We start from the raw sequence: 101,640 nt of genomic DNA on the forward strand, positions 1-101,640 counted from the left end.
AGCGCAGCCAGCACACCAGATCAGAGCAGGAGAGCTCATCTCCCTGCCTAAGTGGAGTGAGTTAGTTAGTGAGAGGAAAGGGGTATCAACCTACCTTCAAGGGTGATATCTGAAGCAACACAGGACAACCTGAAGCATCCTACTAGGACACAGCTACCTCCCAGCCTGCCCTTTGCATCCAGGCTGGTGATCTACTCCTGTGGCTCCCTCCAACTGCATCTCCAGCATTCTACCATTTTGTCAAAGCACGTTGCTACTGTTCCTGTCGGTTCCAATAAAGAACTGTAAGTTATTTTTGTCCAATGTCTGCCTCCGTCTGGTCCCTACTACTATGGCTGTCACCATCACGGGCACCCTATCCACTACACAGGAACTTATACTCCAGACCCCAAAGGGTTGCCCCAGGTAGAACCGCTATAGCAGCCTCACCCTCATCATTTCTTGCCAACACCACCCTGCTGGAGACCTGCCAGGCTGTAGGACAGCCCTCCGGTTCCCCATACCAAGCACCGTGACACTAGAGTGGCTAGGCCGCAACCGCCAGCCATTCAGGTACTGCGGGCCCCAACTGTCTCTAGGCCCCAAGAAAAGGCTAGGCCCCAGTGGGGGATTTTGCACATTGGTCACAGCCCCCCCCCAGTATATAGCCTGCCTGAACCCCCCAGTATATAGCCTGCTTGCCCCTGTAATATATAGCCTGCTTGCCCCTGTAGTATATAGCCTGCTAACCCCTGTAGTATAAAGCCTGCCAGCCCCTGTAGTATATAGCCAGCCCCTATAGTATATTGCCTGCCAGTCCCTGTAGTATATAGCCTGCCAGCTCCCCTGTAGTATATAGCCTGCCAGCCCTCTGTAGTATACAGCCTGCCAACCCCCTGTAGTATATAGCCAGCCATCCCCTGTATTATATAACCTGCCAGCCCCTGTAGTATATAACCTGCAGCCCCTGCCACCAATACAATGCCTGTAGGAAAAAAAGAAGTGTACTCACCTTCTGAAGCCACCCTCCCACACCCTTGGCAGGTCCTCTTCTATACATCAATTCTCTGTGTCTCCGCGGTCCGTCGCATGCATTTTGACATCAGCCGCTTACTGACATCATAGTGTGTGCCAATACCGGCACACAAATTAGAATGTTAGCGTGCAACTGACCGCATGCGACGGACCGCGGGGACGTGGAGCCGATGCTGGAGCCACAATTGATAGAAGAGGATAGGGGCGTCAGAAGGTGAGTACACATTTTGTTTTTTTATTGACTCAAGTATAAGGCAAGTTAGGGTTTTTCAGCACATTTTTATGTGCTGAAAAACTCAGCTTATACTCCAGTATATACGGTAATTTAGTTTCACTCAGGTAAATATTGCATTCCTTTTTCAAGACATTGTACACATCACTCCATTAACTGTTATGAATGATGATCAATCTTACTTTGTCTTATTAGTTCCTTATTTTAGGCCTCAGAGTCTCTTTATTGTGCTAATGCTTGGCTCTTATGTATGCTCTAGAAATAAGGCATTTGGGGTAACCTCTAACTTCTAATTTTTGAGTGAGATCTTGTGCATGGTAATTAAAGTTTTGATCATCGCTGCAATTCTGTCTTAGTCTAGGAAACTGGCCGACCAGTATTTCACTCTGCCAGGTGTAGCTCACTCAGGTGGGATGCTATTCACAGATCCACCAGGAGATGCCACATACTGGTGGTGAAACACATGAAACTATGCTTTAGTCCCCAAAGTAGGTTTTACCATGTTTTTTATTCTCATTTAGAATGGGACATTTTGTTGTTTTAATGCATTATTTTACCCGAATTAGCCACTAAGTTGTTGTGAAAGTGTTCTCTTTCACTTTTGTACATATATTTTGGATGATGTCAGGATAAGACTTATTTTAGCCAAAAATTAGGGTCATTGTCTTGTTGGAAGGTGAACCTTCGGCCCAGTCTGAGGTCCAGAACACTCTGAATGAGGTTTTCATCCAGGATATCTTTGTACTCAGCCGCATTCATCTTTCCTTCTATTTTAACCAGTTGTCCTGTGCCCTCTGCTGAAAAAAGACCACCATAGCACGATGCTGCCACCACCATGCTTCACTGTTGGGATTGTATTTGGCAGGTGATGAGTAGTGTTTGGTTTTCTCCACACATACTGCTTAGAATTAACACCAAAAATTGCAATCTTCGTCTCATCAAACCAGAAAATCTTTTTTCTCATAGGGTTGCAGTGATAGATGACTTTGTGGAGGCAATGGGGCACATTTACTAAGAATGTAGGAAATTTCACTAAAAGTGCTCTGCCTGTGTATAATGTTGGGTGCGACAGATTCATTAAGGACATGCGCCATAAATCATGAATCTGTTGCTTCCCTTCCCAGTGAATGTGCCCTAAACACCAAGTTCAATGTTTCCCAAGAAAACAATTTCAAAATCACTTTGATATGTTGAAGCGTTCCAAAGTTATAACCACTTACAGTGACACATGTCAGATTTGAAAAAAACTGGCCTCGTCAGGAAGGTGATAAGTGCTTTGGAGTTAAGGGTGTATGGACTCCATGAGCCCTCTTCATACAGATATGGGGTTTGCTGCATATTGCAGCAAACCCCATCACTAACACCCGTGACTGTTGCTTGCATCGATCGCGGGTGTTAACCACTTGATTAGTGCTTGTAGTTATTCCCAGAGTTTAAACTCATAATCGAAAATAGTGCCCAAAGTATAAAAAAATGCACTTTTTTGCCATTTTGCAAAATATAAAATATGCAATAAAAAGTGAGGAGGGACAGGAGGAGGCTGGATCAGGCTGGCGAACAGAAGAAATATGCTGGAGGAGGCTGGAGGACAGGAGGCCACAGGAAGAGGAGGTGGGAGGACAGGAGCTACTGGAGGAGGATGGAGGACAGGAAGCTACAGGAGAGTCTGGAGGACAAGAGACCACATGAGGGGGCTGGGGGACAGGGGGCTACAGGAAGAGGCTGGAGGACAGGAGGCCACAGGAAGAGGAGGCGGGAGGACAGGAGCTACTGGAGGAGGCTGAAGGACAGGAAGCTACAGGAGAGTCTAGAGGACAGGAGACCATATGAGGAAGCTGGAGGACAGGGGGCTACAGGAAGAGGCTGGAGGACAAGAGGCTACAGGAGGAGGCTGGAGGACAAGAGGCTACAAGGGGAGTCTGGAGGACAAGGGGATACAGGAGGAGGATGGAGGACAGAAGGGCACAGAATGAGGAGGATAGAGAACAGGGGCCACACCATGTGAGGAGGGCTGGGGGTAGGAATACAGATAATATTATGTGTAAGTTTGGGGAGATAAATAAAAGTGGAAATGTTGCAGAGTTGCAATAGGGGATATCATATTAGTCCACGGGAAGGGGGGGCCAAATTAAGGGGCATTGTACTATGTGGGGACCATCAAGTTCGATATTATACTATACTTGTAGGTGGGACAATGGCTATGGTTTAGAAAAAATGCGAGGGGCTTTGTGTCCCTCTTTCTCTTGCCCAAAAGTTGGGAGGTATATGTACTGTCAACAGCAATATCCCCAAGCGACTTGCAGTGACAGAGTCCTATCCTTGCACTTCTTTTTCCCTGCTAACAGCGCTGACAGTCTTTACACTCGTTTTGAAAAAATTTGATTCGACCCGAATCAAATAATGAGGAATCACGTTAAAAAACAGGTATTTTCTGGCTGTAGAGAGCCTGTAGGTTGTTATAGAACGTTGTTCCATGCATAAATATGCATAGGGAGCGTGGTTTGGTCTTCAAACAATGCTGTGTTTTAGTATGACTTGCATAAGACAGCCGCCGCTCTTAGAATCGCTTCGCTCTACAATTCCATGTGCACTTACAGAGGCCAACTTCACCAAATAAGCGAAGTGGGAATGCAACCTGACAAGGTAATGTCTGTGCCAGGTTGAAAGGACTGATCTGAGGGCCAAGATCCCACTATAATGTCAAAAAGTGCACTCTTTTTAAGCTCACATCAGATGATTCCATAGATTATGACAAGACCTGTTCTGTTAAACGCGGATACATGTAGAAACCCCCCAAAAGAGTGCAGAGGGTGTTGGTAGTAATTCTGCATTGATGTCACTGATCATTTTGCCCTTATTTTCATCCGTTAGAGTCCGCTTTCAATCAGTCAATAATCCATCATCAGTATTGCTAAAGCCAAAAATAAACAGGAGTGGATCCAAATCAGAGATGACCAGTAAATGGGATATTTGCATGTCCTCTGTGTTCTGTATCCACTCCTGCTTTCGGCTATCAATCCTGAGGCTTTTCATTCCTTCTGACAGATGAAATGAAGGGGAAATCTTAACATTGCGGCAACGTCATAGAGCGGTGGAGGGTGAAAACATCATTATGGATATCACAGGGTGTTCCAGTGAGACAGAACTCAATTTGCAGTATCATGAGTAGGGTGCAGAGTGGAACACAAAGACAGTGTGGAGGTGGCAACAACATGGAAAGCCACAGAGTGGCACAATGATACAGTGTGGAGGTGGCGGCAACCTGGTAAGCCCCAGAGTGGCACAATGATACAGTGTGGAGGTGGAGTCAACAGCAGCAGGAGCCCACAGAGTGGCACAATGATAGAGTGTGGAGGTGGCAGCAGCAGAAGTAGCAACAGGAACCCACAGTGGGCAGCTACATGGAAAGCCACAAAGTGGCACAATGATAGAGTGTGCAAGTGGTGGCAACCTGGTAAGCCAGAGAGTAGCACAATGATAGAGTGTGGAGGTGACGGCAGCAGAAGCAGCAGCCCACAGGTGGCAGGAACATGGAAAGCCACACAGTGGCACAATGATAGATAGTGCCCTGACCAGACAGATTTGACAGCATGAGTTCCAGGACATGAAGCAGTGGAATGACATTATTCATCCAGCAGTCCTGGCGACTGACAAATAACGTGGCCTCTACAAAGGGCCTGAGCAAATGGCAAGTGTCACACATAAGCTGCCAGTGGCTGACATCAAAGTTACACAGGGGAGTACTCCGGTCCACTTGCATCAACAAAAATATCATTAATGTTTTTTCTCTGTTCATACAGGTGGTCTAACATTCGGATGCTGGAATTCCAACGAGTGGAAACATCACATATCAGACTATGTTGGGGGAGGCCGTTCTGCCGCTGCAACTTGAAGAGGGTGTGCTTGGCTTTGTAAGAATGGCTGAAGAGCATGCACAGTTTCCTGGCCATTTTTAGAATTTCTTGCAAATGGGTGGAAGACTTGAGGAACCTGTTGACAACCAGATTGAACACGTACGCCATGCAGGTCTCATGGGCCATCCCTCCTCAGTGCAGTGTGGACACCATGTTCCTCCCATTGTCTGTCACCATGGTTCGATTTTCAGTTGTCGAGGAGAAAGCCACAGATTGATTTCTTCTTGCATTACGCAGAGCAGTTCCTCCCCTGTGTGACTTCGTTCACCCATGAAAACCAGGTGTTTTACTGCCTGACACAGCTGTGCCCTGCACATGTTGTATAATGGTGCAGCTTAGACTTGTGGAGGCTAAGGAGGTGGTGGAGAACGAGCAGGAGGAGGCGGACACTGCCACAGGAGCGGCAGTTTGACAACGTGGAGGAGAAAGCGGTGTCTCTTGCTCAAGTTGTTGGTGTGGCTGGGTGGGAAGCACATTCATCCAGTGGGCCATAAAGGACATGCACTGGTCCTGACCGGAGTTACATCTTCACAGATCCGTGCTGCCATGCACCTTGGAAGAAACCGATAAGCTCAAGGACTGGCCCACCTCCTGTTTTACATATTTGTGAAGGGCTGGCACTGCCTTTTTGGAAAAAAAATTGCGTCTTGGAACTCTCCACCTCGGTTCGGCACAAGCCATAGGTTCTCTAAAGGGTGCAGGGTCCACGACTTGGAAAGGGCGGGACTGCAGTACCAACAACTTGGACAGGAGCATGGTCAGTTTCTGGACTAGGAGATGATGTCAAAGACAAACAGCTCCTTTTGGCAGCGGTGCTGGAGCCTTGACTGGCTGAAATGGCATGCGTGCCACTAGGTGTTGCTGCGGCGGAAGAATGGTCCTCCACATCTGTTCATCGTTTCTCCCAGGCCAATGGGTGGTGACGCTGCATGTGTTGACGCAGGGCCGTGGTGCCTACGTTAGCTCCCTGGCCACACTTCACTTTCTGCCCACAGATTCTACATGTACACATGCTCGGCTCCTCTAGTGTCTTAACAAAAAACTGCCAAGATGGTGATTTTACAGTCAAATTTTACTTGGACCTCCAAAGCGGGGTTTGTACCCCGCAGCCGTTTGGCTCCTGTCCTCGCACTGTTGCCACCGTGCTGACTCACGGCTATAGTAATTGTAATGGGTTGGCACATCACCAAAAGCAAAGCAGAAAGTGTTAGATACCCAATTCACCCGCAAACTAGATAGGTCTATAACCCCAAGTGTGATCTTTTCCCTGGTCTCTGAATATGCTCACACTTTTTTGTTGTTGGTCACAAATTCAGGGTTTTTTTTGCGCTTTCAGATTTCACTTCAACATATGACTTACCTTTTTGAGTTTCACATATCAGGAGGCACAAAGGCTGTTTGGTACCTTTCTACTGTAAATTCTATGTCTAGTGGACAAAAAATGAATTTAGTGGCACTGGTTACAGACCTTTATCCCTGCTGTACAACAGGTAGTGGAAAAGTTATATAATTACTATACCTTTAGCATATTGAAGTTAAAAAGAAATCCCCATGTGCACACTGCAGTACATGGCTAGTATCCCGCTGTACAAATCTAGCAGTGAAATATGAATCAATTATTTAATGGCAATTTCTATTTCTACTCAATATATGTTATGTTTGTACTTTTATATTCACTGGAAGTCTAATCTGGAGATACATCTTTGATCTCAGTGCCTGTTTGATCATTATTACCGTATATCATTTGGAAATAAGTTTATTCAGAGATTAAAGGAAACCTACCTATTAGATCCGGTGGCAGGTTCCTCTAATAAATGTCATTGGAGTCCTTTTTAGGGCTAATCTTTCACTGGCTAATATACATTAGTGAAAGAGGCTACTGGAGTAGATTAGCCAGAGCTGAAGCTACACGGCGCAGCTACTTCACGCCACAACACCCTCTTTCAATCCTCCTACTTTTTCTTCTGCACGCAACTCCTGGTAGCTGCGTTCCCCTGTCGCGCTGAGCTGTAGCTCCGACTTTGGAGCCGAGTATGCCCAGCTGACGACTCTGCAAACATAGTCTATGCAGAGGGCAGACAAGTGCGCGCAGCTGTGCGCTGAACATCTCTGGGTAGGAGGATCGAAAGATCCAGCTTCTCCATGCCCCAGCAGCCTCTTTCACTAACCTACCATCGGATCTACCTTAATATATACCGTAAATACATTGTAATATGCATATATATATATATATATATCTATATAGATACATCCAGCAATACCATGTATTGCCAGCAGATGCCACAAAAGTACAATTAAAGTAAGCCAGAACATTATAAAGTTCATATTGCATCCTGAAAAGTGAAATCAAGGTAAATATGAAAAACTATTTTTTCAGTGATGTTGTACTAAAAGCTATTCCGTACATTAGACCTTGTTTGTCAATTCTGAAAGCAGAAGTTATGGCATTCTACAGAAGTTTAATCTGAAAACACTTTTTCATCTCATGCATTACAGTGCATATTATTTTTTATTGTGCATTCTGTTACAAAGTGATTTAGCCTCTACGCAAATGATAGCATAATGTAACTATTAGGTGTATAGAAATCACGTATCGAAAACTGGAAGCTCTGCAAATATGAAATTATGAAAGTTCTCTGGTAGTTCTAATTTCCTCATGTGGAGTTTATTGTATATAATCTAATAGTATTTAATAAATAAATTTAATAGGAGCCTTATGTAATGCTTCATAGACATAGTTCATGTGATATTGCAGTTCTAAGTAACTATACTGTATTTAATAAAAAAATATTCTGAAAATCAAAAGGGATTATCCACTGTTGATAAAATTGATGGTTTATCCTGAAGATGGGACATAAATTTTAGACCTCTGGAGGTTTAAACAGCCAGGACCACTGCAAGTCATCTGTCCCTAGTGTTTCCAGTTATTCAATTTAACTGGGAAAAATGGAGTTGAGATATGTGGTCACAAAAATTGCCTTTGCTCTAATATGATCAATGTGGGTGGAACATCTTTCACATCTTTGGATGGATATTATGATTATGGGGGAATGCTATGAGATGAAACAAGAGGGGTCTAGAGACAGATTGTGTAAAAAGTGGTTTGATAACTCCAGAGCCCATGATAGCAACAGCTGAATCCATATTTATGGCGTGCATATTCACTAGCCACCAGGGGGGAGGGTTTGGGGGAAAAGAGGGGAAATATTTTATACTAATCTGTATCACGACAGCTTTTGAATTGTTAAGGAAAGTTAAATTATGTAGTGATTCTTTAATGGAATATATATTTGTTGCATTCATTGCTGTTATGGTAACTATGAATTTCATGTCTATGCATTCTGTATATGATGATTTGTCTAAATAAAGAAAAATTTATATAAAAAAAAAATCTTTCACATCTTTGTCTACAGGGGAGGAGTTTACTATTAAACATGAGTTTTTATGTGCTTCTGACTTTGTGATATATGTCATAAACTGCACATGTGGTCTTCAATATGTCAGCCGGACTATACAAACATTTCGAGTCCATATGAATGGTTAAAGGCACAGGTCAAAAATAGGATTCCTGAAGCAAAGCTTCTCCGGACATTTATCCATGGAAAAAAAAGTTATTTTCACAACCTTATTTTAACCTCGATAGAGCAGATTCCTACGAATCAAACCAACAGAGTTAAAACACTAAATAGGAGAGAACCCAATAATCAATACTCTCTATCCTAATCAGGTTAATGAAATTCTGGTAATTTTGTGCCAAAAACACTGTCTAAAATTCCTTACACCACAGTTATCAAGACTTTAAGTTATCAAGACCTTTTTTTAGGCTTTTCCAACTTGTCCGATTAAGGGGGGGATGGACTCCGAGAGGTAGGCATGGCCCCCTGAGAAAGGGGTGTGGATTGCGGAATATCATCCGTGTGTCCAAAACTCTGGTGCACAGTTTAGACCAACTAAAAGTAGGTCTAAAGTAGGAACTGACAGTCTTATACAGCACCAGAATTCATCATCACAGTGATAAATCTGGCGTAGCAAAAGATAAGTGTTTTCCAGTTAGAAATTGGCAGAACCTGAGACACATTGTTAAATCCCCCTATTGAATCATTATTATGGTTTTCTGTCACTCATTCATTTATTTATAGTTACTTTCGATAAGTAACATTTTCCATCCGTTCACTATGTAATCTTTTCATATTACTGATGGGATAGTGGCTGTTCAAAAGGGATTACTCATATTCACCTCCTGCATAGCACTCTATGGGGAATATTTATCAGGACCTCTTCACCACGTCATTGGCACAGAGGCCCTGAAATAATTGCAAATGCTAGCTTATTGCTAGCACTTGCGATTATTTGCACCAATCTGCCAGTGGGGTGTGAAGGGGCATGAAGGGGGGACGTTTTAATTTTTTTAAATGTATGAAAACATTATAAAACCTATACAAGTTTGGTATCACCGTAATCGTACCAACCCAAAGAATAAAGTAGACATGTCATTTGGGGCGCACAGTGAAATCCATAAAATCCAAGCCCACAAGAATATGGCACAAATGCGTTTTTTTACCAATTTCACTGCATTTGGAATTTTTTTCCCGCTTCCCAGTACACGGCATGGAATATTAAATACCACCATTTTGAAGGGTAATTTGTTACGCAGAAAATAAGCCATAGCACAGCTCTGTACATGGAAAAATTAAAAAGTTACAGATTTTTGAATGTGGGGAGTGAAAAATGAAAACGCAAAAATGAAAAAGGGCTGCGGCGGGAAGGGGTTAATCGTGTTTCTAAACACTTTTTGCACCGGACAATACATACATTAGTAAAGGACTTTTTGAACGCTGACATATTCCTGTGCATCTTCCTATGATATATACAGGCAGTCCCTGGGTTACGTACAAGATAGGGTCCGGAGGTTTGTTCTTAAGTTGAATTTGTATGTAACTCTAAACTGTATATTTTATAAATGTAGATCCAGACAAAAAATTTTGCCCCAGTGACAATTGGAGTTTAATAATTTTTTGCTGTAATGGGACCAAGGATTATCAATAAAACTTCATTACAGACACCTTACAACTTATTACTGCCATCTGGGACTATAGTAAAGCATTCAGAAAGCTTGACCAGAGGTCAGAGGGGTCTGTCTGTAACTATGGGTTGTCTGTAAGTCGGGTGTCCTTAAAGGAAACCTACCACTTGTAGTGGCAGGTTTCCGATGGCAATATCGGGCACCAGCTCAGGGTGAGCTGGTGCCGGAGCTTATTTTAGTTAGTGTTTTAAACCGCGGTATCGCGGTTTAAAACACTTTTTAAACGTTGTAGCCGGCGCAGGCAGGTACGCGCTCGGCGCTTACCGTGCACGCGGCTCTCATTCACTTCCTATGTAGCCGCGTGCACGGTAAGCGCCGAGCGCGTACCTGCCTGCGCCGGCTACAACGTTTAAAAAGTGTTTTAAACCGCGATACCGCGGTTTAAAACACTAACTAAAATGAGCTCCGGCACCAGCTCACCCTGAGCTGGTGCCCGATATTGCCATCGGAAACCTGCCACTACAAGTGGTAGGTTTCCTTTAAGTAGGGGACTGCCTGTATATATATAAGCTAGCCATCCTAGGTTGTTGCTACCCTCCACTGACTAGACTAGATTAGTGCTCTGTGTTTCTCTTCTATTTTTTTCTTACTTGGTGGTTCTACCATCCAGTTTTAAAAAGTTCACCAGATTGGATAAAACTGTGACAAGAAAAAGCATAAACAAAAAATTGCAACTATAATAATGGAAACTAAGTCTCAAGTCGCACACAACCTCATTACTACAGATTAGCCATTGCTAATTTTCCTGGAGACAACCAATGGCGGTTTACAGTTCCTGAGGACTGGATGGGATTCAAACAAATTCCAACCATATGCTGCATACACAGTATACACAATGGGGGTGTGTATCATTTTTTTTTCTAAATTATCCCCAAAGAATAGTGATTTTTTAAGTCCATATCGTGTTTATATTGTATTTATGTTGCAGATAATTGAGAATTTCAATTTAACAAAGCAAAGGTTAAAAGCCATTTGAAGCAGCAGAGGATTTATACTGCAAACTCTACTCTGCTTTGTGCAGCTACGGAATGTCCCTTAGTGTAAGAACTCATTTCTTTGTCCATAGATCACTGATTTGTGCCTCTGTGTTTTCCATGGAGGGCATACATATCCATCGAATTTGATGCTGTTCAGACGATAATGGAATCTGGGACCAAGGGACGGGCTTTATTTTCATCAATTTTGTGGACCATTGACCACCATTAAAGTCCATAATTCTCATTAATAAACAACACAAACTATAGGGATTTAAAGTAAAAAGACAATACATCAAACATGGATAATATACATCCATAATATCAGTAGGATCACTCGAGGAACATGGAAAACCTTGGCTTTATTAACGTTTTGGTTTTAAATGAAAATATGCTGTCAATATTCTCCTATCATGTACCCTCTATATTTATTACATTTTTTATGTTATTTTGTGGAAAAAAATAACTATTAAAAATGAAAATATGACATGTCCACTGTGCTGATTTGGAAATCAAGTTTTTATATTAGCATTAAGGGCTCTGTCACATTGGCATTGATGTTCAGCTTCAGTTGTGCATCTGTTGTGTTTTGTCTGCGTTTTACTTCTGTTATGTCTCTGTGATGCATCAGTTTTGTCTGTGTCCACAAAAAAAAAGAAAGTATAACATTCCTTTGAAAATATCACACTTGGCTTTTCAACCTTGTCATTGAAAAAAAATGGATGTGTCATCTGCTTTTTTTTGCGGACCCATAGCCTTCTATTGCCTTTGGTGATCCACATCTGTGAAAAAAGTAGGAAATGTTTTACAATTTTTTCCACAGACTATGGATCAGTGAAAATACAATACAATATGAAAACACCCATAGAAATCAATGGCTTTGTGAGACATCTGAGGAAATCACTGTACCAGGGATGTGAAAAACAACGCCAATGTGAAAGAACATAACTTGATCTCTGATCATTGTAAAGGGTGTCAACTGATTTTGTGTTATCCGCATGGTAAGCAGCTGTTAAGTGAAATTAGAATAGCTGATTATTAAATTCTCTTTTAATTTTGATCCTGAGGGTGTGTTCACACGTTCAGTTTTTCAGCTGCAGTTTTTAAAGCCAAAAGCAGGTGTGGATCATAATGAGTACTCTCATATCATTGAGTGATGCTACAAGTCCTCTTTTTTTCACTCCGTTCCTGGTTTGGACATAAAAAACTTCATCTGAAAAACTAAACGTGTGAACACGGCCTTACAGCCCACTGAATGCAGTAAATATAACAATTACCATTTTGCATTCATAAGTGAAAGCAATATTGGCCCAGATATATGAAACATTCTAAGCCATAATTCTCCACATTTGCACATGTATTTATGAAGTATCTGCACTATTATTGTGTCGGGCTGCACTGTGCACAAAAAGGCACGTTCCAGTGTGTATTCACACCAGGCACCACATTTATGTCAAAATTCCCACTGAAATGCCCCTGAGCGCACCAAAAACTGTTGCACTCAGTTTATGCACTTTGACTGCGTGCAGCGTGCAGTACATTCATGAAGACCATGCGCTGGTTTCCACTGATCCAATATTGTCAGTGAACTCAAAAAGAACAACTTCTAATCTAATCATCAAAAAGCCCATTAAAATGATCAGTTCAGTAAGGCATCAGCGAAAAACCACTGAAGCCAAGAAGAGAAAATCTGTATGTGTCGATAAACCAAAATAGGTTCAGTGGAAAACCACTGATGGAAAACCACTGATGTGAAAAAGAAATGCCAATGTGATGCTTCCCTAAATGTGGGCCATTATATGCAGTCACAGGACACTTCAATTCCACCCAACCTCCAGGGGATGCCTCCAACTCCCTCAGCACTGAACGCTGCTCAAAAACGTTATTTATTTTTATAAAATTGTCTAGTTGACCTTGAATGGGGTGTCCAAATTTAAAAAAAAAAGTTTTTCACTGGCAGGGGTCATAATGCAGAAACTAATATGCAAGCAATACTTCTTTTTGACCTTCTTTATAAAAATATTGTACTTTAACAACCTCTAGATGTTAAATGAAAGGTGAAACTTGAGTAAGGTTTAAAAAAAATTGAAAGGCCACACCAAAATATTATAACAAAATTGCATGTTTTATTTGAAATCTTTTGCATATTTATAAACAGGCATTTACTTTTTAATAAAAAATATAACTTGTGCATGCTCTTGTGGCAACATACAATTCTGTCTGATATGCTTAGCAAATCAATATTAAGGAAAGCCATTTAGTTAAATAAATTACAATGTTTTTACAGAAATTGAGCAGATTATCGTGTTGATATTTACAGGTTGTTGCTTATTTACAACACATATCAAATGTATTCGATAGTCGTATAAAATATCTACATAAAGCTGTAAATATAAGCCTTTTTTGCATTTCTGATTAAGAAAAACAAATCCTCTTGTCATGAAAAAATAAGTTTCTTTCATTCAGCCTCTATTTTCCATTTAATATTTAGGGATCCATCGATAAAATTATTAGAAGATCATAAAACCCAACATCATGTACTTTAAATAACAAAAGAAATAAACCATAGGAGACATACTTTGCAGTAAATGAATCTGGAGCTGAGAAAAATACATTGCACAAAATACACACAACAGTATATACACTACGTACAGTTAAAATGGTGGTTCTCTATGAAGCAGAAACACTACTACTACTGTAGCTCTGATCTGCTATAAATATGCAAGCAGATGCATCAATTCTGTTCATGGCAGTTTCAAGATCCCGCAATTTATAAGTTGCCAAATTTTGTACATCTTTACTAGAGATGAGCGAGTATACTCGTCTGAATATACTGCTCGGTCGAGTATTAGCGTACTCGGACTGGCTCGTTGCTCGGACCGGCTCGTTGCTCGGACGAATATCTCGCCGGCTCGAGATTGAGCATTAAATTAATAAAAGACAGTGAAGAACAGTGTTAACAGTTAAGAATAACATGTCACACATGTTTACAGATGTTTTTCTTGTAAGAACACATTGAAAAAAACACTATTCTTCACTTTGAAGGTGTTCGCGGGTCTTCCGCTAAGTTAGGAGATGTGCGCGAACATCTGGAATGTGAAGAATAGTGTTCTTTCAATGTGTTCTGCACTTAAATGGTCCTGTGTTCGTAGTTTTTACTGTTTTTATTCTATTCTTCACTTTGCAGATATGCGTGCACATCTCCGAACTTATCGGAAGACAAGCGCGCACATCTGCAAAGTGAAGAATAGAATAATAACAGTGAAAACAACGAACACAGGACCATTTTAGTGCAGAACACATTGAAAGAACACTATTCTTCACATTCCAGATGTTCGCGCACATCTCCTAACTTAGCGGAAGACACGCGTGAACACCTGAAAAGTGAAGAATAGTGTTATTTCAATGTACATCTGTAAACATCTGTAATGTGTTATTCTGCACTGTTCTTTTAATGTGTTCTTTCAGTGAAAAAATGCTTGGGTCTCCCATTGACTTTAATGGGGTTCGTTATTTGATACGAGCACTCGAGGATCGGGAAAAGTTCGTATCGAACAACGAGCACCCGAGCATTTTATTGCTCGCTCATCTCTAATCTTTACATATTCTTATCCAACTTTATACCAAATATTTGGTGACTTACTTTATGTCTAAATTTGAGTCAACTGTGACCTGTTTTCTTAGAAAAGTCAAACCATTAGAAAAGTCAAACCCTTTTCCCAATAACACACGTCTCCATGTCACCACCTTAAAGGGGTATTCTCATCTGGGCATTCACATTACATTCAATTCATGCACTATATATAAACATTTCTTCAATTGCATGTTATTGAAAAAAAATATCCACCCATGTGAAGATAATTTCCCATAAATGTAGCTACATTGTCACTTACAAATGTAATAGTTGTACTTTTTTAGGACCATCACCATACACTACCAGCAGTGGCCAGACATGCGCTATTGAGCTTTGCTCACCCACCTGGATTCAGGGTTCATTACCACAGGACAGCTCTGAGACATCCAGTACCTTCTGGCCATTCAATTTGCAAAAACAAATTAATTTCTTTGCACAACACTCCAATAGCTGTGGTTGTATCCAAGGACAACAATCTCATTTCTAAAAGACATTTTTTAAATAACGTCCAATTGATGAAATGTATGTATGTGGCAGGTGATTTAAATTAAATATGATTGCTCAGATGAGAATACCCCCTTTAAGGCCCCACCTCTGATTTTGGGGAACCACCTCAATGGACTAAGCTAAGATATACTGATTATTGGGAGTCATTCTAACAAATAGATTTAGTCATTCTAAAATAGATGCAGCTATATAGCAACTTTTGTATTAGCTAATTCTAGGAAGTCTAAGAAATGTAAAGCATGTACTATTAACATTGAACAGTCACTAAAAATTAAGTTTGTAATAAATTATACACAGATTTATCAAGCTGTCTGAAAGTCAGAATATTTCTAGTTGCCCATGGCAACCAATCACAGCTCAGCTTTCATTTTACCACTGCTCATGAATATTTTAAAGGGGAGCTGTGATTGGTTGCCATGGGCAACTAGAAATATTCTGACTTTCAGACAGCTTGATAAATCTGCCCCAAAGTATTTTAATTGTGTCGGCCGCATCATGATCTGACCAACAATACTTACCCAACTTTTTTGTTTTTTAACACTTAGTGCTAGATAAAAATAACAACAGAAATCAAAGGATTTTATTTTTCATTTTAAACTTTACTTCTGGTTTAAATTAAAAGTGGAAAAAGTTAAAATCAAGTTTAAATAAGCATTATATGTCAATTCCCTTTTGTGTAATAGTCATTTATATATACTATGTGTTCCAGTGTTGGCAGTGTTTTTCATAGAGAACATGTTAGTCAATATATTTATTTCTGTATTATATGTGTGTGTTTTATACTTTCCATGTCCCCCATGAGGTCATAAATGACCCTGGGGGACATTTTCACAGTCTTTATTTTTTGTTCACAAGATTTCAATTGTAAGTGCGGCAACAGTTCCAGAGCAAACAATCGAGCAGATTTATAAAAAGTGTCCTCTAGTTAGACTAGTTCAGAATTGGACTAGACAGTCTTATTCTGCACCAGATTCATATAAATGTCTAATGCTGGATGATAAATCTGTCCTAGTATAAGAGTGTCTAGTCGTAATCTGCACCTCCTCTTAGGAAATATTAGGACAGAAAGTTAGGACACAATTCTGTCGTGTCAGCAGTGTTTCTGGCGAGCGGACCGTTTTGCCGTGAGGCCACCCCCCTTTTCTTAGGCCACGCCCCTTTTGTTGAGCTAGTCGTAGGAGAGACAGAAAACTGTCTAAAACATGTGGTGCAGACAGTTTTTTACTACAAACTACGACAGAATTATGTAGTGGACAGATTAATAAATCTCCCTCAATGACTTTTGGGGGATGGTTTCTGACCATGGCTGTACTGGGCCTGATAAGCTAAATTTGTTGTGTCTATAGAGGCAGCAGCACTGCGGAAACCTCACTCCAGTACGTATTGCTAATTCCCAGAATTGTAGTGAGGAAAGGAGACAGCAGACAAAGTAAAATACTGCTTCTCTCTCCTCCCTAGGGTTTTGTGATCTCTGCAGCAGGAGGAAAAACTGCAACAATGTCTACGGCAGCTTTGACCCCACACTACCTGATGTCAAAAGTCAGTGGGTGGTCTGGGATGAGTTATTTGCATCCAGGTAATAAGCAATAGTAATACCTGTGGTTATTGTGACTTATTGCAACATATGGGCACCCGAATATTTAAGACAAACCAGCTCGCATTGCAACAATTGGTAATTCATCATTACCAATGTTCTTTCTAAGGTGCTTTGGATTTCTGTTTGAATAACAAAGACCAAAATCCATTATCTATGCAGCTGCTGCCAGCAAGAAACTCATCCAAATCTCCTCACTGAACTGTGAATATCTGGATGTGCGGATCATTAGTGATGCATTCTGTAACTTTCATCCAAAAGGAAGGTGACTTGGCTGCACTTCCAAACACTAAAACTATTTTACTAAATATATGTACCTTTTAATGTCTTTATATGTTTTTTAAGCACAGCATGTTTCAGTATAAAAAGTATATATATACCAGTACCAATAATATTATGCTTTATGATCATCTTTGTACACAATATCAAATTTACACCCAACATCTACATACATTGTTTTGTTAGTTGAATAAACCCATCGTCTACATATTTTTGTCTCTGTGTGCATTATAACTGAACTGAATAAATATTTCTGCAAACTATTGAAATGTGTCAACATGCCTTACGGTATGTGTAGAGTTTTTCTAGTGATTTGCATTCTTGGAAAAGTTTTTTCTTCCACAGATATAGTACAATAATTGAAAGAGGAGAATGTGTTCTATCCTATTCCACAGTAGTGGTTTAGCAAGATTGTTAAATGTTTCCAATAGAGATGAGCAAATAATTCGATATTTAATTCACTGAAGCTTCAACAAATGTTTCAAAAGATTCGGTTTGTGTCCAAATCAAATTGGTCTGAACTGATGTTGCTCCAACTGTTCTGGAAATTTGTATATAACCCCTCTTGTCCTCTAAACACAAATTTTTTTTATTTAAAGGTTCTCTCTCATTTAGCAAATGTCCTGCTTATTTTTCATCATGTTTAGCTTTAGGATTTAAGTTAGTGTTGGGTTTAGAATGAGGGTTAGGGTTATCCCTCATTCTAATCCTAGCCCTAATGGAAAAATGTAAAAAATCTAAACTAGTTAGTGCTTTTTTTGTATAAAAGTGTTTATGAGTGCTAGAGGGGGTTATATACCAATGCGAGGACAAAGGGAGCAACATATAGTAGAAAAAATTCAGATTTGTTGATTTTCGGCCCATTTGTATCGAATCAACAAATTGATGAATAGATCTGCTCATCTCTAGTTATAATAACTAGCAAGACTGTGAAAGCAGCTCTAGATGTTGATACAACTTGTAACCTAGTGTTTTTACAAAATCAATGCAAAGGTAACATATTATTTACAAAGATTCCCAATATGCTTTCATTTATCACGTGTAATGTATATGTATAATAAACAATTATTTTGCAAGGCTGTTTTAAATATTATCAGTATCTGTGGATAAAATTGCGACAATTTTTTGACACATAGGTAGCAGGCATAAGGTCATTGGTAGTACAACATGTTGTAAATGTGTGACTCTGAAACCAAGGATAACAGAATCATTTCTATTTTAAGAATTCCGCCATCTCTACAAACCTTCTGGCTCTACACAATACTTTTGGTAGTAGTTTTGTGTGGTTTTACTACTTTGTCCAAAAGACAGAGCTGCAGTGTTACCCAGCTGAGCCACTATCAATTGTATTGAGCTGTGTTTCTAAACATGAATGGGCAAGGTTCAGTGAAGAAGCTAATGTGCAGGGATGCCCCATGCTGATAAATAATGTTATACATACATACAATATAAATAGGACAGTTAAATGATGTACACCAAATATAAATAAGTCTAACATTATGTAGATTTGGATCACTTTCACAAATTCTCCTTAAAACTGTCATATAAGAAATGTTACTCTGCATAGCAATTGTAAAGGATTTTTACCCTTCTTCTAAGTAGAGTTTTTGTGTGTCTGACAATTTTTTTCTTATGGGAAATTTTTTTGCCATTCAATTCAATGTAGACAACATACAGTAGTTTAGTGACTTTCTTAAGAGATAACATACACCAACCCCAAAAGGGGATAGAGACTACTTGACCCTAAGAATATATGCTCAAGACAATCACAACATTTAAATTTCCAATAGACGCCCGGCTAGCGACCAAAAAAGCCTTTTATAATCCATCAAGGCCAGATAAGCGATAAAATATAACTTTTATTGACTCAATAAAAGAGATGATCTCAATTAAATCTCCTACTTTATATTATATGAAAGCAGTTCATACTTACATGGAAATACTGAGATCTGTGCTTCAGCGTTCTCTATAATTTGGTTTAGTGTTTTCACATAAAAAGCCATAACCATAATGCTGTCAATGACAATGAGTTTTAGGAAAAAAACTGTTAACTAGGCTACATCCAAGTTTATGCAGTGGATATAATTATAATGTGCTTTTATACACATGAAATGCATTTAGATTGGTTGATAATATGTTGCAAAAAATTTCAGGAAAAAAAAATGAGGGACATGTGGGACATGTATCTTTATTTCGATCTTTTTTTCTCTTCTTTTTGCATGTTTTAAAAAAAAATTGGGGGACTTTTTAGGTGCATTTCTGTGACTATGCCAGGGTCATAAGAAGTTGACCAGTGGTTGTGGCTGTTGCAGTGTTCCAAGACAGATGTTTTCTTTGTTGTGCAACTTTTTAGGTGTAAAACAAAGTACAACTGACCCCATGCTTAGTTCCATACATGCACCTAAAAAGTCCCAAAGAATCAAAAAACCTGCAAATCAGAAACAAAGAAAAAAAACAGACACGTATCACAATGCAAGTTTAGAAAGATACATAGCACTTCTAAAGTATGTCAACTTCAGCCAACTTTAAAAAGTCGCAAAGGAAAACAAATGATACATGTGCCCCTCCGAATTTAATTTTCAGCTTGCAATATTCAGAGCTGCTGGACTCTGAATGGGTTTTTGGATTATTTGATTACACTTGCAAATAGTAAATTAATAGAATGGATCCTTTATTTTATACCTGAGTGGAAGAAACAATAGCAGTATTAATGAAGTTGTAGCTATGTAGCTGAATATAAGAGTATTCTGTACAATCAATGTCGGGATATTGATCAAGTACAACAGGTTTACATTCATTACCCATTTGAGACACTCAGTGTTATTTCTTTTGGCTTTATTGCTTCTTAATTTAAAAGTTGAACAAACTACATTATATTATTTATAATAATTTATTATTTATCCATTTAAATGGCTTCTGAATAAATGACTACAAATAGACTGAAACAAAATAATTTGCAACTTTCATGGGACTTTTATGCCACAAAATATTAAGAACACAGATACAATTGTGTGATGGCTGCAAATAAAATTCTACCTTGTCCCCTAAACCTAAACAATTTTAATTGTAATTTAATTGTAAACATGCTGAAATAATGGTGATTTGGAAATGTGGACCTTTTGTTTCTGTTAAAGCGAACCAGGAATGTCATTTTAGCTGATGATAAGCCTTTGCTTTGCTAATTTCAAAAATGCCTTTGTCACCATTCTGAATACTGTTGCTACTCTATATAACTTTTTTTCACATTGCCTGGCTCCATACCAAGGAGATGTGATGAGTCCCGTGGTGAGGCAGCTGCAGTAGCCTGTGTGCCCGTGTCTTGGTGTCATCTTTTTCACTCGCCCAAATCATCAAGTTGTGGAGAAGAGAAGGAATGGATCAAGGAGACTGAGACACATACACACAACCTCTGCAGCTTCCCCCCAACGCCAGAACTCACTGCAAGCTGCTGGCACTGAGCCAGGCAGTGTGACATAAAGTTTTATAAAGTAGTTACAGTATTCAGAGTGCTGATAAAATGTTATATTATTATGAACCCTACTGTCTCTAATTGCTTATAAAATATACTGCAATACTGTTGTAAAACACGATGGTATGATAAGCCTATGAGCCTCTGATGTTATGAGGGGGGTTGAGCAGTGCAAAATGGGGGCATCCTTGTGCCGCTACTATATAGGTCTGCTGTGGTTTGGTTTGACCATGGTATCTAACAGGTTCACTGTTGTCTTTCATTGCAGGACAGATGGCTACAGCTAACAGCAAGTGTGTGCTACTTAATACTGTAGACACTTTTCTATTTGAAGAGGGCTTATTCGTTGTACCCCTTTCCGCACAGCCTCAATGATACAATGATGTATGTATGTGATGTATGTCACATGTTGATAACAGGTTAATGTATGTAGCAGAACATTTCTCCATGCATATTTTAAAGGTGTTGCAGTATAGAGTGTGAGTTGAATCATAAGCCAGAACCATCGTGAAACATTTAAAACAGCTTTCCAGCAAAACGGGTCATCCCTGCACTCTTTGTGATACTTTGCAGGGTTTTTCATTTCCCCCCCCCCAATGATTCCTACATACTGCATCATATAGGTAGTATCTATCTCTTCCTGCTCGGAGGACCTTGTGCTCATTGTTCTCACTATATCGTCTAAGACACCATTGACCGTGTCAATAGTCAATGCAATTTTACAATGTAGCAAATCTGATGTCACAAGGTGCCTCCTTTAGATCACTTGACCCAATGGAAGAGAATATAGAAAAATATTCAGATCATAAGAAATAATGGAATAAGGTAAAGCTGACATGTAAAGCATCTGATTGGTTGACATTTTGATTTTGACACAGAGGAATTAATAAGCCCTTATTATATTACAAGTACATCTCCTGATATGCTTACAACAATCATATCAGTAATAATATTAACAAAATGTCTTTTGTTGTTTGAGAAGTTACATGAAAGATTTTGTTTCCCTGGGATCTCTTTGTTCATGAGAAGCCTAAAAGAGCCCTAAATAAAACATGAAAAAAGGCTGTGGTATATAAATCCTTTAAAAAGAATATATATGAGTTGTGTAATTGTAATAGTATAATAATAAATAATAATAAGTGAAAATAATTCATACAATTAAAGATATGTAGCAATAAAATAAGGATTATACTGTATATTTTACTTTGTCCTCTCATTTTCATCTTTTTTTTTAAAAATATGCATATTTAGGAAAATAAATGTTCATTGGTCTATAGTTGAAAGGAAGTTACATGTACATACTTGCAGCCCTTTCCAGAAAGATATTTAATCTAGCTAAACCTTAAATGGGTGGTCTATATATATATATATATATATATATATATATATATATATATATATATATATAAGAATGAAAAAACGGCAGCACTCCATATAGTGAAAAGAAATGTGGTTTTTATTCCACCTCGTGCGACGTTTCGGCTGTTTCCCAGCCTTTGTCAAGCCTGACAAAGGCTGGGAGGTAAAGGCTGGGAAACAGGTAAAGGCTGGGAAACAGCCGAAACGTCGCACGAGGTGGAATAAAAACCACATTTCTTTTCACTATATGGAGTGCTGCCGTTTTTTCATTCTTATACTTCGTGGACTCTGCATGGGGAGAGTGCAGGATAGCACCCATAGTTCAATCTTTTCAAAGTGACTGTGCTGCTATTTTTTCTTGAATTTTATATATATATATATATATTTTTTTTTTTTTTTTTGCAAACAATATCTTACTGCAAATAAGTACTTTTGTCATATAACTAACTAAAGTTGTTCATATCGTACACAAGTTTTTCTGCCTTTTCTTTGTTAGAAAAGTTTATGTCCCACGCAATAGTAAATGATCCCTCTCCCAGTTGTGCACAGGGACAGTCACCTGTCAGCACTCACCTTGTTCCTGAGATGCCATTATATATTTTAGGCAATTTTAATAAGATGGCTTAAAATGTTTATAAACTCAGAACCCTGTATCCTTAATTTTCCTATTTTCTTCAAATTTTCAACAAAGAAGAAGAGAAATTGTCAATCAAGATGTCATTTTTTAAAATCATTTTTTTTTAAATTGTATGAGAAAAGTGTTTATTTGGCAGTAAGCTATTTGACAAACCAGTACATGTTGTAATAATATCATATCTATTTTGTTTGCATATAAATATATAATTGTCAAGAAATGCAATGAAAATGAAAATAATGAAAATAATTCATATCTATCTCTCTAGCTAATCGCTATTATTAAAACAAACAAAATGCCCTTACTACTACATTACACAAAATGTCTTTCTGCCCTTATTAAAGGTTGAAGTTGAGGGGAATTTCTAAGCACCAGTGCATTTCCCTTTGACCAGTCGCCTATCTTCTTCCATTCTCCAGCCACTGAGATGTAGGTTTTACAGATCTTATGATTGACGGCAGCATCTATTTCTGTTGACAGTTGTTTTTAGGTAAAGCACATTCAGAGAGGTAGAGATAGGGTGTAGTTAGCAGAGAAAGGAAATATTAGTCATTGGGACATACATTAATTAAGTATACAATATATAAGTATCTGTGGGACATATGTCTATTTAGGATTTGCTTGCAATCCACTTTAACCAGTATTTCAACCAATTTAATAATCGGAAAAAAAACATTAAATAGTTGAAAATAATTCCAGGAGAAAAAAAAAACTGATCACAACATAGTTAGAAACTTTTTGGGAAAACATTTAAGGTAAAACGTTAAAAAGTAGCATGTATTTCATCACAATACCATACAGCAGAACAGTATGGAATGATTGGGTAACTCACAATGCAAAGGTTCCATATTTTATCTAGACAAAAACATTCTTGTAAACACCTGTACACATTCATGGTATAATTCAAGTGCAGTGATTATGACCATAACCTTGGTACAATGATCAGGGGATAGCAGCAGCAGAGACTTTCTTATTTGTGGGAAACATATGATTTTTGAGGAGCTCATAATCATCTTGTGCTTCAGGACCTCATTCTGCCCTTGAACTCTCTTTTCTTTAGGTGTAAAAATATGTTACAATTTACCAAGTCCTATCATTGGGAACAAAAACAAACCCTACGATCTAACTTTATGGCTTCTTAAATTTTGAATCAATAATTTAGACTTTAAAAATAATAACATTTTTACTTTCAGTAGAAAGAGCTTTCTTTCCAGACTTAAAGCTCAGTGCATTGCAGTCATTCAAAACTTTACCAGCTTTGCGTTTGTCCGCTACCATTTGTGTTCACACTGCCAATATTTGTTAGGACAACATGTTCTGAGATTCTTGACACGTTATCAAAATTACTGATCTGTGTAGTCAGTGATTTTCTGCTTCCAGTGCTGGCTCTTCCTCGTGTAAGATGATCATCTTGATTATTGTTATCTCCAAGGCAACAGCATGAAAAGGCCGCTTTGAATTCTTCTCTAAATTTACCTAAAAAAAGAAAATAGAATGGCTGAGCTACTGACTTTAGGGGTTTGGGAGACAATAATTACTTTCCATAATGACTGTAACCAACCCAAATGCTGTCCTTATCATTCCAATATGCATAGTTTTTAGTCAATAATCTTAAAGGGGTTGTCTGAGAATAACATTTTTTATGTATGGCTGTGGGGATGTAAAAAAAATGAAGAGCTTGTATTTCCATCTTTCGCTGCTTCCATTAAACCCCTACCGACATTGGACGTAGTACTACATCACAGTACGGTAAAGCACACGTGTGGCACCGTACCGCTCTGTTCTCCGTGAAAAGACAGGACATGTCCTATCTTTTCTCGGCATACGGCGCTGTACGCCATGTTCCTCTATGGAGAGGGGTGGGGTTGAGCAGCGCTCACCCTCTCCTTCCTTTTCTCCCTGGCGCTGCTGCGTGCCTGCCGTGCTACGGTACAACGGGCAACGGCGGTGTGAATGTAGCCTTAGAATGTAGTAGGCGTATGAATGTGATCGGGATGCCTTTGCTGGCCTCTGTATACAAACAAAAAATGCAGTATATGATTATATACTCTTATTCTATGCTATATTATATGCAATTATTCTTAAAGCCCCCCTATTTAGAAAACAATTTGTACTGAATAACCCATTTAAACATAATAATGCATGGTATCAGCATATCCATTACACAATTGTAAATCAAGACTTATGTTTAAATTTATGATCTTAAAGTCAGACATAGGGGGACATGTATCTTAACTTCTTATGTATCTTTATTTTCCAGATGTTCCGTGCGACTTTTCACTTATGTATCACAGAGGAAGTATTTTTAATGGACCCTGTTTAAACATGTAAATTGGAATTATTTAAACTTTGCACATAAACCTGGGGATCTTTGGGAATTTTTTTTTATTTTAAATTCATACATTTTTGCATGCACATTTTACTGATATTTATAGGTTACACGTGGCGTTAATATTTGCGTTTTCAAAGCATCACAACAGCTGAGAAGAGCAGATTTGTCTGTTGTCTGTTTGTTAGCGATATGTTAAAAAACATGTGTGTAAGAGTGTATGAGTGTATGTCAACATCTTGTTAACACATGTATTTTTTAAACGTAATGTTAAAAGCAATGTAATTAGGCAAATCTCCTTGTCTAAGCTGTTGTGATGCTGATAAAAAAACACATGTGTTAACATTACGTGTGGCCAAGCCTCATATGACGTCATCTAGTTGGGGAACTTAAAAATGCAGGCCACGGCCTTAAATCCAAAATTTACAGTAGTGTCCACTCTTGCATAAAACGTCACTGACGCCAACAGACGCTGAGCGGGAAGGGGTTAAATTATTTAATGCCATAAGTAATTGAAAAAGTTGATTTCTATCTCCAATGTTATGCTATATGGTACAAAGATTAACAATACACAATAACTAGGAAGAAACATCTAATGAATTACCGCTTGGCTAAATTGTATGTCTCTTGTCTGTCCCTTAAATTACAGAGGACAGATACATTTAAATTATCATTACTGACTAACATACATAAAATAATAAAATTGGTTATCTAGTGCTTACCATTATCATTATCTTACATGGAATTTAGGGACCTCTGTTACCAGATTTTACCCCTTCCCACCAATGCATTTTCTGTATTTGCATTTTCATTTTTTGTTCCCCTCCTCTAAAAATCCATAACTGTTTTGTTTATCCACATACAGAGCTGTTGATTTTATTACAATTTGTTCATTTTTACAATGATGAACTCTATTCTCAATTAATTGGTTTTATAGTTCATTGGTTTATATGCAGATAAAACGCAAAAAGAACAAAGACAAAAACTTAAACTTACCACTAAGAAAGTTGTAGATTATTGGATTAGCTGCACTATTAGCATATACCAACCAATGAGAAAATGTAAACCAGGCATATACTGTTTCTCTGTCATTTGTCTGAGCAAACATTCCAAAAACTCTAGAAACAAAATGTAAAAGAAAATAATATTATAGTAAACAGAGGAAAGCGGTATCTCTTAGACTTTCATACAGATCAGCAGTTTTCTTGAGAAGATTATCGCAAGAGATCAGAAAGGTGGAGTAGAAACAGAAAGAGAGAAACCACATACATGGTTCTATTGTTGACTGGGATGTATGTCAGTATATAGTTAAAGGAAATCTACCATTTGCTTTTATGCATTATGAACAAAACATGCCTTGAGAATTCTGTATCGACACTGATGCAGAAACATATCTTGTTTAATCCCTGAACTGAGTGGTTTTTCTGAAAAACAATTATAATATTATGATAATGAGGTTCTGTTGCTCCTGTGGCTGCCTTAGCACTCTCCTCACCCTAATTATGCACTGATTCAGACTTGTCCTGCACATCATAAGCTGAGAAATGTCATCATCATGTTGTCCCTGACAAGCAGAAGTTATCAATCCCTGCACTATCCCCCAGCTGCTGTGTATGAGTCATCTATCTCAGGGTGATTAGTCCTGTCCAGACAGTTCAGGCAGGTCCTGTGTATGTGGAAGTAATGTGTTTATGCAGGACAGCCAGGGCACCCAGCTTTCCCAAGGTCCTGAATTTTAGAATTGTTTTTTGAGCAAGACCACTCGGTTTAGGGATTAAACAATATATGTTTCTGCATCAATGTAGCTATAGCATTCTCAAGTTATGTTTGGTTTACAATGCTTAAAATCAAATTGTAGATTTCCTTGAAAGCGGTGGGCCACTATTTAACATTAATTTGTCTATGTGCCTTTACTGCCTTAATAATAACCCCCGAACTCTCACCAATTCTTTCATCAACCCTAATGTTTCTTTTAGTGCTGTGTGTAGACTCTCTGTTTACTCTGCATAGAAATGTAAATAAAGATCCTCCACTGATAAATACTAGGGACCTGTAGCAGGTGATTATGACTCTTCCTGCTGCTCCCCTCCCACCTCCATGTTTATGTCAGTGAGACAGATGGGGAAAAAATAGAGACAATGGAGGCTGCCATGACAGAAGTACTGAAGGAGTGAGAAACAGGAAGTTATGTAGAGATGCAAAGTGCAGTATGGGGATAACAGGGAAAGGCTGAAGCTCTTACATTAGGCAAAGTCTAATGGAATAGATTCATTGAAAAGTGGCCAACTCCTTTAAGGATATATCAATATGACAAACTTATATCTTTCCATGCAAAGCAGACACCTGCATTTAATTGCAATGATTGGGGCCAGTTATCCCTAAACCATGGGGGATTAACATTATACTTCAATACTTTAATGTTGTAGTTTTCACAGTACATAATAAGAATACAAATTTCAAAGTTAAAATAAAATATACCAGAATTGGTGTTTAAGAATTATTGTTTTACACTCATGAGAGAGGCAGTGGGATACCTCATTACCTTTCATTATTTTCTAGTTTTTGGATGTTTTGGAAAGAAATAAAACATGTTTAGGAAATTGAGTTCTTCACAGTTCTACTGCTACATGAAAGAAAATTCTAGAATATTCCCTCGGGAAACCATACAACTATCTCTCTTTGCTCTTGGAAAGAAATACAGTAATTTGTAAATAATATTAACAAGCCTTTCTAAAAACACGAATACGTGAGAAGTAGCAATTTAACTGTCCATAGAAAATATATGTTCTGGTTATAATTATAACTATTTTCATAAATTAGGACTTTACCTTTTCATAATATTAAGGATACTAATTGGTAAATAACATATTGCAAACACTAGTAAGACAACCATTAGCATGTGAGCAGTTTTCCTTCTAGCTCGAATCTGTTTTATTTCTGCAGCCACACCATTAATTCTAGGCTTCACTGTTTGTTGTCCTTGCCCTTTTGATTGGATTGGGCATTGTAATGATTTCCACTTTTTCTGAACTATGGATGAAGTTCCTGGAATCTGTCATGAAAGGAATGTAATAGTATTAATTAGTATTATTAAAGTTAATATTTAATAGAGTTGAACCATATAGGTTTAACTAAAACGAACCTAGAAAAAAGTGTTTATATGGTTATCAGTTGCAGTTATCAAACATACATCCATGTGTGTATTTAAAAACAATGCTATTCACACAGTAGATCATTAGCTGCCATCTTTACATCTTGTGTATAAAATGAATTGGATTGTGTCTGTGTATTTTAGAAAAACATATAATGATAATATGAAATATGCTAACATCTTGGTGTAAAGATGGTGCATGCGTAGAACTGCAGCTACACAGACGAATGCGCACAGCTTCTCGTAGCTGCGTGCTGAAGATATCTGGGTAGGAGGATCAAAGAGGCTACTGGGGCGTGGAGTAGCGGCGCGTTGTAGCCTCCCCCTGGCTACTCCATGACCCAGTAGCCTTTTTAGAAATTTTGCATATTACCACAATAAAAGATAGAGGGAGTAAAGTATTAGCCCTAAAAGGGCTATCCTTAAATACACTAGATGCACCTGCCTTCGAATCTACCTTAATAGGTAGATCCATGGTGGTAGACGCTCTCAAATGAGTTTACTACATACCGAAAAACCTGAAAATTGCAAAATCACCTAGACCTAGAAAATAAGGCATTGTTACTGTTTAGATGGGTATTTTAAGCACGATTTTAACTTTAATTTAGTGACATCTATTGGGGTGATTTTGTTTGTACTGTCTCTGCTTATTTATCTGCTTGTTCACCTGAATTTTGTAATGACGAATTTGTCTAACTTAATGAGGGTTAATAAAAATGAATGGGGGTAGGTTATCATTATACTGGCATCTTCCAACAGTTCTATGGGGATTATTTAGCAGGGCTTTGGCACAACACCAGTGGGGTAGAGGCCCTGAAATAATCGCAAATGCTAGCTAATTGCTAGCACTTGCAATTATTCTGCCCTTTCTGCCGCCTTCATGCCAGGTGGGTGTGGAGGGGCATGGAGCAGCATGAAGCCAGGGTGCAGTAGGCCAGGGGGTGGGAGAGCCTGCATACATGCTACAGCCGGGGAATTTTCATAAATGAAAATTTACCGGCTGGGTTTAAATGCTGCACAGGCCTCCGCCAGATAAATCTGGTAGCTGGGGTATGATGAACAGCCCCCTATGTCTCTTGAGTTCTGCTGCCATCAGATTCATGAAACTGACTTTGGCCCTTGATATATCTTCTGGGCGTGCCTTACGCCATGGGGGTTGTGGGTTGCGACAGCAGCATAAACAGTTGTAAAATACTATCAAAAGTTGCATAAAATAGACAAGGATGGAAACTGGTGCCTACAGGGAAAGTTGCAAATCTTGAATTACATCCTATTGTTAAAACTTGGCTATGCAAGATTGATGAATTTGGAGCAAGCAGGGTCTATATTAAAGTTACTTTGCTCTATCCAATTTTCTTTCGGCGCAATGGAAAGTGGTAAAACAGCATTTGCACCACAACTGTGCCAAAACAACGCCAAACATAGATAAAAAAAAACAAGAATAAATGCCCCCTTATGACTTTTATATTTAAATTGCGGTATTCTATGTACTTCATATAGATGTTTGTAGTTTGCTGTGCTCAGTATTGGCTTGTTTGTAGGTTCTAGACTAGAAAACATTAAAGTAAACTTTATGCTGCAAGGGAAGGTGAATTAAAGCATAGAAAACTCACCTGACGGCACCATAGTTTTCGAAAAATTTGCAGATATGCTAAAATCATTAGGCACAGAGGAACCATGTATGTAATAAAAAAGAAGCAGATGTGGTACACTTTTGAGTAAACTTCCCCTAAAATTTGAACATAAAAAAAAACAAGTTTATTGCACATACATAAGTGATAATATATATAACAGAAATTTGGATAACAAAGTATTTTTTACATATTGTATAGGTAGATACAATAAGAATTGTATTTGAAATAGAGATAATTCATAATTATGAAAACTAGCAATTTTTCAAAATTATAAATAAATGCAAATATAACAACCAAAATTTACCACTAACATGAAGTATAATTTGTCATTAACCAAAGTTAAAATGTTTAAAAGTTATAATTACATGTAGTGACAAATGTCAGATGGGTTTGAGCCTTAGCACAGGAGTACAAGAAACTGCAGTGATGCTCGTTGTCAACCGATGGCCAGCAACGAGTTAAATTATCTTGTGGCAGGAATAGCAGAGGTATCTTATCAAAGCTCACTTCTATAGGTAAAATAAGCATATTCCCCTATATAACACACACTTTCCTGACTACTTATGGACCTTTCTTAGCAACACTCAGACCAAAATTAATCATTCAGAAATACGATGTTCCAAAAAAATCTTATAAAAAAATTATAAAATAGTAAAAGTTGATTTAGGAACCAGTCAGGCCCCATTGTGAGTCTTTTCCCAGTAATGTCTTGGCAGATTACAGTACCATTCTCTATAATATGATGCTTATTGAAGGCGCTGTGTAGTGACATAAAGACTTCTAAATGAACTGTCTACAATTACTGTCTTTCAGTTCTACAGAAATGTACTGGTGACAGTGATTATTCACAGTTCCCTACATACAATCCCTATTGTTCTGATCAGTGGGGTTTTCGGTGTTTTTTGTGGCTATTATTTGACAAACTCTTTTAATGGAATATCACAAGAATAGTATATCATTTAACCCATTCTGTTTATACAGCTGTATAAGGGTTTACATTCTGCAGAAGAAATTGTATTACCATGTGTCAGTCTTTATCATCCCATGCAATGTTTTGAGAAGCTGGAATAAACAATTCCAATGTGATGAAATTAATGGAACAGAAATTTGCACCATTTTCTTGAAGGCTTCAAATAGCCATATTTATTGCTGTCATTGTGCTGTCCAGATGACACCTCAACTTTGGTGCGAGAACAAATTTATTAAACACCCACTGCATATGGAGAATACTAAGCACAAGAGCCCTCACCATACATCCTTAACAATGGAATGCACCATCACTGGATGGAACGGACACAGCCCCCACTTCCCCCACTGCTGTTACAGAAATACTAACCATCCTCTGTCTCTACAGTGGTGAACATAAGCATCATGACAGGGAATGGGGAATGGCGCATTAATGAAATGTCCTGGCCACTTGTTTTGCGCAATAAACCTTTTTTTCCACTTTAAATACAACCATATTTGAGCAGCATTTTCTACTTGGCCTTTTACAAATAGCCATGTATGCATCTACTGATCCAATAATGAAGATTTCTGGAGACATTGCAGCTCTGCGTTACAGTTGAGGAGCAGAAAACCACCATGTTGGTGAATAGCTACAAGCAAGAAAAACCTTCTACCAGTCCTGGCATATTGAGGTGCGCTATGTAACCCCTCTTTTTTTACAGCATATGTATTGAATTCTCAAACTTTATTTTAAAATAGTTTTAATATGAGACAATAGAATATTTCTTTCCAGTGCAAAATCACATAATAAAATAATGGCTAATATTTTAGCTGAGGATTTTTTCATTCCCTGGTGAAATAAAACATTATTGCTGAACTATGAAGTTACATTGATCCAATAAAAAAGAATAAGAACAATCTTTCAGAGCACTCACCTTCCCAGCGCTCATCACAGACGGTGAATAATACCGTTTTGTTTGCTAAATCTGGAAACACACTTTTACACTCCATGACAATTGCCTGGGGGATCATTATTACGCAGGACACAATCCAGATAATTACAATGCTGTTTCTTGCTCTCTTGGCAGTACTCTTAAACATTAATGGATGGCAAATTGCATACCATCTATCCAAGGCGATACAACTCAGTGTTAGAACAGACACAGACACTGATACAGTCTAAAAAGAAAGATTACAAAAATTAGACAGCTGTCCATAACTGAGCATTTTATGTGATAACACTGAACTTCAAAACACTCTACATGCAAGTGCTTTGCAATTTATTCCAGTCTTTGCTTCCCAACACATTAGGGGGGGGATGTACTAATTCTGGTGCAAGCACGACTGTCGGTATTGGAGATCAGTCTCCAGAATAATGGGTAGACGGCGATCAGTCGTACACCATAGAAATGCCGACATCAATGAGATGTGCTACAAAATCTTACATGGACTGCACCTTAATTTTGCTCTCTGACCATTTTTTTCCTGGTCTATTGTGTGCTAAAACTTACACCTAAAAATGCCAACAAACTACACATAAATGTGACAGATAATGTGGAAAAGTTAGGCCACGCCCACTTGAGGCAAAACTGTTCTTTCTGGTGCAAACTCTTTATAAATGACCCACAACAATTCTGCGCCCAAAAAAACGAAAGATCACAGCATTTTTTAGCCACAGATATGATAATACATTACCCCCAGTTATATAATAGTTATATTTGTGACTGTTATATTTGTGACCAAATTTGTCCTGCTGTGTGTACAACAGCAGTTTGCAGAAATTGGTACCTACAGATACTGTGCAGTTTATATTACTTTTTTTTTCTCTCAATATTACTTTTTTTCATATATCATATATGTTATAGTTTAAACAACACCAACCACCAGGATGACAGATTATTAACCAAGAACCTCTCTCTGCCAGGTTCTGTTCTCCTTTTAGCTTCTTAGGACCTTGTTTTTATGAAAAAAAAATCATGCAAATGAACCTGAGGGGCTCCGAGCTCCATGGATCTCAATTGGGCCCAGAGCCCCTCAGACTCATTAGCATAATTTTTACAACTTTTATTTCTTAAAAACAAGGGCACAAGAAACTACATGAAGCACAGATCCTGCTAGAGGGGGCACACACCAACATGAATGCGTGCTTGGTTTACAATCCTTCATCCTGGTGGTAGATGCCTTTTAACCCATATTTATGAAAGCTCTCTTTAATTATCCTAGCTCATATGCTAATAAATAGGTAGCTATTTTGCTCTTAAAATTTCTTAGATGGGTTCCCATATCTAAAAAAAGATTTATAAAAATGTATGCAGAAAAGCAAATCTGTATTTTTTTAAAATTAGAAACAGTTTACAGTATAAAACACACAATAACAAATACAAGCTAGAAATCACAGGTTCTGCAAAAGATCAAAGTTATATTGATGTTTACTGAACTTTACAACAATGTTCAGTGTATAGACAATAGTTGCTCCTTTTATATATCAATAAATGGCTATTCTCTCGTGACCTTTCCAACTTTAAAGTGCATACAATCATACATTAATGTTCTAAGAATATATTGTATAGTTATGTATTGTATCATGTACTGAATTTTATAGTTTTGTGCTTTATACCTTTCATTTTATGCATTGATATTTTCTGCTCTTTTGCTTCTACTACTCAATAACATGCTGCCTTTGCCCATAGTTCAGACTGCCTTTTCATGGTGTCTGGAACACTATAGATACATAGCTGGTACTCTTATCTACCCTGCTTTCATGCTTTATCTTGCTTTTAAGACTATGAGTAAATAAAGCATCTCTCCCTGTTTAACCTTTTACTTATTCTTGTCTGAAGAAAATTGGACGAATATTTTTTTTTTCCGGAATAGGTTTGCCAGAAAAAATTCTAACCCACAACCTTTTCATGGATAACTGTTGGTTTGGATACTTGAAAGTAGTTAAAGGGAACTTGTCATCAGGACACACATTTTACAGGCTCCCATAGCCTTTTTAAAAATATTTCCCAATCCGCTTTTATAATTAACACTAATGGTACTACTTACTTTTAAAAGTTGATAAAAGTATATCTGTCTCCCTGCCAGCAAAAAGCATTAAGTCACAGTTGCAATTGAGTCCCTGGTGTCGTCATCCTTTGCTCTCTCCTCTTGTTGCTCTCTACCTTTTCCTGCCTCCCTCCTGCAGATGTTAGCTGAAAAGAGGATTTCTTGGACTTCAGGGTCAGTTAATGGCTGGCTACATGAGGAAGGGTGGAGGAAGGAAGGGAGTTAGCAGAGATGAGAGGAGATAATGCTGCTGATTATGATGATGACACAGAGACTGCAGCCTTGTAACAGATGGCGTATGACAGGGAGCCATGTATACTTTTATATACTTTTAAAAGTGAGTGGAAGCAGTCATGAAATTATAAAAGCAAATTGGGTATTAAAAAGGCAATGGGTACTGTCATTATATGAAAATGTGTTATCCTGATGACAGGTTCCTTTTAAATATAAAATATCACTCCAATCAAAAAAGCTCCAATGTAATTTCTACCGAGCTCAACAGATTTATAAATGTGGATGAAATTATCAAATCATTTATGGTAAGAAAAGAATTATGGAGATTCATTTCTGTGTTGATTGTCCTAACAACAATGCTCGTCTTTATTGCTTAATCTTCTGTACTTGAATAATATCAAATAAGAAAGATTTTTAATAAAAAGCTCAAAAATCCATTTTTTTTATTCCCCTTCTAGTTTCTCCTTTCTGGTCCCAAATGTTACCCCACAAATGGTCAGCAATGGGAAGATAGTATTTTTCTGTAAACTTCACAGTACAAATCAGCCATCTCTTTAATCATGAGGACTATAAAACAGTTCTGTGCTGTGTTTGTGTTTGTGACTTGATAAACCCACGTGGCATCTGAGCACAGGGATTCAAGATCATTAATCATAATCGTTATTTATGGCTTCTTTTATCAACTTTTAAAATATGTATTAGCCAGAAGTACTCCAAGTGGCATCACCAGAACAAGTCCCTGGACCACTTCTTACCCACTCACTACTGCAGCCGCACCACCTCGTCTGAAATCTTGTGTCTCTCTCAATGGATTCAGAGATGCTACCCATTGGAAACCAGTGATAACTGAAGCAAAGCAGCAAGAGAGACAGAGTCTTCGACCTTGGAGATGAATTGTCAGGAGAAGACAGAGCTGCTGGAGCAGTGGCTTGGTAAGAAGTGCACAAGATGTATGTGATAGCCTATTGAGGCAGAACCTGGATGGTGATGCACTCTGGAGAACTTCTGGCTCATTAACATTTTTTATATTTGGATAAAAGAGGCCACAACTAAATACTGTATTATAAAGTCAGATCTGGAATCACTGTGCGATGCTGGTTTATCAAGGCAATATTTGATTATAGATTTAATTTAAGTTGCGTCAAATTTAAAATGTACTAAAGTACATTAAGCTTCTTTTAACTGGCCATCCATAATTGAAATAAAACTTCGTGGATATTAGTCTTTATACAGAAAATCAGCCAAAATGTAAAATTAATTGTGAAGCTCAAAATCTTTAGAAGTCTTGTCTGGATAAGGTTCACTCTACATAACTAGTTGTGAAATAAATCAGACACTTTATATAATTTTGGACAGCTCCTTTTGAGAAATGTCATATTTTCAATTTATTTGAAGAGATTAAGTATATACTTGAGTATAAGATCACCCAAGTATAAGCCGAGTTAACTAATTTTAAAACAAAAAACTGCGAAAACCTATTGACTCCAGTATAAGCCTAGGGTGGTAAATGCATTGGTCACAGCCTCCACCCAGCCTATATTTAGCCAGTCTCCTTCCCCCAGTATTTACCCATCCAGCCCATGCCCTTTAGTATATAGCTAGCCAGTTCCCTGTCCCTCAGTATATAGCCAACCCCCTGCCCCAGTATATAGCCAGCAGCCCCTGTCCCCAGAATATACCCAGCTAGCGCCTGCCCCTAGTATACAGCCAGTAATCCATTGCTCACTGGTATTTACCCTGCCAGCCCATGCCCGCCAGAAGCTCCTGTCCCCAGTATATAGTCAGCAGCCCCTGTCCCCAGTATATAGCCAGCATCTCCCTGTCCCCAGTATAAAACCTGCCAGCCCCCTTTCTCAAGTATATAGCCAGCAGCCCTTGTCCCCAGTACATAGCCAGCAGCCTCCTGTCCCCAATGTATAGCTAGCAGCCCCCTGTCCCCAGTATATAGCCTGGCAGCACCATGTCCCCAGTATATAGCCTGGCAGCCCCCTGTCCCCTATATATAGCCTGGCAGCCACCTGGCCCCATTATATAGACTGGCAGCCCCCCTGGCCCCAGTATATAGCCAGCGGCCCCCTGACCCAGCCTTTAAAAAACAAACACTGTACTCACCTTTCTGATGCCCATCCAGGTCCTTTTCTTTCTTCGGCGATAATCCAGTGGCTGCGTCGGAAAGGTGAGTACATTATTTGTTTATTTATTGACTCGAGTATAAGCAAGGTTACGTTTTTTCAGCCTGTTTTTGGGCTGAAAAACTCGGCTTTTACATATATATGGTAAATTGCTTTTATTATGCTTGAAGACTATTTCACATAAAAGAATATTCCTGAAGAAATAGATAATATTGTTTAGGGCTATTGTATACAGGCAGTTCCTTGGTTACATACAAGATAGGTTCTGTAGGTTTGTTCTTAAGTGAATTTGCATGCAAGTCGGAACTGTATATTTTTGTAACCCAAGCCAAATGTTTTTTGGTCTCTGTGACACTTGGATTTTAAAAATGTTGGGTTGTCATAAGAACCAGGATTAACAATAAGGCTTAATTACAGATATATGTAATAACTGTTATAGCTGCTTATTGTAGCCTGGGGCTAAAGTACAGTAAATTACCACCATCCAGAGGTCCGTTTGTAACTAGGGGTCATATGTAAGTCAGGTGTTCGCCTGTATTAGGATTTACAGGCAAAATGGCAAATAATTTGTGCATGATTTGGTTTCTCCAGTTGATACTGAATGTAGTAACCTGTGACAAGTACATTTCTTTTATATTTCTTCATATAAAAATAACTACTTTCCACATCTAAACTTCAGTATTGAATTACTTAATTCATATGATATTAAAAATAAAAATGATGCCTCCACTAATGCATCCTGAGAAAAGGCAATTATTTTGATAATAGAAATGCCTTAAGCAATTCAAGGTAACTTAATTATATTAAAAAATAGCAGTGCACGTTGCTTGTTAAAATATATCATAAAACCGGCTGTCAGATTATTCTATTTATCCTTCATATTAATAAAATTCTGAGATGAAACCTATTTATCCTAGTTCCACAGGACTAAAATGAATCTTTCTGTATTGTGAAAGACGGAGAAGAAGCTTGCAGTCACCACTGAGGTCATTTAACTTTATCGGAAACTATTGGGAGAGGCTTGAATCTGTATTATTTGTATATTTTACTGAGGTTTGCATATATTAGTTACCACATGCTTTGGGATGGTGATAAAGGGATCTTATCAGAAAAGTTTGCATTAGTTTGACTAGCTATAGTACCGGTAATTAAATTTAGCATTTATGTTACTATACTACGTTTTGTACACTTATAAAATCCAATAATGCCAAATAGGCTTGGGTTGAATTAGCATAGCTCTATTTGAGTGTGGACCAAAGGATCCCTGTCGATAAAAGCAGTACACTGACTAATTTAACTGTACTATCAAATGCTTTTCTACAAAGCACCTAGGACCTAAAATTGGCAATGGGAGTCAGTAGATAATCTAAACAAGTTTATATTTATATTTTATGTTTCTTTGTTTGCCTCTCGGACTATTTATTGAAAAAGCTATCTTTTCTTTTTCAGTCATTTTGTTGTAGATTTGTGGTTTTCTTAGAAACATTGGGGGTCATTTACTAAGGGCCCGATTTGCGCTTTCCGGACGTGTTGCCCGAATATTTCCGATTTGCGCCGATTTTCCCTGAATTGCCCCGGGTTTTTGGCGCACGCGATCGGATTGTGGCACATTGGCGCCGGTGTGAACACGACAGAAATCGGGGGGCGTATCCGAATCCACCGTAGAGAACACGCCACTAAATCGCCAATGGACCGGGCAAGTAAACTTTTCATGTTGGACCTTATAATTTACTTTAGAATACCTTAATATAATAAATGACTTCAAGGTACTGTTACAAGTAAAGGTATATCCAGGGACAGAGGATCACTGCTGGGAAATCTGCAATACCACTGGAACTATACATATATGGTGGCTCTGTCAGGACATAAAGTCTATTTGCAACCAGACTTTCATCTGGATTTCAAATTTGCTCCATTAAATATATAAGGAAAGTGGGTAATCAACAGAATCTGTGCAGTTACTGGACTGAATATAATTGGAAGACATTCTGTATCCTACACCAATTATATTCAAAAGAAAGGTAAATGAGTGTTATGTATGAAAAATATAGTGGGATCAGGGATTAGTGAGCTGTAGGCATATATAGAATAATTGGTTGTCTTTGCATAATATGTGCTACTCTAATAAAAATCTTGTGTTGAAAAGTACCGTTGAAAAGGTTTGATAGAATGAGAGACCAAAAAAGCTACCCGATAAGAAAGAAGGCTACACAAATAATCAACCATTTTTATTTTTTTTTCTTTATTATTATTATGATTGCTCTTTTTTTCTCCATATGGTATTCAGAACAGTTGTTTTTGTTGTATTACCTTATTGGTGTATTGTATGTTCTATTTGTTCCTGAAAATAAAAGGTAATCAGCCAAAAAAATGTATATCATGTGTTCATTTTTCACCATATAGAGCACTGTGCATTAATGACCAGACTTATCCACTTTGGCGCGTTCTGTCCAAAGATTATTGTTCCAGAATTATTTTCCTTTGATCAAACTAGAGTCATTCTACCATGTTTACCAAAGTTTTGCTTTGTTCCAAAAAAGTAATCCGTGTCTCTTTCAAACTAGATTTTCAAGAACCTAAACATAACAGAGACTGAGAATCGAGCTTTGGGGGGTATTTGCTAGGATGTCCTCTCCTCTGAATATTGTTAACTTTCCTTAGTATTTTCTATGTATGAATAATCTTTCATACTGTTAAATAATGGGCTTAAAATTCTTTGAAAAGTGATAACTGCTTCTCAACTTGCTTACCTCTTGATTCTAATGGAAGGATTAAGGACATAGTTAATTTTTAACATACTAATTCTGTATTTTGCCTTTGTTTTTTTCAGTAATTAAAGGTTGTCATATGTTGTTGGTCACTTGACTTTTTGAGAAAACAGTCTTTAAAAATCATACAAATTAACCTTAGGGCTCCTGGCTCTGTCAAAGAAGCCCCTCCCAGCTCTGTCATCGGCTAATTATTTATGCCATCATTGGAGCCGAATGGAGGAATAATAAGCATACAACAGAGCCAGAAGGGGCTTCTGTAACTGAGCCAGATCCAGTGAGGTTCATTTGCTTTATTTTAAAAGATGGTTTTCTCAAAAACTAAACTATTAGAAACAAAAAGAAGGACATATCCTGTTTCAGGAGGCACACGCCAGCATGCAAGTGTGCTTGGTTTAGAAACATTGCACACATGTGATAGATTTCCTTTAAATGGTATAATAACTCATAAACATAATTTTAAGTATTAAGTACATATTATTCTTCATGTTTTCTATGTGATCATGTCTTAGCGATACATTTATCAAATATATACACAAAGAGGACACCATACCTGCAAGTAAGGAATTACTTTACAAAGAGTTTTGCCAAAGAACCAAGTCTCAGTTATGTCAACTACCAATGTTGCTGGAAGACAAGTGATAGTGACAAGTACGTCTGCAAGGGACAAGTTGACAATAAAATAGTTGGTGACAGTCCTCATATGATGATTCTTCCAAACTGCAACACAAACTAAAAAGACATACATATTTGAAAGCAAACTGAATAATAAGTGGTCAATAGTCTTTAGATCTTTTATTGTAATACAATATTTATGATTTTATTACTTTGGTAGAAGCAGCACAAACGGCAAGGACATCTAAACATACAGCACTATTTATTCCCTTTAAAACAAACTTCAACTTCATACAATTTACTGACATTTTCTAATTTAAGTCAATAGGATATACAGTAAAACCAAAATAGTGCTTAAAGAGGACAATTTTCCAAGGTGTACACCACCAATGCATAAATCTAATAACATTAGGAATGGGGAGAAGAGACAATTGGTCTAGATAAAATACTGTAAAGGTCAGATAATATGAACACTCATAAAATCCAATAAGGGTAAATAGGCTTGGGTTGAATTAGCATAGCTCTATTTGAGCGTGGACCAAAGGATCCATGTCGTAAAAGCAGTACACTGACCCTTTACATTTGCTGGAGAAATATTGGAGCAATATTTATAAAAATGAGCAGCAATTATTATATTGTACATGTGTGCCATTTGAGCTAGTGTGAATAATGGTAAAAGTCACTTGTCACAACTTTCCTTAATTCTTTGGGCACAACACTACCACTGTTGGCGTGGCTTGACTATGTAACTATCTGTTTATGTGCCTAAAGGTAATTATAGGTAAAAAGGTAAAAGGTATTTTTAATAGAAAATATAAAAAAATAAAGGTAATTCTACAGCAATGTGTAACATTGACAATTTATAGCCACCATCTGCTGCTCAACGTGCTCTGTGGTATGCTATTACACACCATCATGCTCCTAGCCATCAGTTCCAGGACCCTTAGGTGCGCTCACGTGGCAGCTTATGATATTTAAAATATGTACTTAGCTAACCTGTCCTCTAGCAACCACTACACACCTTTGGTGTCCAAAGGCACCCTCCGCCAATGGGAAGTGCCTCAATGGTGTAGTTCTTTGATCCGAGCAAAGGTGTGCTGTTCGGTTGTCTATTAGATATCCCATGCTTGATGCAGGATCAGTTTCTGTCCCATGTACAGGCGGTCCCCGGGTTACATACAAGATAGGGTCTGTAGGTTTGTTCTTAAGTTGAATTTGTATGTAAGTCGGAACTGTATGTTTTATCATTGTAATCCCAGCCAGAACTTTTTTGGTCTCTGTGACAATTGGATTTTAAAAATGTTGGGTTGTCATAAGAATCAGGATTAACAATAAATCTTCATTAAAGACACCATTGATAACTGTTAAAGCTGTTTATTGTAGCCTGGGACTAAAGTACAATTAATTACCAATATGCAGTGGTCCGTTTGTAACTAGGGGTTGTATGTAAGATGAGTGTTCTTAAGTAGTGGACCGCCTGTATCTGTATTTTACTCCATTGAAAACCACAGCTTGACCTGAATCTGATCCATATCTGCCTGCCCTGACCCCTAGCATGTTTACTGGATTTGTCTGGTTTGCTGCCTGTACCTGGCCTTTTGTCTAGTACCTGGATACTGCTGGATTTCTGCCTGCCCTGACTATTGGAGTGTTACTGATTATTAATTTGCTTGATTCCTGCCGTTATCTACACTGGGCTCACCACCAGAGGTAGAGACCATGTGATCTCTCCACAGCTATGTCCAGATCCCTGTATAAGGGTGAAAGGTGTAAAAACTGGAGAGGTCCACGGATAACACCCTGGGAGAGATCTATCACCACCCTGTCTGGTTTCTTGTACTGCTTTATAATACATTTTGGTCTCAGTTGGACCTCAGTTTTTTTTTCTTAAAAAAACTTGAAGTAAACTAAATATACATATAGCTCAGGTTTTTCTTCTTTTTATGACAGGACATGTCTTCATTAGGCTTTAAATGGCTATATAATAAAAAATAACTTTGAAAATTATAATTAGAGCTGGTTGCCCCTGTGCAGGTCGCCCAGGTGGCCAGGAAGTTTCCTAATTATGTCCGCCCCCTGCATGCTATCATATCCACCTACTGCCTCCCACCCCTCTGCCCGAGAGCTGATGACGTCTACCGGCTTAAATGAGTGGAGGACCGCACATGCTTAAGACTTCGTGCGAGTCGGAAGATAGCACACTGGAGGCGTGCATAATTAGGACACAAAGGGGCGGTGGGCCACCTGTGTGACATGCACAGGAATCCCCAGTGCTAGTAAGCATATTTTTAAAAGTCTTTTTTTTCCGTGATACAGCCATTTAAAGCCTAATGGAAGGCATTTCCTGTTATTAAAAAGAAAAGCTCAATTATATGCATCTTTAGTTTCATTCATGGCTACCTTAGTGGTAATTTTCTTTAGTAGTTTAATGCTTTTCCATTTTAAAGGACAGGAAGGTTGCTCTTTTTATCTCCATACAATATAAAGAACAGTGTCTTTTTTCATGTTTTGTATGCTTTATATACCGATAATGTATTACCTTATTGGTGTATTGTGGTTCCACAAAAATAGAAATGGGTAATATCTGTGTCATTTGGAGTGTTTAAATGAGAGAAAAGGAAAGTAAATTGATGCACTACAACAGAGGAACAGCTCACTTCTGGATTGAATGCATATTGTGTAAAGCAATACAATATTCAATAAAATCTATAAAAGAATTAGTTAGTTGTTGTGCACCAATAAGGAAATTGGGACACAGGTGCACCCGTGTGCCTCTCCCTGCCCCAGTAGCCTGGCCGCGGGGTCACTCACCTCTCCCGGCTCCAGAGGCGTCTCCTGTGCTCCGGCGCACGCGCCCCCACCTCCAAATGCGCAAGTGCCGGCACAGTGAGATTTAAAGGGCCAGTCCACCGATAATTGGTTCTGGTGCCTGCCTGCCCTAATAAATGGACTGCCTCTTCCTCTGCCTCCTGCCAGATCTTTGTGCCCTGTGCCAATGAGAAAGCTTTCCTGTATGCTCCTTGCTTGTATTGAGATTTCCTGTTGTGACCCCGGCTCTGTTCCTGACAACGTTCCTCTGCTGCCTGCCCTGACCTCTTGCTTTGCCTTTAATCTTGATCCTGTGCTACCTGTCTTGACCTCCTTCCTGTCCCCGGCCACAATTATGCCTCAAGCCTCTGTACCTCACAATGGCCAGCAGCGAAGACAAAGTCGTGCCTGTGGAGCAACCTGGTGCCACCACAACGCAGCAAGTCCAACCCGCTTTGCGGTGGGCTCTGGTGAAAACCAGGTGCCACATAGATTCTGCTCCCAGGTGTCAGCTTATGTCATCATCTGTGGTGGTCATCATTAGTGGGTCCACTAGCCCTGAATCCTGGCACTGCTCACTTTTATAAATAATGTTTACCTTTCCAAAACAGCCCATCAAATTTAATAGGGCACTGTAGCAATTTCATTTACAGGAGTCTTTCAATCTACACTTAGCTAGGGTTACACTAATTCAACCGAGTTCTACTGACCATCATAAGATTTTATAATTGTTAGTATAGTCCTGCATATATTTCTTTTAGTTTTCACCTTGCAGTATTTGTTCTTTCATCTATAAATTCGAAATGTAAAGTGTAGTACAACAGTTTTCATGCACACAGTAAAGCTTTGTTCCCTCACAGTTCATATGAGATCTCCTGTCTTATACAGCCACTGATGCTGAAGAGTGGTGATTTATCTACTCATGTAAAGTGCTCTGTTTTATTTCTTCATTTCTATAAATCCTTTTACTTTACCACTTTTAAAGCTGCATTGTGTTGCTTTCCTACCCATCTACTGCCTGTCTATCCTGGACCTTTGACATTTTTGTAACATTTTTATTCATTTCAAAACAATACAAAATCAAAAATACATATATTCAACCAATGTAGGTAATAAAGAAACTACACAATACTAAAATAACCCAGCCAATATATCAGAAGAAAAACAACACAGAAGTTTTCTTCTACAGAGTTATTCTGTTCTATTTCTATCAATATAATGAATCCAGTGGACCCAGATGTGATTTAAGTTTGTGATCTTTAAAACCCTGCTTTCACCCATCTCAAAGAGTTTTATGTATTTTCTTGACCATAAAAATTGTAGATTCACACTGAAGGCATCAAAACTATTTATGTGGAATTATATACTTAACACAAAAGTGTTAAACAACTGAAAATATGTCTTATATTCTAGGTTCAAAGTAGCCACCTTTTGCTTTGATTACTGCTTTGCACATTCTAGGCATTCCCTTGATGAGCTTCAAGAGGTAGTCACCAGAAAAGGTTTTCACACCACATATTAATGTGGTTGGAGCCATCAGTTGTGTTGTGTAGAAATCAAGTGGATACAAAGATGATGGTCCAACTTAATAGAATTTGTATTATGGCTATAAAAAAAGGCATCTAAGTAAAAAAAAACAAGTGGCCATCATTCCTTTAAGATATGAAGGCCAGTCAGTTCAAAACATCGGGAAAATTTTGCAAAAACCATCAAGCGGTACAAAGAAACTGGCTCACATGAGGACCTTGCCAGGAAAGGAAGACCAAGAGTTACCTCTGCTGTGGAGGATAAGTTCATCACAGTCACCAGCCTTATAAATCAGAGCTTAATAGCAACTCAGATTGCACTCAGTGTGCAAACTCACAATTAAAGGTGAACTGACAGCATGGTTACCACAGCATCTTGCAGCGTCATGCTATTCAATCCGGTTTGCATTTAAGTGGACCATCATTTATTTTTCAACAGGACAATGACCTCCAGGCTGTGTAATGGCTATTTGACCAAGAAGGAGAGTGATGGGGTGCTACACCAGATGACCTGACCTCCACAGTCCCCAGACCTGAACCCAATTAATGTGTTTTGGGGTTAGCTGGACCACAGAGTGTAGGAAAAACGGCCAACAGGTGCTAACATCTCTGGGAACTCCTTCAAGACTATTGGAAGACCATTTCAGGTGACTACCTCTTGAAGCTCACCAAGAGAATGCCAAGAGTGTGCAAAGCAGTAATCAAAACAAAAGGTGGCGACTTTGAAGAACCTAAAATATAAGACATATTTTCAGTTTCACACTTTTTGTATAAAACTTTTTATTGTTTTTTGTAAATTTTTTGGCATTACAAACTCGGATGCATATATACTTATTTTCTCTTTACAAAGTATTCATACAATGATATCTTTGCTTATATAACATAGTTTTACCGTTAGTCTTCGGTTGATTCATTAGTACAGCAACCTAGTCTATTGTATACATACGCCATAAACATCATAAACTTTTAATAACTAACTTTTACAATGCTTTGGTTGTGATATAAGTAAAAAGCATTTTGTGATTGTTTTTCCAGTCATCCAGTACGCCACACTTTTTGCTCTCATTGATTCTGCTGTGTGTTTTACTAATATATACATCTACTATATTTCAGAGGTTATTTTTTTTACTTTTCGTTTTTGTTTCGGGATTGATTGTACTTGTTATCTATTTGTGTTGTTTTATGTGTATTTCCTAAAGACTATCCATGGATCCCATAATTTCTTAAATTTGTGATGTGACCTTGTTTCCCAGCTTGCTAGTTCCTCCAACCTAAACAGGTCATCAACTTTGTTCAACCATTCTGAGAGTGTCGGTGGATCTGCTTGTAACCATTTAGGGGGAATCAGAAGTTTGGCTGCTTGGACTAACTGGGTGGTAAGGTCTTTCTTAGATGGGGTCCATGTCTTGTGTGGTAACCATAGTAAGACGGATTCTTGTGTTAATGTGATTTGTTTCTTGGTTATCTGTCTAATTTGAGTCTGTATATCAGTCCAGTATTTAAACAATTTTGGGCATCTCCAGTATATGTGACCTAGAGTGCCTCCTGTATGTCCGCATCTCCAGCAATTGTCCCTTGCCAGTAATTTTTTCTGTACAAGTACTGCGGGTGTGTTATACCAACGTGTCATTAATTTATATGAGTTTTCTTGTGTTCTGACACATCTAGAAAAGCCATGTGATCTGAGGTGTATTTGTTTGACCTGAGTGGGTGTGAAGGAAGTGAGTAAGTCATTTTCCCAGCCTTTTATGTATGCTGGTGTTGCTTCATGTCCCTGCGAGAGAATGTAAGTATATAATGTTGATATGGAGCCCTTAGGTAGTGTATCTTTTAAAATCCATTTTTCTATCCACGTAAGGTCTTGTCTGAGAGGGTATTTTGTCTTGAGCCTCGTGTGATTGTACTGTATTTCCTCTTGCTGTAAAAAAATTGAATGTCGGGAGTTGGTATTCTTGATTATTTATGATTTGTTGTACTTTCTTGCCATGGAATGTCTTTAGTGGGATCGATGCCCAGTGTATCCATAAGGACGTTGAGTGTAATTTTTCCTCTGGGTTCAATAAGATCGGTACTAAGCTACTTGGCATTAATGAAGGGGGGTTGCCTAATATACGTATGTCTGAGGTAAGTGATTTGATATTTATTATTGTCCCCTTTGTGATTGGGTTACTACATGTGCCTGGTGTGTTTATACCCCATAGTAACGCTTTCTGATGGTATTGCAAGGTTGCGAGTTCCAGTTCAAAGCTTGGGTTTAGTAAATTCTTGTTATGCAACTGTATCCATCTTTTCAGATGTATTGCTTTATGGTAATAAAATGCATCAGGTAGATTAAATCCACCTCTTTCTCTTTTGAGTTTTAGTCTGTCATAAGGGACTCTCACTTTTTTGCCTTTCCATAAGAAAGAAGTGTATAAGGATTTTAATTTATTGAAAAAGGACCTAGGTATTGCTATTGGTAATGTTTGTAATAGATATAATAACTTAGGCATTACAAATGTCTGTAGTAAATTCTTTCTTCCCATCCACGAGACATATGGTAGGTCTAGTGAGTTAAGTGTTGTTGTTATTTGTTTTAGTAGAGGTATGTAGTTTTCCTTATATAACGAGGAGCAATGTGTAGTAATGTGTATTCCTAGGTATTTTAGTTTAGTGGTTTGCCATTTGAAGGGGTATTGTGCTTTAAGTGAGTTCACCATTGGTGAGGGGGCAATTATATTTAATGCCTCTGATTTAGCCAGGTTAATTTTGAAGTTTGAAGCCACTCCGAATTCTGTTAGTATGTTGATAATGCTTGGAAAAGCTGTTTTTGGTTCTGTCAGCATCAAGAGTAAGTCGTCCGCAAATGCGGCATTTAAATGTACTGAACTGTCAACTTTCAACCCTTTAATGTCTTTTGTGGATCTAAAGGTTTGTAATAATGTTTCCATGACAAGGATGAAAAGTGTGGGGGACAAGGGGCAACCTTGTCGCGTGCCATTGGAAATGTTGAAAGGGCTAGATAGTATGCCATTTGCTTTTATTCTGGCGTTTGGTTTGTTGTAAAGTGACATTATTGCGTTAATAAACTGTACAGGGATTCCAAATTTTTTAAGGGTTTCTTTCATGTATGTCCAATCTACTCGGTCAAATGCTTTTTCTGCATCTGTACCCATTAGTATTAAAGGTATCTTCTTAGAGTGCGCATAGTGTATTGCATGTATGACCCTTGTGGAGTTGTGGTTTCCCTCTCTTCCCTGTACAAAACCTGTTTGCTCCGGGTTAATCAGCGAGGGTAGGTATGGACTTAGCCTTTTAGCTAAAAGTTTTGCCCAGATTTTAATGTCTGCATTTAACAGAGAAATTGGCGGTAGCTACCACATTGTTCTGTATCTTTCCCCAGCTTGGGGAGTATTGTGACATTAGCCGCTAGGGCTTGGGGTGGTAAATGGCTACCTGTGAGAAGGGAGTTGCACCATTCTACTATATGCGGGGTAAGTGCTGTCTGAAATTTTTTATAATAACCAGATGGTAATCCGTCTGGGCCTGGGCTCTTATTTAAGGGGAGGGAGGAGATTATGTCTGTCACTTCTTTGTTTGTTACTGGTTCTAGTATTGATGCTTGTGCTTTTTTATCTAGTGAAGGTAATTTTATTTTCCCGAGAAAATTTGTAGTGGCTTTTAGTCTATGTATTGGGTTTGTTGAGGTTGAGGTGTTAATATTATACAGGTCCTGATAATAAGACCTAAATGCCTCCAGAATGTCTGCAGATTTTGTTACCTTTAATTTATTTTGTGTAGTGATTGAGTTTATGAATGACATGTCTTTGTCTTTCTTTAAAAGGTATGACATGAGTTTATTCCCTTTGTTGCCATGAGAGTAGTATTTGAATTTGGCGTAGTGGTATTGTTTAGCTGCATTTATATTCAGATGGTTTAGCAAGTCTGTTTGTAGGGTCTTTAGTTTATCTTCGTGTTGGTTTGTGTGTGAGCTTTTAGCTAAGCTTTCTATGGTTGAGATTTGTGACAGGAGCTTATTTAATTTTTCAGTTCTTAATTTCTTGATGTTGGCCCCTATCGCCTTAAGTTTTCCACTAATGACCCCTTTGTGTGTTTCCCATATTATTGGTTTAGGTATCCCTTCTGTTGTATTTTCTTTGAAGAAGGTTTCAATTCTAGATGTGATCTGTTTTATTGTGTCTTGTGAGTCTAATAGTGTTTCATTTAAACGCCATGTGTTTATTTTCTTAGGTATGTCTGATTTCTGATGATTGCAGAAACTGGGGCGTGATCTGAAATGGTGATTGGCCCTATTTCAGCTTTGTTGATTGAGTCTATATAGGTAATAGAAGTGAGTAGGTAGTCGATTCTTTGGTATGATTTATGTACGTGTGAGTAGTATTGGGTGCATAGTTCTCCAAATGTCTGTGATCTCTATATCCTTAAAACATTTGTAAATTGAACTTAGTGATTTTTGTGAGTGTGTTGTTGATCCTTTGGAACTATCCCAAGTGGGATTTAATGCTATATTGAAATCACCTCCTATTATCCTTATCCCTTCTGCTATTTCATGTATTTTGAGTAATGTCTCCTTTAGCCATCCAACTTTTTTGGTGTTTGGCGCATAGAGGGCTGCTAATGTTACCTTTAACTATTACGAATCTCCCTTCCGGGTCTGACCAAGTAAGGGAATGTGTAAAAGGTACCTGTTTAGAGATCAGTATGCTGACTCCTCTTTTTGCTTTATGGTAGGTGCTGTGGAAGCAGAATTTTTATTTGTGTTTTGGGAACTGTGGTTCAGCGCCTACCTTAAAGTGGGTTTCCTGTAGGAAACAAATGTCTGCTTTCATGTTTCGGAGGATAGTCAACGTTTGCGACCATTTCTTGGGTTTATTTAGCCCTCTGGCATTTAAAGTTGTTATCTTAATGGACGTCATTGGAGTGGTGGAAAAGGAGACCTTACTTCATTTGTTCGTGGGCGACTGGTGACTGGATGACAAAGCAAAGTGAGTGAACATGTTAACATATAACAAAACATTATAAACATAATCAAATCTGCTTTAATAGGGTACATTCTGCTGGTGTAATGTAGTACTCCTGTGTGGGGTACGATTGTGCGTACCCTGACCAAACTAGAACACAGACTTCTAGATGTAAATTCTGGGTCTATGTTTTAGTATTGGATGGGGGGGGGGATGGTAAATTACAGATACTTCTGTAAAGCAGGCTGTCCTTCACGGCTTTATATGTAAATTTTCACATAAGCAAATTTATTGCTCTCACCGACTATAAGAAGGAGGAGTAGGGGGTGAGAGAAAAGGGGGGGGGGAGACAGGGACGTTAAGGGAAGGGGTAGTTCAGGTTTCTAGAAGGGGTGGGGTGTCCAGGGGGAATTCTACTGAGGGGGTTATATTCTTGTCTTTGCCTGGGTATTGATCAGTGTATATTCCTTCCGTCCTACCTCATGTTGTTGTTATTTTTAAAGTTTAGTGACCAGATGTGGTTGGTGGGAGTGGAAAGAGATTTAAGCTAATTGATGTATTTGTATATAAGGAGGTTTGTACAGTATGAATGGGGAGGGGGGGGGTATAGTTGGGTAGGGGGGGTGTTAAGAGTAAAGGGTGAGGGAGTCATTGGGGGGGAGAGTTGGGGGGGTCTTCATGTGGGAGGGGGTGTCAATAATCTAATGTATTAAGATACTTAGAGGTCCATCTGTGCTTGTTTTGATGTTTCATATATCCTTCGGGCAGAGGTTCTTTTCTTCAGCTGCCTTTGCTTGTTGATTGCTTGTTCTTGCTTCTAGGAGATTTTGACTTGGTAACAGTCGTCCATGCTTCAATCACAGGTAGCGCCGACCAGTCCAGGTGCTGTTCTTGTACAGGCATCCAAGAGGTGATTGGCAATGGTGCCATATCTAGGAGGTCCCAAGCTTTTTGCAGATCCCGGGTGTTCTTATTGTGCATCTTTTGCCCTGTGTTGCAAAACTTATGCTGAATGGGAACAGCCATCTATACAATATATTATGGTTTTTTAAATGGTCGGTCAGTGGGCGAAGTAGTCGCCTCTTATAGAGTGTGGAAGGTGCAATGTCCTGGTAAATAGCAATTTTATGCTCTTCATGTTCTAGTTCATTTCTTCCTCTAGCAGCTTTGAGTATTGCTGCTGTGTCCTGATAACTTAGTAGACCACAGATAATGTCTCTTGGTTGTTCATCTGGTTTTGGTGCTGGCTTAAGAGCTCTGTGGATCCTCTCAATGACAATGCTATTGGCCCGTTCTTCAGTGAGCAGGTTTGCAAAGATTTGTTTTGCAGTTTTCTGTAGCGTGTCATATTGTCACGGGTGGTCCCGCGACCCATATCGCGGGTCGCGGGCTCACCCGTGCTTCCCTGCCCCCGCCAGCGCGCCGCCAGCGCTGCTTACCTCCTCCGGCTCCCGGCTCGCTCCCTGCCACCGTGCGCGCGCGGTCCCGAATGCTAGGGCGCGCGCGCGGTCACTTCTCAAAATTTAAAGGGCCAGTGCGCCATTAATTGGCGCTGGCCATTTTGGCAGAATCTATTTAAGCCTGCCTCTTCCTGCAAGCCCCTGCCGGATCTTCGTGCCTAGCGCCCTAGAGAAAGCTTTTCTGATGCCTTGTGCTCTTCTTGTGAATTCCCGTTGTGACCCTGGTTCCGTTTCTGACATCGCTCCTTTGCCGCCTGCCCTGACCTGTTGCTACGTCCCTGACTCCGAACCTGTGCTGCCTGTCTTGACCGCCTGCCTGTCCCCGACTACGAGATTGTCTGCCGTTTCTGTACCTCGACCTCGGCTGCCACTGCGGACAAGTCACGCCTGTGGAACGACCTGGTGGTACCACGCCGCAGCTTGTCTAACCCGCTTTGCGGCGGGCTCTGGTGAAAACCGGGTACCACTTAGACTCCGGTCCCAGGTAGTGGCTTGTGCCATCGTCCGCAGTGGTTCAGAGGATCCACAACCTCACGGACCCTGACACATATGCATATGTCTCAGGTAAACCTTTTATTCTTAGGTTTTTACGTCTACTTCTATTTTCTTGATCTTCTATCTGAAGAATGGCTGTATTCAGGCCATCTGCCTGCACTGACATGCTGTGGGCTATGGCTGTGTTGAAATCAACTATGGCTGCCTGGTTGCTTTCTAGTGTTTCCACCCTCTTCCCCACTGACCTCATGTCCTCTCTGATAGCCGTCAATTCTTGGAGTACTGGAGCTAGTGCTTTTGTCAGCACCTTTTGCAGGACCTTCTTTGATAGTGGTTGTGTTTCATCCTCCATTTGCACGTTGTCCTGGCTCTCTGCCTCCGAGTCCTCTGGTGCGTCTGGCTCTGGCGGGAAGTCCTGCGCCATCTTGCGAGTTCTCGGCAGCGGCGATGTGAGCTTCTTTTCGAGGTATTTCTCTAGATCCCCCTGATATTTTCTGTTTTTTGGGGTATCATAGATGTCAGACCCCTTCTCCTTCCCGGATTTACCCATTTCGGGTCGGTGGAGCTGCTTAGTAGCCGTGAGGTTTAGCCTGCTTGCGGCTCCGCCCCCCCCAGTTTCACACTTTTTGTGTATAATTCCACATGTATTAATTGATAGTTTTGCTGCCTTCAGTGTGAATCTACAGAAAACTCTTTAAATGAGAAGGTGTGTCCAAACTTTTAGTCTGTACTGTATTTAATTTACTTACTATGGTATTTATATTTGGCAATTTACCAGATTTCCAGTTAACTACAATTTTCCTTCTTACAACTCTAAGCAGCCTCACTAATAACCCTCTAAACTTTTATGGATTTGTTTTTAGCTTAGATTAAGAAGGGACAGTTCTGATAATGGACTGGGTTACAACTGCTCCCCATTCTGAATAGTTATGAGCCCCCTCCACTAGAGTCCACCTCCACTGTTATCACCTTTAGATTGATGCTGGCATTGGCGGAATTCTAATCAATGTGTTTGCATCACATACACATCGGTAGTAGTACGTACATGCTTAGTGTTGCCTTTTTGGGGAGAATTGCTGATCCCAATGCCTAAAAGTTTTGAGTAACTTTAACGGGTCTGCTCATCACTAGTCATTTACTTTCTTGCCAATATATCTTGAGACAGTCCCCCCATATCTGTTATAAATATTCCTAATGTTGTTAACAACGTCAGCATTTGTATGACTGTGGTGACATGTCTCCTTCTATGCACAATTTAGTCTTCCTATTCCTTTTGTCTCTATAAGAATTGCATGGGAGAGTTTTGATCACAGTCGGTTAAGTGAAGGAATTTCACAGAAGATTATAATAAATATTACAGCTAAAGTTACTAAAGCCCTTGGAAATTTAATTGTATTGGTGTATGACATGCTGACCTACTTCTTCAGTGTCTGCATTTGTTCTTTACTTTCTACATGTGTGTGAAGGATTTGTTTGGACCCAATATCTTACCATGATCTTCAAAATGTTCTACTTTCTCACAGTATGTGATAAATGACTTATCCGCATAAACACAAGAACGCTCTCAGGCTTCACGATTTTTCAGTGAGATTCATTAAGCTGTTGTAGGTTACACAGGAGATTTAAATGTGTCAGGTCCTCTTTAGAAGTGAGAATGAAGGTAGAAATGTGCTAATGGAAATGTACACATTTGTCATTTCATGTATGACCTTAAGTAACCTCATCCCTGATAACAAGATTTCTTCCTTTTGTGTATTTCATTCATTTCATCCTGTATTCTCATTGTCATAAGATTTCTTGACATCACTGTATTTAGTTATTCATCTTGTAATGTCTGGTTGGAATTTGATGCACTTTATTTACTTACTTGTATCAGAAAGCCAACAAAGAGTCCCCGAAAATTCTATTTATATACTGGCAGAAATAATTATATGCTTCTCAGCAAACAGAAATGACAAAGGATTTCATTGTGTAAGAGGCTACTGTACAACTCTGCTAATGGAACTTAAATTCAATTTTGTTTTCCCAATTTTTCTTTTATCTTTTAATGACACAAGAAAGACAGGAGCCGCACTGTTAGAGATGTCATCTTTTTTTTGGCACTGTAAACTTGTTTTTGGCTAAATAGCTTGATATGTTTGACAATACAAATTCACTTTCCATTGTGAATAACCAAAAACAATACTGTAAGAATGATACCGTTGCAGCACAAATTGTGGTAAAGCAGTGTCCTGTTCAAAAAGTACAAAAGCAGATTAGAATTTTATGGTGTTAGTAAAAACTTTTGCTGGTATTATTAGCATATTTTTAAATAGTAAATTGATTGGGAAATCTTTATCCTACTAAGATTTTTTTTTTTTTTTTTGTAATTTATGATGACTATAATAATATACATGGCATTTACTTATGTGTATATATTTACTTATGTATTTACCAATCGATTTGTCTGCTATTTTAAATATTTTAAATGCTCTAATTACTGTATGTTTTATGCCATGACTCACGAGTTGGTGTAGCTTTTTACATATTACATTATATGTATATTTTAATATTCTGTGCGTACATATATATTTTTTACCATATATATTCTATCATACTCGTAGCCTACCTTGGCCCTTATATATATTTTTTATACATTTAGTTGTATACTTGTATGTTCCAATTATACTTGAATGTTCCAAATATCTGCAAACAAACCGATATATTTTATTACTACTAATTTACATCTACTAATACGAAACACTTCTATTCTTCAAATCTTGTATTGCTCTATCTTTTTTTAGTGTGTTTTGTACCTGTATTTTGTTCTCAGTCTCATACCACTTGAAAAAGGAGTCTTCGCTACTCCGAAACGCGTTGTGATCCGAGATTTTCAAATAAATGCTTTTCATACCATGATGTTCCATACCTGAATTTGTGTATGCGCCACTACAGACAACTCTTCACCTACTCTTATAATAATATACAGGCAGTCCCTGGGTTATGTACAAGATAGGGTCCGTAGGTTTGTTCTTAAGTTGAATTTGTATGTAAGTCGAAACTGTATATTTTATAATTGTAGTTCCAGACAAATTTATTTTGTGACAATTGGAGTTTCAAAATTTTTTGATGTAATTGGACCAAGGATTATCAATAATTCTTCATTACAGACACTTTACAGCTGATTATTGCAATCTGGGACTATAGTAAAGCATCCAGAGAGCTTCACCAGAGGTCACAGGGGGCAGAGGGGTCCGTCTGTAACTATGAGTCATCTATAAGTCGGGTGTCCTTAAGTAGGGGACCGCCTGTAGTTCAGACAATTTTAGACTAAACAATATTTACTATCTAATTTATATAATCTTACTAAATTTTCACTGTACAGTGTGTAGTAAATAGAATTCACATATATTTATAGAAGGCAAATACATCCTGACTACATTGATATTAAAGTGTTGATAGTACAAGCAAATTCAGCAGTCACATTTGTTTCAAGGACATTAATGTTCAGTTTCAGTTGTGTATCCATTCCAGTTTGTCTCCATTGTGTCTCTCCGTTTTGTCTCTGTGATGCATCTATTTTGCCTCCGTGTACACAAAAAAAACTGAAGGTGTAACATTGCTTTGAAAAAAATCACACCTGGTTTATCAGCCTCATCAGTGAAAAAAACCCTTTTTTTTTAATTTTTTTGCGGACCCATAAACTTCTATTGCCTTCTGTGATCCGCATCAGTGAAAAAAAATAGAACACATTTTATCATTTTTTCCACGGACAACAGATCAGTGATTATTATGGCTGCCATTTGGTTTTCACTAAATCACATTTTTAATAAGCGCATAGGTCCAATCATTTGGGCCTTAATAGTTTTATGATGCTTTTATATGTGCTAGATAATTTATTTTACAAATTTATTTCTCAGCACCAGCCGTTTTCATACAAGTTTGAGTTTCATAAAGGCATTTGGTTAATTTAATCCATTAACCAATTTAACCCCTAATTACCAGAATTTAAAAGGTTTAGTCATTTTATTAACTGACCGATTAATGATCAAGGCTATAAACGTTTTTTATGACCTGCAATGCTTTGCTGACATAGTTCTTTAAAGGACATCCACCACCAGGATGAAAAATTGCAAACCAAGCACACTGACATAGTGACTTGTTTGCATAATTTTGCATAAGAAGCTAATAGAATAGCAGATATTGCAAGAAGGGGCACACACCATGAATGTGTTTGGTTTACAATTAGAGGTGTGGCTTTAGAGGCACTACAGAGGGGCATAACATAGTGGGGCTATGAGGGGCACAACATAGTGTAGTTCCAGGGGGCACATCACTGTGTTGCTGCAGGAGGGCACAGCACAGTATGGCTCAGGGGGGAAAACACAGTGTGGCTACAAGGGGGCACGGCATTATGTGGCTCCCGGAGGGTAGAGCACAGTGTGACTACAGAGGGGCACATCACACTGTGGCTACAGGGGTGAACAAGACAGTGTGGCTATGAGGGGGCCCAACACAGTGTGGTTATAGGAGGCATAGCACAGTGTGACTATGGGGGGCACAAAACAGTGTGGCTACAGGGGACACAAAACAGTGTGGCTTTACGGGCACAAAACAGGGGGCACAGCAGAATGTGTATACTGAGGGGCACAACACATTGTAGCTACCAAAGGCCACAACACAGTCTGTCTATAGGGGACAGAACTAAGCATGGCTACAGAGGCTGTCTTGGGACAACACAGTGTGGCCACAAGAAGGCACAAAACAGAGTAGTACAGGGGGCACAGCAGTAGTTGGATACTGGTGGGTACAGCATAATATGGCTGCAGTGGGTCAAAACACGGTGTAGCTACAGAGGCACAACACATTTTGGCTACAGGAAGGCACAGCAGGATATGGCTGCAGTGGGGCACAACATAGTGTAGCTACCGTAGGCCACAGCACAGTATGTCTATAGGGAACAGAACTAAGTGTGGCTACAGAGTGGCACAGCATAGTGTAGCTACAGGGGGGTACATTACAGTGTGGCCATAGAGGGGCACAGCACAATGTGGCTACAGGGGGCATACACAGTGTTGTTACTTGGGGCACAGCATAATGTGGATACTGGATAGTACAGCACAGTAGGGATACTGGGGGGCACAGCACAGTGTGGCTATGGGGTTGCACAGCACACTGTTGAAACAAGGAGCACAGCAGCCTGATCCTACTAAATATAAAGCTCTCAGTGACCTGTATTACTTCACCAGCCAGCAACTCGACTTAGTACTGTGCCGCCTTCATGAATTGCAGGCTGGAGAGCCCCATCAATTCTGTGGCTGCAACTAACGTAATACCTTCTCAGTGCTGAAAGGTGGGCACAGATTCTCACTCCTGCTCTCACTGCAGCGCAATCTGTGCTTCCATCCATAACTCCTCTTCCATAACATTAAAGATTTTCTAGCAAGTGCAGTTGTGGGCAGGAGGTTGACTCTTGGGAAAAAAAAGTACATACACTTAATATCACTAGTGACTGGAGCCACCCTCTAAATATTGTATAATATATTGTATGACCAAACTAGTTTCTCTGTAGCATTTAGAGAAAATGATTAAAATAGAACAGGTATATTATGTGTGGTGTTAATAGGGGTTTTCTAGGGGAAAACATAAAATGGTTTATTTTTTTCTGTGTGAGAAGGAAGCAGCTCCCCTGCCCTCCAGTGGTTGTAGCTGTTTGGTCTAGGTACACAAGCTATGGTTTCATAGATATAATCCTCCAAGAGTGAGGTAAAACTTCAGACTGCTGGTTTCATGGACTTAACCCCCGGGATCACATAAAAATGACTGCTTATTGGTAAATAAGACATAAACACCATCATTTAATATAAGGTATTAAGGTATTGAGTTATGGTACACCCTAACCCTGTTACGGCTTCCAGGATCTGTGAAGTGGGACTAATGCCCATCTTGGTCTCAATCTATACTGGGAGGTTCTTAGTATATTTGGCGCAATGTGCACTAGTGGAGGGAAATCATAACTGGCGCACAATGCGCCCAGTCATGAAAATGCGCCTCCATTATGTATTTTCTTTTTTAAATGTAAGTAATTTGCCACTTTTTAAAGTTAAAAATGGAATCAACAGTTTGAAAACACAGTAAATATTAAATTTAGAATCTCATCATTTAATAAATCAGCTTTTAGAAAATCATCATGAATTATTTTTCCCAGACCAGGTTTTGCTGTGGCTGGAGACATCACTAAAAAGACTCTAGTTACACTGTAAAATCCAGATTCAAGAGTTTATATTTAAAGGTCAGGAAATGGACTTGAAAATTAATACTATTCTATAATAACTCTACAATTACTGGATGTGATGAATAAAACTAAAAGTCGATCTTATTATGAGAGCCAGACTCAGCTAGGTCCCTGAATTTAATTAGATTTAATACAATAATCCAAATAATAAGAGTATGATTAATTATAGCACAAGTTGCAAAGCTAAAAATAAACTGCTAGATGATTTGTTATCTCAATTTTGGAAATCGGAAATTAGGAAAGTCCATATCTAAAAGGAGTTGAAGAGTTCATAAATAAACAGTAACTTAAGCATTCAAAATACTTTACATTTTTGTAAAATAGCAGCAACAGTAGGGCAGATGTATCAAGGTGTCTGCACCAGAATTCTAGACTATCTGGGTTTTAACTTATTTTATCTTAAATCTCTTTTCCAACTTCTACAAAAAAAAGGGGTGTGGCTTTGGTGTGCTCTCCTAAAAAGTAGGTCATTGTGCTAAAGAATTCATTATTGTGGTGCAGCAAACAAGGACAACTAATATGGGGTGAAAAGTACAACTCGCCAGTCTCATACTGCACCAGATTAATCATCCAGCATCAGACACAGGGATTAATCTGGTGCAACAGAGAACTGTCTAGGTCTAAAGACCAACACATTACTACATCTCCCCCATTGAATGTAAAGTCATAAAGTACCTTTGTGCCAGGCAGTTTGCATACACGGCTACACAGCACAGCTCCATTTGTCCTCTTAACTAAAATCTTTCTTCTCATGCATAAGCCTCACCTTTAAGCTCCAGCAAGTCCTGTTCACCTTCCTTAACTATACCTATGTCCTCAGCCAGGGTACTGCTGCCTCTTTATGTAACACTCACTAACTGCTCAGCATCTCCTATGTCTAGCATATCTTTCTTTAAGTCCCTTAAGCCCCTTCCACACTGGCGTTTTTCACGCGCGAGTTCTGCGCGTGCATTTGACGCGCAGAACTTGCATTGCACTCTGTCCCATTGTATTCAATGGGTCTTTCTTCATTAGCGTTGTTTTTCACGCGCGTGCTTGCGTTCGTTTTCACGGGCGTCAAAATCGCAGCATGCTCTACTTTTGCGAGTCACGCGCGTTTTTCACGCCCCATTCAAGTCTATGGAGATGCATCAAGAACGCATTGCACTCGCAATCATTGCAAGTGCAATGCGAGTGCAATGCGTTTTAAACGTAAGGGTTGCTAGGTGACCAGAATAACAGTATTTCCCCTGCTCGAGAACGATCATTTAATTAAAAAAACACAATGAAGAACAGTGAAGAATAGAATAAAAACAGTGAACACAGTGAACACAGTGAACACAGGATCATTTAAGAGAAAAACACAGTGCAGAACACAGTGCAGAATAGATTACAGATGTTCGGCACATCTGCTTACTTGTCGGGAGATACGCGCGGAACGGTGCGCCCAAAATAGCATGTGAAGAACAATATATATGTGTGAAGAACACATTGCAGATGTATTTAAACATCTGCAATGTGTTCTTCACACACATATATATTGTTCTTCACATGCTATTTTGGGCGCACCGTTCCGCGCGTATCTCCCGACAAGTAAGCAGATGTGCCGAACATCTGTAATCTATTCTGCACTGTGTTCTGCACTGTGTTTTTCTCTTAAATGATCCTGTGTTCACTGTGTTCACTGTTTTTATTCTATTCTTCACTGTTCTTCACATCTGCTAACTTGTCGGGAGATAATATACACGGGGAACAGTGAAGAATAGATCGCAGATGTTTGCAACTTATCAGAAGACATTATTTTTCAATTAAATAAGCCATTTTAATCCCAAACCATGGTCCCTTTGAAAAATGCTCGAGTCTCCCATTGACTCGCGCATGAAAAATGCGCCGAAAACGCAAAAAAAACGCTAACAACACGCGCGTGAAAAATGCAAAAACGCTAATTACTCCAAGGAAAAATGGAACAAAAAAGCAGCCAAAAACGTCAGTTTTTCACGCATTGCACCCTGACGTGAAATGCAACGCCAGTGTGGAAGGGGCCTTAGTATCAGTATAACACAGAGGAGAGGGGAAGGTAGTGCAGAATCTCTAGGCACTATCTATTGACAGAGAGAAAAATGGGTAGCAAATCAGAGAGCAGAGCTGTAGGTGTCCATAGCCTTTAAAAGGAGTCTATCATCAGCCTTTACCCCACTAGACTATCACCATCCTCAGGGATGGCATGAAATATAGAATTTCTTCTTTTATGGTAAATCTCACAATTTTATCTATAAAAAAATCACCTTCAAAGTCTTTGCAGATGATCAGAGATGTGTCACATGTTCTAGGACTCTATTTAACCTAGGGTAATCTCAATTTTCAAATCACATCATGTGAGGTCTCATAGAATTATGTGCCGCCAAAGCCGCCTGTAACGTACATGAAGAGTCTCAAAGGGGACTTGTGCCAAATGTCCCCGAATTATGCACAGTGTTTTAATGTTGGTCAAATGATAAAGAACTGATCTTATTCCCATTTTATATTAATTCTTTTTATATTAATTGTATAACTACTAGAGATGAGCGAGTATACTCGTCTGATCTTGATGCTCGTTCGAGTAGTGAGACACGCGTGCCGAACGGTGTTCTTCACAATACTATGTGAAGAACAATGGGGCAGATTTACTTACCCGGTCTGTTCGCGATCCAGCAGCGTGTTCTCTGCGCTGGATTTGGGTCCGGCTGGGATTCATCAAGGTAGTTCCTCCGCCGTCCACCAGGTGGCGCTGCTGCGCTGAAAAGCATCTGAACGCACTCAACTTCACCGGGCCGGACCAAGTGAAGGTAAGCGCGTCCCAAGCGACACTTTTATTGTTTTAAATGCGGTGGTTTTTCCGAATCCGTCGGGTTTTCGCTCGGCCACGTCCCCCGATTTCCGTTGCATGCATGCCGGCGCCGATGCGACACAATCCGAACGCTTGCGTCAAAATCCCGTGGCAATACAGGGAAAATCGGCGCAAATCCGAAATATTCGGGTAACACGTCGGGAAAACGCGAATCGGGCCCTTAGTAAATGACCCCCAATATGTGTTAAGAACACATTGCAGATGTATGAAAACATCTGCAATGTGTTCTTCACTGTGTTCTTTCAATGTGTTCTTTAAGTGAAAACTTCTGCAAACATCTGCAATGTGTTCTTCTTTAGTGTTCTTTCAATGTGTTCTTTCAGTGAAAAATTCTCGAGTCTCCCATTGACTTCAATGGGGTTCATTATTCGATACGAGCACTCGAGCATTGGGAAAAGTTCGACCCGAGTAACGAGCACTCGGGCATTTTAGTGCTCGCTCATCTGTAATAACTACGCTAAAATAATTTACTGTACGCATTTGTGTTTATTTGTAAAAGAAATCATTGCATTAATATCTACCCATATTTGTGTTTTTACCCATGACAGAGGAATACATGAATAATCAGATAAATCATATCTGCTATATGCTATAATACTTCAAAGGATTACATTATAAAAGCCATAGCCATAAAAGAAAATGAAAGTTATTTAGGTTTATGTATTATATTCTGTATTACCACCTTCTGCAGCTTGTAGTCTTTTATATTATTGGTGTGGACACTAATTTCATCTGTCTTAGCAAAAACCTCCAGATTACTTTAAGAAAATCTACCATTTGATTTCATGCATTATAAAGCAAACATACCTTGAGAATGCTGTAGCTACACTGATGCAGGCAAATATCTTGTTTAATCCCTGAACTGAGTGGTTTTGCAAAAAACAATTATAAAATTATGTGATCACCTCTGTCGTCCCTGTGCTGAGGTTTGTCGCTTCTCCTCTCTCATTTAGTATGCGCTGCTCGAGAGGATGATGTAATCAATTTGTTGTGCCTGCCTGTGTATGAGTGATCCATCTTAGGTTGATTATTCCTGTCTGCACATTTCAGAAAGCTCAGTGTAATGTTTTTATGTAGACAGCCAGCAGCTTACCGTATTTTGCGGCTTATAAGCCGCACCGGACTATAAGGCGCACTAGTCCGATGCGCCTTATATATGTAATAATTACATATATAAGGCGCATCGGACTATAAGGCGCGGGGTCCGGGCGCGTGGCGGAGGTCCGGGGGCGTGGCGGAGACCCGACGGGACGCGACGGGACACGACGCTGAGGCGCGACGCCGAGACGCGACGGGGAACGCGGGGAAGGTGAGCGGGGAAGGTGCGGGGAAGGTGGAGGAGGGCAGCGGACCATACTTACATAGGTCCCCGCTACCGGAGACCGCAGATCTCCAGCGGGAACTGCAGACCACGCGGCAGAAGTTGTTCATGCCGCGTGGTCTGCAGTTCCCGCTGGAGATCTCTGGTCTCCGGTAGCGGGGACCTATGTAAGTATGGTCCGCTGCCCTGTGCCCAGCGCCATACATAGGGCGCACCGGACTATAAGGCGCACTTAGGATTTTTACGGAAATCCAAGGCTTTTAAGTGCGCCTTATAGTCCGGAAAATACGGTACCCAAAATCACCACTAGAGCATGCATGGCCTTTAAAGGACATCTTCCACCGGATTACTGGTGGTAGAGTGTCCCAATTAGACTGCTCGTTTTTAGACTGTTTTTAGAAGGTTTTCGGGAATCTTTATTAATGAAATATGAACTTTATATGTAAAACAGCCAGAGGTGCTCAGGCAGTCCCCGTTAATTTGTTGACTTCCCCCGGTCTAAGCCTCCTCCTGCTGCCGGCTGGGGAACTAGGAGAGAGCACACGTCCCGCTCTCTCCACGTCCCAGCCCTCTGATGTCACCGGCTGGATCGTAATTGATGTATGATGCATGATGATAACACCTGCTATTTCTACCTGACCTATGTCAATAGTTTCTCACTTGGGTTAAACTAGCAAGTAAAAGTGGCCCTGGAAAACATCTTCAAGTTTATTCATTCTGTCTGTGGGTCCAAATTATCAGAGGGTGGAGCAATCATAAGTAGGCAATGAAAATGGTTCACACTGGTGATGGGTGAGCTAAAACAAATGGTAGGCAGTACTTTTGAACATAGGGACTCCTAGCGCACAAGTAAGGAATTGTACTGGTAGATGTGGTGTGTATTATGATGCTCTGCATTAGTCAGGTTGCCTATTATGAGGGCTTGCAGTGTAGCACGCTGCATTTGTTAGCCTCCCAATGCTGCCTTCTTTATGCTGTAGACAGGACCAATGTACTTTATTCCTTACAATTGGAAAAGTGCATATACAATTTACAGTTATGGCATGATGTATGATGTATATAAAAAGGTGAAACCATCAGGTTTACATATATAAAGGTTACAACCACACATAATACTTCAAATGTGAACATGATACAACTATGGATATTGCATAAATAATGGTACAACCAGGATGCTGTATAAAGGTACAACCATGTGAAGCTCAAATATAATGGTAGATTTCATTAATAATGATACAACCAGACAATGATAGTGAGAATTATATGATAGAGCCACATATATAATGGTTCCATCAAGTAGATTGCTTGTATAATAGTAAAACCAGAAAATGTGCTTATATAATAGTACAACCAGGAACACCACGTGCATAAAGGTACAATTATAAAAAACGGATAAAATAATGATGTAACTAGGCTGAGCACTACAGTGTTCACTGGCGAGAGGGAGGACTGGAAGCTATAAGAGAAGCCAACCCATTGGGAAAACTTCTGGTAAACCATTTGGTTAGTCCACCACGGCCTCTTACCAGGCCAAATCTCTTTACTTAACCGATGAGATGTAATAACAGTGAAACATTACTTAGCTTGAGAAAGGGTGCTGTGTTTTGCAAGATTCAATTTTAATAAAAAAGTTATTTTTTTAAAGACAGTTTCCTCCTTTAAAGACATCACATAGACATGGACTGATATGTGAGGATGACTTATTTGGGCACTTTTACTTAGCTATTGTTTTTTTCTATAAGCTACTTAAATTTTACTGTGAATTTCATCCCAATCTGAACACAAATGTGACACACAGGCTGAGCTAGTCAGAAAAGGGCTGTGGCTTGGCAAAATGTGACATTTTACTGTGGACCAGAATTGAACACACAGAGGAAGTTTACTAAGGACCAGTTACTTATTTCATTTCTCAGTTATTGAGACCCAAAACCATGGTTGAAGCCTAGTTTTGCAGAAAAAAATGTAACAATGTAGAAAAGTATTTGTTTTACAACAGTTTGTAACAAAAAGTTGTTTCTAAATAAAAAAATTAAAACCTGAATCGGCAAAATTTGGTTCAGACCTGGGTCTGCTTATACTGACAGGCTAAGCCTCCATAGCTCTGGGACCACAAAAACAGCTGACACCATCCAGTACTGCACCGTGTGAATAAGTCTCATAAGCTCGCCATTCCATGTGGTCTCACAAACTAAATGAGATTAAGTAAGCCGCTATTTCGACCATCTTGTTACCATTAGCTTATAGAAGGACTATTAATTGTCATTTCCCTATTTCCAATATATTTCCCTATTGTTACACCCATCTCTTCAGACAACCTGCCATAACAATGGCTCCAGTACACAGAGCTTTCAATGCCTTCAGATTCATTAAAGTGACTTTGACTCTTGATAAATCTACTGGCAGTGTCTATATGGCTTGTTTCCAACAGTCACCTAAAATGTTACAAAATATCATCAAAAGTCAGACGAGGGTGAGGACTGGCGTCAATTTGCGTCAAAACTTGCTCCTAAACAGAAAGTCGTAAATCATGAATTCAGTCCTGATGTTAAAGCTAGTCTATGCAAATAATGAATTTAATGCAATCATGTTCATTTGGAGCAATGGAAAGTCGCAAAACAGCATTTGTACCACAACTGCGCCAAAACAACGCCAATCATAGACAACATATGATACATTACCCCATTTAACGCCATTTGTTGCCGTGTTGATGCAAATGTATAGTACCAATATTAGTCTCCAATTTAACACATTCTAAGATAGAGCAACCAGGTTCATGAATGTTAAAAAAAAATGTTACACTACTAGTACACTAGATGGCGCTGTGCTATCATGAATGAATGGAAAGTGGGAATGCTGCATATTAACCCACGTGTCAGATTCACACATGCAGTAAAATGTCTTGGACATTTCAATTTCAACTAATATTAGAATCCATTTATTCTTCCAGTAATTATTTTTGAAAGCTATGACATTAATTACAGGGCAAAATATAGGGACTATCTATACTACCTGTAATATAGAAGCCTATATTGGTGCAAGACAAAGGCAATTTAAATTTGTGTCTTCATATGAAATTGAAATGGAACCCAATTGACACACAAAAGGCAGAGCCCAAAATTAGTATAAAATAAAACAATGCATAGGAATAAGAATCTTGTCATCCTAAACCAGTAAAATGCAGTGTGATGGTAGTCAAAAACTAAGGTAATTCAATTTAATGTATATTCTGTAGACTAGAGTATGATATCCACATGGATGGATATACTGTAGATTAGAGTATGATATATTCTGTAGACTAGAGTATAATATACACACTGTAGATGAGAAAAGGATATATATATAGTGTATTTTAGAGTATGATATATATTTTGTAGACTAGAGTATGATGTACAGCCTGTATATTAAAGAAAGATATATACTGTAGACTAGAGTATGACCTTGTGAAACACATCAAGAGACAGGACTTTATAAGAAGCAGGTTTATTAGTATTAGATGCAAGCAATTCATTGGTGGAAACACATATTTGAACTTGCTATCTTGCATTGCTTTGTTATCACATTGTTACAATGATGCAATTTCTCAACACAAAATTTCCTTCAAGGGATAGTAGAATGGAGTATGCAATCACTGTTAAGTTCTGGACATAACATCACAAAGCACCTACATAACAGTCACTAAATTATTTACTGATGATTCTTCATTGAATTAAAGGATGACAAGTACCTGCAGGATTTTACAGTGGAACCAATACTGCAAAAAGTAGATACAAACTAGATATAGAATGACCTACAATACTTTATGTATCAAGGGACACAACCTACAGTATTGGTAGCAGGATGCACTCACAATAGACCTGGGGATTAAGCAACACACCACTTATTATAGACAACAGACAGAATATGCATGCAAATTCTGTGTATGGAGCTCACTTACCTAAAATATTTCCAATAAGAGCAATGATAAATACTGCAATATATCCGGCAATAAGAACCCATTCATATTCCTTAGGGTGTAAATATTCCCTCCAAAGATAGCGCAGAAATTCATCATCATAATCAGCAGAGGGGTTAAGAAGTGGCTCCTGGGTCACATTTACATCCTGAAGAGACCAATTCCTATAAAGAAAACCATCAAGTTTTGTTCCTGGCATGCTTTTCCTGTTATATTTGGAGATGCTTTATCCTTCCTGATAAAATACATGAATCATAGATGAATACCTGTGGACTGTTCAACTTATATAGGTGCAAACAAAAGCATCCTTTCATAGATGTCACAATCCATTCCAGGTAGGGCTTTGCAAGTGTGTCTCTAATATTAGTTAAAGGCACACTAACTTTCCCCTTTAAGCTTGCTGTGCACATGCCATTAACTTGCTTAGCGTTGTATCCCTTTTGCTTGCAGGACATTAAAAGAAATGATCAGAGCTTGCAGGAGAGAACAACCTTCTCCTTTCTCAGTGTTTAAATCCATTTCACTGGCTCCAGGAGCACAAGCTCTTACTCTCTCCTGTAGCCCATCCCCTTGGATGCAATGTATATCTCAGAACAGCTGTAGGAAGTGGTCTGTCACCATCCATTCTACAAAATGCAGAAAGCATTTACCTGTTGTTCAGACAATATGATCACTGAGAAGGTCATTCAACATGTCCTTATAATATGCCGATAGATATTTGTTAGTGTAAAGGACTAGTTATCTTCCATGTATTACAATAAAGCACATTCTTTCAGCTATGCCCTATATAGAGATGGAGGGGGGGGGGGGGGCGCATTAGTGACATTCCGAGACAATGCACTTAAAATACTGATACAAATATCAGAGGATCTTTCTGTTTCATGAAAACAGTGCACTGACAGGAATAATCAAAAAACATGCACTTTTGCCATTGTTTTTTAATTTCCTTAATTTTTCTACTATAGGTTGTATCACTATCACTATATAAAATGCATTATCCTGGTAAACCTGCTGCTAATGAATTACTGAATGCTAATTACACATGAAAGAAAAATCAGAATGCTTACCAGGTTTAATATACTGATTGAAGGGCGTCTGGTATGCAAACTTGGAATCTGTATTCTATGTTGTTCTGTTGCTGGACAATGTTCCCTATATTTGGGTATGCAATAGTGTCTCAATGTTCCAGGATGAAATTTGTGAACTAAAACTGTACTGTAACTTGCTATCAATCCACAATTACACAAAATTAAGAATGATGGATAAAGAAAATGTAACCCATATAAATAAGGTTAATGCAAGACAGAGCAGTTTCCATGTCAAGGACAGTACCTTCTTCTTTGTTCTTGTCCAGAAAGGAGTCTTCTCCTGCTCTGTGTCTCACCCCAGCACAGATAAGGAACAACACAGACCATGCAGTACTGTATTGTTCTGTAGAGAGGAGCCACTAGACAGCAAATCAATGCATGCACCTCACAGATACAAGCATTGTAGCAGTGACATGTTCATTCTGATTGCCTGAATTATTCTAGGATACCAACTATGCAAATCTGCACCATAGAACACATAGCAGCCAAAGCTGCCATTAAAACAATTGCATTTTATTTATTATAACAAAAAAAAACATGTACAATGAAGACGGACCAACAAAAAATATTAATCTCAAATACTTGTGTATAGTACAATTGTATAAGGAGAGATCACAGTCCACCCAAGGTCAAGACCACAGGTATCCCAGCCAAGTAAAAGTTCCATTGAAAAAAATATTACATACTACAACTGTCCCCAATAAGCATAATGACAAACTATTCTTCAATATGAGTGGTGGACAGATGTAAATCCTGTCAGTTAAAGTAACAACCTACAGTCATGGCCAAAAGTTTTGAGAATGACACAAATATTATATTTTCACATGATCTGTTGCCCTCATTGTCCCTCTACATGCCTGTAATCCTAAACAATGAGGTCCTAAAGCTGTATGCAAATGACCTGTGAGATGTCCAATGAGTCATTATCATATTCAATCTGTCCAGCTTATTCATGAGTGGGAGGTATAATGGTGTAAACCATGTGCTTCCTGGTGCTGGCGCCCCCTGCAGCCTGTGTGTGTATAGAAGAGATACAACAGCTCCAGGCAGCCATGCTATTGCAGAACATGTCAGGTACTTGTGTAGCTGATGTCTGTGTCTCTATGTATTAGGAGGATGCAGCATGTCAGCAGATGCAGCACACACACTAGCAATGTTTTACTATACATTACACACAGACATGAGCAGGGGGAGGAGAGGGGAGGGGTAACAGGGGTGACATCACTGCCTCTGACCATGTGACCAGCCTCATTTACATAATAAAGAAAAGATTATTTTATAATGATTAATGTATGAAATTACTAGATTAAGGCTGGGATGGAATCCATGTGAGCTGCTTCAACAGGTAGTAGTGACAGGACTAGTGACAGAGACCTGATGACAGGTGTCCTTTAATGCAGCAAGTCAATATTTGCAGTGTTGACTAGAGACGTCTCGAATAATGAGCCCCATTGAAGTCAATGGGAGACTCGAGCATTTTTCAAAGGGACCATGGTTCGGGAATAAAATGTGTTATTTAATTGAAAAAGAATGTCTTCTGATAAGTTAGCAGATGTATGCAAACATCTGCAATCTATTCTTCACTGTTCCGCGCGTATATTATCTCCCGACAAGTTAGCAGATGTGAAGAACAGTGAAGAATAGAATAAAAACTGTGAACACAGTGAACACAGGATCATTTAAGTTAAAAACGCAGTGAAAAGCACAGTGAAGAATAGATTTCAGATGGTCGGCACATCTGCTTACTTGTCGGGAGATAAGCTGTCCCAGGATCCGCTCCTCTTCTTCCACTGAAGTCTCCCCGATCTCTTCGCTGCTCACCGATGCCTCTGCCCGCTCCCCGATGCCTCCGCGCTGCTCCCCGATGCCTCTGCGCTGCTCCCCATTGCCTCTGCGCTGTTCTCCGATGCCTCTGCGCTACTCCTCGATGCCTCTGCACTGCTCCCCGATGCCTCTGCGCTGCTCCCCATTGCCTCTGCGCTGCTCCCCGATGCCTCTGCGCTGCTCCCCATTGCCTCTGAGCTGCTCCCCATTGCCTCTGTGCTGCTCTCCATTGCCTCTGTGCTGCTCCCCAATGTCTCTGTCCTGCTCCCCGGTGTCTCTGTCCTGCTCCCCGCTGTCTCTGTCCTGTTCCCCCATGTCTCTGTCCTGCTCACCGTGTTCTTCAATGTGTTCTTCGCACATATATATTGTTCTTTACATACTATTTTGTTCGCACCATTTCGTGCGTATCTTCCGACAAGTAAGAAGATGGGCCGCACATCTGTAATCTATTCTTCACTGTGTTTTTCACTTTGTTTTTCACTTAAATGATCCTGTGTTCATTGTGTTCACTGTTTTTATTCTATTCTTCATTGTTCTTCACTGTGTTTTTTTAATTAAATGCTCGATCTCGAGCAGGGGAAATACTCGTATGAGCAACTAGCCGTTTCGAGTACCTTAATACTCGAACGAGCATCAAGCTCGGATGAGTATACTCGCTCATCTCTAGTGCTGACCCTTCTTCTTCAGGACCTCTGCAATTCTCCCTGGCATGCTCTCAATCAACTTCTGGACCAAATCCTGACTGATAGCAGTCCATTCTTGCACAATCAATGCTTGCATTTTGTCGCAATTTGTTGTTTTTTGTTTGTCCACCCGTCTCTTGATGATTGACCACAAGTTCTCAATGGGATTAAGATCTGGGGAGTTTCCAGGCCATGGATCCAAAATCTCTATGTTTTGTTCCCTGCGCCATTTAGTGATCACCTTTGCTTTATGGCAAGGTGCTCCATCATGCTGGAAAAGGCATTGTTGATCACCAAACTGCTCCTGGACGGTTTGGAGAAATTGCTCTTGGAGGACATTGTGGTACCATTCTTTATTCATGGATGTGTTTTTAGGCAAGACTGTGAGAGAGCCGATTCCCTTGGCTGAGAAGCGACCCCACACGTGAATGGTTGCAGGATGCTTCACAGTTGGCATGAGACAAGACTGGTGGTATCGCTCACCTTGTCTACTCCGAACAAGCTGTTTTCCAGATGTTACAAACAATCGGAAAGGGGATTCATCAGAGAAAATGACTTCACCCCAGTCCTCAGATGTCCACTCCCCTTATCTTTTGCAGAATATCAGTCTTTCCCTGATGTTTTTTTCTGGAGAGAAGAGGCTTCTTTGTTGCCCTCTTTGACACCAGGCCTTGCTCCAAGAGTCTCCGCCTCACAGTGCGTGCAGATGCTCTCACACCTGCCTGCTGCCATTCCTGAGCAAGCTCTGCACTACTGGTAGCCCGATCCCGAAGCTGAAACACTTTTAAGAGACGGTCCTGGTGTTTGCTGGTCCTTCTTGGGCGCCCTGGAGCGTTTTTGGCAAGAATGGAACCTCTCTCCTTGAATTCCTTGATGATGAGATAGATTGCACCTCAGTCAACAATCTTTCTAGCTGCGATACTCTTCCCTGTTAAGCCAGTTTTGTGCAATGCAATGATGACTGCACGTATTTTTTTTAGAGATAACCATTGTTAACAGAAGTGAAACAATGATGCCAAGCAACAGCCTACTTTTTAAAGTGTCCAGTGGTGTGATTCTTACTTGATCATGACAGATTGATCTCCAGCCCCGTCCTCATCAACACCCACACCTGTGTTACTGGAGCAATCACTCCTTTTAAGGCAGGCCTGCAATGAAGTTGAAATGTGTTTTGGGGGAAAAAGTTTGTTTTCTAGGCCATTATTGACTTTGCAATTAATTGCTGTTAAGCTGATCACTCTTTATAACATTCTGGAGTATATGCTAATTGCCATTGTAAAACCTGATGCAGTAAACTTTGTAACAATTAACATTTGAATTATTCTCAAAACTTATGGCCACGACTGTATAGTATGTTAAAAGAAAACCTTACCCATAGATAGTGGATTCTTTGGACTGATAAAAGAGAAGAACTCCAATGCGCGTTTCGTGTAAAAAAACTTCCTCATCATGATATATCTGTACTTGATGAAAGGCCCATTCTAAATGCATCTGCAATGCAATAAAATTACTGGATTTTTATGGTTGACTTGTTTTGCAGAATATAAAACTCATTTGGTGAGAAATTCCCTTGTTTTGCATTGCAATGTTCAAAGAGGCATAACATTTTTATTTTTTGTTTACGGAGCTGGTTTAGTGTTTGTTTTTGCAGGACAAGCTGTAATTTCTATCGGTATCATTTTGGGGATAATTGTTATCTTTTGATCACTTTTTATTCTGTTTTTATGAGACTGAATGTGAAACATCCTAATTTTTGAGTGTTTCTTTTTACCTTTTTTTATTACTACGTTCGGCATTCATTTTATTTTATTGTATTGTTATGGATATAACAATGGCAATTTTACATTTTTTAACATTGAAATTGGGGAGTTTTATTCATTCATTAAAGATTTTTATTTTTCCATTTTTAAAAAAACTTATTTTGTCCCAGTGTGGGACTTGAAAAGGTTATCAATGTAATACGGCAATACTAATGAATAAGTCATATGGCACACTGTTAGATTGAGTTGAAGGCATCTGCTGAAGACAGTTCTTGGGTCCTTTAAAGGACCCCAGGGCTGCCATGGAAGTGGACATTATCCTCGAGTCTGGCATGGACGATGGCGATTGAACTGCCCTATAGATACCGTGGTCACTATGATTGTGCCATTTATAGGGTTTAACAACCAGGATTGCAAGTATTGCAATCCCAGCTGTTATAAACAGCCCGTGTGATTGCTAAGCTGTACATGTACCTAGGGATGTGGCAATAGCACACATTTACATCTTAAGGTGCTAATGGGGATTTTTCAAGTCCAAATGGGCCTAAAGTCTAAAATATAACTAAGCCAAAAATCTCTAATGTGCATGCTGCCAATGCCAGAAACCTCACCAATAACATTCATGAACTGGAACCAGTGATTTCTAGAAAATAATTAAAATATATGGAAACACTTTCCATAGGGACAGGCTTACAGTGTCTTCACAAATGTTACAAAGAGGGAGAGGTTTGCAAAGCCTTATCTATCACCCACAATATAGGGAGATTAGTTGGAGGAAAAACGAATAAAATACATATTTGTGATAAGCCAACAAATATAGCAGAATCCACAGAAAACCTATTAATAAGGAAAATAGATGTGTATCTAAAAACATTAAGGTATTTATAGGGGGCTTCAACTATAAAGAATTTAATTGGGAAACTGATTCCTGTGGATTTCATAAAGCAGATGGCTTTTTGATGAAAATGATCTTTTCAACTTCTGAGGTTGATGTGATACTTTTGAAAGTATTACAGTTTAATCATGAGAGATATAAGCCAATGAATAAAGCTGCTGGGAATAGAAGAAACCAATCAGAATGAATACAATGTAAGAGAATCAACTGATAAAAAAATAAAGCATTTTAACTAATAAAGCAGTTAAAAACTACAAAAAAGTAATTAAACATTAGATGATTCTAAAAATATTAAAAAGGTTTAAACTGAAAACATTGGTCTTTTAAAAAGTAATAAGGGAGAAATTGTAAATGGTAACAAGAAGAGAAGAACTTTTTCCTTTTTTCCTTTTTTGTATTCACAGAAAAATATGAAATGTCAGGTGAAATGAAAAGTGAAAAAGTAAGCTCAGTATTACATTCTACCAATATAACTTAGAAAGAAAGTGCAGAGTGACCTTAGAAGTATTCAAATTAATAAATCAATATATCTAGTTGGAATAGGCCTCAAATTGTAGGAGAATTGTATCAAATATTTACAATATTTAAAGGGTTCGTCCAGCTCCCGCAAATAACAGTTATTGTTTTATAATGTAAAGTTATACAATTTCCCAATATACTTTTTCTATTCATTCCTCATGGTTTTCTAGATCTCTGCTTGCTGTTATTAAATAGGAAGCGCTTGTTTACTTTTTGGTGCATTGCTAATTTGGAGCACATATTACGAAGGGTTGAGAATGTTAGTCTAGAAAATATAGTCCTGCATTGTTAACCTATATTGTGGATACATTGAAGAATTTCCACAATATTTTACTGAGATAAAGTCATTTTATCTCTTTTTTTAAACTGCTGTGGGAAAATGAAAGCTGATCTGTGATCGGTTGTCATGAGCAGGTTTTGCTCTCTGACGAATCTCTACCAACCCTATATCAGCATTGGATTACCAGGTATAATTGCTATTAGACTTATCTGATCAGCATTTGACAATGAGCCACATAAAAGGGAGAACATTGGAACGGCAGAAATTTTGTGGAATTGGTGAAGTAATTGGCTCAGTGAAGCAGAGTATTATCATCAGTGGTAGATACTCAGGGTGGGTGGTTCCAGAGGGATCAGTAAAGAGCAATTTTTTTCTTTTATATATTTTATATTACTTTCTCTTCAGTATTTTGAATGCGATCAGAATTGAGCATAGCTTTTGAAAGCTCTGCTCAAATACTACACTCATGGCTGCTTTTGGTTGTCAGTTGCCTTTCAGCATCCTTTCCTTGGGGAAAACTTAAGTGATGGACAGCCAATCCAGTCAGTGGGGGCAATACTCCTGCTTTATTCTACCCAGTTCCAGGAGAGGTTGTTGGTTAAATCTGATTCTTCTATTGATTCTATATTGCTGTTTGCCATATCTATTCTTCTGATTTCTGAGTTTTGGCTTTCATTCCAAGACTATTCTTTGTATTTGCGATTTTGTGCCTTTCACCATTGCAACAAGGACCTCTGACCTTGCTTATGTGCTGTTTGTTTGTGACTTGTTCATGTCCCCACTGTCACGTAAGGATGGACCATCTTCATGGTTGTCCCATATCACTTAGGATACACAGAGGAAAGCAGGTAGGGCATTTGGGGCTGGAGCTTGGAGAGAGGTGATTTAATATTAAAAAACCTGGGATCATGCAAATGAAAAATGCTAATATATTCCAAGATTACTTACTTTATAGGGAAACAAAAGGATGGAAAGGACTGAAGTATTGCACTTTATAGTAAAAACCACCAGCAGACAGATTCTGCAAGCAAATATGATAATGGGGTATTCCTGTAAACAATGAAAACTTAGTCCTGCCATAGCTGCCTGCAATAGCCCTAAGCATTTTCCTATCATATCTTCCCCTTGTCCTGGCCTAGTTAAATTCCAAAATTGCTTAGGAAGTAAAACAGCAGGCCAAAAAAAACATGAACTCAGCCTACTTCCACAAAGTCAATCTGCTGCATTGGAGGGAAAGCCTATAGCTTTTGATCATTTTGTATTTAAGAAATTGACTTTCCGATATTCTTGCAAAGCCTTCTTTGCAAATTTAACATAGGAGATAAATGTATATTTCATAATGTGTTATGATTTTGTTTATTTATGTATTTGACTAAGCAAATGGAGTGATTTAAATTTTTAACTTCTTTGTCACAAGCTTTTTTAAGCCTCCTATGGTGCTTGAAACCTAGGGGATCTTTTAATACTACTGTATTGCACCATATTATAAAAGTAATCAAATTATGAAATTGCCTAGTTGTTCTATTTATGGTCGAGTGACAGGCCTGGGAGCTCCTGAAAGTCAATGACACCAACTATTTCTTCATTACCCATCAAATCCCAGTCATTGCCCATCAAGGAAGCATTGATCATGGGCAAGATGGCAGAGCCCATGGACTTTAGCTTTTTAGGTGTCACAGACATGTATTACAAAGATTATTATCCTCCTCCATACATCTTCAAAAATGGTGACCATACACCATACGTGAACATTGCTTGCCATTAAAAAGGTTCTTATTGAATGTCAAATACTAGAGCATAATTAATTATTATTAGTATTAATTTATTATATAAATTATTAATAATAATTATTATTGGCTAACCAAAATTGTATCCCTTTGCTTCTTAACCATTTCTCTCCCACTTTGTGCTGTTATCCTCTCTTTAACTTCACTTGCATTCCCAAGAGGCGCTTGGCAACAAGCAATTGTTAATGGCAAATTTTGTTTATTAAAATATATATTATAAAATATATTTATTGTTTTGAAACATCAGAAATGCATTAAAGTAATACAAATAATTTAAAGATGTAACAATTGTTAACCAGACTTTAATTGTATAACATAAATTTTCTTAAAAATACAATGAATTACATTCTACGGTAATTGTATACAGTAGGTAAGAAGCAAGCTTCAGTGAATAAAAGAATAATAAATAGTTCACCTTTCTCCAAATAATTGAAAAGAATTTTACACGTCAGCAGAGGACGACAGGCTAGTTGTGAATCGTGAAGGGAAAATTAATAGGTTGAGACAAAGTGATTGAGAAAAGAGTCAATAGATGCCAGTTTTATGGAGAGAAACACCCTTAGTAACTGGCTCATGAAATATCTGGGGGATGACAGATAGTCAATCAAGTAAATGAAGATAAGATTCTTTGCTTTTATTTAGCAGAGCAATAGTAAGTAGCCTGCCTGAAAGTCTTGCATATTATCCAGACCACGTATTAGATGAGTGGGGGTGTCTAGCTATCATTAAGCATTAATAATTAGCACTATTTGCTCTATTATTATCAGTCAATTTTAATGACAAAACCTAATGTTAAGGAGTTAGATTCAAACAAGATATAAAATGCTACCCTAAATGAAATTGTTTATGTAAGTTGCCCAGTTAAATACTTCATTTTGTAAGAATGTGAGCGCTACAAGGAGTACTTACATTAGCTCTCTTGGCCATAATAGCTGGCAGTGAAATAGAGAATTTGTGGTTGCGAAAAATGGTTGGATTTAAAACTTTTACCAATCATGTACTTTTTGTGTTTCAGAAAGTACACCAATTGAAATCAATGACTTGAATGTTGTTCATACCAACTTACAGATCTGTACCCCAACAATCATATTCATGATTTGTCATCATAACTTACAGTATTATAATGTCATTCGGAGCAGCACTCTCTGCAAAGAAACCATGCTCGTTGGAGTGTTAGCGTACTCGAAACGGCTTGTAGCTCAGACGAGAATTTCGCCTGCTCGAGAATGAGCTTTCACTTAAGGATCAATTAAGTGAAGAACACAGTGAAGAACACAGTGAAGAACACAGTGAACACAGGATCATTTAAGTGAAGAACACAGTGAAGAACACATTGCAGATGTTTCCATACATCTGCTAACTTATCAGAAGACATTAGTGCAGAAAGGTGTTCTTCACAATAGTATGTGAAGAAAAATATGTGTGAAGAACACATTGCAGATGTTTAACACGGGTCATTCTTCTTTTTGAAGTTCCACGAATATTCCATTGAATAAAAGAAACAAAGAAACAGGACTGACTTCCTTATTTCTCAATAAAATGACACATTTTATTGGTCCCCTTGGTCCCCTTGAAAAATGCTCGAGTCTCCCATTGACTTCAATGGGGTTCGTTATTCGAAACGAACACTCGAGCATTTTAGTGCTCGCTCATCTCTAGCAACCATGTAAAATCACTAATAAAGGCTAGATACTACTAATGCATTTAAAGTATCAGAATCAGAAAAAAAAATATGACTAAAGGGATATTTTAAATGCAGTCTGCCTAAATGTCAATAAATGCCATTTCAATACAATGCAGAGACAAAACACTTTTTTAGTAAAAGCAAAGGAAGCACATGTCCTACTAAAGCTGCAAATTCTATTCATTTTTTCCTTTATTGTAAGAAACATACACAATACTAAGCAAGCACAAAAGTGGCAGGTACAGAAATAGAAACATGACAAAAAGAGAAAACACTAGTATTAAACCAAAGATGTTCACTACTAAATCCATAGCACCCTGAGGTAGGGTGTGAAATGCTAGTTTTATCTTTCCTTCTTTCAAGTTAAAGATCCTTTTACATAGAACAAAAAATATCTTCATGCTATCTACATGGCGTTCCATATTAGCTCATCAGTGACACAGCGCCAGTCAGAGTGGTGACACAGAGAGGCTTGATTGAAATCTAAACAGACACTTTTATCTTGGTTGATATGGCACCTAAAACCATGCCTTTGTGTCATGATGAATACATGAGCTACAAGACTTTGGGGGATATTTAACTTTTATCTCTCTTTCTAGTTTTCTAGTTGTCTAGTTCCTTTTAGTTTCTTAGGCTACATTCACACGAATGTATGGGGGACTTATATATATGGCCGACGTATATACGGCCTGTATATATCCCCCATATATCACAATGGCCTCACAGCACCGTACCATTCCACAGCCTGTAGAAAGGTAGGACATGTCCTATCTTTCGACGGAATATGGCACCAGGCTCTATGTTAAGCTATGGTGAGGGGCAGGGGTGAGCGGCGCACTCCCCCTCCTCCTCTCCCCAGCACCCATGTATGCCCGTTGACTATGGTACGGCGGGCATACATAGTGTGAATGCAGCCTCAGTCTAATTTGTCTTAGGTGGAGTCTTCTTGTGTTAAATTGCACCTGCACCTGTCAGTCTTATCTTGCTACCTGCTGTGGAAAAAGCTACTTTTTAAAGAAAAAAAGTCGCAAATTAATGGGAAAAAAAAGGTGACCCCTCACTTCATAGTGAATCCTCTTCATTTGAATAGTTATTTGTGACCCTGGCCAAGGGATCTATGACTTGGTGCACACTTCACTACACTGTGCTGCTCTGAACTTTTTAAAATTTTTATAATCTACATATATGAAATACACAGCACTATAACTCTTATTGTAAATCCTAAATAATGTAGAACATAAATTTGTCAAATGACACAAAATCATAATTAGTAAGGTCACCATGCAAATTTAAAATTATGATGTTAGAGTGAATAAGTGAATAAGAAATTTTCACAGATAATACAAGAGAAAGGTACTCATCAAGCAGCCACCATAAAATGTTTCAAAAATGTTCTTTAATCTGCAAACCTATTGCAGTATAAAATGTATAGGTAATATCTCTTAGCCTCCTTGGCTGCAACTGACTCCCTTATATTTGTGGTGTGGTGCACAGTGCTCCAACACAATGTGAAGCATTAATTTTCAAGCACATGGTACCATTAAATGAACCAAACCATTAAGGTAATAATGTCTCTCTGTGATAACAAACTATAATATAGAGTTGTAGTTGTAAGAACTGTTAAACTCTTGTACCTACAACCCTATATAACGGCCCCCTACCAGCTGCAGTCTTATCAATAGAATTCTCATTCTCATGTGTTGGGTCCAATGAGCCCACTCAAGCCTATTTAAAGGAAATCTACCATTAGTTTTTGTTCATAGTGAGCCAAACATACCTCTAGAATGCTGCAGCTACACTATTGCAGAAACATTTCTTGTTTAAGCCCTGTTTAAAATTCAGGTACAGCTGAGTTTGACCAAACCCAAATTTTTAAATTCTGGTCCAAGAGTGGGTTAACTGGTGGTTTTATCAGTGGCATTTAAAGAGTTAAACTGCAAAACACTACTCATAATACATGGAGTATAAAAGTGTCATTGGTTGCTTTATTTGAGGACAAGTTTACCAATTCCCCTGGACAGATTTAATTTGCAAATTATTTTAGCACACTGGTATTGAGTTAAATGGGTATTAAATAGAGATGAGCGAACACTAAAATGCTCGGGTACTCGTTATTCGAGACGAACTTTTCCCGATGCTCGAGTGCTCGTCTCGAATAACGAACCCCATTGAAGTCAATGGGAGACTCGAGCATTTTTCAAGGGGACCAAGGCTCTGCACAGGGAAGCTTGGCCAAACACCTGGGAACCTCAGAAAAGGATGGAAACACCACGGAAATGGACAGGAAACAGCAGGGGCAGCATGCATGGATGCCTCTGAGGCTGCATAATCGCACCATTATGCCAAAATTATGGGCAACAGCATGGCCATGACAGAGTGACAGAATGAAGCTAGATAGCATCTAAAACATCCAATAATTGACCCTGACACTATAGGGGACGGCATGCAGAGGCAGCGGCAGCAGCGGCAGGCATGGCAACATACCCTAAATGGACTCAGGCTTCAAACCAATGGGTAGCAGAGAGGAACCAAAGGAGGTGAGCAAGAAGCGCTCAAATAATATCGGTACATGATAAAAGTTTGCCAGTATATTTTGTGGATTACACAGCAGGGTGGCGACAAAGTTAACATGGAAGCCATGAAAACAACCCAAAATTCTGCCTGACACAGCTCGTTTGATAAGGGGACCATGTATGGAGGCAGTGAACTAGTAGTAGATTAAAGGTGCTGCAGTTAAAACTATGTTAGTTGGATCTTGGCATGGAGCTGGCGCTCCGCTGCCAGGCGAGCTTTCGCCAATCCAAGCCCCTGTCTCTAGGCTACTCCCCAAACAGCACTTCTAAGAACCTTTTGTATAAGATCAAGTGTAGTAGCGTTCTTATAAGTTTAGGATATGCCGGGTGAGGGGAATGTAAACAGATGCGCAAGAAGCGCTGAAATAATATCCCTAAATGGTAAAAGTTTGCAAGTATATTTTGGGGATTACACAGCAGGGTGGCGACAAAGTTAACAACTTTGATGTGGAATGCCCTGTAATAGCTCTTGGGCGGTGTGCCTTTTATCGCCTAGGCTCAGCAGTTTCAGCACCGCCTGCTGTCGCTTAGCGACGGCACTGCTGCTGTGCCTAGAGCTACCGACTGATGGCGCCATGCCCACGGATGGTAATTCGGAGGAGGAGGAGGTGGAGGAGGGGTGGGAGGAGGTATAGTAGGCCTTTGAGACCTGGACCGAGGTAGGCCCCGCAATTCTCTGCGTCGGCAGTATATGACCAGCCCCAGGGTCAGACTCGGTCCCAGCCTGCACCAAGTTAAGTGTAGTAGCGTTCTTATAAGTTTGGGATATGGCGGGTGAGGGGAATGTAAACAGATGCGCAAGAAGCGCATGATGCGCATGGAGCTGGCGCTCCGCTGCCAGGCGAGCTTTCGCCAATGCAAGCCCCTGTCTCTAGGCTACTCCCCAAACAGCACTTCTAAGAACCTTTTGTATAAGATCAAGTGTAGTAGCGTTCTTATAAGTTTAGGATATGCCGGGTGAGGGGAATGTAAACAGATGCGCAAGAAGCGCATGATGCGCATGGAGCTGGCGCTCCGCTGCCAGGCGAGCTTTCGCCAATTCAAGCCCCTGTCTCTAGGCTACTCCCCAAACAGCACTTCTAAGAACCTTTTGTATAAGATCAAGTGTAGTAGCGTTCTTATAAGTTTAGGATATGCCGGGTGAGGGGAATGTAAACAGATGCGCAAGAAGCGCATGATGCGCATGGAGCTGGCGCTCCGCTGCCAGGCGAGCTTTCGCCAATTCAAGCCCCTGTCTCTAGGCTACTCCCCAAACAGCACTTCTAAGAACCTTTTGTATAAGATCAAGTGTAGTAGCGTTCTTATAAGTTTAGGATATGCCGGGTGAGGGGAATGTAAACAGATGCGCAAGAAGCGCTGAAATAATATCCCTAAATGGTAAAAGTTTGCCAGTATATTTTGGGGATTACACAGCAGGGTGGCGACAAAGTTAACAACTTTGATGTGGAATCCATGAAAACAACCCAAATTTCTGCCTGACACACCTCGTTTGATAAAGGGACGATGTATGGAGGCAGCTATATGGACGACTTTTGGAGGTAGCAATGGAGACAACGTGTGGAGGCTGCTATGGAGACAATTTAATTTGGATAGTGCCTGTATGTGGCAGTCCCAAACATTTTTCAAACCAGAGGAGCAGGTAGGTGGCCCTGCAGTAAAATGGAATAGATTGAGTGCCTGTATGTGGCAGTCCCAAAAATTGTTCAAACCAGAGGAGCAGGTAGGTGGCCCTGCAGTAAAATGGAATAGATTGAGTGCCTGTATGTGGCAGTCCCAAAAATTGTTCAAACCAGAGGAGCAGGTAGGTGGCCCTGCAGTAAAATGGAATAGATTGAGTGCCTGTATGTGGCAGTCCCAAAAATGTTTCAAACCAGAGGAGCAGGTAGGTGGCCCTCCAGTAAAATGGAATAGATTGAGTGCCTGTATGTGGCAGTCCCAAAAATGTTTCAAACCAGAGGAGCAGGTAGGTGGCCCTGCAGTAAAATGGAATAGATTGAGTGCCTGTATGTGGCAGTCCCAAAAATGTTTCAAACCAGAGGAGCAGGTAGGTGGCCCTCCAGTAAAATGGAATAGATTGAGTGCCTGTATGTGGCAGTCCCAAAAATTTTTTAAAACAGAGGACCGGGTAGGTGGCCCTCCAGAAAAATGGAATAGATTGAGTGCCTGTATGTGGCACTCACAAAAATTGTTTCAAACAGAGGACCGGGTAGGTGGCCCTCCAGAAAAATTAAATGCATGAAGTACTATAGCAAGAGCCAGTGGGCCCTGTCAAAAAATAGCCATTTTCCTCTGCTTTACTGTACAAAGAGGAGGAGAAGGAGGAAAATGAGGAGGAGGAGGAGGAGTGGATCAATTATTCAGGTTGAGCTTCCTTCACCTGGTGGAGATTGGAAATTCTGAGAAATCCAGCCTTTATTCATTTTAATAAGCGTCAGCCTGTCAGCGCTGTCAGTCGACAGGCGTGTACGCTTATCGGTGATGATGCCACCAGCTGCACTGAAAACCCGCTCGGACAAGACGCTAGCGGCAGGGCAGGCAAGAACCTCCAAGGCGTACAGCGCCAGTTCGTGCCACATGTCCAGCTTTGAAACCCAGTAGTTGTAGGGAGCTGTGTGATCATTTAGGACGATGGTATGGTCAGCTACGTACTCCCTCACCATCTTTCTGTAAAGATCAGCCCTACTCTGCCGAGACTGGGGACAGGTGACAGTGTCTTGCTGGGGTGACATAAAGCTGGCAAAAGCCTTGTAAAGCGTACCCTTGCCAGTGCTGGACAAGCTGCCTGCTCGCCTACTCTCCCTCGCTACTTGTCCCGCAGAACTACGCACTCTGCCGCTAGCGCTGTCAGAAGGGAAATACTGTTTCAGCTTGTGCACCAGGGCCTGCTGGTATTCATGCATTCTCACACTCCTTTCCTCTCCAGGGATGAGAGTGGGAAGATTTTGCTTGTACCGTGGGTCCAGGAGAGTGAACACCCAGTAATCGGTGCTGGAATAAATTCTTTGAACGCGAGGGTCACGGGATAGGCAGCCTAGCATGAAATCTGCCATATGCGCCAGAGTACCAACGCGTAAGAATTCACTCCCCTCACTGGCCTGACTGTCCATTTCCTCCTCCTCCAACTCCTCCAACTCCTCTTCTTCTGCCCATACACGCTGAACAGTGAAGGACTCAACAATGGTCCCCTCTTGTGTCTCGCCAACATTCTCCTCCTCTTCCTCCTCATCCTCCTCCACCTCCACCTCCTCCGATATGCGCTGAGAAACAGACCTCAGGGTGCTTTGGCTATCAACAAGGGAATATTCTTCCCCCGTCTCTTGTGACGAGCGCAAAGCTTCCGACTTCATGCTGACCAGAGAGTTTTTCAACAGGCCAAGCAGCGGGATGGTGAGGCTGATGATGGCGGCATCGCCACTGACCATCTGTGTTGACTCCTCAAAGTTACTCAGCACCTGACAGATATCAGACATCCACGTCCACTCCTCATTGTAGACTTGAGGAAGCTGACTGACCTGACTACCAGTTCTGGTGGAAGTTGACATCTGGCAGTCTACAATCGCTCTGCGCTGCTGGTAAACTCTGGATAACATGGTCAGTGTTGAATTCCACCTCGTGGGCACGTCGCACAACAGTCGGTGAGCGGGCAGTTGGAGGCGGCGCTGCGCTGCCCTGAGAGTGGCAGCATCTGGGCTGGACTTCCTGAAATGCGCACAGATGCGGCGCACCTTCGTGAGCAAATCAGACAGATTGGGGTATGTCTTGAGGAAACGCTGCACTATCAGATTTAACACATGGGCCAGGCATGGCACATGTGTCAGTCTGCCGAGTTGCAGAGCCGCCACCAGGTTACGGCCGTTGTCACACACAACCATTCCCGGCTTGAGGTTCAGCGGTGCCAGCCACAGATCAGTCTGCGCCGTGATGCCCTGTAATAGCTCTTGGGCGGTGTGCCTTTTGTCGCCTAGGCTCAGCAGTTTGAGCACCGCCTGCTGTCGCTTAGCGACGGCACTGCTGCTGTGCCTAGAGCTACCGACTGATGGCGCCGTGCCCACGGATGGTAGTTCGGAGGAGGAGGTGGAGGAGGGGTGGGAGGAGGAGGAGGCATAGTAGGCCTGAAACACCTGGACCGAGGTAGGCCCCGCAATCCTCGGCGTCGGCAGTATATGAGCAGCCCCAGGGTCAGACTCGGTCCCAGCCTCCACCAAGTTAACCCAATGTGCCGTCAGCGATATATAGTGGCCCTGCCCGGCAGCACTCGTCCACGTGTCCGTGGTCAGGTGGACCTTGTCAGAAACGGCGTTGGTCAGGGCACGGATGATGTTGTCTGACACGTGCTGGTGCAGGGCTGGGACGGCACATCGGGAAAAGTAGTGGCGGCTGGGGACCGAATACCGAGGGGCGGCCGCCGCCATGAGGTTGCGAAAGGCCTCGGTCTCTACTAGCCTATAGGGCAGCATCTCCAGGCTAAGCAATCTGGAGATGTGCACATTAAGGGCTTGGGCGTGCGGGTGGGTTGCACTATATTTGCGTTTCCGCTCCAGCGTCTGGGGTATGGAGAGCTGAACGCTGGTGGATGCTGTGGAGGATCGTGGTGGCGACGATGGGGTTTTTGTGGCAGGGTCCTGGGCAGGGGGCTGACTAGCAGCTGACACAGGGGAAGGAGCAGTGGTGTGCACGGCCGGAGGTGAACGGGCTTGTTGCCACTGAGTGGGGTGCTTAGCATTCATATGCCTGCGCATACTGGTGGTAGTTAAGCTAGTAGTGGTGGAACCCCTGCTGAGCCTGGTTTGGCAAATGTTGCACACCACAGTCCGTCGGTCATCCGGTGTTTCCTTAAAGAACCTCCACACTTCTGAAGATCTAGCCCTCGCCGAAAGAGCCCTCACCACGGGAGCTTCACTAGTTGACAGTGGCGCTGATGCACCAGCTCTGGCCCTGCCTCTCCGTCTGGCCCCACCACTGCCTCTTCCAACCTGTTCAGGTCGAGGACTCTCCTCCGTCTCAGAAGCACTGTGTTCACCCGGCCTCTCAACCCAGCTTGGGTCTGTCACCTCATCATCCTCCGATCCCTCAGTCTGCTCCCCCCTCGGACTTCCTGCCCTGACAACAACTTCCCCACTGTCTGACAACCGTGTCTCCTCATCGTCGGACACCTCTTTACACACTTCCACTACGTCAAGAAGGTCATCATCACCCACAGACTGTGACTGGTGGAAAACCTGGGCATCGGAAAATTGCTCAGCAGCAACCGGACAAGTGGTTTGTGACTGTGGGAAGGGTCCAGAAAACAGTTCCTCAGAGTATGCCGGTTCAAATGCCAAATTTTCCTGGGAGGGGGCAGACTGGGGGGGAGGAGGCTGAGGTGCAGGAGCTGGAGGAGTGGCGATTTCGGTGACATGGGTGGACTGCGTGGAAGACTGACTGGTGGTGGACAAATTGCTCGAAGCATTGTCAGCAATCCACGACATCACCTGTTCGCACTGTTCTGGCCTCAACACTGCTCTACCACGAGTCCCAGTAACTTCAGACATGAACCTAGGGAGTGTAGCTCTGCGGCGTTCCCCTGCTCCCTCATCAGCAGGTGGTGTCTCACCCCGCCCAGGACCACGGCCTCTGACCCCTGCAGTAGTTGGACGCCCACGTCCCCGCCCTCGTCCTCTACCCCTAGCCCTCGGGTTAAACATTTTTAAAATGAGAGTTATAACTTTATTTTTTTTTTACTTTTTTTTGTTTTTTTTTGTGTTTTTTTTTTTTTTTGTGTGTTTTTTGTTTTTTTTTGAGTTTTTAAAACCAAACAATGCTATCCTATTGCTATGGCTATTTTCTAGCCAAGTATCAAAGGAAGCACAGTACTATGCCAGATGAGATGACACTGAGTTATTGCCTAATAGAAATCCAACCCCTACTGAATTTTGCCACTTCAGCCTTTGCTATGGATATGTGCGCCACTAAGCGCAGAACACAGCGGTCGCAAGTCCCACTACAAATTGCTCAGAATTGGCAAGTACATGCACTGCAGAAACTACAGTCACCAGCAGATCAACCAGAAATCAAATATATAGAACGCTACTGTAGGCTTCAAGAAGCTGTTTGTATTCTCCTATGGCTATTTTCTAGCCAAGTATCAAAGGAAGCACAGTACTATGCCAGATGAGATGACACTGAGTTATTGCCTAATAGAAATCCAACCCCTACTGAATTTTGCCACTTCGGCCTTTGCTATGGATATGTGCGCCACTAAGCGCAGAACACAGCGGTCGCAAGTCCCACTACAAATTGCTCAGAATTGGCAAGTACATGCACTGCAGAAACTACAGTCACCAGCAGATCAACCAGAAATCAAATATATAGAACGCTACTGTAGGCTTCAAGAAGCTGTTTGTATTCTCCTATGGCTATTTTCTAGCCAAGTATCAAAGGAAGCACAGTACTATGCCAGATGAGATGACACTGAGTTATTGCCTAATAGAAATCCAACCCCTACTGAATTTTGCCACTTCGGCCTTTGCTATGGATATGTGCGCCACTAAGCGCAGAACACAGCGGTCGCAAGTCCCACTACAAATTGCTCAGAATTGGCAAGTACATGCACTGCAGAAACTACAGTCACCAGCAGATCAACCAGAAATCAAATATATAGAACGCTACTGTAGGCTTCAAGAAGCTGTTTGTATTCTCCTATGGCTATTTTCTAGCCAAGTATCAAAGGAAGCACAGTACTATGCCAGATGAGATGACACTGAGTTATTGCCTAATAGAAATCCAACCCCTACTGAATTTTGCCACTTCAGCCTTTGCTATGGATATGTGCGCCACTAAGCGCAGAACACAGCGGTCGCAAGTCTCACTACAAATTGCTCAGAATTGGCAAGTACATGCACTGCAGAAACTACAGTCACCAGCAGATCAACCAGAAATCAAATATATAGAACGCTACTGTAGGCTTCAAGAAGCTGTTTGTATTCTCCTATGGCTATTTTCTAGCCAAGTATCAAAGGAAGCACAGTACTATGCCAGATGAGATGACACTGAGTTATTGCCTAATAGAAATCCAACCCCTACTGAATTTTGCCACTTCGGCCTTTGCTATGGATATGTGCGCCACTAAGCGCAGAACACAGCGGTCGCAAGTCCCACTACAAATTGCTCAGAATTGGCAAGTACATGCACTGCAGAAACTACAGTCACCAGCAGATCAACCAGAAATCAAATATATAGAACGCTACTGTAGGCTTCAAGAAGCTGTTTGTATTCTCCTATGGCTATTTTCTAGCCAAGTATCAAAGGAAGCACAGTACTATGCCAGATGAGATGACACTGAGTTATTGCCTAATAGAAATCCAACCCCTACTGAATTTTGCCACTTCAGCCTTTGCTATGGATATGTGCGCCACTAAGCGCAGAACACAGCGGTCGCAAGTCCCACTACAAATTGCTCAGAATTGGCAAGTACATGCACTGCAGAAACTACAGTCACCAGCAGATCAACCAGAAATCAAATATATAGAACGCTACTGTAGGCTTCAAGAAGCTGTTTGTATTCTCCTATGGCTATTTTCTAGCCAAGTATCAAAGGAAGCACAGTACTATGCCAGATGAGATGACACTGAGTTATTGCCTAATAGAAATCCAACCCCTACTGAATTTTGCCACTTCAGCCTTTGCTATGGATATGTGCGCCACTAAGCGCAGAACACAGCGGTCGCAAGTCCCACTACAAATTGCTCAGAATTGGCAAGTACATGCACTGCAGAAACTACAGTCACCAGCAGATCAACCAGAAATCAAATATATAGAACGCTACTGTAGGCTTCAAGAAGCTGTTTGTATTCTCCTATGGCTATTTTCTAGCCAAGTATCAAAGGAAGCACAGTACTATGCCAGATGAGATGACACTGAGTTATTGCCTAATAGAAATCCAACCCCTACTGAATTTTGCCACTTCAGCCTTTGCTATGGATATGTGCGCCACTAAGCGCAGAACACAGCGGTCGCAAGTCCCACTACAAATTGCTCAGAATTGGCAAGTACATGCACTGCAGAAACTACAGTCACCAGCAGATCAACCAGAAATCAAATATATAGAACGCTACTGTAGGCTTCAAGAAGCTGTTTGTATTCTCCTATGGCTATTTTCTAGCCAAGTATCAAAGGAAGCACAGTACTATGCCAGATGAGATGACACTGAGTTATTGCCTAATAGAAATCCAACCCCTACTGAATTTTGCCACTTCAGCCTTTGCTATGGATATGTGCGCCACTAAGCGCAGAACACAGCGGTCGCAAGTCTCACTACAAATTGCTCAGAATTGGCAAGTACATGCACTGCAGAAACTACAGTCACCAGCAGATCAACCAGAAATCAAATATATAGAACGCTACTGTAGGCTTCAAGAAGCTGTTTGTATTCTCCTATGGCTATTTTCTAGCCAAGTATCAAAGGAAGCACAGTACTATGCCAGATGAGATGACACTGAGTTATTGCCTAATAGAAATCCAACCCCTACTGAATTTTGCCACTTCAGCCTTTGCTATGGATATGTGCGCCACTAAGCGCAGAACACAGCGGTCGCAAGTCCCACTACAAATTGCTCAGAATTGGCAAGTACATGCACTGCAGAAACTACAGTCACCAGCAGATCAACCAGAAATCAAATATATAGAACGCTACTGTAGGCTTCAAGAAGCTGTTTGTATTCTCCTATGGCTATTTTCTAGCCAAGTATCAAAGGAAGCACAGTACTATGCCAGATGAGATGACACTGAGTTATTGCCTAATAGAAATCCAACCCCTACTGAATTTTGCCACTTCAGCCTTTGCTATGGATATGTGCGCCACTAAGCGCAGAACACAGCGGTCGCAAGTCCCACTACAAATTGCTCAGAATTGGCAAGTACATGCACTGCAGAAACTACAGTCACCAGCAGATCAACCAGAAATCAAATATATAGAACGCTACTGTAGGCTTCAAGAAGCTGTTTGTATTCTCCTATGGCTATTTTCTAGCCAAGTATCAAAGGAAGCACAGTACTATGCCAGATGAGATGACACTGAGTTATTGCCTAATAGAAATCCAACCCCTACTGAATTTTCCCACTTCGGTCTTTGCTATGGATATGTGTGCCACTAAGAGCTAAACACAACGGTAGCAAGTCCCCCTGCTAATTCCTCACAAAATGGTAAAAGATGCAAATTAAAATAAAAAAAGTAGAACGTTATTGTAGCCCTAAGAAGGGCTGTTGGGTTCTTTGAGAATCACTCCTGCCTAACAGTAAGCTAATAGAACACCCTAACGCTTTCCCTGAGCAGCAGCAGCTCTCTCCCTAGCGGCATCCAGAGACAGAATGATCCGAGCAGCGCGGCCAGCGGCTAGTCTATCCCAGGGTCACCTGATCTGGCCAGCCAACCACTGCTATCGACGTGTAAGGGTACCACGTCATGCTGGGTGGAGTGCAGAGTCTCCTGGCTTGTGATTGGCTCTGTTTCTGGCCGCCAAAAAGCAAAACGGCGGGAGCTGCCATTTTCTCGAGCGGGCGAAGTATTCGTCCGAGTAACGAGCAGTTTCGAGTACCCTAATGCTCGACCGAGCATCAAGCTCGGACGAGCATGTTCGCTCATCTCTAGTATTAAACATTAAACTCCAAATTTATCCACACAAACACTTTGGCTTAAAAAATAATTAATTCTACAGAGCCATCTACTAAGACAAAGGAAAAAAGTGACCAGGCTTTCCACAAAATTAGATTGTATTGGATAACCTATAATTAGCTGAGATTATACAAAATCCTTGGTCTTTATGGAATCCAACAGGAATAGAAGTATTGTATTGTGTGAAACATGACAAATATATCAGGAGGGATCAATGTGGAATTCTGTTTTCCCTTACTAATAAACACTAAAGAAATAGCACTATTAAAGCAAAATGGTCTAATGGTGTGTAAAAGCAGTAACTAACAGGGTATAATTAACCCTTACTCAACAGTACTAAAGAGAAGACGACCAGTAGTGACCATCTTAATATACAAATTATAATAAAGCAAGATGGTAAAATCACAAAATATAAAATGATCAAGAATGTCAACAAAGTCATAACCAGCTGTGTGACGCCGCCCAGCAAGTAATAGCTACATAAATGCAGCCATATTTCAAGTACAACTGCCCACACTATTAGTTAGAACTCATGGTTAATTAGTATGCAGTAACCCGTACATATGCGTATTGTCAGCCTCCGCATGTAAGTGACTAGATCACAGATAAATAATATGATTGGATATCCAATAACAGGTCACAGTCCACGATGGAGGTAGACAGCGAAAGGTCCTGATAGATCCCTGCTTAGTCCCTATTAATGCTGTACCTAGTTCCCAATAGTTGCTCCCATCTGTCACAGGCTTTGATCCCATGCTGCGTGTCCTCACCTCCTGTCTGTCCATTACCTCGTTCCTGCTCTACGATTCTGTACTTCACCTTGGCCACCACCGTGAGCAAAGTTGCACCTTTGGAGCGACCTCGTGGTAACCCGCCACAGCAAGACCAATCTGCATTGTGGCAGGCTCTGGTGAAAACCGGGTGCCACTTAGACTCCGCTCCCAGGTGTTGGCTTACGTCATCGCTCACGGTGGTACAGTGGGTCCACTTCCCCTGAATTCTGACACAACCTTAAGAAGGGGCGGTCCCAGACTTGCCCTCATGTGTATACTGTCCCTGAGTCACACGGAGCATAGATAAAGTTTCTCCCAACAGGTTTCCTCCTAAAGAGTACTACACTCATAACCCTTTCTACATGCTCAAAGAGGGCATCGGATCACTGGCCCTTCCTCCTTACAACCCGGTCGGATGGGCATTTGTTGAGCGTGACTGTGCATTAATATTGCACTCGCGTCATTGGAAAGGGACATAATAGACTCACATGCAGGGCGAAAGTGTATCAGTATCCAAGGAGAAACGGCTGGCCGAGCCGCCGGTGAGGCCAGGAGTGGGCAGAGCAGGGCGTTACTTTTTGACATGCTCCTCCATACAAATATGTATGGGGTGACCTTCCCTATCTCTTTTCCGCCTTGATGACTTGGTCTCGTTGACCGACTAACTTGAAGACTCTTCAGTCTCTAGTATTCTTCTGGATCTAGAACATCGTCCGCCTCCTCGCAGGGACTAGGCTTAAAATGTTAAAATGTTATTTTGGACATTCTCTTTTGATTATGGCCTCTACTTTGTGTTTGACAATTTCAGTACTGTCACTGTTTTTTGCCTCTTTTTCCTGCGTGTCTGACATTTTTACGTTATCTAGCATTCTTAAGATTAGTGTTATTGCTTATGGCTCCCCTACCCCTGGGCACCTTCAGTAATTTTTCTCATGTTCCTATACTGCAGCCCATTGGGCCTTATTCAAACTGTGGTTGCTGATCATTTATGTCTTGATATGTATATTTCTTCCTTGTTTAACTCTCTACCTCTCTCTTAATGGTGCATGCAACCCTTGGATACTTTTGAACCTATATATATATTTATAAGCTCTAAGAATATTTGTGCTTCACCATGTCCTATTTTTAGACACTTGGACACTATATAGGTGTGGTCTTTAGGCTGTATTATTTCACATTATTTAACCATGGGGCGACCTTTCAGAGATTAATTTGGGTATTTATTAGTAACGTTATGTGGCATGCTTGTCTTTCGCCACAGTATATTGGTATTGAAGTTTGGAACATCCTTATATCGATTATAATTGTCCATCTTTTCTATAATACATTATCCTCTTTCTCAGTAGTATGGCAGTATTTGTTAGCATCGATCAAACAACCTAGGGTTAAAGTACCCTAGGGAGTCTGAAAAATAGTAAAAATAAAAATTTTAAAAAGTTTAAAAAAAAATCATAATAAAAAACTAAAAATTCAAATCACCCCCCTTTCCCAAGAACTGATATAAATATTGATAGACAGTAAAAATCATAAACACGTTAGGTATCGCCGAAAATGCCCGATCTATCAAAATATAATAAAGTTTTTTCACTGTGTTTAACCCCGTAACGGAAAATAGCGACCAAATTTGAAAATGGCACTTTTTTGTCATTTTGAAAAATATTAAAAAAACAATACAAAGTGATCAAAGGTAGCACAGGGTGTTACATACGTTGAGGGGAGAAGCTTCTATAGTGGGGTAATTTATGGAGTTTAACTATTATTTAGGCCTTTCAAAGTCACTTGGAAGAATTGTTACCTCTTTGGTGCTTATAGCCTATTGTGTAATGCAGGAGTTTTGCTAACTCGGACCATTAATATTGGATTTCTTCCATTAACATCCATTGTAATCGTTTTGTTTAAATATTATAATTGAAGATGTGGTTTTTGATCACTTGGAAGCTGAGTTGTCCCTCGAAATGTGAGTTTTGGGGATTTTCATGAAAACGACAAAAATTGCACCTAAAGTCCTGCGCCTCATAACATCCTAGAAAAATGAGATGATGCATAAAATATAATCCCAACATAAAGAAGACATTCTGTAATTGTTATATATCAAGCTTTTTGGTAGTTTTACATCCTGTCTGGACAGCAGAACATTTCAAACTTGGAAAAAAAACATGATTCAAAATCTTCTGCATATTCGCGATTGCCATCTTCCCATGCCATGGATGCCATGTATTATCCCTTATCATGTGATTGCTCATGTGCCTCGGCAACTTCCTCACTTGCGCGGATGGCATCTCTTAAAGCCGAAGATCCGGTGCTTTGGATGGGGGTGCAGGTAATTCTGTGGGTGGGGGTTTTCTGCCATATAAAATTAGGACATCATAGTGATCTAGCCAATTACCCCTGAGGAAGTCACCTGAAAGGTGACGATACACATGGGGTCTGCTCCACTACCTCTCTATCTGACCATGCCTGTCTGCCTCCTTCACTTGGCCATATGGAACTTATTGTTAGGCTTGTACTGGTCATCTCCTTTTGCACCACTTATTTCGTTGTTTACGCTGGGGCCATACCTAGCTGACATTTCTTGCTCATGAGTTATCCAGTTTTTACTGAACAGTCAGATTGAGATAGCGAGTTTAGGGCACAATTTGAGCTTGGCAGTAGTGTACACCATTTTGGTGTACTTTTTATTTTATTGTTGTCCTGTATTCATTGTTGTTTCTTTTGATATATAATAAACTTTCTAGTACTTGCTCCTTCCTGTGTTCGCATCCAACTTTCTTTTTTTCTTTTTGGATCATGTAGTTTATTAGGATGAGAGGACGCTTGATTATCATTTTATATTGGCAGTGCCTGTCTTTTTCTTGTTTTGCCACTGTCCCCCTGCCGGCTCAATTGCTGCTGCCACCGACTTTTCATATGTGAAATACACCTGCTCCAATACATAAAGAGGTGGAAGCCTCTTGATGTATGCCGTTGCGAAAATGAGCACGAGCGCCGGCATATGATAAATATGCCCCAAATATCTCTGATTCCTTGGCACCTACAAACACAAAGTTGGATTTATGTGAAAGAAAAGATTCTTCTATTACAAAAGATAAAACAGATCTTTTTGCATACGTTGAGTGTAATATGTGGCCTGATGTGTCTACATATTAACACCGCAATCCAAAACATGTCCAAAAAGTGATATATAACCGAAAAAATGCACACACATGCCAGAATAAAGTTTTTATTTCACACCATCCTCAATTATTTAAATGTATGTTATGTTGTTTTTACTCAAATTCTTATGAACCACAAGGTTACAATATTGTGCTTGTATACAATGGCAAACATATTACACCCATCTAAAAGTGACCTTTGTTATCTCATTAGCTTTGTTTATGGATATATAGTTATTTATTTTGGCTACACTTATGTAAGGGATATATATAATGGGGCTTTTTTACTAAGAATGTTGCAAACTTCACTAAAAGTGCTCTGTATTTGTATAATGCTGGGTGCGATAGACTCATTAAGAAAGTGTGCCAGATATCATGAATCTTGTCCTTCCCTGTACTGGCCTGAGAGCAAAGTTCAGCAACTTTTTTGTATTGCTCCTTTAACATAGGGTGAGTGACATACTTTACATGATAAATCTGGAGCCCAGTACACCTTCATTAGTCTTTCATGGTGCCTAGTGCAGCTGCAGCGTACGACACATTTGTGGTGCGGACACTTCTTAAATACCCGTGCAAGCAATTTACACTAGAAAGAACCTGCAAAGTCCAACACAAAACTGGCACAAAGCCAGTAGAAAATGTACCCCAATATATCTGTGTGAGGCTCAGTGCAATTTTCAGCAAAAATTGTTTGGTGCTTCCCATGAATTAAGATTCCCTGTGCTGCATATTATGATGAATATACATGAAGAACATGTATGAACTCCTGTTTTTAGGTAGGTACATTTTCTTTATATACATATCCTGGATCTGTACATATTTTAGTGAACATTTTTGAATTTCATGTAATTTTTGCATTGTATCTATGTTTGCTGCAAAGTTGCCTGAAGGTGGTTATATGTATGAATTAAATAATAGTAAGTTAAATAGTAATTTTTGTCTGCATGGGAGGATGTGAATTCTGAAAACAATTTGTGAAAACAAATTTGCAAGATGGTGGTACAGGCTGTCAGTGCTTAATCAAGAGAAATGAAATCGCCTGGTTGTCTGCTTTCAAAAAGTATATATGCTTTTTTTGAAAAACAGATTTGGATTACCGTATAAGCTGAGTTTTTCAGAACAAAAAATGTGCTGAAAAACCCTAACTCTGCTTATATTAGAGTCAAGAAAAAAGCAAAAAGTGTACTCACATTCCAATACCCCCTGGCAGGTCCTCCTCAATCGATCGAGTCTCCAGCATCAGTACACACTATGATGTCAGCGCGCGGCTGATGTCATGGTTCCTGGGATCGTGTGGGGACATGGAGCTGATGCCGGAGCTTTGATGGACAAAAAAGGACCTGCCGGGGGGCCGTAGGAAGGTGAGACTTTACACTGGGGGTGCAGGCTATAAACTAGGGGGGGGGCAGGACTGCAGGTTATATACTGGGGGGCCAGGGCTGTAGGATATATACTGAGGGGGCTAGAGGCTATATACTGGGGGGGCTAGAGGCTATATACTGGGGGGGCAGGGCTGCAGGCTATATACTGGGTGGGCAGGGCTGCAGGCTATATTATGGGGGGCAGGGCTGCAGGCTACAAACTGGGGTGGCAGGGGCTGCAGGCTATATACTGGGGGCAGGGGCTGCAGGCTATATACTGGGAGGCAGGGGCTACAGCTTATATGCTGGGGAAGGGATGGGCCATAGGCTATATACTGGGGAGGCAGGGGTTGCAGCTTATATAATGGGGGGCAGGGGCTGTAGCCTATATACTGGGGAGGGCATGGGCTGCAGGCTATATATTGTGGGCAGGGGCTGTAGGCTATATACTGAGGGGCAAAGGGCTGGCTGTACACTGTGCTGTACGGGTCCGCACATCACTAAAAATGTTATGGAAAACATTAAATTATTGACTTCCAGACTAAATATTTTCACTACTAAACTTTAATTTCATTTTGTTTAGTTTTTATACATCACTATTAGAGATGAGCGAGCACTAAAATGCTCGGGTACTCGTTATTCGAGACGAACTTTTCCCGATGCTCGAGTGCTCGTCTCGAATAACGAGCCCCATTGAAGTCAATGGGAGACTCGAGCATTTTTCAAGGGGACCAAGGCTCTGCCCAGGGAAGCTTGGCCAAACACCTGGGAACCTCAGAAAAGGATGGAAACACCACGGAAATGGACAGGAAACAGCAGGGGCAGCATGCATGGATGCCTCTGAGGCTGCTTAATCGCACCATTATGCCAAAATTATGGGCAACAGCATGGCCATGACAGAGTGACAGAATGAAGCTAGATAGCATGTAAAACATCCAATAATTGACCCTGACACTATAGGGGACGGCATGCAGAGGCAGCGGCAGCAGCGGCAGGCTAGAGAGTGGCATGGCGACATACCCTAAATGGACTCAGGCTTCAAACCAATGGGTGGCAGAGAGGAACCAAAGGAGGTGAGCAAGAAGCGCTCAAATAATATCGGTATATGATAAAAGTTTGCCAGTATATTTTGTGGATTACACAGCAGGGTGGCGACAAAGTTAACAAGTTTGATGTGGAAGCCATGAAAACAACCCAAAATTCTGCCTGACACAGCTCGTTTGATAAGGGGACCATGTATGGAGGCAGTGAACTAGTAGTAGATTAAAGGTGCTGCAGTTAAAACTATGTTAGTTGGATCTTGGCATGGAGCTGGCGCTCCGCTGCCAGGCGAGCTTTCGCCGATCCAAGCCCCTGTCTCTAGGCTACTCCCCAAACAGCACTTCTAAGAACCTTTTGTATAAGATCAAGTGTAGTAGCGTTCTTATAAGTTTAGGATATGGCGGGTGAGGGGAATGTAAACAGATGCGATAGAAGCGCTGAAATAATATTGGTAAATGATAAAAGTTTGCCAGTATATTTTGTGGATTACACAGCAGGGTGGCGACAAAGTTAACAAGTTTGTTGTGGAAGCCATGAAAACAACCCAAAATTCTGCCTGACACAGCTCGTTTGATAAGGGGACCATGTATGGAGGCAGTGAACTAGTAGTGGATTAAAGGTGCTGCAGTTAAAACTATGTTAGTTGGACCTTGGCATGGAGCTGGCGCTCCGCTTCCAGGCGAGCTTTCGCCAATCCAAGCCCCTGTCTCTAGGCTACTCCCCAAACAGCACTTCTAAGAACCTTTTGTATAAGATCAAGTGTAGTAGCGTTCTTATAAGTTTGGGATATGGCGGGTGAGGGGAATGTAAACAGATGCGCAAGAAGCGCTGAAATAATATCGGTAAATGATAAAAGTTTGCCAGTATATTTTGTGGATTACACAGCAGGGTGGCGACAAAGTTAATAAGTTTGATGTGGAATGGCCTGTAATAGCTCTTGGGCGGTGTGCCTTTTATCGCCTAGGCTCAGCAGTTTGAGCACCGCCTGCTGTCGCTTAGCGACGGCACTGCTGCTGTGCCTAGAGCTACCGACTGATGGCGCCATGGCCACGGATGGTAATTCGGAGGAGGAGGAGGTGGAGGAGGGGTGGGAGGAGGAGGAGGTATAGTAGGCCTTTGAGACCTGGACCGAGGTAGGCCCCTCAATCCTCTGCGTCGGCAGTATATGACCAGCCCCAGGGTCAGATTCGGTCCCAGCCTGCACCAAGTTAAGTGTAGTAGCGTTCTTATAAGTTTGGGATATGGCGGGTGAGGGGAATGTAAACAGATGCGCAAGAAGCGCTGAAATAATATCCGTAAATGGTAAAAGTTTGCCAGTATATTTTGTGGATTACACAGCAGGGTGGCGACAAAGTTAACAAGTTTGATGTGGAATGGCCTGTAATAGCTCTTGGGCGGTGTGCCTTTTATCGCCTAGGCTCAGCAGTTTGAGCTCCGCCTGCTGTCGCTTAGCGACGGCACTGCTGCTGTGCCTAGAGCTACCGACTGATGGCGCCATGGCCACGGATGGTAATTCGGAGGAGGAGGAGGTGGAGGAGGGGTGGGAGGAGGAGGAGGTATAGTAGGCCTTTGAGACCTGGACCGAGGTAGGCCCCGCAATCCTCTGCGTCGGCAGTATATGACCAGCCCCAGGGTCAGATTCGGTCCCAGCCTGCACCAAGTTAAGTGTAGTAGCGTTCTTATAAGTTTGGGATATGGCGGGTGAGGGGAATGTAAACAGATGCGCAAGAAGCGCTGAAATAATATCCGTAAATGGTAAAAGTTTGCCAGTATATTTTGTGGATAACACAGCAGGGTGGCGACAAAGTTAACAACTTTGATGTGGAATCCATGAAAACAACCCAAATTTCTGCCTGACACACCTCGTTTGATAAGGGGACGATGTATGGAGGCAGCTATATGGACGACTTTTGGAGGTAGCAATGGAGACATCGTGTGGAGGCTGCTTTGGAGACAATTTAATTTGGATAGTGCCTGTATGTGGCAGTCCAAAAAAGTTTTCAAACCAGAGGAGCAGGTAGGTGGCCCTCCAGAAAAATGAAATAGATTGAGTGCCTGTATGTGGCAGTCCAAAAAAGTTTTCAAACCAGAGGAGCAGGTAGGTGGCCCTCCAGAAAAATTTAATAGATTGAGTGCCTGTATGTGGCAGTCCAAAAAAGTTTTCAAACTAGAGGAGCAGGTAGGTGGCCCTCCAGAAAAATGAAATAGATTGAGTGCCTGTATGTGGCAGTCCAAAAAAGTTTTCAAACCAGAGGAGCAGGTAGGTGGCCCTCCAGAAAAATGAAATAGATTGAGTGCCTGTATGTGGCAGTCCAAAAAAGTTTTCAAACCAGAGGAGCAGGTAGGTGGCCCTCCAGAAAAATTGAATAGATTGAGTGCCTGTATGTGGCAGTCGAAAAAAGTTTTCAAACCAGAGGAGCAGGTAGGTGGCCCTCCAGAAAAATGAAATAGATTGAGTGCCTGTATGTGGCAGTCCAAAAAAGTTTTCAAACCAGAGGAGCAGGTAGGTGGCCCTCCAGAAAAATGAAATAGATTGAGTGCCTGTATGTGGCAGTCCAAAAAAGTTTTCAAACCAGAGGAGGAGGTAGGTGGCCCTCCAGAAAAATTGAATAGATTGAGTGCCTGTATGTGGCAGTCCAAAAAAGTTTTCAAACCAGAGGAGCAGGTAGGTGGCCCTCCAGAAAAATGAAATAGATTGAGTGCCTGTATGTGGCAGTCCAAAAAAGTTTTCAAACCAGAGGAGCAGGTAGGTGGCCCTCCAGAAAAATTGAATAGATTGAGTGCCTGTATGTGGCACTCCCAAAAATTGTTTAAAACAGAGGACCGGGTAGGTGGCCCTCCAGAAAAATTAAATGCATAAAGTACTATAGCTAGAGCCAGTGGGCCCTGTCAAAAAATAGCCAGTTTCCTCTGCTTGAGTGTACAAAGAGGAGGAGAAGGAGGAAAATGAGGAGGAGGAGGAGTGGATAAATTATTCAGGTTGAGCTTCCTTCACCTGGTGGAGATTGGAAATTATGAGAAATCCAGGCTTTATTCATCTTAATAAGCGTCAGCCTGTCAGCGCTGTCAGTCGACAGGCGTGTACGCTTATCGGTGATGATGCCACCAGCTGCACTGAAAACGCGCTCGGACAACACGCTAGCGGCAGGGCAGGCAAGAACCTCCAAGGCGTACAGCGCCAGTTCGTGCCACATGTCCAGCTTTGAAACCCAGTAGTTGTAGGGAGCTGTGTGATCATTTAGGACGATGGTATGGTCAGCTACGTACTCCCTCACCATCTTTCTGTAAAGATCAGCCCTACTCTGCCGAGACTGGGGACAGGTGACAGTGTCTTGCTGGGGTGACATAAAGCTGGCAAAAGCCTTGTAAAGCGTACCCTTGGCAGTGCTGGACAAGCTGCCTGCTCGCCTACTCTCCCTCGCTACTTGTCCCGCAGAACTACGCACTCTGCCGCTAGCGCTGTCAGAAGCGAAATAGTGTTTCAGCTTGTGCACCAGGGCCTGCTGGTATTCATGCATTCTCACACTCCTTTCCTCTCCAGGGATGAGAGTGGAAAGATTTTGCTTGTACCGTGGGTCCAGGAGAGTGAATACCCAGTAATCGGTGCTGGAATAAATTCTTTGAACGCGAGGGTCACGGGATAGGCAGCCTAGCATGAAATCTGCCATATGCGCCAGAGTACCAACGCGTAAGAATTCACTCCCCTCACTGGCCTGACTGTCCATTTCCTCCTCCTCCAACTCCTCTTCTTCTGCCCATACACGCTGAACAGTGAAGGACTCAACAATGGTCCCCTCTTGTGTCTCGCCAACATTCTCCTCCTCTTCCTCCTCATCCTCCTCCACCTCCTCCGATATGCGCTGAGAAACAGACCTAAGGGTGCTTTGGCTATCAACAAGGGAATCTTCTTCCTCCGTCTCTTGTGACGAGCGCAAAGCTTCCGACTTCATGCTGATCAGAGAGTTTTTCAACAGGCCAAGCAGCGGGATGGTGAGGCTGATGATGGCGGCATCGCCACTGACCATCTGTGTTGACTCCTCAAAGTTACTCAGCACCTGACAGATCAGACATCCACGTCCACTCCTCATTGTAGACTTGAGGAAGCTGACTGACCTGACTACCAGTTCTGGTGGAAGTTGACACCTGGCAGTCTACAATCGCTCTGCGCTGCTGGTAAACTCTGGGTAACATGGTTAATGTTGAATTCCACCTCATGGGCACGTCGCACAACAGTCGGTGAGCGGGCAGTTGGAGGCGGCGCTGCGCTGCCCTGAGAGTGGCAGCATCTGTGCTGGACTTCCTGAAATGCGCACAGATGCGGCGCACCTTCGTGAGCAAATCAGACAGATTGGGGTATGTCTTGAGGAAACGCTGAACTATCAGATTTAACACATGGGCCAGGCATGGCACATGTGTCAGTCTGCCGAGTTGCAGAGCCGCCACCAGGTTACGGCCGTTGTCACACACAACCATGCCTGGCTTCAGGTTCAGCGGTGCCAGCCACAGATCAGTCTGCGCCGTGATGCCCTGTAATAGCTCTTGGGCGGTGTGCCTTTTATCGCCTAGGCTCAGCAGTTTGAGCACCGCCTGCTGTCGCTTAGCGATGGCACTGCTGCTGTGCCTAGAGCTACCGACTGATGGCGCCATGCCCACGGATGGTAGTTCGGAGGAGGTGGAGGAGAGGTGGGAGGAGGAGGAGGCATAGTAGGCCTGAAAGACCTGGACCGAGGTAGGCCCCGCAATCCTCGGCGTCGGCAGTATATGACCAGCCACAGGGTCAGACTCGGTCCCAGCCTCCACCAAGTTAACCCAATGTGCCGTCAGCGATATATAGTGGCCCTGCCCGGCAGCACTCGTCCACGTGTCCGTGGTCAGGTGGACCTTGTCAGAAACGGCGTTGGTCAGGGCACGGATGACGTTGTCTGACACGTGCTGGTGCAGGGCTGGGACGGCACATCGGGAAAAGTAGTGGCGGCTGGGGACCGAATACCGAGGGGCGGCCGCCGCCATGAGGTTGCGAAAGGCCTCGGTCTCTACTAGCCTATAGGGCAGCATCTCCAGGCTAAGCAATCTGGAGATGTGGACATTAAGGGCTTGGGCGTGCGGGTGGGTTGCACTATATTTCCGTTTCCGCTCCAGCGTCTGGGGTATGGAGAGCTGAACGCTGGTGGATGCTGTGGAGGATCGTGGAGGCGACGATGGGGTTTTTGTGCCAGGGTCCTGGGCAGGGGGCTGACTATCAGCTGACACAGGGGAAGGAGCAGTGGTGTGCACGGCCGGAGGTGAACGGGCTTGGTGCCACTGAGTGGGGTGTTTAGCATTCATATGCCTGCGCATACTGGTGGTAGTTAAGCTAGTAGTGGTGGAACCCCTGCTGATCCTGGTTTGGCAAAGGTTGCACACCACAGTCCGTCGGTCATCTGGTGTTTCCTTAAAGAACCTCCAGACTTCTGAAAATCTAGCCCTCGCCGCGGGAGCCCTCGCCACGGGAGCTTCACTACGTGACACATTTGGCGCTGATGCACCTGCTCTGGCCCTGCCTCTCCGTCTGGCCCCACCACTGCCTCTTCCAACCTGTTCTGGTCGAGGACTCTCCTCCGTCTCAGAAGCACTGTGTTCACCCGGCCTCTCAACCCAGCTTGGGTCTGTCACCTCATCATCCTCCGATCCCTCAGTCTGCTCCCCCCTCGGACTTCCTCCCCTGACAACAACTTCACCACTGTCTGACAACCGTGTCTCCTCATCGTCGGACACCTCTTTACACACTTCTTCCACTACGTCAAGAAGGTCATCATCACCCACAGACTGCGACTGGTGGAAAACCTGGGCATCGGAAAATTGCTCAGCAGCAACCGGACAAGTGGTTTGTGACTGTGGGAAGGGTCCAGAAAAAAGTTCCTCAGAGTATGCCGGTTCAAATGCCAAATTTTCATGGGAGGGGGCAGACTGGGGGGGAGGAGGCTGAGGTGCAGGAGCTGGAGGAGTGCCGATTTCGGTGACATGGGTGGACTGCGTGGAAGACTGACTGGTGGACAAATTGCTCGAAGCATTGTCGGCAATCCACGACATCACCTATTCGCACTGTTCTGGCCTCAACAGTGCTCTACCACGAGTCCCAGTAACTTCAGACATGAACCTAGGGAGTGTAGCTCTGCGGGGTTCCCCTGCTCCCTCATCAGCAGGTGGTGTCTCACCCCACCCAGGACCACGGCCTCTGACTCCTGCAGTAGTTGGACGCCCACGTCCCCGCCCTCGTCCTCATCCTCTACCCCTAGCCCTCGGGTTAAACATTTTGTAAATGAAAGTTATATAACTTTAATTTTTTTTTTAATTTTTTTTTGTGTTTTTTTGTGTTTTTTAGGTTTTTTTTGTGTTTTTTAGTTTTTAAAACCAAACAATGCTATCCTATTGCTATGGCTATTTTCTAGCCAAGTATGAAAGCACACTGCTATGCCAGATGAGATGACGCTGAGTTATGAAAAAATAAACGTAAAATAAAAAGGAAATGGCAGACTGTGCCTAATTGAAATCCAACCCCTAATAAATTTTCCCACTTCGGTCTTTGCGATGGATATGTGCGTCACTAAGCGCTAAACACAGCGGTCGCAAGTCTCACTCCAAATTCCTCACAATTGGCTAGTATATGCACTGCAGCAAGGACAGCCACCAGCAGATCAACCAGAAATAAAATATATATAACGCTATTGTAGGCGTAAGTAAGCCGTTTGGATTCTCCTTTGGCTATTTTCTAGCCAAGTATGAAAGCACACTGATGAGATGACGCTGAGTTATGAAAAAATAAACGTAAAATAAAAAGAAACTGCCAGACTGTGCCTAATTGAAATCCAACCCCTAATAAATTTTCCCACTTCGGTCTTTGCGATGGATATGTGCGTCACTAAGCGCTAAACACAGCGGTCGCAAGTCTCACTCCAAATTCCTCACAATTGGCTAGTATATGCACTGCAGCAAGGACAGCCACCAGCAGATCAACCAGAAATAAAATATATATAACGCTATTGTAGGCGTAAGTAAGCCGTTTGGATTCTCCTTTGGCTATTTTCTAGCCAAGTATGAAAGCACACTGATGAGATGACGCTGAGTTATGAAAAAATAAACGTAAAATAAAAAGAAACTGCCAGACTGTGCCTAATTGAAATCCAACCCCTAATAAATTTTCCCACTTCGGTCTTTGCAATGGATATGTGCGTCACTAAGCGCTAAACACAGCGGTCGCAAGTCTCACTCCAAATTCCTCACAATTGGCTAGTATATGCACTGCAGCAAGGACAGCCACCAGCAGATCAACCAGAAATAAAATATATATAACGCTATTGTACGTAAGTAAGCCGTTTG

At 40.7% G+C, this 101,640-nt stretch overlaps 1 protein-coding gene across 1 annotated transcript; it reads right to left on the reverse strand.

Annotated features, from left to right (window-relative positions):
• Window positions 1-22,322: 22,322 nt before the first annotated feature.
• Window positions 22,323-66,633, reverse strand: HCRTR2 (hypocretin receptor 2). The gene is made up of 8 exons (XM_072142264.1): window positions 66,548-66,633; window positions 65,198-65,379; window positions 39,491-39,669; window positions 31,691-31,934; window positions 29,787-29,902; window positions 27,851-28,074; window positions 26,019-26,140; window positions 22,323-24,169 (listed from the first exon to the last, which is right to left on the reverse strand). The coding sequence occupies exons 1-8, from the start codon at window positions 66,628-66,630 to the stop codon at window positions 23,943-23,945; spliced, it is 1,377 nt and encodes a 458-aa protein (XP_071998365.1). The 5' UTR covers window positions 66,631-66,633; the 3' UTR covers window positions 22,323-23,942.
• Between the last annotated feature and the right edge of the window lie 35,007 nt (window positions 66,634-101,640).

This window comes from Engystomops pustulosus, chromosome 3 (assembly GCF_040894005.1).
Source record: "Engystomops pustulosus chromosome 3, aEngPut4.maternal, whole genome shotgun sequence".
In the NCBI taxonomy this organism is placed as follows: domain Eukaryota; kingdom Metazoa; phylum Chordata; class Amphibia; order Anura; family Leptodactylidae; genus Engystomops; species Engystomops pustulosus.

Excerpts from the sequence above, each read along its gene's own strand:
- HCRTR2 (XM_072142264.1), bottom strand. The coding sequence starts at position 66,630 with ATGGTCTGTGTTGTTCCTTATCTGTGCTGGGGTGAGACACAGAGCAGG. Across the intron at positions 31,935-39,490 it reads AAGTAATTCCTTACTTGCAG|ACTGTATCAGTGTCTGTGTC; the intron begins GTATGGTGTCCT and ends CTTTCTTTTTAG. Across the intron at positions 29,903-31,690 it reads CTGTGATGAGCGCTGGGAAG|GGGAAGTTTACTCAAAAGTG; the intron begins GTGAGTGCTCTG and ends TTCAAATTTTAG.